The 142,627-nt window shown below is 43.0% G+C and overlaps 5 protein-coding genes and 1 pseudogene across 11 annotated transcripts; 5 read left to right on the forward strand and 1 right to left on the reverse strand.

Annotated features, from left to right (window-relative positions):
* Positions 1-4,608: 4,608 nt before the first annotated feature.
* On the forward strand, positions 4,609-43,798 carry LOC133094951 (N-acetyllactosaminide beta-1,6-N-acetylglucosaminyl-transferase-like). Of its 3 annotated transcripts, none has more exons than XM_061195707.1 (2): positions 4,609-5,995; positions 42,847-43,798. In XM_061195707.1, exons 1-2 carry the CDS (start codon positions 5,071-5,073, stop codon positions 43,260-43,262), a joined length of 1,341 nt encoding a protein of 446 aa, XP_061051690.1. In that variant the 5' UTR covers positions 4,609-5,070; the 3' UTR covers positions 43,263-43,798. The 3 variants fall into 3 exon arrangements, with proteins under 3 accessions (XP_061051690.1, XP_061051691.1, XP_061051692.1); XM_061195708.1 differs by lacking the exon at positions 42,847-43,798 and adding an exon at positions 7,752-8,098; XM_061195709.1 differs by lacking the exon at positions 42,847-43,798 and adding an exon at positions 7,755-8,098.
* On the forward strand, positions 5,911-31,497 carry LOC133094953 (ferritin light chain-like; annotated as a pseudogene).
* Positions 32,731-85,962, forward strand: LOC133094952 (N-acetyllactosaminide beta-1,6-N-acetylglucosaminyl-transferase). 3 transcript variants are annotated; one of them, XM_061195710.1, is made up of 3 exons: positions 32,731-35,476; positions 77,408-77,500; positions 83,598-85,962. In XM_061195710.1, exons 1-3 carry the CDS (start codon positions 34,558-34,560, stop codon positions 83,786-83,788), a joined length of 1,203 nt encoding a protein of 400 aa, XP_061051693.1. In that variant the 5' UTR covers positions 32,731-34,557; the 3' UTR covers positions 83,789-85,962. The 3 variants fall into 3 exon arrangements, with proteins under 3 accessions (XP_061051693.1, XP_061051695.1, XP_061051694.1); XM_061195711.1 differs by lacking the exon at positions 32,731-35,476 and adding an exon at positions 54,856-55,780; XM_061195712.1 differs by lacking the exon at positions 77,408-77,500.
* A 20,126-nt stretch (positions 85,963-106,088) lies between these two features.
* Positions 106,089-109,708, reverse strand: C7H6orf52 (chromosome 7 C6orf52 homolog). The gene is made up of 4 exons (XM_061194817.1): positions 109,638-109,708; positions 109,228-109,426; positions 106,841-106,886; positions 106,089-106,247 (listed from the first exon to the last, which is right to left on the reverse strand). The coding sequence occupies exons 1-4, from the start codon at positions 109,706-109,708 to the stop codon at positions 106,090-106,092; spliced, it is 474 nt and encodes a 157-aa protein (XP_061050800.1). The 3' UTR covers position 106,089.
* Positions 109,709-116,826: 7,118 nt separating this feature from the next.
* Positions 116,827-129,944, forward strand: PAK1IP1 (PAK1 interacting protein 1). Of its 3 annotated transcripts, none has more exons than XM_061194818.1 (10): positions 116,827-116,956; positions 119,057-119,222; positions 122,657-122,777; positions 122,852-122,926; positions 123,446-123,498; positions 124,221-124,366; positions 124,464-124,561; positions 126,439-126,538; positions 127,669-127,792; positions 128,295-129,944. In XM_061194818.1, the coding sequence occupies exons 1-10, from the start codon at positions 116,873-116,875 to the stop codon at positions 128,501-128,503; spliced, it is 1,176 nt and encodes a 391-aa protein (XP_061050801.1). In that variant the 5' UTR covers positions 116,827-116,872; the 3' UTR covers positions 128,504-129,944. The 3 variants fall into 3 exon arrangements, with proteins under 3 accessions (XP_061050801.1, XP_061050802.1, XP_061050803.1); XM_061194819.1 differs by having other exon boundaries at positions 119,060-119,222; XM_061194820.1 differs by lacking the exon at positions 116,827-116,956 and adding an exon at positions 118,651-118,714 and having other exon boundaries at positions 119,060-119,222.
* Positions 129,945-134,620: 4,676 nt separating this feature from the next.
* LOC133094295 (transmembrane protein 14C) lies at positions 134,621-141,480 on the forward strand. The gene is made up of 6 exons (XM_061194822.1): positions 134,621-134,714; positions 135,757-135,840; positions 136,177-136,253; positions 137,083-137,184; positions 139,953-140,040; positions 140,959-141,480. The coding sequence occupies exons 2-6, from the start codon at positions 135,818-135,820 to the stop codon at positions 141,011-141,013; spliced, it is 345 nt and encodes a 114-aa protein (XP_061050805.1). The 5' UTR covers positions 134,621-134,714; positions 135,757-135,817; the 3' UTR covers positions 141,014-141,480.
* Positions 141,481-142,627: the final 1,147 nt, after the last annotated feature.

Raw genomic sequence — 142,627 nt, forward strand, 5'->3', positions numbered from 1 at the left:
AAGCCACCATTGGGGACCCCGAGTAAGAACAGGGGTTTTCTCAAATTCACCCCAGAGGAAGCTGTGAGGTGTGAGATCAAATCACTGGTTCAAGGGCTCCCGGCTGTCAAGAGTGGCTTTGGCCCAACTGGAGACCTTCTGACACACAATCCAGGCTCTCTCTCACCACCCTCCTGGGCTATTTTGTGTCCTGTTGCTTCCAGCTATTTCCTGTGGCTAAAAACAAAAACAAACAAACAAACAAACAAAAACAGTGATGATGAGAAAACAGGGTACAGAATTTAACATAGTAAATACATAATTAAACAGAGAAAGAAGATGGAGGGAGAAGAGAGCCTGGGCAGAGAGAAAGAGCTGGAGGCGTCCAAAAAGACAAAATGTCACGTGCACTTAAAATCAATTTAACCCAAGCTGCTCTTTCTCTGTGACCTCTGTGGACGCTGAGAAAGTTTCCATTTGGTTTCCCTGGTTTCTCACTTGGGCACAGAGGTGATGTCATGATGAAATGAATACTTGAAAAGTGCTTTGGGTACCACGTGGCCCCAAGAATAAGATGAGCGTGATGCACAGTGTACCCACTTCGGTAGAAATGGAACCCTTTTCTTCTGCTCCCTTTCTACAGTCAGTTGTTGAGATTAAACTCTAAGCGCAATTTTCTTAGTGGAATAAAAATTAGTTTATGTCCTGGAGTGAGAATGTATAAGAGTGTACGTTATATAGAAATAAGCAAGCATAGGTTGAATTCTGGGACATCAAGGAGCACCTCACCACTTACAGAGCGGCCAAGCCACAAGTCTGTGTTGGTTGCCAACTTCTTCAGGATTCTATCCTACCCGATCACTGCCTCCAACTTAGAATTTGGGGTATTAATTTTCATCTAATGTTCAAGCTGGGATAAAGGAGCACGTCTTTTTTTTTGGTCACTTGTTACCATCCCCTTCTACTATTTTGCACAAATGGCAAGAGCGTTGTACCCAGAATTTAGAAGAATGATGAGTGGTATATTGCAAAAGGTCCTCAGGAAAGTCAGGAGGGTCCGGAGAACCAGCGTTTCCCACATGACCACCGGGAGAGTAAACATCAGATAGCACTGGGGTGATGCACAAAAAAAGATTGATACTAATTCCTGTTAAAAAATGGCTAGTATTGCCAAAATCAAAAGACCCTTGAAGCATTTCAGGTGAGGTGCAATTAAGGACCCCACTGCAGCAAAGTGCCGACTTGCAAACGTTCTTTACCCTGTAACTTTAAGCTCAGGGAGCTGTAAATTCAGGGCAGAACAGGCAAATTATTAGAGATGCTTTTATGCATGAAATCTCTGGAGGGATGGAATTGTGTCAAGAAAGAGGAGATAGCTGAAATCAACAAAGGAAGAGTTGATGTAATCATCTGAATATATTAGGAGAAAAAGTTGTAAAAATTATTCAACTAGTTTAGAAAGCATAATTAGGCATTGATGCCGCCACTTATTTATTTTATAATTTATTTTTTTAAAGTATTTATTTATTTGTTTGCACCAGGTCTTAGTTGCAGCAGGTGGGCTCCTTAGTTGCAGCATGTGAACTCTTAGTTGTGGCATGCATGTGGGATCTGGTTCCGTGACCAGGGATTGAACCCAGGCCCCCTGCATTGGGAGCGTGGAGTCTTAACCACTGCACCACCAGGGAAGTCCCGAGGCCTCCATTTATTCATCCCTATAGTTGATTTCGTTTGATGTGGGCAGTGGCTGCCTAGAGAGATATTACAAATAAAACAAAAATTAACAAAATTTTAGTCATCATTTTAGAAAAGATTGCTCTCGTATGACTACTGTATTGAAGAAATGATTTGTTCCAAAGAATTCTAGGTAGACACGTGAAAGATAGTTATGTAAATAGATATTTGAGTTGTTTGAATTAATTTTGGGTCCTACAGACCAGTCTGTATTCACTTGAATCATATTGTATGTAGAATCTGATTCCTAAAACAAGTGAAGTCTGACCCCTTGGCTCTGGAAAACTTCCCTAAGTCCTTTCTTATCATCACTTCCTATGCTCCTGAAGATCATGAAACAGAGCTGGCAACCATCTCGTTAATGCATTAGCTTTCAGCTGGGGTGGGAAAACAACAACAACAAATAATAACTCCAGTCTTGTGTTCTAAGGTAATGGTTGTGAAGACGATGTCCAGTGAAAACTGAGTAGCACGATGGAAAATGTGATGCTCTGACAGGAAGTGCAAAACGCAGGATGCAAACTTGCGTCTCCCATGTTCTTGGTAAAATCAGAATGTGTATATCTACGGACAAGAGGGAAATAAGAGCACAGGACATGAACACACTGTGTTCACAAACTATCTGTAATATTATGTTGTCTTTATAATTAAGATGTGTTGGAAAAACTAGGTACTTTGAACGTCCGCACATCCACAGATACAAATAGAGATCACAGATGACAAAATATAAATCACAAATGTAGGAATCTCACACTGAGGTGATCAGGGAAACAGGGAATGCAAAATAGAGCACTTGATCGATAAGTATTTGATTGCCTAGTATGTGCAGACAGTGATGGGAGCCAGAAACAGATGAGCCACCTGTGAGCCCAGCGCTGATAGCCCCTCCACGTGTGTGCGGTGTGCTTTCACCCCTGTGCAGCTGACTACTAAATAAAACAAAACTGATCAGACTTATCCTAGGTGTATACTACTTGGCATGGGCTCACAGAGGGAGGAGTAGGGAAGACTAAGAAGATTTCAAAGGAGAGATGGTAATTGTGTCATTTCCTTGACGTGAGTGTTGGGGGGAGGGGCTTTTGTTTATTCTTCTCTCCCAGCCCTGATCTCACGGGCTGCAGGTTGAGGTGGCTTGAAGAGAGCGCGGAAACCTAACCACTAGATCACGAGGGCCAGCAGGCTTGAAACAGGACCTCAGTCCTCGTCTTCTCTGAAGAAAGAATTCAGCACAGAGACAAAAGGTAGTAAAGCAGGTAAAGCGTTTATTAGAAGAAAAGTATGTGCAGAAAGACATGCAGGCAGGCTCAGAGGGAGAGTCACGCTTTGGGGGTGGCAGGAATTACTTATATGGGGGAAGTTTTATGGGTTCCCTCTGGCCAATCATCTTGCTTTGTCTTACTTCGTGCCCAGACTGGGTCTGACTCAGGGCCCTGCCAATGTACCTGCACATCTTTTAGCCAAGATGGATTCCAGCACGAGGGTCTCTGGGAGGTTGGCAGGACATATTACGGGCTAGCGCCCCCTCCCTTTTTTTGTTTTTGTTTTTGTTTTTTGTTTTTTTGGCTGCACCACACAGCATGTGGGATCTCAGTTCCCCAATCTGGGATCGAACCCGTGCCCCCTGCAGTGGGAGCGTGGAGCCCTAACCACTGGACTGCCAGGGAATTCCCACCCCCTTCCTTTTTTGACCCCTGAGGAAACTTTCTGCACATGTGTAGTCAGGGAGGTCTCCTTGACCTCAAGAGTGAAGAATGTGGTTGTCTTATCTTTTTACTCAAGCAGAGCTCAGCTCCTCTCTGCTACTGCCTTTTTTTTTTAATTAATTAATTAAATTTTTTTAATTAATTAATTAAATTAATTTATTTTTGGCTGTGTTGGGTCTTCGTTTCTGTGCGAGGGCTTCCTCTAGTTGCGGCGAGCGGGGACCACTCTTCATCGCGGTGCGCGGGCCTCTCACTATCGTGGCCTCTCTTGTTGCGGAGCACAGGCTCCAGACGCACAGGCTCAGTAGTTGTGGCTCACGGGCCTAGTTGCTCCGTGGCATGTGGGATCTTCCCAGACCAGGGCTCGAACCCGTGTTCCCTGCATTGGCAGGCGGATTCTCAACCACTGCGCCACCAGGGAAACCCCTCTGCTCCTGCCTTTATTTTACCTTGAAGCACCAGCATCTCAGCCTGGGGCCCAGCTATCTTCTGTCTCCGCCTCATTCATTGCTGGGCAGGCCATGAACCCTTGATGCGCTTTCTCATTGTATTCTCACGACTGACTTATGAAGGTGATAAAATTATTCTCATGTTTTACAGATAGGGAAATGGAATGGTTTATATATATTAATCTAAGAATTTGGAATGGTTTATATATATGAATCTAAGAGCCTCTCTCCTTAAGTTCTAAAACATCCCAAACTGAGATGATTCTTCTTTCCTGCCTCTCCAGGCCTCAGGCTGGTCTCCCTGCATCCTACCTGGGCTTGGGTGAAATAAACTTGACATTCACTAACTTCAGCTTTAGCAATTTGGGGGTTACAATGGGCTGTCAGTTTTTTGGGGGGTTGGGTTTTTTTTTTCATTAGCCTTTATTCATCATACTGTAGCAAGTTAAGTGGGGAGGTTCGCTTGCTAATGTGCCTTTTTAAGGACCTTACCTCGTAGCAGAGAAAATTAAGTGCTGGAAAGAATGGCTCAACAGCTAGTCATATGCCGTGCTTTAATAGCATAGCCAGCCAATATGGAGAGGGGGGCGTGTGTGGAAAAAGGCAGGGTTAAGTGATTAATTTTTAAGCACTAAATATTTATTGACAGAATATCTCTCCAGGCAGTGTTCACATGCTTAGAACCCACGCTTTTAACTTGGCAGTGCTGTTTAAGCAAACAAACTCAGTCAGTTGAACACAATGATTAACAGGAAGTTGGAGCTGACACAGTTGCCAACCTTTTGGCCAGGAGAAGAGGCTGGGGTTAAAGTCTTAGAGCAATGGCTTTCAGAATAGTCAGTTCACCCCTTGGCGATTTTCCTGTAGGGAAACGTGGACACGTTGGAGTCAAAACCTCCCTGAGGCAACTTGTTTTTATGTAGAAACAGGTTGCAGGAAGGGGGCGTGGGGACTGAGCAAAGCAAATCCCAAAGAGTTACTTCAGAAATGTGAGGAGGAAAGGTGGAAATGCAGTGCAGTGGCAAACGAGGAGAAAAGGAAGACAGAAAAAAAGGACAAGCATGTTCAACTGGAAGGTTACAGAACAGCCGATCAGAACTGCACCTACCAAAAGGATGGTTATGGATTCTGGAGAAAATGTAAGTTAAATCTACCTATGCTCTGATCAGATCCCAAGAGACATTTTACTCACTTCCTGGTTTTGAATGATGGGCTCTTGGAAGCAGTGTCTTTTTTGTGTGTCTCTGGTCACTGCTCTGATTTTTGTGTTTGTTTACAATAATGAGTTATGGGAGAATAAAAATTTCCTGGGAGCATCTCTGTCCAATGCTTCGCTATTAGCAGAAGTCTGTCGTCAGATTTTTAAGGGGAAGGTTTTTTACCCAACGGAGAATGCATTGAAAACTACCCTCAGTGAATCTACCTGTTACGAGTACATAGCTCAAAGTCACTACATAACAGAAGCACTCTCTGAAGAAGAGGCTGGCTTCCCTTTGGCTTACATGATGACCATCCACAAAGATTTTGGCACTTTTGAGAGACTCTTCAGGGCAATTTACATGCCCCAAAATGTCTACTGTGTTCATGTGGATAAAAAGGCAACAGATACATTTAAAGATGCAGTGAAGCAATTACTGAGCTGCTTCCCAAATGCTTTTCTGGCTTCCAAGATGGAGCCCGTGGTCTACGGTGGGATTTCCAGGCTCCAGGCTGACCTGAACTGCATCAAAGATCTTGCAGGCTCTGAGGTTCCATGGAAATATGCCATCAACACCTGTGGGCAAGATTTCCCCCTGAAAACCAACAGGGAGATAGTTCAGTATCTGAAAGGATTTAAAGGGAAAAACATCACCCCAGGGGTGCTGCCTCCCGATCATGCTATTGGACGGACTAAATATGTCCACCAAGAACTATTGAGCAAAAAAAATTCCTACATGATTAAAACCGCGAAATTGAAAACTCCGCCTCCTCACAACATGACCATTTACTTTGGCACTGCCTACGTGGCCCTCACGAGAGAATTCGCTAATTTTGTCCTCCAAGACCAGCAGGCACTTGACTTACTGTCCTGGTCCAAGGACACCTACAGTCCTGATGAACATTTCTGGGTCACACTCAATAGGATTCCTGGTATGTATGTCTCTTAACTTTTGTTTTTATGAATAAACATTGCGTGGCCAATACTGAATGAACCACTGAAAAATAGTAAAAAAAAATTAACATTTTTAAAGATCTTTACAGTTTCAACTATTCATTAAAAAAATCTTTACAGCAGCTCTGCTCACAGAGTGGGTGATATAACTCATCTCCATTTTACAGATGAAGAAACTGAGGCATAGTGATTAAGGCAGAGGTAGAGACCGACTGTCTGACTTGACTTTGCTGACATACCAAGCTACCTTTCTGAGCCCATAGACCCACTTCGAATATGTGCTGTAGTCTTGAGACATGGCAAGGAACTGAGGAACACTGACTGGCAAATGAAAGATTAAACACAATTCTCCTTCAAAAGTGATGGTATTTAAAATCAGGCATAAATATGATAAATTAAATTTGAGCGGCAGTTTGAACACTTAAATAATACCTTTGCCCCTATTGAAGCTCCAATAGCTAAATTCAGATCATTTCAAAATGAGAGCAAGATACAACTTTAACAATTTTCATTTGCAAGTTCTTTCCTGGAACTGAGTCTGAAATTTAGAGCATCTTAAAGATTCCTAGACCAGTGCCTTTATTTTATAGACAATGAAACCAGTGTGGTTATATGATGTGCTCAAATTACCCTGCTAGTAAGCAAACATGCCAATTATAAACCAGGTTGCCTAAGCCTGATGTTCTTTTAAGGTGATTTTCAATTCGGTCTCAGTTGTTCCTAAACTTACTCCACATTTCCTTGGTCCAAGTTCCAAATGACTTGAATAATCTCCAGTTGTTTACAGTGAACTAATTCAGTTCTGCTAGTTCAATTTGAAATAAAAATTCAGATTCACAGTTCAAAGGAAAACTAACTTGAATCAACATGAGCATCAAGGTCATGGTTTCTTGAGATTAGTGGTTCAACCCTGGATACATATTACAGTCGCCTGGAGCTTTTAAAAATACATTTCCTGATTTCCTGGGTAGGTGTGGACTTCAGTATTTGTTCAGCCTCCAGGAAATTCTCAGGAACAGCCAGGGCTGTGAACCATCGTGGATGCTTGTTTTTGATGTTTGTATACAAAGCTTCCTAGACTTAGAATGCTTTTTTTTTTTAATTAATTTATTTATTTTTTCCTTGGTAATACTTGGCAAAATTGTGAAAACAGAAAAATCCACTGGGGAAAAAGTAGTTGCAAAAGAAACAACATACAGCCAGGTTAATATCTTTAACACATAAATACATCCCACAAATAGGAAAAAGGAACACATCAGATTAACCATGACATGTAGAAATACATATGCTAAACAATCATATACAAATGCTCACCACCAATACAAATTAAAATAAATGATTACAATTCTTTACTTCTCAAATTGGTGTTAAAAAAAAAAAACCTAACTCCAGGATGGGCAATGAGTGTTCTGATACAGACCACTAGAAAAGTATAAACCTGCACAGTCTTTCTGAAGGACAATTTGGCACATATATATCAAACGGCTTTGAAAATGTTCATATCCTTTTACTTAATTTTACTCCTAGGGATTTATTCTTAAAAAATAAACAGAGATAGGGAAAAGATTAATTTAAAAGTATTTTCATCATAGTGTCACTTATAATAGCAAAAAAAGAAAAATATTCTAAAATCCTAGTAATAGAGGATTGGTGCAGGCATAAAATCAAAGGAAATACAACTACTTAGAAGGCAGCTGTGATAGAATGCTTTTTAAATCTGTGGTTTTCCCAAAGCAGGAAGGGGTAATGTCCTAGTGATGAAAGAAATCAGGACAGGACTTCCCTGGTGGCGCAGTGGTTAAGAATCCACCTGCCAATGTAGGGGACACGGGTTCGAGCCCTGGTCCGGGAGGATCCCACATGCCGCGGAGCAACTAAGCCCGTGCGCCACAACTATTGAGCCTGCGCTCTAGAGCCCGCGAGCCACAACTACCGAAGCCCGCGTGCCTAGAGCCCGTGCTCCGCAGCAAGAGAAGCCACGGCAATGAGAAGCCCGCGCACCACAATGAAGACCCAACGCAGCCAAAAATAAATAAATAAATTTAAAATAAATAAATAAATATAACTGTTAAAAAAGAAATCAGGACAAGGACCTACTGTATAGCACAGAGAACTATACTCAATATCTTGTGATAACCTATAATGGAAAAGAATCTGAAAAAAAGATATATATATGTGTATATATATATGAATCACTTTGCTGTACACTTGAAACTAACATTGTAAATCAACTATATTTCAATAAAAATTTTTATTTTTTATTACTTTTTTAATTAAAAAAATATAAAATGACCTCTTTTGGCAGAGATCATGGTCAAAAAAGAAATCAGGGCTCAAGAAATTGAAGTGGGGAGGCATGACCATTAAGCTGTTTATATGGGATTGTAGTACCCAGAATGAGGGAGGTAAAAGCCCCTCTTCTCACTTTTGTGTTGCTTGGACCACATATGTATTGACCATTCAGGTCTGGGCACCAACCTGTAAAGGGAGACATTGACAAAGCAGATTCCAAAGAGAGTAGCCAGGAAGGTTAAAAGGCCAGACCCCATTTTTTAAAGAAGGGACCAAGACAAACGAAAAGGATATTCAATCTGCAAAAGACTTGAAAAGGGATCACTGCCTTCACGTAATTAAAACGTTTGCCCAGGAGACAGAAATTGAACCAATGCCGTAGTTTTGGAAGAAGAATCCAGGGTCAGTGGTGGGAGATATAAGAACCCACGGATCCGGGATTAGAACGGGTAGCTTCCTCAGTGGTGAACAAGCCCAAGGGATATTCGGAAGCAGAGGCTGAAGAAACCCTGTCAAGGAACTCAATTATCAAGTGTTGGACAAGATGGCCGGTGAGTCTCTTCCACTCTGAAGTTCGTGATACTAACTAATGATTCTAATCTATTTATTGAACACAAGTGTTGAGTTCTCAACATGATTTCTCTATTGGAACTAGATTTTTACACCTCTGGTAAATACCAGCAATTACAGATCAGCAAAACAATGGAAAACAAATGGACTGCTCCATGCATTTCAAAAACTTAAAAGAGTGAGCCCTTAAAATTGTTTCTGTGTTACGGGAATGGAGGATACTTGTTAGAGGCCTGTGGCCCTTCACTGGTCCAGCCAACTCTTGCAGGACCTGAGCTGGGCCTGAGTGTAGGGCTTAGTCATGAGGAGGTAAGGGAATCAGAAACTTAGGTGGCTGTCTTGTTTAACTGTTCCTCCTGCTATGTGAAAATCTGGGTCATTTCTGTTTTGAGGGTCATTCTTTGCTGATGTATGATGTTCGTTGTTTGTTTTGGACATTTTAAGATTGCTCTAGTTGATTGCAGTGATTGGGGGCTTATTAGGATTCTCAAAGGAGTAATAGGACAGACGAAAAAAGATCTCACGGTTGAAACGGCCTCATGGGGAACTAGAACACCACCTGAGAGAAATACAGTGTGAGCGACATGTGTAATTTTAGATCTTTTGTGGCTACATTAAAGAAACAAAAATTAACAGGTCAAATGAATTTAAATCATGTATTTTATTTAACCCAATATACCCCAAATATCAGTTGTGCCCGTGGCTACTGGAGTCGACAGAGCAGGCCGCCAGGTGTCCTCCCTGCTCTGGGGAGAATGGTCAGCCAGCAGTGGTGCCGTCCGAGCCACACGGAGAAGTCGGCCGTGCTCGTGTGTCAGCATCTTCATTCTGCTTCTTTTTCCTTATAGGAAAGTCTTACCTCTGCTTCAGAGTTTTCACTTGCTTGTGGGCCCCGCGGCTTCTACTTTCAATGCCTTCCCCTCGTGTCTCCAGCCAGATTCTGGGCTGTTCCGTTGATGGCAATTCCTCTGTCTCCTTCAGATATTTATTCCCAGAGAGGCTTGCTGTGGGTCATGTCGTCACTGTACAACGAGCATCCCTTTTCTCATTCCAGGCCACTTCCTGGGCTGTGGCTGAGCTCTGTGTAGACACGCTGCCCTCCGTCGAGGCCCCAGACCATTCGGGTCAGGTGTGGCCAGGGTGGCAGTGTCAAAATGCAAAACAAAACGTGGTCTCCTAATACATAGGAAGGCCCTTCGGCCATGACAGGTCCTCTGGAAGCCTCTTGGAAGATGAGAATTCCTGGGTGGTCCACTCAAGCGAAGGGGCCCATGAGGACAGAAGTGTTATACAAAGAGAGTTCACAGGGGCCTTGAAAGATACTGCCCAACAGATTTCACCAGCTGTTGGGAAATGAGGGTTTCTGCCCTCCCCACTTCTCCTCCCTCCATCTTTCCCCCACTTTCCCCCCAACTCTCTCCTCCCCAGTTCCATTCGTTAATCCCGTCTACAACAAGACGGCCACATTTTAGTTTCTCATCTGACTCAGCTGTGGCTGACTTCCAACTGGAGAAAAGATCCTTTTAGCGGCCAGACGTTCACGTTCACTGCCTCCTACTTCCCTTATGAGTTATGCATCATGTGCCCCTCCAGGCTGCATGGCTCTGCCTGTGACAGGGGCTTTCAGTGGGCATGATTCATTCATCATGTGGTCCGTGGATTTAAAGATTTCAAAACTGACCAATGGTTTCTGCCCCACTTGCTACAAAGGAATATTTCTGATATGATTCAGTGGGAGCTTATTTCAAATTCATATTAATGAATGAATGAGAAAAGAGCCTTTCCTCCTTTCTCATTCTGAAAAAATCTCCAAAAAAAAAAATCTGAGAGCAGGTTTTGTTGGAGATGGGAGAAAAAAGGAATGCCAAGATATCTGATGGGGAAGGAATAGAGAGAAAAGAAGAAAATTGGAGATCGTGGGCTTGGAAGACAGATTCTACTTGCTTCTCATTTTTTCCCTCCAGGAACCAGCCTATGGACCAGCCCTTCTGGTATTCTCTGTCTTGTATGTACCCATGTGCCCTTGAAAGGGGAGGCTTGTTGAGTTTCTGCTATAGAGTCCATACTGGCTGGACTCTCTGTCATTATTGGAGGCTGGCTAGTTGCTTTAGTCCCTTTTATACGTACAGATGCAGTGCTGAGGTGCCGAATGCTGGAACCTTGAGAGGAGCGAGGAAGAACAGATCTAAATAAAGCTGCTTCTGGGAACTCATAGTCGTGGCCCCAGGGATTTGGCTGGGATCTTGCTATGTCCAGAGGGAATTTATGTTTCTCAAACACATTATGCTCACAGAGCTTCCAGGATCACTGGGTGTATGGGCAGACTTGCAGGGGTAGGAAATGTGGGGGATAAGTTTTACTATTAGCTTGAACAATCTCTGTTTTTGTATCTGCTAGAAATACTGACTTTTGTCAACTGCATAGGAAAGGAAATCAGTGAGTTGGGATATCTGTGAGTTCTTTTTCAAGGAAATACCATCTCTCCTCAAAATGATTAAAAATAGAACTACCATACGATCCAGCAATCCCACTGCTGGGTATTTATCCAAAGAAAACAAAAATGCTAATTCAAAAACATGCATCAGTATATACCCCTATGTTCATTTCTGCATTATTTAGTACAGCCAAGATATGGAAACAACCTAAGTGCCCATCAACAGATGAATGGATAAAGAAGATGTGGTACACACACACGCACACGCACACACACACAGGAATATTACTCAGCCATAAAGAAGAATGAAATCTTGCCATTTGTGACAACATGGGTGGACCTAGAGAGTATTATGCTAAGTGAAATAAGTCAAATAAAGAAAGAAAAATACCATATGATTTCACTTATATGTGGAATCTAAAAAACAAAACAAATGAAAAAACAACAAATCAGAGTTGTAGATACAGAGAACAAACAGGTGGTTGCCAGAGGGGAGGAGGCTGGGGGGTGGAGAGAAATATGTGAGGGAGATTAAGAGGTACAAACTTCCAGTTGCAAGATAAATGAGTCACGGGTATGAAACGTACAGCATGGGGAACAGAGTCAATAACACTGTAATATCTTTGGGTGGTGACAGATGGTAACCAGACTTATTGTGGAGAGTATTTTGAAATGTGTAGAAATAGCAAATTACTGTGCTGTGGAACAGGAACTAACATAGGTCAATTATACTTCAAAAACAAACAAACTCATAGTAAAAGAGATCAGATCTGTGGTTACATGGGGGTGGAAATTGGATGAAGGCAGTCAAAAGGTACAAACTTCCATTTGTAAGATAAGTATGGGATGTAACGTACATCATAATTAATATAATGAACACTGCTGTATGTTCTATATGAAAGTTCTTAGAGTAAATCCTAAGCGTTCTCATCACAAGGAAAAAGAATTTTTTCTTTTTCTTTTGTATCTATGTGATGGATATTCACTAAACTTATTGTGGTCATGATTTCGTGATGTATATAAGTCGAATTATTATGCCATATGCCTTACACTTACACAGTGCTGTGTGTCAATTCTATCTCAATAAAGACTTTTAAAATATCAAATTAATATTAAAATTTCATTAATTTAATGAAAAAATTATTAATACTTCATATTCAGAAATAACATTTCTTCCTATGGTGACCTATCTTAATTTCATACTAAGGAAGCTAAAAGGAGATTGAAGACAAAAAAAAAAAAAAAAAGGAATTAGGCCCAACTGAACTAAAATCAGTGGTCACCAGTTGAATGCATTTCAGGTTTCAGCAACTGTAGAGTGTTTTTGACAAATGATCTAAATAAAGATCTGTTTACTCTGCAGCAGACGGGGGCTCCCAATTTGCTGGTGGGATTTAAAAGCAGTCCTGGCTCTGCCACCTGCAGTCTGTACAACTTTGGGCAAGATGCTTAATTTCTCTGAGCCTGATTCGTCATCAAAATATCTCCTTGTCAGGGGACTTCCCTGGTGGCACAGTGGATAAGACTCTGTGCTCCCATCGCAGGGGGCCCAGGTTCGATCCCTGGTCAGGGAACTAGATCCCATATGCATGCCACAACTAAGAGTTCGCATGCCACAACTAAGGAGCCCGCCTGCTGCAACCAAGACCCAGAGCAACCAAATAAATAAATAAATAAATAAATAAAATTTTAAAAAATCTCCTTGTCAGACTGTGGGAAGGATTAGACAGTACACAAATTGTTCCCGGTCCATCGTAGGAACTCATTAAACGTTCAAAGAGAGGGGGAACAGATGAAGTTCTTTGATGTGGATTTTTGAAGTTTTAGTGTTACAATTTTAAAATTTCTGTGTGCGATCAAAAAAAAAAAAAGAAAAGAGAGAGAAGAAGAACATTTGGTTTTGAAGGTACAGGGATAATTTTTTGCTAGAAACTGGATATGTGGCCCACAGAGGTTACCCCTCAGCTGTTGCTTTTCTTAGCAACATCACATGCGTAGAGCCTTAAGTGGCTGGTTTCTCTTTCCTCTTATTAGGAAGCAGCATTCTGTGATGAGTTGAGAGCCTCTTAACTCTGCCAGGCTTCTGTCATCCTAACTGTCTAGAAGACAAATGGTCTGCAGGCCCTTCCTCATGCTGTTCCCTTGTTCTGAAACGCTCTTTACTTCTGCTGTTCATCCTGGTTTGTTCTCCAGATCTAGCTGAGATGTCACTTGCTTCCTCAGAGAAGCTTCTCTGCTCCTTTCCCTCCCACCGAAGCAGCCACCCTGCCCACCCACTTTACTCCTCCTTCGGTCATAGAGCCACTTCCATCGCCTCTTAACTGTGTGCATGGGTCCTGGTCGCCCTCAGCCCCGCTTCCCTGCCTCACCCCCACCTCCCGTACCCCAAAAGTGAGAACGTGAACTGGATGATTGCCACCAGGACCTAGACTTCTGGCTTGGCCAAAAGCTGAATTGGCCAAAGCAGACTGTTGAATGAGGAGCCAATCAATGGGAGAGAAAAGAGTGCGATTCTGTTTCTCCTTTTTAAAAAAATTTTTTAAATTAATTAATTTCTTTATTTATTTATTTTTGGCTGCATTGGGTCTTCCTTGCTGCGCGCGGGCTTTCTCTAGTTGCAGCGAGCGGGGGCTACTCTTCGTTGCGGTGCGCAGGCTTCTCACTGCAGTGGCTTCCCTTGTTGCGGAGCACAGGCTCTAGGCGCGCGGGCTTCAGTAGTTGTGGCATGTGGGCTCAGTAGTTGTGGCTCGCGGGCTCTAGAGCGCAGGCTCAGTAGTTGTGGCGCACGGGCTTAGTTGCTCCGCGGCATGTGGGATCTTCCCGGACCAGGGCTCGAACCCTGGTGGCCCCTGCATTGGCAGGCGGATTCTTAACCACTGCGCCACCAGGGAAGCCCTCTGCTTCTCTTAAACACGATATTTTCTCCAGATGAAGGAAATTCTCCTGCAGTTTTGCAGAAAGTTTATTTTGTTATTTTCAGTTCTAATTCAGCTTCTAAGCAGTCCCCGGGGGACAGGAATCCTGCCCCCTACTTCCTTTTCCAAAGGGCAGGCATCCTTACGACCTATGCTAAATCCATCAGAAAACTTTGGGAGTGTGGGTGGGTCTGCAGGAGTTAGGGGTCATCTGATCGCTGAGGTCAGCCTACATCACCTCTTCATGCATTTGGGGGATTGACACAGTCTTCGTTCAGGGCTAGAAAAGTAAAATCAACAATTAAGGGAATTTGCCAGTCACTTTGACCCTGAGAAGCTCTGATTTAAAATATTCAGAAAATGTAAAGTGCTTTATTTTGCTACCACTTGAATTCCATGTATAAATGCTAAGGAGACCGCTTGGCCTTTCAGCCAGTTTTTCCCCTAGGCTTCTCTTTGCCTAGAGAAATCCTGATTATCTTTGAGGGCCCAGCTGAACTGTACTGAGCTCTGTGAAATCTCTGACCTCGCACCACCCTCAGGCAGGGTTTGCCCTCTGTGCTCTTTTTTCCTCCCTGGTAGCCCTTATCTTCTTCTGAGGGTTTATTGCTGTTTCAGTATCTCTGGAGACCCGACAGAGTGCAGAGTCCTGGACAGACAGAGTGAGATTTCTATCTTTGTGGGTCTCAACTCACACACAGCGCTGGGCGTCAGACTGAATTTGATTCCCCTATGTTGCTACTATAAAATAAGCATGGTGTTGAAACAGTTTAAAAGAATGACAGAGCCCTTGAGGACACGACATAAACTGGTTAGAACCAACTAAGCCCAAGATGGTGGAAGATTCGGCTTCCAGTGGACCTTGAGCCTCATTGTAATGCATCAGCTAAATGACACACCCACAGGCGCCATGACAGTTCCAAGACCAACCATAAAAGGTCAAAAAATGGGTGGTGACCCAATGCCTGGAAATCTCCGCCCCTTCCCCAAAATAGTTGGAATAATCCTCCCACTCATTAGCCTATGAAATTACCCATCCCATAAAAATTAACAACCCCTTACCCTGGGGCCTCTCGCCTTTTGAGATGGCCCACACTCTATCTATGGAGTGTGTATCTCTTTGAAAAAATCTGCTTTCACTCTACTTCGGCTCGCTCTTGAATTCCTTCCTGCACGAAGCCAAGGTCCCTCACTTGGCAGCCCGTCCCGGGGACTCGCCTGAGACCCCGGGATGTGACCGTCCTCTCGCGCCCCATTTTTTTTTCCTGCTTTCATGCAAACCCAAATGCCTTCTACTGCTCAAATCACTGACAGCTGACAATCAATCCAGGTCTAGTCACTACAAAAGAAGGCAGGTACGTCACCATCACATGAGTTCTTTTCAATCTCAGGCACTGGACAAACTTCCTTTTTTCCTCTAAGTTTACAGCTTTATTGAGGTATAATTTACACACCACAGAATTGAGGTATGTAATTCAGGTATATAATTCACATACCGTAAAACACCTGTTTCAAGTACACAATTCAATGATTTTTAGTATATTTACAGGTTCACTGCCATGACCCCAATTTAATTTAGAATACTTTTATCACCTGCAAAAGAAACCTCACACCCATTTTCAACCCTTTGTTTTCTGTCTTTATAGATTTGCCTTTTCTGGACATTTCATATAAATCAAGCCGTATATATGTTTTTTCATGTCTAGCTCCTTCCACTTAATGTAATGATTTTGAGGTTCATCCAGGTTGTAGCATGAATCAGTACTTCACTCCTTTATACAGATGACTACTATTCTGTTATGTGGGTAGACCACATTTTGTTTATCCGTTCATCTGTTGTCAAACTTTTGGGTTGTTTCTACTCCTCGGCCATTATGAATAATGCTGCTGTCAACATTCCTGGGCAAGTCCTTGTATAGACACATGTTTTCATTTCTCCTGGGTAGATTCTAAAAGTAAAATTGCTGGTCCAGGGACTTCCCTGTTGGTCCAGTGGTTAAGACTCTGTGCTTCCACTGCAGGGGGCATGGGCTCGATCCCTGGTCAAGGAACTAAGACCCCACATGCTTGCCAAAAAATTAAAAAATTTAAAAAAATTGTTGTTCCATGTGGTAACTCTATGTTTAACATTTTGAGGAACTGCCAAGCTGGTTTCCAAAGCAGGTGCACCATTTTGCGTTCCCACCAGCAGTGTATGAGAGCTCCAATTTCTTCACATCCTTGCCAACACTCATTATTGCCTGTCTTTTTATTTTACCCATTCTAGTGGGTGTGCCGTGGTATCTCCCGTGGTTTGGTTTGCATTTCCCTAATGAGCAATGATGTGGAACATCTTTTCATGTGCTTCTTGGCCTTTGGTCTATCTTCTTGGAAGAAGACTAAGGGCCTTTTGGACATTGCTTCTTTGAACCTTGGTATTGTTTCAATCTCTGTTTTATAGATGAGGAAGCTGAGGTAAGGAGAGTTTGTGTTACTTTCCCAAAGACGCCCAACTCATAAGTGCCAAAGACACTTGAATTTGTTTTGAAGACTGGATGGATTAAAAGATGAAATTGTCCAACGTTGAATTAAGGACACACTGCATGGCTAAAAAGTTAATTCAGGTTTCCTCCTCCTGAATCCTTTGACTAAGCAATTAGCTAAGACACTTAAAACATAAAGCAACCCATTTAATCAAGATAATGTCCTAACATGTAGTTACTGAAATTTGACCCTTTTCTGTGGTTTTATGCAAACCATAATTCCTCCTCCTTTGAAGAATCAAATGGCTACAATTCCCTCCGGTCTAAAAAACCTTATTTGCTCTCTCCAGCCTATGACCTTTTTCTCCCAGCTCTTTAACAGTGAGATGAAGGGTTTGTGCTGGAGTCCCAGTTAATGTTTTTGTGGCTTTTACTTTTTGTTTCTTCCATTTCACAAGATTTGCCCCTTGGCCGCAGTCTCCATTTGTATGTGTGTGCATTGGTCTGTGCTAACTATATTTGACCACCTAGAAACTTAGGAGGGGGTTGTTTAAATGCACACCACTTTCCTGTTTCAAATACTATTTCTTGTGTTACCAAGCTTGACAAATTTAGGGCAGGGTCTGACAGAGTTTCGCAAGCATTTGTTTTTATCTCTGAGGATTGATAAATGTGTCTCTCTAGTTTTCTCCTTATTAGGAATGAAGTGAGCTTCAAATTCCTATAATCTTTGCAATCCTAACTGACCTCCTTCTAACCATGGTGAAAAATCATAACAATTTTTATAGAAGGTAAATCAGCCACCCTGGTAGAATTTTCCATTCGAATACTAAGCTGTGTGCAGCTGTTTTTAGCTGCTCTTTGTGACTTTACAGGGCTCAGTCCTGAGCCCTGTAAAGTCACAAGGCTTCGGTCTTGTCAATCAGGCAAAAGCTAGGTGTGGGGTGGCTTTCTAGCTTCAAAGCCATAAAAGGGAAGGTTAAGATAGGAGGGGAAGTGAAATTAAGGACAAGGCAGGATTGGGAATAAAATTAATTGCAACAGGGCTTCCCTGGTGGCGTAGTGGTTAAGAATCCGCCTGCCAATGCAAGGGACACGGGTTCGAGCCCTGGTCCAGGAAGATCCCACATGCCGCGAAGCAACTAAACCCGTGCGGCACAACTACTGAGCCTGCGCTCTAGAGCCCGCGAGCCACAACTACTGAAGCCCGTGCACCTAGAGTCTGTGCTCCACAACAAGAGAAGCCACTGCAATGAGAAGCCTGCGCACCGCAAGGAAGAGCAACCTCCGCTCGCCGCAACTAGAGAAAGCCCGCGCGCAGCAACGAAGACCCAACGCAGCCTAAAATAAATAAATAAATAAACATTAAACACACGCAAATTAATTGCAACAATAGGTCACTACTGACAAGACGTGGAGCCTGAGAATAGAAATGTGGAGTTGTCCTGAAGGTCCCAGGGCCCTGCACAGCCTCATTCTGAGCGCAGCTACAAACGGCTCCATCTTTTCCCAAAGTGTACGGAGTGCTTTAGGTTTTTTCCCAGACTGCTTCCTGTAATGGCAGGCTCTTTCCTTGTTATACTTTCTGTGCATTGCTGAGCTTCTCAGCTGTGTCTGTGCGTGCTGATCTCCTGGGCGAGGCTACAAATTGGCTATATAGTGATCCTGGCAGCATGTATGGCACACAAGGCCCACGGCAGCTGGGGACCCTTGGCCAGACACCTGTGGATGAGAGAATTTTGTTCTTTTTTTTTTTTTTTTTTATGGTTGCCAGACAAATGACTGTTTTCTATGTGCCCTGGTGTGAAAACTGTTAAAAAGTTACTTCCTTAATATACCACCCTACATTAAAAACCAGATTTCAAAAACTCAGAGGGGCAAAGTTTCTATTTGGTCAGAAAAAGTGGGGAAGAGCGGACTCTGGTCATGGTCTTTAGGTAGAATTGTTGTCCTGTGTTAATTCTGTAGACTGGGGCTATTTCCGCATCCTAGACAGCTCCAACACTGGCACTGTTTTGTTGATGCAGGTAATATAAATTTTGTCTAAAGAAGAAATTCTATAGAACAAATGTTTTCTCAAGGAGACAGCAGAAAGACTTAATACTGATGCTTCATTTGGCTGTCATTTAATACCTCTCAGACATCCTCTGAGGGAGGTAGATATTATTACCTCCAATTTGTGGATGAGAAAACCAAGGCTATCCAAGGTAAAATGACTTAATCTAGGTTTGTTTGACCCCTAATTCATGATCAGTCTAATACATCAGGCTGCCTTTTAGGAGTTCTGTGGCTTAAGTAACGTACTTAATGAAAATACTACTCCTTGAATATCTAGGAAATGTTTGAAGAGCTTAATGAGTTTTCAACCTTTTATTTTAAACTAATTTCAAAATTACTATACTTATAATACTTATATACTTATTAGAATAGTATAAAGAGCTCTCCTATACCCTTCACTTATGCTCCCCAACCCATAACATTCCACCATATTTGCCTTATTCCTTCCTTCCTCTCTCTCTCTCATTTATGCTTTTCCTGAACCATTTGCAAATTACCTCTCACTATTTCAAAGTGTATTTCCTGACAACAAAGAGGCTCTCCCATACAGTAGCATACCATAATACAGCCATCATGTGCTACAGCATTAGTCTTTAATCCACAGGCCCTATTCCAGTATCACCAGTTGTATTAATAATGTCCTTCATAAATCCAAGACCTGAGGAAGGATCTTGAGCTACACTTAGCTGTCATATCTCTTTAGGCTCCTCCAGTTTAGAACTATTTCTCAGTCTGTCTGTGTCTTTCAAGATCTTGTAAATTTGGAAGAGTGCAGGTCTGATGTGTCCTCATGATTAGATTCAAGTTCTGCCTTTGGGCAAATGTATCAGAGAAGTAATGCTGTGGAAGCATGAAATGTTGATTTGTTCTGATGGTGGTGATTTTTAAAATATTTATTTATTTATTTATTTTATTTATTTATTTTGGCTGCGCCGGATCTTAGTTGAGGTATGCGGACTTTTTTTTTTTTTTTTTTTTTTTAATTTATTTTTGGCTGTGTTGGGTCTTCGTTGCTGCGCGCAGGCTTTCTCTAGTTGCGGTGAGCGGGGGCTACTCTTCGTTGCGGTGCACAGGCTTCTCATTGCAGTGGCTTCTCTTGTTGCGGAGCACCGGCTTTAAGCGCAAGGGCTTCGGTAGTTGTGGCTCACGGGCTCTAGAGTGCAGGCTCGGTAGTTGTGGTGCACGGGCTTAGTTGCTCAGCAGCATGTGGGATCTTCCTGGACCAGGGCTCGAACCCGTGTCCCCTGCATTGGCAGGCGGATTCTTAACCACTGCACCCCCAGGGAAGTCCCCATGTGGACTTCTTAGTTGTGGCATGCATATGGGATCTAGTTCCCCAACCAGGGATCAAACCCGGGTCCCCTGCATTGGGAGCACAGAGTCTTACCCACTGGACCACCAGGGAAGTCCCTATAGTGGTGATGTTAACTTTGACCTTTGGTTAAAATAGTGTTTGCCAATGTCTCATCTCTAAAGTAAATTCCTAAGTATTTTGAATTGATTACTAATAACTGATATATATTTTTCAGGAGAAACTTTGAAACTATGTAGATATCCTGTTCTTCAAACGTTCACACCCCAGTTATATCATCCACTGATGGTTCTTTTTTTTTTTTTAAACATCTTTATTGGAGTATAATTGCTTTACAATGGTGTGTTAGTTACTGCTTTATAACAAAGTGAATCAGTTATACATATACATATGTTCCCATATCTCTTTCCTCTTGCATCTCCCTCCCTCCCACCCTCCCTATCCCACCCCTCTAGGTGGTCACAAAGCACACTGATGGTTCTTGCCAGACTCTATTACTCTGTCAGTTGCCAAATCCCTGCTTCTATATTGATTAGCTGGCTTTCATCTATAATGTCGAGCTTTCTCTTCTCTCCATGTGTTTGTTTGTTTGTTTATTTATATTCCCATGGACATGGATTCCCATTTTATTCAATGGGTTATAATCCATTACTAGTTTTACTTATTTTGCTATTCAGAGTGTTCCAGACTTGACCAGTGGGGACCCCTTCAAGTTGGCTTCTTCAACACACCCCCGTCATTCTTCGAGCACTTCCTTACTTTCTGGGACAAGTAGACCTTCCAAGCTAATCTTGTACTTAACCTGCCCCAGCTTTGGAGTCAGCCATTTTCTCCAAAGGACCCTGGTTCTATTTAGTAGAGATTGGTATTTAGAAACCAAGATCTGGTCACGCAAGGGTATTATGACTTCTGTGCCCTTTCAGGGGTCAGAGCTAGAATAAAATTATATATATATGTGTATACACAATGTCTATATACACATGTGACACACACATACACACTCACACACGTGCATTCTAAAACACATACTCCAGGAACTTCCCTGGCGGTCCAGAGGTTAAGACTCCATGCTTCCACTGCAGGGGCCATGGGTTCGATCCCTGGTTGGGGAACTAAGATCCTGCAAGCCCCGTGGCACAGCCAAAAATAAATAAACAAACAGTCATACCTTATTAAAAAAATTTAAAAAAATAAAACACATACTCCAACTCATTCACACATTATCTCATACATTCACATACACATGCCTATCTATCCATCTATCTATTTATATGTTAAAAGCCATAGGGAATTCCCTGGTGGTCCAGTGGTTAGGAGTCGGCCCTTTCACTGCCACGGTCCAGGTTCAATCCCAGGTCAGGGAACTAACATCCTGCAAACCACGTGGTGAGGCCAAAAAAAAAAAAAATCCACAAATTCACACGATCTCCAATTCCAATCCAACAACAAAGGCTTTATTCCTTTATTCTCCATTTCCTTCCCCAGCAGTGAGGAACCTGGCTCCCATTAACCTCAGTATATTCACTTATTTTCTCCATCCCACTCTATGTAACTAGTCTTTCCCATAGTGCTTAGCTGAAGTCCTGGCTCTGGGACATGCTGGTCCCACCTCCACCAACTGTAGCCTTGGCCCCTGGGCAGAGAAGGAGCTCGGAATGAATTTTTATACCCTTATAAATCTGTTTTTATTGGGAAGCAGTTCAATATAGAAATATATAAATTCAGAGTTCGGCTCTAATGCTACCTGACTTCTTGAGGTTGGGTAATATGCTGGACCTTTCTAAGTCTCACTTGCTTTTTTGTAAAATGGTGATAATAATTGTGCCTACTTCACAGAGGTGTTGTGAACGTTAAAGGATAATCTACATGACAATTGGTGAATCATTCTCTGCAAAAAGAGAAGAGATAAGGATGGTTCACAAGGGCTCTGTCCCTTGAGATTATTTCCAGGTGCCTGGTTAATTATTATCAGTTCAAGGATCTGGCCTGAGAAACCCAGTTTGGCCCAGGGCCAGTTATTCCCCTGGATCAGGTCAAAACCTGCAGAAATGTGATCACCTGAAGAGGGAGCTAGAAAGGTGGAATTTGGAAGTCAATTACAATATGAACTGAAGGAAAAGATTTGTCCAGATGGTTTTCGGAGCGATAAAGAAGCTGGAAGGAAAGGAAAAGAAATTTCATAGTGCTTCAGGCCCAGGTGCATTCTCAGTACATGCTGATGGACTGAATGTGAGAGAAAGAAAAAGAATGCTGGAGAAAGGAAGGCACGTGTCTTAGTGAAAGTGAAAACGGCTCTCCTTATTTCTCATGGTTCGACCATGAAGCAGATCTGGGTGCTGACACCCAGACGTCCCTGAACCTGCCTGAAGGGTACAGGATGGCACAGTGTAGTACTAACAGCACGAGCTCCGGAGCAAAGCTGCTCACATTCGAGTCCCGGGTTAGCCTCTGCTAGCACAGTGACCCTGGGCTGGGAGGTCACTGGGAGACCAGTGACCTTCTGAGTTGAGACTCAGAATTTCCTCATCGAGCAAGTAGGGGTGAGAGCCCCTGATGCCAGCTACCAGCTGTGTCATTCACACTTCTTGGTACCCTGTTTTAACATACATTCTGCTTGTCCGTGCAGGTGCCCCCTCCATCCTTGTCTAATCTATAATTTTTTTTTTTTTTTTGGCCGCTCCGTGCAGCTCGTGGGATCTTAGTTCTCCGACCAGGGATTGAACCCCCACCCTCAGCAGTGAAAGCGTGGAGTCCTAACAACTAGACCGCCAGGGAATTCTCATCCTTATCTAATGTAGATTATAAGTGCCTTAATGCTGGCACTCAGTTTTGTGTTGATGAGCACAGGGGTTTTTAAATTCAGTTTTGACCTCCTGTTCTGTTTCGTCTTGACTCCCTTTCTGCTGGGCATTGCCCACTGGTAGGAAGGAGAGGTCGTCGGGTCATGGCTGAGGGTGGCTGGTGTCAGGAGCCAGAGTGGAAACAGCCTTGGTCTGCTTAGGGAAGAAGTGACGTGGGCTCTGGTATGTGGTCCTGCAGAGTATTTGATTAGAAGTGGTAACCATAAATACTAGTTATTCCAGAAAGACACCTGGGAGACTCCGCTGGAAGAATATTTCTGGGAGAAGGACTTTGACTCATTATTTATTCATTCATTCATTCATTTCTGGCGAGATTATATAACATAGAAAGTGCACATATCATTAGGGTTCAGAATGATGCAGTTTCACAAACTAGACACACCCACGCAACCAGCATCAAGACACAGAAATAACCAGCATCCCACTTACTACCTTGATGTCTGACAGCAGAGATACTTTTACCTGTTTTTGTCCTTGATAGAAATGGAAATATACAGCATGCACTTTTTCTGTCTGCCTTTTTTTTGTTCCATGTTATGTTTGTGAGATTCTCTTTGTGGTTGTTGCAGGCAGTTCTACTGATGCATTCTCGTTGCTGTGCAGAGAGAAGGAGGTGTGTGCGGTTGGGGAGGGGGGATGATTTTGCCCCCCAGGGAACGTTTGGCGATATCTGGAGACATTACTGGTTGTCACAACTTGGGGAGAGGGGGCAAGGGGTGCTACTGCATCTAGTGAGTAGAGGCCAGGGATGCTTCTAAACATCCTACGGTGCACAGGACGGCCCCCCCCCCAAACAAGGCGTATTCAGCCCAAAATGCCAGTAGTGCCAAGGTAGAGAAACCCTGCTGTCTAACAACCGTTGGTGGGCATTTGGGTCTATTATGAACACGGCTGCAGTGAATGTTGAGCGATGCATCCTTTGATAAACGTGTACGCAAAAACCTGGGGATGGAATTGCCGGCGGAGAGGATGTGTCCGTGGATACTGAGTGGATACTGCCAGTTTTCCAGAGTGGTCCCAATTCACGCTTCCCCCAGGAATGCACGCGTGTTCTGGTTGCTCTGCGTCTGCACCGATATACGGTATTTTCTGACTTTTTCTCATTTTTAAAAAAAGGTTGTATCCTTCTCCTGCACCCTCCTCCTTCAGCTTATGGCACACTAGATACGCAAAACATCACTGTTTGTCGGTAAATAGTCCTAATCTATATTTTGTGAAAGACTGGGATTATGCACAGGTGTGCACGCTGTATACAGTAAATTAGAAAATGCATTTGGGGCAGGATGACCTGCAACTAGGGTTTCTCTTATTTAAATAACAGCAACTAGCACCTTTCTGTATATCCATTTTCTGCCATTCTTCCTAAAAGTACCAATTAACTTTCCACAGGAAACCTTATTCAAGGGATCAGATTATCCACCATTTGAATTCATATTTATTAAGTATTTCCAAATTATACAGTATTGTTTATCCTGAAATATTGGTTGTTTTGTTTTGTTTAGAGTATATTGTTTAGTCCTAGGGAAATAGATCAGGTGGGGTCATTGAGGGAAAAAAAAAAATCATAGAATTTTGGCATCTGATCCGTTGGTTCTCAAACTTTTCGTCTCAAGACTTTGTTAGAAATGGAAATGATTAAATTCCACCTAAAACTAACTGATGTCTTGCGGCAGGGGCCCTGCAACCTGTATTTTAACGACCCCTCCATGTAATGAGATGTCAAACAGAAGTTGGCAAACTTTTGACCTAGACTATCCTTAACCTCAAGTCACAGGCACACCAGTTTGGCTTTTGGAAACAAGTGTTTTGCTGAAACAATGAGTCAGTTCTTCCAAGGTTAAGTAATTAATTTCCACAGGTAAATTCAGTGGTAAGTTTCATCCTGAAATGTTAATTGGCTGTGACTTTTGTGGGATGATTGATTGTTCATTTTCTAAGCCCCCCAATTTCAGGCTGTTCATAGTACTAATGGCTACATTTCTGCTACTAAAAGGTTGCCTCCTAGCTGCACGGGCTTTGACATTTGCCTCTGGGGATTTGTGTAGACTGCCTTTTGCAAATATTTGCTTAGCATCCTTTAGCATGCAGGAATTGTTTCCATGACACCTTTGCTCCATCAAAATCAGATGCAGATCACTTCAGCTCACACTACCATGATATGATCTGGTACGACCGCCTCCTGGACCTGCCACCTAGGCCTTGAAAATTCTGTGTGTTAAACTTCTTACCCCCTCTGAGATGAGAATTTGAAATCATGCTTTGCGTCTGTGATCTAGACAGCAACTTCTCCTGTTGCTAATTAGATGAACGGGATAGAAAATAAAATGATTGGGTCCCAGGAGAAGGTGGATTTTCCCCAGTGAACCCCCTTGGAGGACTCCTCAATTATGGGAGAATTGTTGTTTTAGTGAAAGATGTGCTTCGGAAATATCTTCTTCTTCCCTTTAGCGTCATAATCATCACTGATAGATAGATAGATAGATAGATAGATAGATAGATAGATAGATAGATAGATATAGACAAATAAATAAAAGGCTTCATTTACAAACTATCTAGCCACCCAGAACAGAATAACTTAACTGGTTGTCCAAAGTGGATTAGATTATCACCCTTCTTTACTTTCTTGTGAAATACTCTTAGTTCCGAGGGAAAAAAATAAATCCCTATAGGGACTTCTTTGGTGGCGCAGTGGATAAGACTCCGCGCTCCCAATGCAGGGCGCCCAGGTTCGATCCCACATGCATGCCGCAACTATGAGTTTGCATGCCACAACTGAGGAGCCCGCATGCTGCAACTAAGACCCAGTGCCACCAAATAAATAAATAAATATAAAAAATAATAATAAAAAAATAAATCCCTATATTTTATAATTAAGGAATGAATCCCTGAGTCATTTGACCTGCTTCAGTAACAATGCAAACCACACAAAAATGACCTTCCAAAGAACAGCCATCAGTGAGACCAAGAAATGATACCATCTCACCTCATTTACCTAACCTTTTCTGCCGATATAACTTCGCCTCTCCATGCCACGCCAACAAAAACTTCATCAGACCCAGTCCTTCCGGTGCCCTTTTCACTATTTTAACATGATAAATCTAGCTTTTGCTCAAGCCTGTGTTTCCTCAGTTTCTTCCTCAACTCCAGGATAGCAGTTAATTGAGAATGGAAAAACAAGTCCCAGAACAATTATGAAAGTATAATGAAGTTTGCATTAGTACATGCAATTAAACCAAGGAAAGATGCGTGAGGAATTATGAACAGAATTCAGTGCTGATGTGGTACATTTATAGTTAGGTCTTTGTACAGGCGTGTGCTAGGGGGAAGAGAGAAAAAAGCGCTATTTGTACCGTAAAATCACTCCTCCAGATAGCTAGAAATCGGCTTAAAAGAAAAAAATCATGGAGACTTCCCTCGCGGTCCAGTGGTTAGGACTCTGCGCTTCCACTGCAGGGGCACGGGTTCAATCCCTGGTCAGGGAACTAAGACCCCCACCTGCTGCATGGTGTGGCCAAAAAGAAAAAGGAAAAACATCATGGATGGCTCTCCTAGCCTATGCTGTTCTAACATATAAATTAAAAGTGGGCAAACATGGGTTTCAACATTCCTTCTTCCATAGCTGAAAATTGCACTTTCAAATGCCCAGATGACTCTGGACCCATTCACGAGCATTGAACACACCGTGTGCCAGGCCCTGGTTGAGCTGGTGAGCTGTGGGAGGGAAACAGGGGGCAAAAGTCCTTACTCTCACCCTCTAAACATGCCTGGTACTTTGAGGCTGTAGTTCACTGATTGGAAGGTTTTTATCTGCTGCCACGTCAAAGAAGTTCTAGATTTACAACCCTCCCTGGGAAATTTCTCCACATTGGGCTTCCTTGTTTTTGTGTTCTTGATCGCTCTTGTCATTTCTCCAACTGGAATGCCTTCTCGGTGTCTGCGTCTCACCACCGGAAGCCCTTTCTAACCACCCTGCCTCCAAGGGAACTGTTTCTCCTCTCTGAGTTCCTGTCACATTTGGTGGACATCCTCTTGTTTGGAACCGAGCCATAGTCTTTCCTGTTGTGTTGGTTATCTTTTCAGCTGTATGTATTTTGAATCCTAGTGAACGTATATGCTCCTACAGGATAGGGGCCATACCTCATACTTCCTGGATTCCATCACTGCTGCTTAGCGATTCACCTTACAACAGACTGAATTGTAGCTCATTTTAAAAAGCTGGAAGGGACCAGGGAGAACATCCTTTATAAAGAGGAAGCGAGGGCTTCCCTGGTGGCGCAGTGGTTGAGACTCTGCCTGCCAATGCAGGGGACACGGGTTCGAGCCCTGGTCCAGGAAGATCCCACATGCTGCGGAGCAACTAGGCCCGTGAGCCACAACTACTGAGCCTGCGCGTCTGGAGCCTGTGCTCCGCAACAAGAGAGGCCACGATAGTGAGAGGCCCGCGCACCGCGATGAAGAGTGGCCCCCGCTCGCCGCAACTAGAGAAAGCCTGCACACAGAAATGAAGACCCAACACAGCCAAAAATAAAGAAAGAAATAAATAAATTTATTTAAAAAAAAAAAAAGAGGAAGCGAGTAGGGGCCTAAGAGCACATAATCGGCTAAAGGTAGAAAAGCGACCAGAACCCAGGCTTCCTCATTTTTGCACCATGCTCTGTTAGTAATCGTGGGCGTTAATGACACACAAGAGAAAGCACGTCTTGCATGGTTTCCTCCAGAAAATTGATTGAAAGTTGTGTTTTTTTTAATGTCATTTAATCTATCTGGTCAATCTGGTCAGAGTTTTTGTTTGTCAGAAAAAAAGATACCCGTTGCTCTGTTCCCAATTCCAGTCAAAAGAATATTTATCCATGAGCACCTGGGGATGTGGACTCCATTCCTTCATTCATTCAACACATTTAAAAATAAATAAATGACATAAATAAGGCAACATACGTATTTCTCATGACTAGCTTGAAGGAGTGGAAAAACAATAATACAAAGTAGACTTTCTACTAATTTCCAGTCCATTAATTCCTTAGTGACCTTGGGACTTTAAATCTTTCCCCTATCTTTATTTCTTTATTTAAGAAAAAACTCAAACAGTGCCGTATCTGATGTCCTGTGAATATCTACAGGACTAAAGCCTCGACTGTAAGAGCCTTCAAATTGTTTCTAGGAAATGTAGTTAACTGAGGCATAACTAGCACATTTACCTCCTAGTTTAAGAGGCTTTACTTACGTGTAATACTACTGCTATTATTATCATTGACGTGTGCCTCATGCATTTGCCGGCTGATGTGTACTTTCCACCATGATTTATTTCGCTCTTGTTCCTCCAGTTGGCACTTGTTGCCCGGGAGCTCCTCGACCTAACATCTTAGGTGGTGCTCCTTTGGCAACAAGGTGAAGTCCAAGTTTTTCAGCACAACATGCAAGGTCTTTTATGACATTTTACTTACGACCAGCTGCTGCCTGCCTCAAGGGTGTGACTTAGCCTGGCAGGCAGCGAACTTCACGTGATGCTCCCTCAACTCATCCTTCTGTAGGTCTTCCAGAGTCAGGCAAGTGCTAACTTGCCCCTTCCTACAGAAAGCCTAGGGGTGCTGAGGCTTGCCTTTCCCCCTTTGATTATTTCTTTATTTCACTGAGATTCCGAGTCTTCCAGTATTTCACAAAAAGAATACCCTCTTCATTTTGGAGCTGTGCTCTAGATAGCGTCATAATTGGAAAATTTCTTTTTTTTTTTAAGTTGAAGTATAGTTGATTTACAATGTTTCTTGTGGACAGCAAAGTGATTCAGTTATACATAAACATATATTTATCTATTCTTTTTCAGACTCTTTTCCATTATAGGTTATTACAAGATATTGAATATAGTTCCCTGTGCTGTACAGTAGGTCCTTGTTGATTATCTATATATTAGTGTGTATATGTTAATTCCCAAACTCCTAATTTATCCCTCCCCCATCCTTTCCCCTTTGATAACCATAAGTTTGTTTTCTTTGTCTGTGAGTCTATTTCTGTTTTGTAAATAAGTTCATTTGTATCCTTTTTTCTTTAGATTTCACATATAAGTGATATCATATGATATATGTCTTTGTCTGACTTACTTCACTTAGTACGATAATCTCTAGGTCCATCCACATTGCTGCAAGTGGTATTATTTCATTCTTTTTTATGGCACAGTACTATACCAGTGTGTGTGTGCGTGTGTGTGTGTGTGTGTGTGTGTGTATACCACATCTTCCTTATCCATTCATCTGTCAGTGGACATGTAGGTTGCTTCCATGTATGTCTTGGCTATTATAAATAGTGCTGCTATGAACATTGGGGTACATGTACCTTTTCAAATGAGAGGTTTTGTCTTTTCCAGATATCTGCCCAGCAGTGGGGTTACAGGATCATATAGTAACTCTATTTTTAGTTTTTTAAGAAACTTGCGTACTGTTCTCCACAGTGGCTGCACCAGTTTACATTCCCACCATCAGTGTAGGAGGTTTCCCGGAAAAATTATTAAATGATGTAAAAAACAATAAAGGCTTCTGAATGGAAGAAAAACCAAGCTTTTAAGGCGGCCCCGGAGAGGGTAAACACGTCTAGCCTGATTAATTGTCTAGTTCAGGAATAACTGCTTCCAAAGTGAGCCAAAGGTGTGTCAATCTTGTCCTGGCCTGCAGTCATGGGCAGGTAGGGAAGGCTGAGCGGCTCAGTCTCAGCAGCAAAAAAATGCCTGCTGTCTGTGCTGGAAAAGCAGGTCACATGGCCTATTAGGAAGGAAAGGGAACAGTTAAGGCCTTCCCCTCTTGCAACAAGTGGTTTTTCAAAAAGTTCTCCTATAGGCAGTTTTCAATACCCAAGGACAGCCAAAAGGGCAGACAGGAAAAAGAGCCACATTTTCAACACTCAAACAGTGCTGTTTTAAATAACGGACTGAATACCAAACAAATAGGATGAAAGTTCCTAATTTGGCTAATGTCTGTATTTCTCAATATAGTAACATTATTGATGTCAGTGCCCTAAGCCTGGAACACTAGGAATTGCAGAACTCCTAGTGAATGGGAAGACTGAAATAGCATTAGAAGTTGCTCAGCTCTTTCTAAAGCTTTTGGATTCCCAAAATAGAGAAGAATTTAGAAGACTACTGTATTTCATGGCTGTTGCAGCACATCCTTCTGAACTTAAATTACAGAAAGAAAGTGACAACCAAATGGTTGTGAAAAGGATATTCTCAAAAGCTATTGTTGACAATAAAAATTTATCCAAAGGCAAAACTGATCTTCTGGTACTCTTTTTAATGGATCATCAAAAAGATGTTTTTAAGATTTTAAGATTCCTGGAACTCTACATAAAATTGTCAGTGTTAAGCTCATGGACATTCAGAAGGGAAGAGATCCAAACAGAGACACAGGATATATTTATTGCCAGAGAATTGATCAAAGTGATTATTCTGACCATACAAGGAAGACAACCAAGGATGAGCTAATGAATTTACTAAAAAATATTGATGAGGATTCAAAACTTTCTGCCAAAGAGAAGAAAAAATTGCTAGCTCAGTTCTATAAGTGTCACCCAGACATCTTTATTGAGTATTTTGGGGACTGAGTGTTCCAGTGTTTGTATATAACTTGTGTATTTTAAGAATAAATTATGTATCCTAAAGATCCAATCACACTGTAATATTGGATGTTCTTCTAAATATGAAACTGTACTCACTAAAACTTTTTTGTATAAAAAAGACCCAGGGTCGCCCTTTCCTCCAGCCTCCGACCACCCTCCAACCTTCGGAGTCAGCCACTCATCTATCCACCCTCCAACCTTCGGAGTCAGCCACTCAGCTATCCTCGGTCACCGGGACCAGCCAACACCATTTTTTGAGCCGAACTCCTTATTACCGATCAACTATGAGCTCCCAGATTCGTCAGAATTATTCCACCGCGGTGGAGGCCGCCGTCAACCGCCTGGTCAACATGCATCTGCGGGCCTCCTACACCTACCTCTCTCTGGGCTTCTATTTCGACCGCGACGATGTGGCTCTGGAGGGCGTGGGCCACTTTTTCCGCGAATTGGCCGAAGAGAAGCACGAGAGCGCCGAACGTCTCTTGAAAATGCAAAACCAACACGGCGGCCGCGCCCTCTTCCAGGACGTGCAGAAGCCATCTCAAGATGAGTGGGGTAAAACTCAGGACGCTATGGAAGCCGCCATTAACATGGAGAAGGACCTGAACCAGGCCCTTCTGGACCTGCATGCCCTGGGTTGTGCCCGCGCAGACCCCCGCCTCTGCGACTTCCCGGAGCCACTTCCTAGATGAGGAGGTGAAACTCATCAAGAAGATGGGTGACCACCTGACCAACCTCCGCAGGCTGGCTGGTCCCCAGGCTGGGCTGGGCGAGTATCTCTTTGAAAGGCTCACCCTCAAGCACGACTAGGAGCTTCCGGAGCCCAGTGGCCTTTGAGGAGCCCCTCTGGTGTCAGGGCTTCTGCCTGAAGCCCCTCTCTGCAGCCACTAGGCAGCTTTTTAACCACCCTGGAGCCCTCTCCCAAGCCTTGGACCAAATGGAAACAATAAAGCTTTTTGCAGCAAAAAAAAAAAAAATGGGAAAATGGTTGCAGCACCGGTGACAAGACAATTCATTCAACAGCCAATAGACATTGACAGGCCTGGATGTGCCAGGCGCTGTGCATACAAAAAAGCCCTTCCCTCTTGGAGCTTAGGGCCCAGGCTCCTCATCCTGCTTCCACTGAAAGAGCTCTGCCAGCTCCCCTACTTCCCCCACCAAGGCCAGGAGGAGGTTCCGAGGTTGGTGGAACTGGTCCCAGTCTCGTTCAGCAGCAAACTCAGCATGGAGGCGGCGGATGTCCTCGAGCCTTGGTTCCGAGCTGAATCATAAATCTGAACCCCTTTGTTGTTGGCCAGTTGGAAATAATAATGTAAACAGACTCTGTTGGCCTCATTGTCATGTATCTGAACACTTTGTCAAACTGCAAATATTTAAAATATTTTAATATTCACTCTAAGCCTAAAAGTCTGCAAAACTAGATACTGAAATTACTCTCTGTTGTCTTGAAATAGGATAGACTATAACCTGATATTTAAAGGTATTATTTGGGAAAACAAGAAGCTTGGGATTGAATTTTCCATTATCATTCATTTTCTTGTCATTTACCATGATCATTCATTATCATATCATTTTCAGAGTCATTCTCTTTGCTCCATGGGAACACTAAGAATTAGATTGATCTGCTCTGTCCAGATAAGGGCTCCATTTACTTTCTTCCACTTCGCATAAAAAGCCAAAGGTGGGTTCTATGTAGAGTTTATTCGTGATGGGTCTTAGAGAATGAGGAGAATTTAGTAAGGGAGAGAGAAAAATAATGTACCAGCTGGAATAATGAAAAATGGGAGCAATAAAAGCTAGAATGAAAACCTACCCTGGTTCAGGAGGTGATGTGTCATTCAGCTGAAGTGCAGGGTGCCTTGAATCAACGGGGCTTAGCGTTGGTTTTCCTACCTCTGCTGAAAACAAGGAATAAGCATATTGTTCTATTAATTTCATTAATAGCAGGGTAGAGACTTTTCAAAAGGGAGGAGAGAAAGGGCATTAAAGGACATTTTTTCTTCATGTGGGGGTGGGTGGGTGCTCAGTCTCCGATAGTGAGTTACTGCTACAGGATGGAGGCTCAGAGGGGTTACGTTCACTTCAAAGGGGAGGTGAAACGGGAAGGCATGAAGTAGTTGTATGGGTATGTTAGAAGCCATCATAAATAAAATATGTTGATCTGTATTAAAAAAAAGCTGGTCGGAAAAATAAAAGGTTGAAGATGAGAACCTTGTAAGTTAAAGAGCTTCATGCTCTTCAGCCAAAACTCTGCTATTTACAAATAGGGGAAAACAACATTCGTTTCCTAGGTGATTTGACAGGCTTAACCGGGCAGGTATAAAGCACTTCTCTGAGTATTAGATGATGTTCTCTGGGTGGTGAAAACCTGAATGCGCTCTAGGTGCCCTTATCCGAACATCATTTGTGCCAGGATTCGAGTGCTTTCCGGTGAAGTTTTAAGGTCTCATCTAAATCAGGGGATGTAGCTTGGCATTTGTTCATTGGACCCCAACATCCTGTTACCAAATCAAACTCAGGGCCTCTCGCTGGCGGGCAGTAAGGCCAATCTAATGACATCGGGTTGTGGTGAAGGAAAGTGCAGCATTTATTGTAAAGATGCCAATACAAAGAGGATGGGCGGCTCGTGTTCTAAAACCCCGACGGTTTTGGGGGGAGTATTTAATGGGCAAAATTTGGGGTGAGGGCTACAGGGCTTGTGACTTTGTTCTGACTGGCTGGTGGCGAGGTAGCAGGGCGGCGCTCCAGGGATCTTGCCCTCAGCCTGAAGTTACCATCCTCCACCTGGGTGGAGGCCTTAGTTCCTGCAGAAGAACTCAAAGATATTGTTGTGTGTATCCCTTGAGGAGGAACCAGGACGCTGCCCCAAGGCTGCAGTATTGTTTCTAGGCTGTTCCTCCCTTGTTTCTGCATCCCCTCCCTTCCCTGATTAGCAACTGTTTGAATCTGCACTTTGAAGCTCAGGGAACGTCCAGGAGCCTGAAGGAAGCCTATTTCCTACAAACAAGAAACGGGGGGCACGGAAAGAATTTGTACCAGGGAGGACCCCACAGGGTCCTGCTCCGTTTCAATCCTTATGATAAGCACCACGGTGGGAGGAGAGGGGCTGTCACGACGTAATCTCAAAGTCACAGGACCCAGAGCCCTGCATTTTCAGATCCCCTAGGACTGGAACCCCGGTAAGCTCTTGTTTTAGAAAAGAGAGGGCCGGGGACTTCCCTGGCGGTCCAGGGCTGAAGACCCCGCGCTTCCACTGCGGGGGCTTCGGGTTCAATCCGCGGTCCAGGAACTGGGATCCCGCATGCCTCGCGGCAGGGCCAAAAAAAGAAAAAGAAAAAGAGTAGGGCGGGGCTAGAAAGCATTACAAAAGAGCCCGGTGGGTGAGGTTTTTTTTAAATTTTCGATCTCGTCACTTCAGTCATTTTTTCACTAAAGCGGCATGTTTGAGAACGGAGGCAACATTATACCCCGTGGAGTGTGGTCGAAGGGTCGAGGGACCAGGCTGTGGATCATTGCCATGAGCAACGAGGCGGGGTGAGTGCCGCAGCCTGTCGGATGACTAGCAGGAAACGACACGCCTGCCAGAACGCATCATTTCAACTTTCGTTCTTACTGTATTAATTCCCTGAATGACAGTAACAAGAGTGGGGGGAAAAGCCCTCCGGAAATGAAGGAAAAGAGATCTGAGAAACTAAATCTGCAGGGGAAAAGGAGACTAAAACCAGAGTTTTAGTGAAACAGCTAGCCGTTGGGAGCTGGGAGCCAGAGGGAGGGGAAAAGGCTGGGCTTAAGCAACCTGCTACCGGGATGTAGACAAAGGCGGTTTGAAAGGCGGAGGACGAGGCGGGCTCAGTAGCTACTCTCAGCATGGGGAGTGCGCCAGCCGCTGGATTCACGGGATGAAACCGAATGAATTCACAGTGTCTCCTTCAGGGCCCGAATTACTGGAGTATGCACCAAAATAAGAACTCAGAGAAAAAAGTAAGTTTGGGAGAGGACTTAGATTTTGACGGTCTTTGAAATCTCCTCTTGGAGGCATGCCTTCATTGATGCGTTACCTCTTTATAGTTTCTGTCTCTTGTGTAATCATTTTTATCGTGTTCTACGTGTTCAATTTTGGGGACGAGCAAGGCTTCCAGAGGCTAAATAATTCGGACACTTCGATGCTGAGTCAAGTTTGCATATCCTTTGTCAATGGCAAAACACCTTTCCTCTGGAGAAACAAACTCATGATCTATGAGACGTCCTCTTGCAAGGAATACTTGACTCAAAGCCACTACATCACGGCGCCGTTATCTAAAGAAGAAGCTGAATTTCCTTTGGCATATATCATGGTCATCCATCACAATTTCGACACCTTTGCAAGGCTCTTCAGAGCTATTTACATGCCTCAGAATATCTACTGTGTTCACGTGGATGAGAAAGCGACAGTTGAATTTAAAGATGCAGTGGAGCAATTACTGAGCTGCTTCCCAAATGCTTTTCTGGCTTCCAAGATGGAACCCGTGGTCTATGGTGGGATTTCCAGGCTCCAGGCTGACCTGCACTGCATCAAAGATCTTGCAGCCTTGGAGGTTCCGTGGAAGTACGCCATCAACACCTGTGGGCAAGATTTCCCCCTGAAAACCAACAGGGAGATAGTTCAGTATCTGAAAGGATTGAAAGGGAAAAACATCACCCCAGGGGTTCTGCCTCCAGCTCACGCAGTTGGACGGACTAAATATGTCCACCGAGAGCACCTGGGCAAAGAGCTTTCCTATGTGATAAGAACCACAGCATTGAAACGGCCTGCTCCCCACAATCTCACCATTTACTTTGGTTCTGCCTATGTTGCCCTGTCAAGAGAGTTTACCAACTTTGTTCTCCATGACCCACGGGCTCTTGACTTGCTCCAGTGGTCCAAAGACACCTTCAGTCCGGATGAACATTTCTGGGTGACGCTCAATAGGATTCCAGGTATGTGGGATTTCCTATTTCACGTGAAGGCAATGTGCCATCCTTGAAAGGGCTTTTCGAGAGCCAGCTCCTTTTTATTAGAAGTAGAAGATGAAAACTGAAATATATAGTTTTCTCCTGCATCCTTTATAAACTCTAAACATCTAAAGAATGACGTTCTTTAGAATACAGTATTCTAACCAAGCCAAATAATACCTTTTAGTGGTATTGCTTTGCAGTTCATTGTGTTCTTTTGCATTCATCGTCTTATTAAATCTTTAACCACAATCGGTATTATTGTTCTCCATCCCCACTGGTGTTCTTTCTTTCCCCCAAATTTGTCAGACTTGCTGTAACCCCAGGGCCATTGCCTTGGCCACTCCCCTGCCTAGCCCCAGACCTTCACAGGCTCCCTCTTATCAGCCAGCGGTCATCAGCTCAGAGAAGCTGAGCTGACCACCCCCACCTTTTTCCTTCAAAGAGTTTATTATCATCTGGAATATCCTATCTACTTACTTGCATGGATTTGTTCTCGGCCTCCTCTGTATTAGCTCCGTGAAGTAGGGTCATTTTCTATCTTGTTAACTGCTGTATCCTCCATGCATAGAACACATAGTACATGCTCAATAAAAATGAATGAATGAATAACTGGCAAAGCATGAGACTTTACTATGGCACCACAGCTGTCTCCCTAAGACCCAGTGAGCAAAGAAATATTTAGACTCATGCATGTACTATATCACAGGTGTAAAGTTTTAAAAATACATATATTTTAACTTCAGATAAATAATGAGATTCCAGGAGAAGCTCCTTCCTTTCTCATCAAAACAGTTCTACCTGTACTAACGGACCAGATCAATTATTTTTAAAACTGTATAAAACATGATAAGATTTCTTCTGAAGGAAACAGCATGCTTTGGACCCAATGAAAAATACAAAATGGATCTCTGATGAACTCGACAGCATTATTATAGCAAGAGAAAAGCAATCATTGTTCTGGTTTTTGGGGGGTTGCCAAGTTGGAAACACTGGTAGGTGCTCTCAGGCTGCAGGGTGGGGCCTGCTGGGCGATAAACATGCCAGCATTCTCTGGAAAATACCGTGTTTGGTCTCTGAATCCCAGGGTGATTGGCCTGGTGAACAGGGCTTGCTCTCGAACTGTGCAAGCTCTCTTTCTTAACCTCCCTCTTCCTATGGCCATCTTTTCACCTTTTATCTGTTGTTTCCATCATTGGCATCTAATCGGTGAGCATTAGCTAATTAGAGGCTGATTTTCATATTTAAACATTTATTCCCTTTCTATTTTCACTATTCCCGTAGGATTTATAAAGATTTGATACTAGCCTTGTGGTTCCATAGTATCATACTAAAATGAAGGCAGTTCGTAACTTCACAAAAGCCTGAATTGTCGTTTCTTAAAAAAAGAAAAACATGGGTTTGCGTTAGTGTTAAATGTCTGTTTGGTTTGCAGAAGGATGGTCAGTCTTATCAATGTCAAATCAATTTAACAAAATCGAGGAAAAATAATCTCTTACCCCCCATTTTTTTTTCCTTACCCCCTTCTTTCCAGCCCTGGTGAAATAGACAAGGCGGGAGAAGATACCATTTTTGCTGTAGGTTTGTGGGGTGACTCGCTGGCTTCTACGCTCTCTCAGCGACAGTATGACCCCATATAAATAGCCTCTTGGAATCTCCAATCCCCCCAGCTACAAACTAAGGGCCCCAGGAGGCAAGATCCTTTTTGTTCCTACATATGCCTTTCTTTGCAGAGGACACAATACCCAGAACCACATAAACACCTAGCATGCAGCTGTCGAGAGTTTGTAGAAAGGCCAAAATGCTTTTATTTATAAATAAATAAATAAATAAATAAAGTGAGACTCAATAGAAAGTATACTCATAGAGGTGAGTCTAGACTCCATCAATCTTGTTGCCCCTTAGCCTTGGCAAATGCCTTTCATTACCCCCGTAGGAAATCGGAGATGAGAGCTCCGCTAAGGGAACCTCGGCGGTCTGATTCTGCAAGGGATGTTTTTCAGGATAACGTGACATTTCCTAGGGTCTTGCCTCCTTCCTCTCTTACATTCCAGATGGCATCCTGGTTCAGGGAGCAAGCAGGAAGATATCCTGCTTGTAGGTGGGCCCTTCCTGAATTACAAGTGATTTAAAGAAAACAAGCCATCACATGCTCTAGCCCCTGTGATGGACATCCCCATCTTCAAAGACGATGCAAAATTCAGTCACATGCTCCAGTCCCTCCAGCGGTTTTCCACTTGAGCGTTCTTTGTGATTTAGGATTTGGTGCGTGAATCTGGTTCTTTATTACCAGACAACCTTTTACCATATCACGTCTTCTGTTTTCAGGGGAAAAGTCCTTCGGTAAATACAGCGTAAACATTTTCGCCAACGTGCAAGTTCAGATAGTGCCGTTCCTTGCCTCCCTCAAAGTTTCCTTCTGTTTTTATCCTAAACATCCGAAATTTAAGTGTTTGTGTTAGAAAGACCCTGCACAGGCATATCAGGCTCCCTGAAACACCCACAAGAGGACTAAGGCCAAGAACATGATTAGTACCCTGTTACTAGATGATATCAGACAACAAAATGAGAATAGTTTAAAATTAGTGAGACTCGGGATTTCCTTGGCGGTCCGGTGGATAGGACTCCGTGCTTCCACTGCAGGAGGTGCGGGTTTGATCCCTGGTTGGGGAAGTGAGATCCCACATGCCGCGCTGCATGGCCAATAAATAAATAAATAAAGTGAGACTCAATAGAAAGTATACTCACAGAGGTAAGACTAAATCACATATCTTCACACTGTTTTGTTTTGTTTTGTTTTTCATGTTGTCTTTCTATTGAGAAAATGACTCCTCTCTTGGTTTTCAACACTTAAGTTTTTTCCAAATTGCATTAGAATTAGAAATGGTGCCGGGCCATGTCCCTTGGGGGCCCCAGTCTCACATCCTTCTTCAGGGAAGGCCAGAAAGAGTGGTTTTCATTCCATCCTGTGTGGCTGTGTACAGACGGATTGTCTAGATTTCTCCCTTCTGGCCATATTCTCAAAGGAAACCCTTCGGGAGCACAAATTTCTCTCACTCATCCTATAGCGCTTGAGGGTTAGGGTTAGGGTTAGCATGAGGCTCTGTCATATGCATGCTGTACGAATTCTGGTGCACGCTGAGGTTTTCTAACTTCTCCAATCTTTGTAATCGCTGCTGTATGTCACCTTAAGAAAAGCTCATTTCCTCTAGGTTTTCTGGTTATTCCCATAGCATGTTCTTTGGCCTACCTGCCCCAGGGCGGAGTGCCAGAGACCACTGAGATGTTTGGCTTTAAGCCTTGTGGAATTGTTGAGGATCTGCAGGAGGCTCTGCTGGTCTAGTTTTTTCACTGTCCGCTTCCGTGGCTCACTTGTCTTTTTGTCCCACTTTACAGTGGGTCTGTCTCTAATGAAAAGGCAAAACTGCTCCATGCTTTGACTTCAGCTACTTTCTTCCCCTCACTGCCTAAGCGTGTTCTTTTGGATTTTTGCTCATGAGTTTCTCTGACCTTTCTCATGCCATGAGGTTTTTGTTCCCTAAGAATGTTTTCATTTGCCTCTTCTTTTTTCCATTTTGTATACTTCTTTTTTTTTTTTCCGGAGCCCCTTTGTCAAATAAATTACCTCAACTTCAGAAAGGACCACATGATCACATTTCCTCGTGTTTCAATGCTAAAAATAGCTTGTTTCCTACTTTGATTTCTTTTGCTTTTTTAACTTTGTGCCTTATATGTGGACATTCTTTGGGCATGTGTTATGACTCTTTGAGTTGCATGTGACAGAAACACAACTCAAAGTTGCTTAAACAGACCCCAGAACTTACTGGGTCATAGAATTGAGGTGCCCAAGGAGGGCCTCCAAGTAAAGCTGGATCAAGGCTTGGAACGGTATATGCGGGACTCTGTCTCTGTGAAGTGACCAACCGTCCCCATGTGCCCAGGTCTGAGGGGGGTCTTGGGCATGGGACCTTCCACGCTAAAGCCAGGGAAGTCCCAGTTTGGTCTGAACTGGTCACTCTGTCTGTCTGTCTGTCTGTCTCTGGGTTGACTTTATTCAGTTTGGTCCTCCCCACATGGTGTCAGAGAGGCTCAGAAGTAGCTCCAGCGGCTTGCTTCTCACAGCCGGCACTCCTGAGAGAAAAGAAAGGTTTTTTTCCTCATAGTTCCAGCAACAGCTCAGGGAAGTCGTCAGATTGGTCCTGCTTGGTCCAAATCCCTATCCCTAAACAAACCAGGGGCAGGAAGAATGCTGACCAGCCTCTCTTGGGTCACTTTTTCACCCTAGAGCTAAAAGTTCAGGGCAAGCTATGGTGAAGGATGGTTCTTCGCCGTGATGCCTGCCAGACAAAAGCACACGCCCACTGCAAGGTGGTTCCGGGTCCTGCAGGCAGGGGGGTTTTCAGTGAGCATCTCCACCTGGATTAGAAGGAGGAGATTTAATGAGATATACAGTTTTCAGCACTTGGGCAATTATAACTTGGAGAAGACTAATTAAATTACCATTGTGGAAAAGGCATGATCTCAATAAGCATACTTCTCTTCCCTCATAGAAATATTTTATTTATTTATTTATTTTTAATAAATTTATTTATTTTTGGCTGCGTTGCGTCTTCATTGCTGTGCACGGGCTTCCTCTAGTTGCGGTGAGCTGGGGCTACTCTTCGTTGCGGTGCGCGGGCTTCTCATTGCGGTGGCTTCTCTTGTTGCGGAGCACGGGCTCTAGGCGCACAGGCTTCAGTAGTTGTGGCTCGCGGGCTCTAGAGCGCAGGCTCAGTAGTTGTAGCGCACGGGCTTAGTTGCTCCACGGCATGTGGGATCTTCCTGGACCAGGGATCGAACCCGTGTCCCCTGCATTGGCAGGCGGACTCTTAACCACTGCACCACCAGGGAAGTCCATCATAAAAACATTTTAAATAAAATTATATTTTATTTATATTTATAGATATAAATAATAAGTATATCAATAAACAATTTAATTATTTAATATAAATTTGATAATTTTATACAAATATATCTTTATATTTCTTTTTAATAATAATTATTATATTTGGATAGTACTTAGTTTGCAAAGGAACTTCTAACACATTATCTCCTTTAATTCTTATAAGAATTCTATTAAGGGGAGGACTGTTGTTCCCATTTTGCAGACGAGAAATTTAAGATTAAAATAAGTGGCTCGTCCAAAGACAAATATTGCATATACCTAGCAAGAAATAAGAATGAAAAGAGGGAATTCCCTGGCCATCCAGTGGTTAGGACTCGGCACTTTCTCTGCCGGGGCCCAGGTTCGATCCCTGTTCAGAGAACTGAGATCCCTCAAGCCGCGCGGCGCAGCCAAAAAAAAAGAAAAAAAAAAAGAATGAAAAGAAACATCTAGGGGGAAATAGGGGGAAGCAGAGGTAAGATTTATGTGATAAGCTTAGATTAAATTGAACCTAGTTTTATTAATTTTTCATTTGATTATTGCAATAACAGCAAGTGTTCAGAAGATGAAACTTAGCTAATTCTAAGTCTCATTAAGCTTGGGGAATGATTATATAATTGGGCCCACCCAGGAGTTTTCTCTCTTGTTCCTTATGTCATCTGGATACTTAGCCCATTTTCCTGAAAACGTTGGCTTTTCCGTGCAAGCCGAAGGTACAGAAAAGATCAGGAGAGTAATGTTTACTGAACATCTGCCCATGGGTCTGCATTATCTCCGTTTAATCGTCGCAAGAATCCTGTTGGGTCAGTATCTAAATTCACATTTTACACGTGTGAGGATGGGATCAGAGGGGCTGCGTGACGTGTCCTGCTCCAAAAGCCGGAAGCACAGTAAAGGAGAGAGTGCGTGCAACGGGCACCTGGAATTCTACACGCTCAGAACTCAACCCATGCTCGCCTTTGTGTGCCCCTCAATCAACAGCGCCCTCTGTTAGCTTAGACCTGCCGGCCGGCTTCTCTCTCCTCAGTTCTCACCACCCCCATCCCTCCAGCCCTGGAGCTTGGTTTCCAGAGTCGAGAGAACCAGGTTGGAATCCTAGCTCCTCCATTGCCAGCCTTGTGACCCGACGACTGGAAAGCCCAGTCTTAGAGTAGCCGTGCAGCATAGATGTTGAAAGCTAGACCCTGGAGCCAGACTGCCTGAATTTGAATCTCTGCTCTGCCATTTACAAGCTTTGTGACTTTGGACAAGTTACCTAAATGTGGGAGCCTCCGTTTCTCCATCTATAAAATGGGAGAAATAATGATATTTACATCAAATCTGTGAGGCTTAGATGAGTTTGACCAGTGCCCAGCACATATTTTGAGTGTTGGTTTTTATTGTTCTTACTGTTATTATTATTATTTTCTTCATCTGTAAAATGGATATTCATTCAATAAATGTATTTTATTTAACTTTTTATTGAAATATGGTTGATTTACAATGATTCAGATATATATATATACATATATACGTATATATATGAATATATATCTATATATATTCTTTTTCAGATTATTTTCCCTTATATGTTATTACAAAATATTGAGTATAGTTCCCTGGGCTATACAGTAGGTCCTTGTTGGTTATCTACTTTATATATAGTAGTATGTCTATGTTAATCTCAAACTCCTAATTTATCCCTCCCCCTACCCCAATAAATATTTACTGAGCACTTAGACACTGTGCTGGGTACTGAGAAATAATAGTGAATAAGTATATAATAGTGAATAAGACAAATAAGGCCCCTACTCTCATGGAGTATTCTAGAAGGAGGAGACAGGCAATAAAAAGTAGACAGATAAGATAATTAGAGATTCTAAGTGCTGTGAAGGAAACAAGCAGGCTGACGCAGGAAGGGACCTACTTCTTAGTGAAAGTAGCACATGAACTGCACCTCCCAAATGAGAACAAGCCATCGGAACAAGAAGGAGGTTCCAGGCAGAGGGATGAGAGATTGCAAAGGCCCTGAGGTGAGCAAGGGCTCCATGTGTTCAGGAGCCAGAAAAGCAGCCAAGGGGGCGGGGGTGAGGGCTGGACCTGGCGTGACGTGGGCGAGGCCCTCGTGTGAAGGTCACGGGGATGCCTTGACCTGGCAGCACCCGGTTCATAGGGTTGTGGGCAGAAGACGCAAGGGGATGTGTGCAAGGGCTCGGCTCCTGCCAGGTACAGGGTAAACGGTTAGTGAATGGGATCTGGCTGTTGGCCTTCTTTCCATGGCTGGTGCTGCCATCCCTCTCTCTCTTCCTCTCTCTCCTACAATAGCCTAATTTCTTTCTAACTACTTTCCCTGACGCCATTCTCAGCCTGCTTTAATCCATCCTCCATAGTGACAGAAAGACCTCGATAAAAATGCACGTCGGTCTCATGATCATGTCTCTCTCCTTCTTAGAAACCTCCTGTGCATCCCCGCCACATACAGCCTCACGTCCTAGCCCCTTTGCTGGAAGGGAGCTCATTGCAGCGTGGCCCCTTGACCTCTGCAGCGCCTTCTCGCCCTATGCTCCGCCCCCCCATCCCATACTGCACACCAGCTGTACCAGACAACTCGTGGGTCTCAAATGTGCCACTTTCAGCCTCCCTGCCTCGACGCATGCCAGCTCCCCTCCAGAATGCTCTAGAACGCTCTTCCTCCCTCTCCCTCCTCTGATTGGCATGTGCATTTCTTTGAAGATTCAGCTTAGAGTCATATTCTCTAAAGAGCCTTTCCTAATTCTCGCTCCTGTGGACTCCATCCCCCTGTGTCACATTGTACTACTGTTAGTCTTGCAATGCTGTGTTTGTGCTCCTAGTGGCCTTCTAGACTGACCTGCAAGGGTAGCACCAGCACCTGCTAATTTCTTCTTCCTTGTTCCTGGCACAACGCCTGGCACACGAGCAATGGAGCCCTGGCTTCTCAGTGTCATTTCACTTGCACAAACTCAACAGTATCTCTCTCTCTCACACACACACACACACACACGTACACACATGCACACTCACAGTGTGTGTAAGTCTAAATGGCCATCCCTCCGCCGCCCTCCATTCCGCCCAATGAATCTGGGGTCCACAGTGAGCGTGAGGTGGATTCTGCATTCCCATGATGGGTCTTGGTTCCCATGCTCACGAATCTTAAAGATACAGTGTGCATCTCATGACATGGCTCCTCAGCTCAAATTAACTTCTTCATCTGGTGCTCATAAGAAGAAACCACCATCTGGACCAAGATGAAAAGGAAAATTGTCAGCATTGGAATTATGGAGAGACTCCGTGTCATCTTAATATTCCCAAAGGATTTCTCCAGAGGAATTTTGACTGTATGCTGTCTTCCCTGTACATATTGGCTTTGTAACCTAATCTCCCAGTAGGATGTATACCTTCTCTAAATGTTTATTGGATTTATTGATTGGCTAGTAATTGGCAAAGTATGGGCACAAATTCAGATCATCCTATTTCTAATCTAGTGTTCTGCCCCCATCCTCAATGCAATGTATAGAATCGCTCTTTTTTTTTTTTTTTTTAATAAATTTATGTATTTATTTTTGGCTGCGTTGGGTCTTCATTGCTTAACACGGGCTTTCTCTAGTTGCGGTGAATGGGGGCTACTCTTCGTTGCGGTGCGCAGGCTTCTCATTGCGTGGCTTCTCTTGTTGTGGAGCACGGGCTCTAGGCGCACGGCCTTCAGTAGTTGTGGCTCGCAGGCTCTAGAGAGCAGGGTCAGCATAGTTGTGGCGTACGGGCTTAGTTGCTACGCAGCATGTGGGATCTTCCTGGACCAGGGCTCGAACCCGTGTATCCTGCATTGGCAGGCGGATTCTTAACCACTGTGCCACCAGGGAAGTCCCTAGAATCACTCTTTTCTAAAAGTTGTTTGTACTCAGAAAAGGCAGATAGGGTAAAAGTGCCACGAAGAGATGATTGTCTGAAGCCAGCAGTCTTGGGACAATACTTTGAGCAATAACTTCAACATTAGGAAAAAGCTGTCATGTGTTGCCAGAAGTGTTAAAGGGCAATGCTTTTATAATCCCTCTTTGGAAACTTATATTTAAATGGATTCTGTTCTTTTCATTTCTTGGTTACCAACTACTGAATTGAGACTTGGGTAACAGCTGATTTTAGAGCCACTATTCTCAGTGAAAAGCAGAACTAGGGAGAGTGAAGTTTTCAGTAAACAACCCCTGTGAGTCTTTTCCCCAGCTTGCTTTTTGGCTCTTGCTGTTCTCTCTCCCTTGGTGATCTCACTGGCCTCCAGGCTCATCACCATTCCTGTCCTGATGAATCATGACCCTGCATCATGCTCCCCAGGCCCTCTCTGCGTTCCTCCCAGGTCTTTGGGCATCTCTTCCTGAGGGTCCCACTGGCACCTGCTCAGGTGCCCCCACTTCCATTGCCCTACTCCCCAGAAACCCCCTTCTCCAGAACTTCTGGGACAGACACTGCTGTCCTCCATGTCAGCCGACGTCTCCTCTTCCAGCCCCCCACACCTAATCAACAATTCTGTACATTGTGTGTGTGATAGGTTTCCAGGGAGTATCACCGATCGGTTCCCATCATTACTGCTCTAACTCCAGCCCATCCTGCCAATCTCTCAAGTAGATTGTTAGACCCATCCATGTGGTCTCTCTGGCCCAAGTCGCCCTCCTCAAAACATTCTAACCCTCGACATATTTTTCTTCTAAGAATAACTTCTCAATTCCAAAAGCTTCAGTGACATTTTTCAATAGCTTATTGAATTATTCAATACAAACATCTCAACGTGGCATGTTGGATGTTGGATGGTTGCATATCCCTGTTGAAAATCACATCAATATCACTGATTAATCAATTCCCACGGCTGTCTTCCCTGAAAGGAACACTCCAGAAAAACCACGCCTTGTATTCCTGCCTTTGGTACTTTTCTTCTTGTCAGTCTCCTTCCTTGGGTCATTCTCCTCTATTTCTCCTATTTAAATAATGGCCTGAATAGGTCTGCATTCAATGCATTGTCATTTAGGGAGTGTTCCCTGATTTCTTTTTTTTTCTCTATTGTACATTTTGTAAACCTTTGTTGTAACTCCTTTTGTTTTTTTGGCTGGACCGCCAGGGAAGCCCCAGTTGTAACTCTTTTATGCCATTCTATAATCTTCTCTGAACTATAATTATGAATGTGGATATCATATTACCCTGACAACTGTTATCTCTTCAGGGTCTTTTACATTTTTGGCAGCTCAACATAGGGCACATCCAGTGGGATAAGAATAAATATTTTCTGAACTGGAAATAACTGAAATAACATTTAATATGCCCCTCAGCACTGCTGCCAACTCAGCTGTAAATCACCCCCTCCACCGCCCCCTTCACCACCACTACACACACACACACACACACACACACACACACACACACACACACACAGCCTAGATTCCTTTGCCAAATCTTAATAGGTCAGCTTCAGACAGCATCTTCCAGCATGTTCAGTTTTTCTGGGAATTTTCCTGAAGTCCTTTCTGCCCCTAGTCAACAGCAATGGCACTGTTCTCTCTCTCTCTGTTTTTCCAAAGCGTCTTGCTCATCTTGGGAATGCTTCTCAATGCCAAGTTCATCCTGGGGGCAGCACCAGCTCAAGCCAGACTGTGCTTCAATCCAAAGCCCACCATCTGTGAGCTTAACCAATGGGCACCTAACTCTGCACCAAAGAAGTAAAAATAACAGCCTAACATCAGAGGACCCTATTTTAAAGACCAGATCTGGGTTTTTACAGGGCTGCTGCTCTGATGGCAGTAACCCATCATTTGATGAAGCAAATGACCCTGCTAAGATTTTTAGTGATTTTTTTCTGGGTCTTGGAGTGGGCAATTTGCAGTCTTAGAAAGCTACATCCAAAGCAACAGTTATAGGGAATTTCCTGCACTGTGCGGCCAAAAAAAAAAAAAGGAACCCACTAAGCAGCAGTTATATCAATTACTTTTCTAACTGACCTTTTCTCTTTTTTTTCATATTCATTACTTGTATTTTCATCATTACGTCATTACTGATTGCTTGACTTTATTTAGATCAAGAATGATATGAAAGCAATGCTGACTGAACTTAAGGTAAAGAAAGCAAACATTCTGAGAGCCATTTTTTTACATGAACATGGATTATACCATTTAATGCAGACCCAAGGCCATGCAGTTTTTGCAGGTAGGTTTTACTTCCATTCAGACTCTTTTCATGTAGATCATAAAAATACAATACAGTGTGATGAGCCCAATTCAAAAATTACATGCTGCAGCCCATATTAACATTGACAGTTCCTAATAGAGGAAAAGAAAATTAAATTTTCTGTTTTTATTTTTTGGCTGTGTTGGGTCATCATTGCTGCGTGTAGGCTTTCTCTAGTTGCCGCGAGCAGGGGCTGCTGTTCGTTGCGGTGCGAGGGCTTCTCATTGCGGTGGCTTCTCTTGTTGCGGAGCTCGGGCTCTAGGCGCATGGGCTTCAGTAGTTGTGGCATGCGGGCTCAGTAGTTGTGGCTCGCAGGATCAGTAGCTTTGCCTCGCGGTCTCAGTAGTTGTGGCTCACGGGCTCAGTAGCTTTGGCTTGCGAGCTCAGTAATTGTGGCACGCGGGCTCAGTAGTTGTGGCTCATGGGCTCTAGAGAGCAGGTGCAGTAGTTGCAGTGCATGGGCTTAGTTGCTCCGCGGCATGTGGGATCTTCCCGGCCAGGGCTCGAACCCACGTCCCCTGCATTGGCAGGAGGATTCTTAACCACTGAGCCACCAAGGAAGTCCCAAAAATTAAATTTTCTTGACCTAACTGACCAGTTCTTAATGTCGTTTCTCAACGCCTGTCTTTCATTCTCTGATCAGAATAGTACGTGACATTCTTTCTTGACATGCTTTTGGACAAAGCCATGAGTAGAAGAAGTTTTTTCCCAAATGTGTTTACCTTTTTTGAAAATTGAGATATAATTAAGACAAAATAGTGTATCAGTTTCAGGTGTACAACACAATGAGTTAATGTTTGTATATCCTGTGAAATGGTTACCACAGCAGGTCTAGCTGGCATCCATTGCCACGCACGGTTGCAATTTTCTTTGCCTTGTGATGAGAACTGTTAAGATCTCTCTTAGCAACTTTCAAAGATACAGTAACGTATTATTGACTACAGTCACCATGCTGTATGTTGCATCCCTATGACTCAGTTATTTCATAACTGGAGGTCTGTACCTTTTGACCCCCTTCCTCCATTTTGCCTAACCCACCCCTGCCTCTGGCAACCACCAATCTGTTCTCTGTACCTATGGGGGGGTTTTGTTTTTTTAGATTCACATGTGAGTGAGATCATACCATATTTATCTTTCTCTGTCTGACTTATTTCACTTAATGCCCTTGAGGTCCATCCGTGTTGTCATAAATGGCAAGATTTCCCTCTTTTTTTATGGCTGAATGTATATATGTGTGTGTGTGTGTGTGTTCTCATTTCCTTCGGATAAATTCCCAGAAGTCGAATTGATGGATCATATGGTAGTTCTGCTTTTAATTTTTTGAGGAACCTCCATACTGTTTTCCACGGTGGCTTTACCAATTTACATTCCCAGTAACAGGGCACAAGGGTTCCCTTTTCTCCACACCCTCGCTGACACTTTTTATTTCTTGTCTTTTTGATAAGAGCCATTCTAACAGGTATGAGGTGATATCTCATTATGGTTTTAATTTGCATTTCCCTGATCATTAGTGATGTTGAACACCTTTTCATGTACCTGTAGGCTGTCTGTATGCCTTCTTTGGAAAAATGTCTATTCAGTTCCTCTGCCCATTTTTTAATTGGATTGTTTGGTTTTTTGCTATTAAGTTGTATGAGTTTTTTAATATATTTTTGATATTAACCTCTTATCAGATATATGATTTTCAAATATTTTCTCCCATTCTTAGGCTATCTTTTCATTTTGTTGATGGTTTCCTTTGCTGTGCAGAAGGTTTTTAGTTCAATGTAGTCCCACTTGTTTCTGCTTTTTTGCTTTTTTTTTAATTTAAAAAATTTATTTATTTATTGGCTGCGTTGGGTCTTCGTTGCCGCGCACGGGCTTTCTCTAGTTGCGGCGAGCGGGGGCTACTCTTGGTTGCGGTGCGCGGGCTTCTCATTGCGGGTGGCTTCTCTTGTTGCGGAACACAGGCTCTAGGTGTGTGGGCTTCAGTAGTTGTGGCTCGTGGTCACTAGAGCGCAGGCTTGGTAGTTGTGGCTCATGGGCTTAGTTGCTCTGTGGCATGTGGGATCTTCCTGGACCAGGGCTTGAACCCATGTCCCCTGCATTGGCAGGCGGATTCTCAACCACTGCACCACCAGGGAAACCCTATTTTTGTTTTTGTTGCTTGTGCTTTTGGTGTCAGATCCAAAAAGTCATCACCAAGACCAATGTCAAGGAGCTTACCCCCCTATGTTTCTTTCTAGGAGTTCTATGGTTTCAAGTCTCACGTTCGGGAATTCCCTGGCGGTCCAGTGGTTAGGACTCCACGCTTTCACTGCCGAGGGCCGAGGTTCAGTCCCTGGTCGGGGAACTAAGATCCCACAAACCGCATGGCACAGCCAGGAAAAAAAAAAGTCTCACATTCAAGCCTTTAATCCTTTTTGAGTTATTTTTTGTATATGGTGTAAGATAGGGGTCCAGTTTCATTCTTTTGCATGTGGCTGTCCAGTTTTCCCAGCACCATTTATTGAAGAGACTGTCCTTTCCTTCCAAATATATTTACTTTGTATCCACTTTAATGCCATGTTTTCAGAGAATGGCTGACTGGAGGTTGTACTTTCAAAGCCTTTACCCTTGAGCTCTGTACTTACTTCCATGATATTCATTCCCCCATAATCTTCCTCTTCAGCCAGATTTAAAAGATCAGAACTTAACTGTGAAAATATCAGAGGATAAAACTGCGATCTTTCCTAAGCAAGCTGAAGATACTAAGATCATCCTAAAGGAGTTAGCTTCCTGCCATGATCAGCCCCCTCTTCTAGATATTTCCTCATCAGGCACCCCCTTCCCTAGCCCCAATCCTCACATAATTACTCCTTCATCGAAAATCTGTAATTCTGCCCTCAGTTCAAGTTGCAGCTACTTCTTTGAGCTCCTTGGGGTTCTACAGAAAAAAGGCCTTCCTGCCTAGGACTCCAGATGCCCTCCCATGTCCCTTATGAAAACTGCCCACCCCAGACCCTGAAGTCCTGGCTAGGTGTCGGGTGGTCTCCTGGAGAAGCTGAACAATTCCCCGTCTGGTTTCTCCTCCCTCGGGACTTTGGTCTGTCTAAACTAACTGCTCCCCATCCCACTTCCAAGAAAGCCTTCTTGATTTCTCTCTGGTCAGTTGTGCTATCACATTTTCAACTTTCTCCTGCACTTAATCTAAGCAAAACTCCCTAAAGCAGTTTTCCTGTAAAAATAACCTCCTCTTTATTCTGTGCAGAATCTAGAAATATCACAACATTTAGAGCTGAAAGGAGCCTTAGGGAACATCTTTAGTTCCTAAAGTTGTACAAATATGGAAATTGAGAGTCAGAGAGCTCAAATGGCTAGTTGACTACACTGTTCCGTAAAATGAGTTAACATTTGCTGGCTTCATTGCCCATTTATTACAAACGTTAATAAAAGCATTTCCGTTCATAAGACCACATATTTTTCTATTAATTCCTTCTTTACAGAAAGAAGATGTGTCAAGTCATATGTGGTGTGGAGGGAGGGGATTTTAGATATAGTTAACACTGTAATAACAGTTATTTTCCTTTTAGGTTCTCCCTTCATGGTGCAGGTTGCTACTAACACATTCTTATAACCACTGGGGAACATCTGTGTAGTTAGAATGGTTTAAGTGTATTCTTTTAGGTTCACTATAAAGTTACCCCACAAATGTACATCATTTCGTCCTCATGCCTCAGTGGTTCAGGGATATGTTTGGAAGGGTCACGTAGAGTTTTTCTGCACTACAATTTGCAGACTTTTTATGACCTGCATGCACCTCTCACCCAGATCAATGGTTTCAGCATTTCCTCTCCTTCCATATTGATCAGTTATTGAACATCCTCTAGTTGGTATATCTTTCAGCAGTGAGGGCTTAGGACCGATGGTATCTAGGATAACCAATCCATCCTGGTTTGCCCAGGACTTTCTCAGTTTTAGCACTAAAAAAATCCCATGTCCTGGGAAATCCCTCAGTCCCGGGCAAACTGGACAGTTGGTCACCCTAAGTACCGCCCTTACACATTCCTGCTCATCTTTCCGACGCCCAAGGCATCTCGGGACCAAGAATTAGTGCCCTAGATATTTATGTTCCACAGAACAGCACTGATCATTTACTGGAAGAAGAAGAAAAAAAAAGATAACTGAAACTACTCCGTTATGTAGGTTACAACACATTTAAGACACACTGACGGGTAGTAATCAAAACTACACTATCAGACCTGAGAGCCCTAACCAAAGCAGACCAGGACTGAGCCTACCCTATTTATAACAGTTTTCCCATTGTTTTTGAAGGGAAAGGATCGAGTTTAAGGATGTCATTTAAAGGGATGGATTGGTAAATATAAAATTTGAATCTAAAACCACTTTAACCAGTGGGAGAATCAAATGCAAAGATTTTCTTCAATTCAGTCCAAACACAGAACATATCTTGGAGGCAAATTTTTTCCAGGTTTAATTTCTAGGAAAGCAGAAGAAACATCTGCTTTGGGGGATTTATCCAAGCACTCTGCCCTAACAAACTGTCTAAACTCAAGTAGATGACAGGTTCTATGGGAAAGAAGCTAGTATGATAGTGGATTGAATAAACTGAAAACAAATCAAGAATTTAATAGGGCTATTAAAATTATTTGTTGGAGGAAACCACTGCCTATCTCTATTTTAAGACTTTTGTTTTCTTTGAGTATCTTCAAAATACAGATCTCTGGTAGCAGCTGAATGATAAAATATTGTCTCTTAGCAGAAACATCTCCTTGCAACTTCAACTTTCAAAATTATGGGGGTGGAGGAGTTTGGCAGTACTTGGTATGAGAAGGGTACCAGAAGAATATCCCAGATTTGGAAAGATGTGGGACATGCAAGGTCTTCTCCTTAAGAATTTGCCATCTTTTTTCTCAGAGCACACATTTGGAAACAGAAAAGTTGTATAGAAAGACAAAGAGTCACCAATTCTGTCCCTTGAGATTTAACAGAATGTAGCCAAAGGTAAAATTTGTGTGTGTTTGTTTTTTGCTTTTGTTTTTGCTTTTGCTTGGACAACTGGAATTAAATCTGGGCAGTTAACCATAAGAGGGAAACAAATTTGCTACCCAAAGGAGGCTGCTAGGGACGTAGGAAAAAGCAGTGTGATCTTGGAAGAATGAGGTGAAGCTGGGGTGACGGTATGCGGAATCGTATAGTAAAATACAGAAGGCTTCTTAGCCAGATTTACTTTCATAGACCTTCTATGACGCTTTTTAAAAAATTGGGACACTAAGGCACAGTGATCCCAAGAAACTTTCTTAAGGTCACATAGTAAACAGCAGAGCCCAATTTAAACCCTGTTCCAAAGCCTTGGTCTTCGCCAGCATGCTCTATCACAACCTTTTTGCAGGGTGCACCAGCTCGCTGGGTCTCTGAAGAACAGCTTCAAGAGACTGCAAGTGGGAATGAAGGGCAGTTCCCTTACTCTGGGGTATAGGGAGAGGGCTGAAGGGGCTGGCGCTGCCTTGATGGCTCCCACCTGTACTTTGGGGTCTTTTAGGTGAAGAATGACCCATCAAGCACTACGGTTCTGCTTCACTGAAGGTACCTAGGAAGGTGGGTGGGTGCTTCAGTTTCTGTATGAACCAAGTTTGGCAACAGAGAGAGATTCTGTAAGTTTTGTTGAGTACGCCTTCTGTGCAAGGCATTGCTCTAAGCTCTTTTTATGTACAAATCTATTTAAATCTCTTTGGAACGCTATGAGATCAGTGTTCCTAATATATTTGTTTTACAGAAGAAGGGAAACCGAGGCATATAGCCCAGCGCTCTGCACTATAAACCCAACGGGGTGTGCAAAGGGGTTCATGCAGGTACAAGGATGACCAACATTACCATTTTCCCTCATTTCACATTTCTTCCTCTGGAAAGTGATTGCAAAGACTCTGATATTACAAAATTTAGACCTGGAGAAACTTGATCATTATCTAGAAAAGAAATCAGCCAGTGACATACAGCCTGGGGGCTAAATCTGGCCTATTTTTGTACTGACCACAAGCTAAGAATGATCTTACATTTTTAAATGGTTGTAAAAGAAATTAAAAAAATTATTTTATGACATGAAAATAATAAGAAATTGAGATATCGGTGTCCATGAATAAAGTTTTAGCAGGACACAACCTCATACGGTTATGGCTACTTACAGAACTTTCAGAACACGGTCATAGAGTTGCGTGGTTGCCTCAGAAACCAAAGGGCTCTCAAGCCTAAAATATTTACTGCCTGGCCCTTTACAGAAAAAGCGCTGACGTCTGATATAGAAGCATGTGGTAGACATATTTGCCTAACATTTTTTTCAGAAAAAGTTTTGTCAGAATTGTGAGTTTCCTAGATAATTTAAAGGCTGCTCTTTTGTGTACAAAATGGTTAATAAAAAAACCAACAACAACTATTTGAATAAACATATTTCAGAAATTCCTTTTTAAATAGACTATGCAAAATACATGTACAAGAATATATTAAGACATTTATATTTCGTACTCTGCTTCATGGCAGGCATCCTGTTTCCATCTTGAGTTCCCTCAGGGCTCACCAACAGGGGCGGCTGTCACGTGATGGCTTGATGGCTGCAACATCCTTTGTTTACTGATAGGGCAGGCAACATTTTTCATTCTCAGTCACATCCATGCTACTGTTGTCATTCATTAGTCCAGAGCTGTAGGACATGAAGGGGTGGTGTGGGACGGGAAGGGACACAGGGAGATTGCTGCGTTACACACCAATGTCTTCCTAACAGAAGCAGCTGCTTCAGTTGCGTCATGCCCAGACAGGTAAGATAGTTGGGTTGACTGCGGGAGTGAGATGGGAGCAGGGCCACTTTTAGCTCCTGTGGCTGCCAGAGTTGATCTGTTAGGTGGGCCAGTAACTTTCCTCCAGAAGCGTCCTTACCACGGGCATTAGTCTGCAACCCACTCCATGTTTGCTGAGCACAGGAGGCACCTGGCACAGGTGACCTAGGAGAAAGCATCTGCAATGTGACCAGACCTGCTGGGCTTCTCTTCCTGGCTCCCCTGTATTACACTGACGGATACTTCCAGGAATTTTGCGGCAGCCCTGGAAGCCTTTGTTCTTTCTTCAGAGTAAGGAAATGGGAAAGGGGGTTGGGTAGAAAGGAGAATCTTTTGAGTTCTATGAAACGACCTCTAATCTGAAGATGTCAGGCTTTTAAAGAGACCCAGTGGCTAGTCACTCCACACATGGTAGATAATACTGTGTCAACAGCTCAAGTTATCTGAAGCTCTGTGTGAAATGGGAACCAACTCTTGCTCTCTAGCAACAATGAGTATCACCTTTCTCCCAGGGAGGCAAACTAAGGTGTGTTTATTTCATTTATGCCTCCACACCCACCCTTTAATGTCAAAAGTCACTAGATTCCTTCTACCCTCATCTCATGCCCCCAAGAGTGTCATTCTTATTTCCCTCTACTCACAGCCTGCACAGACATATATGTGTTATGTAACATCATCAGAAATTGTCTGATTTAATTCAGGGAACACCTACCTCTCCATCAGACTTTTTTTTTTTTTTTTTTTCCTCGCCTCTGATAATCTTCTACTTAGGCATGTTGCAAGGGCATTTTTCCTTATCTGTGTCTATATATGCCCAGAGGTAGGGATAACACTGAAAGGAAAAGAAGTGGCAGAGAAACAGGAAGAGAAATAAACCCGAGGAGCAGCAGTCCAAAGGCTGTGGTTTCCAAGGACTGCTAGCAGGTTGCGGGGCTAACCAGAAAAATGAGAACCACTTAATTCGAAAAGGAAGGGGAAAGCCTGAGACGAGAAGGGAGATCAGATCGGAATAGATTGGATGGAGGGGGTTGGGTAAAGCCAGAGAAACAGCCTGGGTGAAAGGAGCCGTCATTCCAGACCAGAACGCAATTTGCTAAGATCCATTGGCGTCTTGTATGCAAATGAGAAGGGCTTCCCCGAGGCTGGGCTGAGCCAGACGCGTTCTGCTAGCAGCCGGGATTCAGCACCGAGGACTGAAGACCAGTGCGCGTTAAGAAGTATCTCTGGCCGTCACCAAGAGAGGATGGACGCCACCCAGAAGCAGAGAATAAATGAGGATTAAAGGACCCGGGAAAAAGAAGCCCTCTTGAGAAACTGTTGAAATTCAAGATTGGCAAAGGAGGTTCAATTCAACCTCTTCACACTTGTGGTTTCAGGAACCGATGGTTTCTCAATCCCTGGAGAGAGACTCCTTCCCCAGGGAAGTGAAAATAATGAGCTTTTGGAGGTATTGCTTTTTTGCTTTCACGGTGGTCAGTGTGGTTATTTTTGTGATACTTTACAATAGCCAATTAAGCCAGCCAAAAAGTTACAGGAAGCTGAATAGTTCCAATGAAAGGGATTTTAGGATACATGCCTGTAATTATGCCTTAGAAGATAAGTCATCCTTTTTGTGGGAAAAGACACTGACATCACCTGTGGGAAGTGTCCCTTGCAAGGACTACCTGATCCAGAATCACTACATCACGAGCCCCCTGTCGAAAGAAGAAGCTGTGTTCCCTTTGGCATATGTCATGGTCGTCCATAAGGACTTCGATACTTTCGAAAGACTCTTCAGGGCTGTCTATATGCCCCACAACGTCTACTGCGTTCATGTGGATGAGAAAGCCACAACTCAGTTTAAGAAATCTGTGTGGCAGCTACTGAGTTGCTTCCAGAATGCTTTTCTTGCTTCAAAGGTAGAGCCTGTGGTCTACGCAGGAATTTCCAGGCTCCAGGCTGACCTGAACTGCCTGGAAGACCTTTTAGCTTCTGAAGTTCCGTGGAAGTACGCCATCAACACCTGTGGGCAAGATTTCCCCCTGAAAACCAACAGGGAGATCATTCAGTATCTGAAAGGATTTAAAGGGAAAAACATTACCCCGGGGGTCCTGCCTCCCAATCATGCAATAAAGCGGACTAAATATGTCCACCGAGAGCACTTAGGCAGAGGTGGCTCTTTTGTGAAAAATACTAATATTTTGAAAACCTCCCCTCCACATCAGCTGACCATCTACTTTGGCACTGCCTATGTGGCCCTTACCAGAGAGTTTGTCAAGTTTGTCTTCCAAGACCAAAGGGCCATTGATCTGCTACACTGGTCCAAAGATACCTATTCTCCTGATGAACATTTCTGGGTGACACTTAATAGGATCCCAGGTAGGTACGAGTTTCCATTCCCATTTTTTCTTATCCATACTCAATTGAGTTTGCTAACATTCAGCTGCTCTTTGAAATTATTTGGAAAAAAAATAAATAAATGCTTAGAAAGCTATTAGTCTGCTTGCTTTTTAGTGACAGTTTGGTGACAGCTCTACTGTCTTATAACTGTTCTATATAGAGATGGAATAAATATGCCGGGTTCCCGGAGTTCCGGCAAAACTACCTTTGAAGGTGTATCACATGGTTCCCGACCTTTGGCTCAGTCTTTTTTCTTTAAATTGAGGTATAATTGACATAGAGTAGCTCAGTCTTTTTTCTTTAAATTGAGGTATAATTGACATACAGTAGCTCAGTCTTTGGAATGAATGTCTTTCGTAGTCCTTGATAAGCACAGCTGTAACGTAATGAGACTGATTTTGAATAAGCATTCTAGAATTTATGAGTTGAAATAGGTAGTGTTTCTTTCAGAGGCTATTACATAGTATTACACTGATGCTCAAAGTTCACAGGGCTCTTTTCAGAATCTCTGACTCATCTTTGGAAGTTTCCAAATTATCCCTGTGGCTTAAACGTTTCTAGTCTTAGGCCTGAACAGGTGTCCAGGTCTCAACTGACTGGGTGCAGTAACTCTAGTCTGATATTTTATTGCCTGGAAGAATGGGTAACAATGAGTTGAAACATACGAGAGAGAGTCTAGCTGGAGCTGACCCAAAGTCAGTTCTCAATTTTTTTTTTTTTTTTAAATAGGGAGCATTTTCTTTTTTCTTTTCTTTCTTTTTTTTAAAATTTTATTTATTTATTTTATTTATGGCTGCGTTGGGTCTTCGTTTCTGTGCGAGGGCTTTCTCTAGTTGTGGCAAGCGGGGGCCACTCTTCATCGCGGCCTCTCTTGTTGCGGAGCACAGGCTCCAGACGCGCAGGCCCAGCAATTGTGGCTCACGGGCCCAGCCGCTCCGTGGCATGTGGGATCTTCCCAGACCAGGGCTCGAACCCGTATCCCCTGCATTGGCAGGCAGATTCTCAACCACTGTGCCACCAGGGAAGCCCCAGTTCTCAATTTTTAAGTCCCATTTTCTTATTAGAAATTTGCATTTGCAGCCTCTTGTTTTTATATACTGTGAAGTCTTTCCCGTTGTTCATGATAATTTGGGGCCAAGGTATGAGAGGCATGCAGGCAGAAAACAGCACCAAATCCCCTTTTTGATTTAGGACTGGGTTTCTTTTCAAAATTCTGTTTTCCATATGTTGTCTAGGAAGACCTGTGTGACCCATAGGGCCTCTTCCTAGTGATGTCCAATGCACCGGTTTCTACTTTTGTACCAGCGCGGGTGTGGGCGTCAACTCTGTGGGGAGGTGACCCCATGCCTGCCATGCTTGAAATACCTCCCTGCTTTTGTCTGTAGCATCGTTACTGTTGAGTTACTGTTGACACGTATGGGTGCTACCTTCATACCTGAAAGTAGACTCAGAGCAATTATTAGGTGGCTCAATGACTCAGCATCCCTAAGTGCTAATCTAGAATGATGGTTATAGAAACCTACTTAGAGAAGGGCAGAAAAAGGAACTGCAAGGTGGCTGGGGACAGAGGCATGCAGTTAATTTCAGACGATACTAGATTAACAGTTCACAAAAACTTGCAGGAGGGGGAGTGAATCAACATTTATCACAGTGAAGTGAGCATCCTAATTATTCACAAAAAACCATTTCACACACATGTAAGCATACTATACGTGGCATCTGACACTGTTCTTGTTAATACAGTTTGTGCCAGATGTGTTACGCTCTACATCATCTCTTTGAATGATGAGAAATCCTCATTGTTATCCTCGCGTACAGATGAGGAAAATGAGGCTTAGAGACAGTGAAGTATGCGCTCGTATCACACAGCTTGTCGAAGGCAAAGCTGGGATCTGATTCTGGATTCGTGTGGCCTGAAGTCTGAAGTGTTCTCTTGCACCAGGAAAAGGAATAGTCGTTTTTTCTTTCCTGTATAGTTAAAGCAAATTCCATGCAGAACCCCAGAAAGGTAAAAAAAGGTGAGGTTGGGGAAAAAGTGCAGAGGGCAATGGAAGTAAGCCCCACCTGACCACTCTAAGCTGGAAATAAGGTTAGCAGGGATATGGGTGTGTGTGTGTGTGTGTGTGTGTGTGTGTGTGTGTGTGTGTGTGTTTTGGAATCATAGGAAGTGGTCCTGCTGGAACCAATTGCCACACCCCACCCAGGCTTCTGTGCCTGCTTCCCCCAGGCCCCATCCAAAACAGGCTTTGGTCTGGCTCTCCCTTCTCTGAGCCAGTGGAAGTGGAAAGCATTCCTCAGGTAATGTGCTCACAGAGGCTGGCGGGTGAGGAGCAGGCAGGCTGAATTTGAACCTAATCACTGTTATGATAACAAAAGAAAATGAAGTATCTTGAGGACGTTATCTTCCTACAGAATAGAAAAGAAGTCTTCAGAAAAATAATAGAACATTCTGACATGTCTATTTTCAGCCCTCAACACGTATTTATTTAGCCCTGCTAAATAAATTTAGCGTGGTACCCGGCACTATTCTGTACACTGTGGGTGGCTCTGGAAGCAGATGGCTATGACCTTATGGAATTTAAGTTTGGAGATTTGAGTGGTTGAGTATTAAGTGTAGTGACTCTTTCGTATATGGGGCTAATTTTAGTATGTTGAGCTAATTTTCCCCCGCTCGAACCCCTCAAAATGTTGTGGGTTTTTTTTTTTGTTTCTGAATATCTGTCCCTATTTTAAAAACGTTTTTTAAAAAAAACCAGGAAATCTATTCATGAGTTTTAACATTTTAAAATTTTATACTCCATCAGCTGCTGGTTTTAATGCTTCCTTATATTCTTCCAGAGATATTTTATTAAGTTTATAGACAATAAAACTAATTAAGCATCATGTGTGGAAAACAGCATATGTACTTTTTTTTTTTAAGTTCACCACAAAAATACACAAAAAGAAAAATGGTCCTTATTTTAGGCACCCTATTGTCTGTAAGTGAGAAACAAAAGACTGCAAGATGTATTCTTTGTTTAAATAGATCATAGGCAGACATTCAGGAAGCTAATTTTCATTTAAAAGCGCAACTATTTTTTTTTTTAAATTTTGAAGCATTTTTAAATCCAGGTGCAAGGAATTTTATGGGACAAAGGCGCCGGGGAGCTTTGCTTCCGGAGTCAAGGGATGGTGGCTGTACAGAACTCTCAGATAGGCTGGTAGAATACCTGTCGTTCCCTTGCTTAAAGCTTTTCAGTGACTTTTCCTTATCTTGAGGCTCAAGTTGAAGGTCTTTTTTTGTGTGTGGCCGCACCCCGCGGCCTGCGGGATCTTAGCTCCCCGACCAGGGATCGAATCCCCGCCGCCACCTCCTACCCCGCTTTCGGCAGTGAAAGCGCAGAATCGTCACCAACCACTAGACAGCCAGGGAACTCCCAAATGCAGCATAACCTCTGTGACCCGACTTCCCCTCCTCCCCCGCCCCATCTCTCTACCCTCATTTCTTCTTCCCTGACACCTCATACTTCATGTTCCGGCAACTACTTGGTCCTGCACACTTCTGTGATTTTCACTTAAATTTTTTCTGGTGGTTTTTATGATGTCTTCTCTGGGCCACCCTTCCTATCATCTCTATCTGACTAATCCCATTCATCCTTTGTAACCCTCCTTGGATGTCACCTCCTTCAGAAGCCATCCCTGATAACCCACCTCCCAGATGGTTGGTACTCCAGCTCTGGGTTCCCCTATACTCCCTGCTACCAGCATTGAATTATAATTACCTGCTAAGTGAACATTTCCCCTGCCCTTCCTCCTCAGTGTTTGGGTTCCTCAAGGGTGGGAAATGTGACATCCATTTTTATCTTCCCCCGTCACTCCCCCGACACTGTGACCTATCACTGTGCCTGACTTGAAGATACGGGTACAATGCTGGATGCTTGTGGGTTGGGTCTGGGGAGGGGCTGGTTGGTTATGAGAAGATCAGAGGGTGGTGTCCCCTACCTGGGGTGGGTAGGGTGGAGGTCATTTTTGACAGAATTAGAGAAACAGTGGGTAAGTTACTGATTGAAGGTCCAATTCCATAACAGCTAGGCCAACAAATGATACCAGTAAAGATAAAGATATCCAATGCCTTGTAGAATTAGCAAAGAGTTCCAGTTGGAATGTTAAGAGGGCAGAATCCTTCCTTAGAAAATCTGGTTCCCAGGTAGCCAACCTGGAAACAGGTTGGCCCATCATGCCGTCAGTTCTGATGGCCAGAGAAAGCAGTGGTACCCTATGTGGATGCCTCCAGTTAGTTTCTGTCTTACCTGCACCTGGTTTGAGATTCTCCCGGAACTTGGCACTTACCCAACCCCGCTGTTTGTCCCATTCCTGGCCGACTCTCGGTTCCTGTGGTGGGCTGCTTCTGCTTGAATTTGACCTAGAGTGCCCCTTAGCTACTGGCTTGGGGAAAAAAACGTGAGCTAAGGAAATGAAAGGTTAAGGAAAGACAACAATAGAAAGAAACTTGAGAAACATTTCTCCAGGTGTAGCTCTCAGCAAATGTAAACACTGAGTTATTTGGAAGGTATGTGTTTACAGAAAGGTTACCAGGGGCTTAAATCTGGGTGGGGCTGGACCAGCCCCAGGCTTTTTCAAAGTATGCATTGTGTTCTCTGTACATCAGCCTAAATTTAGAGTTCAGGTTCTAGCACCACAAAGGATGCATTCGGTTACGCTGATTTTACCAGTGACCAAGAATTATAACCATTGATGGGCTGGTAGAATCATGTTTTAATGAACATCATTAGAACATTCAGGTTTATAATAAAGTTATTTTTGGGGGGGCCGGATGATAATCCACACTGGCACTTATTGTGTCGATATGGAGATAAATTCAGATTGAAGGAGAAATTACACAAAACAGACACTTCCTTGGGTTCCTATCCATTGAACAGTTTTCGAATGACATCATTTTTGTATGGCCAGATAATATTAAATACACATAATAAATTTGGACATGATTTTCAAAATATTGTATTAGCGACGTGGGCTCGTTTGGCTTCTTTTGCCTCCTTGGTAAGTGCTCTAGGCAGTTCTTGGGGCAGTAATTTGGGTGAGGTCATAGGGCAAGGCTTATAATCTACAAGGTATCCTGGCCCTTGAGAACCTAGATGCCATGCTCCTTGTAGAGAAACCATAGGCAGGTTACAGAGTATTTACTTAATTAAACTCTACTGAAGCTAGAGCTATTTGAAAGCTCATTCATAATGCCTCTGGACCTTGGCTGTGCTGTATAATACTTGGATCATCTTCTTCATTGGGGAATCTGTGCCCAAATATTTTTTGCCCCTGCTACCCTGTGAAGGAAATAATCTGGAAATACTGCTCTTAGTTAGCTTTTAACCCCTAATCCCTAGAACAACATTATGCAAGACAAGAAAATTTGGATTATAGTATATGTGCACATTTAATTAAGTACAAATACCATTACGATTGGTAAATATCCAGTAAGCTGAACTTAGCATGAATTTAATTCTTGCAGAAAGGATTAATGTATTGATAGGTACTGCTTTAGAACTGGCAAGGCCATTTTTCCAGCTTTCTTTCCACCTCCAGTTATTTTCTACCAACTGTCTGAAACTAATCTTTTCTAGAAGCATCAAGGTTTTAGTTTTTTTTTAACCAAGCATAGTATTGCATTTCAATGACTTTTTTTTTTTGGCCACACCATGCAGCATGTGGGATCTTAGTTCCCCAACCAGGGCTTGAACCTGTGCCCCCTGCAGTGGAAGCATGGAGTCCTAACCACTGGACCGCCAGGGAATTCCCTCAATGATTCTTTGAAACAGTAAAATATTAGTTGCATATCAAAGTCATAATAGATATATAATCAGTGTCTCCATGATTTCTTTATCATCTATATCTCTGCTTTCTCTGAACCACGGCAACAGAATCTCCTGATATCCCCCCTGGAGTCCACATGATACTATGAAAAGGCTTTGGAACCAGATAAGTGTAGTTTAAGTCTTGGCTCCCATTACCTGCTAACTATGTGATTCTGGTCTTAGTCTACGCTGAGTCTCAGTTTACCCATCTGTGATGATGGAAATAATAAATAGTATTTAGTTTCAGGAGAAGTTATGAATATTAAATAAGATAATGTATGTAGTGCAGTGGTTACCAGACAAAGCATGCTTTAGAATCCACTGTAGGGCCTGTTAAAACACAGATTGCTGGGCCCCAGCCCCAGGATTTCTGATTCAGCAGGACAGGAGCAGGCCCCAGAATTTGTAGTTCTAACAAGTTACCAGGGGATAACCTTGCTAGAAGCCCACCTTGAGAACCGCTGGCACAGACCATCTTTTACAGATTGGCGCGTTCACAGATTTGCAGCAAATGATGGTTCTGTTTATTTCCATCTCCTTAACTGAGAAAAAAGGCAGCCACTCGTACAAACGAAAGTGAATTTGTATAAGGCAAAGCTTTACAGTGTTGGTTGCTTGTGGAGGGTACTGTTAAAGTGCTGTGCAAATGACTGATGCTTGGGAAGGACTCGTGTTGAAGAAATATCCCGGGCTTTGGAGTGAGACAAACCTGATGATGAATTTTGGCTCTGCCCTTATTAGCTTTCTGACCTTGTGCACCCGAACCTTAAGCTCCTCATCTGAGCAGTCACAATAAGATGGCTACTTAGTAAAATTGTTTTGAGAATTGAATGAAAATATTGGGAGTAAAGTGAGAGGTGAAGTGTTTTTCTATTTATTAATATGGTCTAGAATTCCTAAACTAATGAGATTCTCAAGGAAGGTGTTAAACAAAATCCATTTAAATGTCTTTTCATACAAAAGGACGTCTGCACCATGGCTCCACAACCATGTAAAACTAGATGTAAATACACCCAGAGAGGAATAGGAGGAAGTATAAGAAAATTTAAGCAGTTTAACATGTTGGGATGAGTACTCATTTTTTATAATTTTGATTTCCCTTAATGTTATTGGTGTAAATTCTGAATACTGAAAAACCTCACTTGGGTTTTACAATAATACTGTGAAGTATGTTCTCATATCCATGAAAAGAGTGTTTCCTTAAAAATGCTAAGGACGAGTGTCTTCAGGACTCTATTTTTGAGATCACATCACATGAAAGGAGCAGGAGTTGGGATTAATAGGAATGTTTTATTTTCTTAAACCTTACCATGTACAGATGTCTGTTTAGAATAAATGTAATTTCTTGGAAAAGGAAATCAACATAGCCAAGACTTGAAAGAAATTAGAGAGTTTTTTCACAATCATTCTGTACAGGTTTCTGCTGACTCAACCACATCCTTCCCATTTCAATGTTCAGCTTCCTCGATGTTAAAACAAATATTGCCCCTCCTAGCTACCTACACAGAGATAATTTTAAAACTCTATTATGAAATTTACAAACAAACAACAGAATGGAGAATGATACAGTAATCCTCATGTGCCCATCAGCCAGTTTCAACAACCATCAACATACTACACACACTAAAAGCAAGAAGACTTAAAATATATGACATCACTGAGTTGACTCTAATTTTCAGAAATGAGTAACTTCCTCTTTTTCAAAAGAAATGTAAAATTCCAATATTCCAGGCTAAGGCTTTCTATATATCCCATAACAACGATTTGCTGAAAAGTGAAAACCTTTTTAACCCAACTTTTCCGACATATTATATCAACCATACTGAGTTTTCTTCTTCCTTTTTTATTTTTATTTATTTATTTTGGCCACACTGCACAGCTTGCAGGATCTTAGTTCCCTGACCAGGGATTGAACCCTGGCCCCGGCCGTGAAAGCTCCGAGTCCTAACCACTGGACTGCCAGGGAATTCCCTCTTCTTCCTTTTTTAAATGGACAAAACTGAATCTATAAGCACAAGTTCTTCAAGCATTAGAGGCAATAATGCTTGTTAAGATGTTCATTTTCTCGGCCTTCCTCTTCCTGCAGGGAACGTGGGAGGAGTGTTGTTATTAAGAGTAAGACTTGATTAGTGTGCAGTGTTTAGAGGTACTTTTTTCCATCTCTTCTAGCGTCTGAATATTCTGCTTCCTCTATATAGGGAAAAAAAAAAGACAAATTGACAGTCTTATTATTTTATGAGTCCCCTGTATGTTTGACTTTGGAATTGACTTGAAGATATTTTGCCAAATTTCAGCCAAATCTTAATGTATTTACTGTTAACCAGATGTTCTCATGGGCCTCTGTTGGGTTCAATCGCCTTGTTAATTTTTTATGTATATAATGTAATCTGAGATTGAAGGTTTCTCTGGTCTTACAGGGCAGCGTGGAGGGAAGAAAATGGACTCTGGCCTCCTGGCCTTGTCAGCTAACAGCTTGTCTGACACTGGACAAACTGTTAACCAACCTTGGCCTCAATTAATTTGGGTTTTAGGACTTAAAGTTTAGAAGGAATTTCTAGCTCCAGCCACTGGACCCTGTAAGAGGGGCCAGTGACCTAGATATTAGATATGCACACGACAAAATTATTTTCTAGGTTCTAGGCTCTGTCCTTAATTAGCTGTTTGACCTTGGGCATGTCACTTAACCTCTCTGGGCCTCCGCTTCCCCCTCTGTAAAATGAGGAATTTGAGCTAGGTAGTGAGAAGGTGCCCACTGAATGTCGTTTTGGTGATAGGTTTTTTTTTTCTTCTTTTTTTTTTTAAGTGGATGATTCTGGAAAGAGTAGAAACTCGGAAAGCCTACTTCAAAAATAACAAAATGATTTTGTGAAGTGGATGCGTAATTTCATACTAGAGTTGGAAAGGATAATCTCATCATTTAAGATTAGAGAAACCAAGCCCAGGAAGGTGAAGTGATTTCTTTGGGTCACATGATTTAGCAGCTGATCTGGGTCACGAAGGTGGGACTTGTAAGTCATAATACAATAGACTTTATACATTTAGTGCTTCTCACAATTTCTCTCTGAAATACCCTAGGTACTGGAGGAAAAGGGCAGTAAGTACATTTTGGTATATATGTTGTCTAATACTGAACATTGGGTTTTAATGACAGGATTCCATAAAAAGTGTTCAGAATTCATTTTTTAAAAGATAGTGAATATTACTATTTCTCAAATGAAAAATTCTCTGGGTATACTACAAAATAGAATTTTTAAATTTATCCATTTACCATGAAGGAGATCCATTCTATTATACATTGTTGCTAAATCTGAAACAGCCCCCCTTTTTGTTTTTAAATTTATAGGCAGTAAAATTCATTCTTTTTGGTGTCCAGTCCCTTGCCGTTTTGGCGTTTGCATAGAGTCGTGCATTCACTACCGCGATCGAGAACAATTCCATCACCTGCAAAAATTCCCTCACATTGCTCCTTGTAATCAACCCCTGCCCCCAATCCAAACCCTTGGCAAATCCTAACCTGTTCTCCATCCCTATGGTTTTGCCTTTTCCAGAATGTGGTAAAAATGGAATCATAGAATATGATGCCTTTGGGGTCTGGAAAAGCAGCTTCTTGTTCTTCCTTTCTTTTACTGTAATGACTTCATTTTGCATGTTCCAAGGTGAATATAATGGTTTCTTATAGATCCTCTGGCAGGTATCTGTTGAGTGTTGCTTCCATTGGGCAAACTTTTCTTTTCCCATGTTATATATTTATTTTTTTCTGTAAATAATAGAAATAAATAAATAATAGTTTGACCTCTTATTATTTAAAAAAAAAAGTAGGGTCATTTTTAGTAATATTATTCATTTGGGATGATAAAGTAAATACAGAGAATTCCCTGGTGATCCAGTGGTTAGGACCCTGCGATCTCACTGCTGAGGGCCTGGGTTCAATCCCTGGCTGGGGAACTAAGATCCCACAAGCTGTACAGCGCAGCCAAAAAAAAAAAAGTAAATACAGCATGTAGTTATATCACTATTAAGCTTGAATTTCGTATGCTTTTGTTACCTTTGATTTGACAGTATCTGTGATTCAGAATAAATAATAGGAAGATCGTGAAGTTAATTGGAGAAGGGGGCAAGGAACTGAAGGGGCCAACATTTCTTTGAAGTCTCATGTTTTGTTTTACAAATTTATGTAAATATCACATTCCCACCTACTCTATAACTTTCTTAAACGTTTCATTGAAATATAATATTATACATACAGAAAACCGCACATATCAGAATCGAAATCACTGAATTTTCAAACTGATCCTCACCTGAGTAACCAGAACAAAAACCCACGTTACTACAAGTACTCCAGGAACCCCCCTCTGCTCCCTTCCAGAAGTGACAATCATCTCGACCCCCTCAATCAGGTCTGCTGCTTTTGTGTCGTCCTAGGGCTTCTAATTGTAGCCTAGTGCTTTTCATCCAAATGTTCAGGTTAAATAGATGTTTCAAGAAGAAATGCTTGGGCTGTAGTGTGACTTCCTGTGTTTCTAAAAACTGCTGGAAACTCCATGGGGTCGGGGGTGAGGGGTAGGGGTGGGGTGGGAGACCCACATACACCAGGCACATCCTAGGACACTTGCTCCCATGTTTCTTCTCTTTTTAAAGTTTTTTTTCCCTTTTTTTTAAAGATGTTTCTCACATTTGCAGAAGAGTATAAACAGAAGGGCTTCTGCTGCTCTGTATAAAAGATTAGGCTTGTTATAGATGGGCACTTAGTTCCCAGAATTAGCAACCTGTATATATATACCCCAGTGCATGCAGCAACAAGTGGAATTTACCACTGACCTTCAAATCCTTTGGACCTGTCTTGGGTTGTCAACGGGGGTTAAAATTAGACAAAAGTCCTAAGCAATGGTGATTTTTATTTGGCTGCTTTTACATGGAATTGGAGGGAATGTTTTATAACTTGGGAGTGAATTCTTTTTTTTTTTTTTAATTTTTGGCTGCGTTGGGTCTTCGTTGCTGTGTGCGGGCTTTCTCTAGTTGCGACGAGCGGGGGCTTCTCTTCGTTGCGGTGCGCGGGCTTCTCATTACGGTGGCTTCTTTTGTTGCAGAGCACAGGCTCTAGGCACGTGGGCTCAGTAGTTGTGGCACACGGGCTTAGTTGCTCTGCGGCATGTGGGATCTTCCTGGATCACGGCTCGAACCTGTGTCCCCTGCATTGGCAGGCGGATTCTTAACCACTGCGCCACCAGGGAAGCCCGGGAGTGAATTCTTGATTTACATCCAACTGGGTGTAACCCGGCACCTTGTTTTGAAGGTGAGGAAGGCACTGCGTGCAGGGCAAGATGAAAATTTGTCTAATGGATTCATTAAGGACCTTTTGCCCAGGCGGGAAACACAGCGGTACAGGGCATGCTGTGTTCTGTTGATTCCTATAAGGAACGACCCGGCCATGAAATTGCTTTGCGTAAGGTAGTGAGAAGGGCAATCAATACTGTAGATACTTTTATTTGAAACAGTCACATAAAATCTAGGAAATGCCGCTTGAAATGCGTATACCTAATTCAAGCTATGAACAAACACATCTAAACAAATAGATCACAGATAAAACGTATTACTTGATGTTCACATGATGCAAATAACAAAAGCTTAGGTCCTAAGGAAACAGGTTTTGGACTGATAAACCTATAAAAGTGGTAAACATGTATATAAGGTATGCCCAAACTCATTTAAGGAAACTCAACCCTTACATCTTAATGGTAAAGGCCACTTGTAAAAGGTTATTTGCGATCTATATTTGGTATAGTCAACTAGTTAACAGCTATGTCATAGTCTTAAGGTGTCATGGAAGTATTTATCTGTACAAAAAATGCTTTATGAAATGATGTTTTCTTTTTTTCTTTTTTTTTTTTTAAGTTTTATTGATTGATTGCTTGATTGCTATGTTGGGTCTTCGTTTCTGTGCTAGGACTTTCTCTAGTTGTGGCAAGCGGGGGCCACTCTTCATCGCGGTGCGCGGGCCTCTCACTATCGTGGCCTCTCTCGTTGCGGAGCACAGGCTCCAGACGCGCAGGCTCAGTAGTTGTGGCGCACGGGCCTAGTTGCTCCGCGGCATGCGGGATCTTCCCAGACCAGGGCGCGAACCTGTGACCCCTGCATTAGCAGGCAGATTCTCAACCACTGCGCCACCAGGGAAGCCCGAAATGATGTTTTCTTAATGATGGTTACTTGTAAATGTAAGATTTTGTAGTGTTTTGGTTTTTTTTTTTACTTTCATTTTTGTTCTTTGTACTTTTATGAATCATTTGAATCCATTTGAATAAAGTGTTCGATTTTTCACAAGTTATAGAAAAATATTTTTAAGAAAAAAAAAGTAAAGATTCATAAGGTAAATGCGCCAGGATGCTTAACACTAGCTAATTTGGGGGAGTGGGAAAAAAAAAATTGGTCTCTTCTCTGAACTTTTCTGTATTTTTGAAATCTTCAAAACTTACAAATAAAGTTGCTTTATTTGGTGAAAAATAAAATCTCTCCTTACCAAGGCATAATATTTGGTGTTTTAGAAGCTGAAAAGTATTATCCCTATAAAGGGATGCTCAATGAAATAGTCTTTGAAAAGCAGGGATTCTAAACCGTGGTATATTACACACTTCACGACAACTCCATGAGGTGTAGGGACTGTTTTGATCCTTGTTTACAGTTAGGGAAACCCAGGAACAGAGAGGTTAGGTAACCTGTCAGTGGTCCCACAGGTACTAATTGGCCAAGCAGGCACTTGAACCCAGGCAATATAGTTTCAGAGTCTCTCCTTTTAATTACTATATTACATTGCCTCTCAAATAAGAATTTACAAAGAACTTCCTTAAGACAAATTTCAGTACATTAAATTGTCAAAGGGTATGCACGTTTTTTAAGGATTTTGGTACAAATTGTCACACTGCTTTTCCAAAAATTGGTCCAGTTTGCACTCCCCCTGGCAGTTCTGAAACCCCTATTTCCCTACACCCTCTCCACCACTGGGTATTAACATTTTCTAAATCTTTGCCAGTGTGCTACATATAAAATGAGGAGAGGGGCAGGGAAAATATAGGAAATCTATGTACCTTCCACTCAGTTTTGCTGTGAACCTAAAGCTGCTCTAAAAAAAAAAAAAAGTCTACTAAAAAATTATTTTTTTAGGAGAAGAGGCTATTTTAGGATTTAAACTTTACTAACTTTAGTTTCTAACAAGTATGAGCTTGTTTTCTTTTTTCTTTTTTTAAAAACTGAGACATAATTGACATACAACGTTAGTTTCAGGTGTACAACATAATGATATTTGTACATACTGTGAAATGATGATCACAATAAGTCTAGTTAATATCTATCACCACCACCATAGTTACACATTTTTCTTTCCTTATGATGAGAACTTTTAAGATTCTCTCCTAGCAACTTCCAAATATGCAGTACAGTATTAATAACTACAGTCACCATGTGGTACATTACAGCCCCATGACTTACTTTGAGCTTGTTTTCTTAGATATTTGCATAAGCCAGGGTATAAAGAACTACGTGAAAATGGAAGACCAATTTGGGAATTCCCAAAAGGATGGCAGGACAGCTGGGTGCGTGGATAGTGATGAAAGATGACGTGGGCAGTGTTGAGAGGTGAGGTGTGGAAACCCAGTGTTTCAGACTACACGTCGACAGGGCCAGGCAGACAATGTGAGCCAGTGAAGCAAGGTGGGCAGCAGGGCAGCAGGAGAGCTCCAGGCTGGATAAAGTTCTAGTGAATTGTGGGCAAGGGACTCTGACAGTCCAGACTTTCAGGGGAAATCTTATTTTTTTTTTTCCACTGTTCTACCCCCCTTCTATGGGGGTCAAACCAAACAGGCCTACCAATCAGATATGGTTTCTGGGCTGCCCATCTGCTATGTGTAGTCTGGGGACATAACTGCAAAAATCCTTTTGCGCCATGGTCAGCATTTTGGTATCTCCCTGGCGTGAATGTGACCTAGAGCAGTGAACTGCTGGACCCAGCCAGGTTCATGGTTCTGAAGAGCTAGCTGGGGAATTGATTAGTGACAGCCTGAAGCAAAAGAAAAAAGTGCCAGTTTATACTCAAGTTTTTGAGGAAAGAGATAACTTTAAACTGGGTCCCGGGAAGCAGAAGCAGCAATGTAAAACAAGAAATGTGGTGAGGAGTCAGAATTCTAGTAAGAGGTGGAATGGACACCAGCAGAAGGGGTTTGGGATGGTAAGTCTGAATTTGCTTTCGTTTGTCGGAGGGTGAGTGGTTGGTGGATAGGCATCTCAAAGTGGCTTGAAGAAGCAGACACAGGGCAAACTGTTCAAAGTGATCCCGCCTCCCCCAAATAGGAAGGCAATAGGGTCAACGCTAATTATAGAAAAAGCCATTTGCTGGTATTGCCAACAAATTGGGCAGACTGGAGGCAGAGAGACTGGTTTGTAGGCAATTGAAATAGTCTTGGTGAGCGATGATGTCAAGCACCTGAACTAGGGCAGCGCCCGCAAAGGAAAATGATGCTATGAAAAGCCAGGTAAGGCTTGAAGAACGGCGGGTAGATTGGAAATCAGTTGCGACTCAACTGAAAACCAGTTCGTTGTTAACTGGACTTATGGTGGTGATCATTTTGCAATATATACAAGTATCAAATCATTATATTGTACACCTGAAACTAATATAATGTTATATGGCAGTTATACCTCTATTTATAAAGAAAAAAGAAACTCTGAGACTAGAACCCAACAGTCTTTATTTTAAGCACTCCAGAAAGTTTTGATATATTCTGAAGTTTGAAAACATGACTTCAAATTCTGTCTTTCTTCCTTTCTTCCTCTTCTCCCTTCTCTCCTTCCCCTTTTGCTCAACAATGTCCAGAGTATTTGCTAGTTATCTGGCCACTTGTCTGAGGATAGATCTATCTATCAAAGACATTATGGTATTTCTGGAATGCCTGATAAAAGTCTAACATGAGAGTACTTCCCTCCTGTTCATGCCAGAAGTCAGCCCTGCCTGACACAGCTCCCCCATCGGATACTCTTACCACTTGGAGTGAATGGTTTGCCAACCAACAGTGGGCAGGTGCTACAATGTGAGTTTTTTCTTCCAGGTGCTTTCACGAACCTTGAAATAAAAGGCCCACTCCTTTAACTGTGGCCACTCAATCTCAAACTTTCATGAGACATCATCATCACGAATTTGCTAATTGTCTCATACTTGACTCACAAAACTTCACAGTCTCAAGAAAACAGAATAACTTGAGGAAAGTTAGAAAAAAGAATGATCAGGGTTCCTGAAAAAGTACTAGAGAAATGATGACACAGAATAGTACATATAAATGAACCCAATTGCTCTTCATTTCAGTATTTCTTTCTTTTCTACATTGAATTAGCATAATTTTGCACTAAAGACAAGCAAATCAGATGAAAGGAGACTTATTTCGCTTTGGCATATTAAAAGGTACAACGTGTACCCACACAGACCAAACTCTTCAAAGTACAGAGAGAAGATGCTGAAAGACAAATTATTTATCCAAGTTTATTCTCGGAGAGCTAGAGTTCAGAAACTTGCTCTGCGCCCCTGGAAGCAAATACTTTGTAGAAGAGAAATCATTCTTAAAGTTTGATTTTTTAAAATTCTTTTCATTCTCTGTTAACATAATTGCAGGGCAGCCACGGGAGGGGTGAAGCTCTGGGCTCTTCTCAGATCCTCAAGCCATTTTTACCTCCAAACAATGACTGTGGGGTTGCTTCCTAGGCAATACTTTGAGCTCATCACACTCTCCCCATCATTCAAGACCCGTCTCAAATTCTACCCGTCTACTTTTTTTTTTTTTTAATATTTATTTATTTGGCTGCGCCGGGTCTTAGTTGCAGCATGCAGGATCTAGTTTCCTGACCAGGGATCAAACCTGGGCCCCCTGCATTAGGAGCGCGGGGTCCTAACCACTGGACCACTGGAGAATTCCCTACCCATCTACCTTTTGGTTGTCTTTTTTAAAATTTATTTTATTTATTTATTTATTTTTGGCTGTGTTGGGTCTTCGTTGCTGTGCACCGACTTTCTCTGGTTGCAGCGAGCAGGGGCTACTCTTCGTTGTGGTGCGCAGGCTTCTCACTGCGGTGGCTTCTCTTGTTGTGGAGCATGGGCTCTAGGCCCGTGGGCTTCAGTAGTTGTGGCATGTGGGCTCAGTAGTTGTGGCTCACGGGCTCTAGAGTGCAGGCTCAGTAGTTGTGGTGCACGGGCTTAGTTACTCCGCGGCATGTGGGATCTTCCCGGACCAGGGCTCGAACCCTGGTGGCCCCTGCATTGGCTGGCGGATTCTTAACCACTGTGCCACCAGGGAAGCCCCATAGTAGATGTTTTTATGGGCGTAAAAGGAGCAACTGGACGTTGGCACAAGAATGGGATCAGTAGCTTTGGGGTTTCCATGTATGTTTTAACCTAAGACAGATTGAACTACTTACTGAATAGTGGGCACACTGTATATTCAGGCTATTCAATCTTTCGCTTGCCATTATCTCTTCAAAATAATAACCAAGGGATACCTACAAAGTATTCGAATAGAGCTGTCACCAGAGTCTTGCTGAGTGTTTGATCTCTCCCTAAACTAGTTGTGCAAGGCAGGACAGATGTGGAGAATCGATGATTGGTGGCCACCTAGGCAGTTGCTGTAGGGCAAACTGAAATGGGTTGGCCCTTGCTAAGAGGGTAAAAGAAATATTTTTCAATACTGAGAAGTAGGACATTATTATACCTTCAAGTATGGTGGCCTACTGGGAAGCCAAGGTAGCAACCGGGCCTGTCTGGTCCACACACAGCTAAGCGGTCCTCACCATCAGCACTAAAGCCTAAGGCGATGGCACATCCCTTGCGTGCCACACTCATCCATTCCTTTAACATTGATCGGTATCTCCAAATGCTGGGCCAAATGCTGTGAAGTCAAAGGCACCGTGACAACTGGCCCTCCACTCAACTCAGCTTTTCCCAACAACAGGTGGGCTGATTGTCTTCAAGGAGGTGATCTCGAGGTTCAAATGCATAAACAGTTGACCCTTGAACAACGCAGAGGTCAGGGGGGCAGACTCCCGAAAATCCGAGTATAACTTATAGTTGGCCCTCTGTATCCAAGTTTCCTGTGTGTCTGAGTTTCCTCTGTATCTGAGGTTCCCCTGTAACCAAGGTTCTGCATCCATGGATTCAACCAACCTCCTATTGCAAAAGACTGTAGTATTTACTACTGAAAAAAATCCGCATATGAATGGACCCTCGCAGTTCAAACCCGTGTTGTTCAGGGGTCAACTGTATTCTCAGCAGAGGGCACTAGGATGTAAGTACCAGATTCCTTCATAAGAGCAGAATTTGAGTGAGAATAGGAGGATGAGAAGCTACCTGGAAACTTGATGAAGGCTGAGGGGAGGACTTCCAGGAGAGGAGGAAGTGAAGCTGAGTCCTTGGCAGTGTCGACTATAGCCCAGGCTTTTTGTGCACAGGAATCTTCTGGGGACCTTGTGAAGATGCTGATTCTGGTGCAGGAGGTCTGGGCGGGGCCCGAGATGCTACATTTCTAACAAACTTCCAGGTGATATTGAAGCTCTCCAAGAACCACATTTCAGAAGCAAGGGTCAATGCCCATTCCTGCCGGATATGGCTGTGCCTCACGGGTTCTCTGCAAAAAAAACAAAAAGCAACAACAACAAAAAAAAACCAAAGTAGAATTCAACGTTGTCTGTGTTTGTCCCTCTCCCTACTTCTGCTCTTACAAGCGTAATTTTTAAAGCGCAACATGAATAATATTTAAGCAAACATTTTTGAGATTTGTCATCAAATAGAAAGTATAGAAGTTGAGGTTTGTAATTTTATTAGCAGGAGGTTAATAGGTGTTATGCGTGGGGGGTTTTTTTGTTTGTTTTTTGTGTTTTTTCTTGGCCACGCCATGCAGCTTGTGGGATCTTAGTTCCCGGACCAGGGATTGAACCTGGGCCCTCAGCAGTGAAAGCGCCGAGTCCTAACCACTGGACCACTGGGGAACTCCCTATGTGTTTATTTTAAAGACAACAGTCATTAATTATAAATGTCATGGTCTTATCTCTAGAATAATGGAATGTGTTTCAGAATAAGAGTCAGTTTGTGATGATCAATATTAATGAGAATGAAAGGGAAGAAAAATATTTTGTCCTTTTAAAAATGCAGTCCTTTAGAGGAGGTTAAGGGACCTTTTGTCATGGCAATGTTTTATTCATACTTTTCTGCTATAGTTATTTAATCAAAATAGACACCAAAATCACGTCAGCTAATCTTGCTGACATGAGTCAATATACCAGATTATCTCTTTGCTTTCCAAACTGCCCTCTCCCCACCCCCTAACTTAACCAAGGCGAGTTTTATTCTAAATTATTTTTAAATGTGTGCTAAGAACAAAATAAAGAAGCTTCTTTTTGGATAGGCAAGCAGTAAAGTAACTTTTAAAGTATTAAATGCAAACTAAAACAATAGGAAGAAATATCGCTTAATAAAGAGTGTTTTTGTTGAGTACTCCACATTTATAAACAAAATTTTCAAGTTTGGCAGCAAGAAAAGAAGAATCATGCCTGATAGAGAGCCCTTAGCGGTGACGACTCATGCTATTTTCAGAAAAGGCTGTGCAAAATTTAATTTTAGCTGGGAGACCTTAGTACGATACTTGATTTAAATCCTCATATATTATTATGTGACATGAGGGCAAAAGAACAGAGCTTTTTTTCTGTCTGAAAATGCACGTTTTCATTAATGTTTTTAAAGAGGAAAAAAAATTTATAACTAATTTTTATTGGAGTGTGGTTGCTTTACAATGTTGTGTTAGCCACCACTGCACAACAGAATGTATCAGCCATACACATACAGATATCCCCTCTCCTCCCTTCTGGACTTCCCTCCCATTTAGGTTACCACAGTGCACTAGGTGAGTTCCCGGTGCTATACAGCATGTTCCCATCAGTTGTGCATTTTATACATAGTAACAACAATGTATGTGTGTCAATCCCAGTCTCCCAATTCCTCCCATGCCACCCCTTTCCCCCTTGGTATCCATACCTTTGTCCTTAACAAATGGTTTTTTTTTTTTTGGCTGCATTGGGTCTTCATTGCTGTGCATGGACTTTTCTCTAGTTGCAACGAGCTGGGGCTTCTCTTCGTTGCGGTGTGCGGTGGCTTCTCTTGTTGCAGAGCATGAGCTCTAGGCGCACAGGCTTCAGTAGTTGTGGCTCGCGGGCTCCAGAGCGCAGGCTCAGTAGTTGTGGCGCACGGGCTTAGTTGCTCCCCGGCATGTGGGATCTTCCCAGACCAGGGCTCGAACCTGTGTCCCCTGCACTGGCAGGCGGATCCTTAACCACTGCGCCACCAGGGAAGTCCTACTCTATGTGATTAAATGGACCCTTCAATCTCTGTGACCCATCCAAAATTTATTGCGATGGAGAGGGTTATTGGAGATAGCACAGTGTTTCTCAAACAGGGAAATTTTGCACCACCAGGGGACGCTCGGCAGTATCTGAAGATATTTTTGATTGTCACAATTGGGGGGATAGGTATTACTGGCATCAGGTGGGTGGAGTCCAGAGATGCTGCTAATCATCACACAATGCAAAGGAAGATTCTACAACAAGGAGTTGTCCAGCTTACATTGTCAATAGTGCCAACACGGAAAAGCCCTGGTTTAGCAAAATGGCAGCCTAATGCCCTCCTCTCTCTTTTAAAGGCTTTTTACAGTTCAAAGGTGAGTTAAATATTAATTGATAATGCATCAGCAAGTAAACTTTTGGTCAAAAGAACAACTGAAAGAAATAGAGAAGATGGGTAGATCAGTGCACACCAGTCTAGGAAAAACTCAAAGCTCAAAACCCATTGCTTGGGCTTCCCTGGTGGCACAGTGGTTGAGAATCCACCTGCCAATGCAGGGAACACGGGTTCGAGCCCTGGTCTGGGAAGATCCCACATGCCGCGGAGCAACTAAGCCTGTGCGCCACAACTACTGAGCCTGTGCTCTAGAGCCCACAAGCCACAGCTACTGAGCCCACGTGCTGCAACTACTGAAGCCCGCGTGCCTAGAGCTGGTGCTCCGCAACAAGAGAAGCCACTGCAATGAGAAGCCCGCGCACCGCAAGGAAGAGTAGCCCCCGCTCTCCGCAACTAGAGAAAGCCCGCGTGCAGCAACAAAGACCCAACACAGCCAAAAATAAATAAATTAAAAAAAAAAAACCCATTGCTTGGGGGCTCATCATCTTTATTGGATGATCAGGAATTGTGTCTTGTTAATTACACTGTCCCTTACTGCCCAGCACAACGATTGGCAACACCAAATGCTCAACAAGAACTTTAGCATGTAAAAAGGATATTGTGTTAAAAGATTGCTTGAGTTCCATATGTCTAATATTGCAAATTTCATATAGGAGCGACCCTGGAATCTCTCTCACTTATTAGCACTAAGGACATAGAGTGGCCTGTTTCCTGAGCTTTCACTTTAAGATAGACGTTATCTGGGAAGTCCTAAAAATTTTTGATAATAGCACTATTAACAATAGCCAAGACATGGAAGCAACCTAAATGTTCATCGACAGAGGAATGGATAAAGAAGACTTGCTTGGTACATATATACAATGGAATATTACTTAGCCATAAAAAAAATGAAATAATGCCATTTGCAGCAACATGAGTGGAGTTAGAGATTATCATACTAAGTGAAGTAAGTCTGACAGAGGAAGACAAATATCATATGATATCACTTATATGTGGAATCTAATTTTAAAAATGTACAAATGAACTTATTTACAAAACAGAAACAGACTCACAGATCTCAAAATTAAACTTACGGTTACCAAAGGGGAAACATGGGGGGAAGTGATAAATTAGGAGACTGGGATTAACATACACACACTACTATATATTAAATAGATAACTAAGAAGGACCTACTGTAGAGCACAGGGAATTCTACTCAATATTCTGTAATAACCTATATGGGCAAAGAATCTGAAAAAGAATGGAAATATATATCTGATTCACTTTGCTGTACACCTGAAACTAACACAACATTGTAAATCAACTATACTCCAATAAAATTTTTTTTAAAAGTAAATTTATTTTTTTAAAATAATATTTATTATTATTATTATTATTATTATTTTTGGCCGCATTGGGTCTTCTTTGCTGCACGCGGGCTTTCTCTAGTTGTGGCGAGCAGGGGCTACTCTTCGTTGCCGTGCGCGGGCTTCTCATTGCGGTGGCTTCTCTTGTTGTGGAGTATGGGTTCTAGGCGCACAGGCTTCAGTAGTTGTGGCACGGGGGCTCAGTAGTTGTGGCACACAGGCTTAGTTGCTCTGTAGAATGTGGGATCTTCCCAGGCCAGGTCTCAAACCCGTGTCTCCTGCATTGGCAGGTGGATTCTTAACCACTGAACCACCAGGGAAGTCCCTTAAAAAGTAAATTTAATTAAAAGGCATTGAGACCAAAAATCTCCAGCTTCTTCATCTGCATTATGTTTTCATGCAATGGCATTTCTTGCAGGCTTGGGCACAAGTTATGAAAAAAAACAATAGATTGTTTTTACTGGTGGCAAGTGTAGATCCATAACTACCAACTATTCACACCACAAGCCTGTGGGGTTTTGTACCAATGATGAAAAATCTGAAATGAAAGATAATATACTGGGAGAAAATAAGCATGACGTGGAAGCTTAACGGATGAAATTGACACCTTTCTCTCTTGGTTCTTATTTCTGCTTTTCTTCTTTATCAACATTGCAGGTGTTCCTGGCTCCATGCCAAACGCATCGTGGGCCGGGAACCTCAGAGCTGTAAAGTGGTTTGACATGGAAGATAAACACGGAGGCTGCCACGGTGAGGCATTCATTTGAAACTGTGAGGCCACACTGCTTGTTGGTGTTGGCATGAAGGTTGTGGAATACAGGGGTTCTCACAGAGAGCCCTGCTGGTTCATTTAGACCAATCTGTGAATTATTAAACAGAGTAGCAAGAGGCTTCAAGACACCATCCTTGAAAAGTAAATCTAGGTATCTTAAAGACATTCTCCAGCTTATAATTACCTAGGGAGATGTAGAGGTAGGTTCAAATTATAATGGTGCTTTCTTCTTGCTAGTTTCTGCCTTTTCCTTATTATTCGTTCCTCTTTCTAATCCTTTGGGCGTGCAGCGGTTAGGAGGAGAAAGTGGTCAGGATGAGAAGTGACGTCATGTTCTTACCACTGACCCCCTTCCCTCACGTCAGCCTCTGCTCGCCCCACAGACGGGTTTTCAGGTGGCTTGGAGGTGTTTGCTACAGCTCTGGCATGATGGCAGGTGACAGCAACAAGAGAGGTTTCCCCCCCAAATGGATAAGAACGAGAAAACAAGTAGTTTTCATTTCTACAGAACCTTGTAAAGAAGGTCTTTTATCAGTCCTGGTTTATATTCAAACTCTTGCCTGGTACAGGGTGGGCATGTGTATTTGTTGACTAGGATTAACATAACAAAGTACCATAGACTTGAGTGTTTTAAACCACAGAAATTTGTTTCCTCACAGTTCTGGAGTCTGGAAGTCCGAGATCAATGTGCCAGCAGGTTTGGTTTCTTCTGAGGCCTCTCTTTGGCTTGTAGATGGCCGTCTTCTCCCTGTGTCCTCACATGACCTACCCTCTGTGTGTGTCTCTGTCCTAATCTCTTCTTATAAGGACACCAGTCATATTGGATTAGGGCTCATTCACATGACCTCATTTTAACTTAATTACTTCTTTAAAAGCCCTACATCTAACACAGTTACAGTCTGAGGTGCTGGAAGGTTAGGACTTCAACATATGAATCTGGGGGAAATACAATTCAGCCCATAAGAACAGGCAATAAATATATATACAGTGAATGAGTGATTGAGCGAACGGATGAGTGAGTGAATAGGAAGGTTTGCCCCGTTCTCCCCGTGGTAACAAAGTTTGGCCTCCTCCCCTCTTGCACTCAGTCTACGGCTCTATCCTCAGCCCATCTTATCTACACCTAACATTTCAGATGAAAACCTCCAAACTGCTGCTTCTCTACATCTCTCCATTACGCTCACCCTCCTTCCGGTATCTGTCTCTCGGGGGTCCCCTTCCATTATAGATGGCAGCATCCTCGTGTCTATTCTTAAGCATAGTCACATCTTTACCTCAATCAGCCCGCATGTTCCCCGGAGGACAGCTCATTGCCGCCTGCCTGCATTCTCATCATGGCCTGCCCTCCTAGTGGGGGGAGGAGGATGGAGAGGAGGGTACTTTGCTGTTTGATCTCCTGGGTCTTCCTTAGAAGATGGACCATCTCCATCAGTCAGGGTCCCAATATTTGGGAGAGGTTGCCTTCTCCACTTCCTTCTATAACCCCTATCACCTTCCCTTTAGAACCACTGTGGTCATCCTCTGATCTGCTTCTCCACCTCTTCTCCAGCTGTGGTCTCCAACATCCACAGCAAGGACCCACGTGATGTGATTCCTTTACAGCTCTCACCCTCCCCACCCCCGCCGAAGCTCCTGTCCACTGTGTTTCAGCCACACACACAACCCACCCAAGTAGAGCTTTACCTTCAGTCTCCTTGTCATCACCTGTATCCGGGACCTACCTCAGGAGAGAGGGTATAGACAAGTCAGGTTTGCATTTTTATAGGGACCTTTACTGATCACATGACAGGTAGGGGCCATGAAAATAGCCCCTAGCCAGGAACCTACACAGGGTACGATGTTTGGGTAGCCCACGCCCCTCTCAAACAAATGTCTCATTTTTTCTTCTCTTGGTATCTGTTATGCCATCTGAAAGCCTTACAGGGTTCATAGCATAAAAAAATGTTTGTCCCCAGACCGCTATACAGGGAAAAGAAAAAGACATAGTCCAGAGGAAATAAAACATTATCCTAAACCAGCAAGTCAGTAATACAATCTGGACCTTTTCCCCTTGGCTGTGAGGAATAGGATTTGTTCCAAACCTGTGAGTGTACCCACTTTACAAAGTCTCTCAGCATTTCAAATCACAGAGTACCATTCTAGACCTGTGGTCTTGAACTTGGAGCTCCCATCTCTGATTACAGTCTCTTTGTCACCCTACTAGTTTCCTTCACCAACTTACATATTATATGTTTTACTGCCTTTCTCCCCAGAACAGAATAGAAGCTCCAACAGGGCTGGGATTTTTGACCAATTTGTTCATTGCTGTATCCCCACACCTGAAATATGTTGTTGTTGTTTTAAATGTGTTTGCTTTTTTAAAATTGGAATTTCCAGAGGTTCCACTTTCTTCCTCCTACTAGTTTCTTTCTGAGGACCCCTTGTCCAGCCTGTGTACTGTATCAGCTGTTGTGTGCTGTTCTTGCTAACATTTTAGGTTCCCTTGCCGTTTGATCCTACAAGGCTGATTCCTACACATAATCATTACCGTCGTCTGCTTTTTGCCATTTGTGGTTCCTAAAGCAGGACATTGCTGAAGAATGTCACAGAACTGCCCTAAATTCACCCACTGTCTACCTTCAGCTAGACCCTCTGGCTGCCTACTTATTCTTTTATTTACGTCACTATTGTCCTGGTAATCTTCCCGGTGTACACCTTCTGAGCTTTTCTACCCACCTTTAAGCTCCCAATCTTATGTTAAAACAGTCTTTCTACTCTCAAAAGGTGATCATTTCAACTTTAGGAAGAACTTTGAAGACATTTTTTTTTTTTTTTTTTTTTGCGAGGGCTTTCTCTAGTTGCGGCAAGCGGGGGCCACTCTTCATCACGGTGCACGGGCCTCTCACTATCGCGGCCTCTCTTGTTGCGGAGCACAGGCTCCAGACGCGCAGGCTCAGTAGTTGTGGCTCACGGGCCTAGCTGCTCCGCGGCATGTGGGATCTTCCCAGACCAGGGTTCGAACCCGTGTCCCCCGCATTGGCAGGCAGACTCTCAACCACTGCGCCACCAGGGAAGCCCGAAGACATTTGATTAAAATCTCCTTATCAATTCCTTTGTCATGTCATCCCTTTCCACCATCTTAGAGCATTTTGGACCCATTCTCTCATTGTTGCTTCCTGTTTCAAGAGGAAAAGTTACCTATCCTCACAACCAAGGTCGCCATCTGGTCTCAGTTGTGTGTGGATCCCCCTATATTAGCCCATTGCTCTCTTGCATTCTCAGTGTCTCCCTCTCTGCTGGTTCTTTTCCTAAGCAAAGGTGTACTTACTGCCTCTATCCTGAAGACCAAGCTGTCTAGGCACCCTCTACTTGATCCAGCCTGAAATCTTCTCTCCTGTTCACTGCCATTTCTTAAGCATGGGCGTGCTGCCCACGTACCGAGTTCTTCCCACCCACTACCCAGTTATTCTTTAACTTCCTTAAACTCTGGCTTTTTTCTCCAGTGATTTTCTCTGTCTACTGAACTTCCTTCTAGCCACATTGAGTTAATACCAAGTCCCGTCAGTCCTTCTGTGCTCTGCCTCTAATAGCCTTCTTTTCCACTCATGGCAACCATTAACTTTGAACGAACTCTCTGGTTTACACAATTACTGTAGTCTCTTGATTGGTTCCTAATGCACCCTGCAAAGCTCTGCAAAATTAATCTTGCTAAAATCTATTTCATCATTTGATTCTTCTAGTCAAAAAAATTCTCCAGGGACTTCCCTGGTGGCACAGTGGTTAAGAATCCACCTGCCAGTGCAGGGGACACAGGTTCGAGCCCTGGTCCAGGAAGATCCCACATGCCGCGGAGCAACTAGGCCCGTGCACCACAACTACTGAGCCTGAACTCTAGAGCCCGCAAGCCACAACTACTGAAGCCCACGTGCAACAAATACTGAAGTCTGCGCTCCTAGAACCCTTGCTCCGCAACAAGAGAAGCCACCACAATGAGAAGCCCGCGCACCACAATGAAGAGTAGCCCCTGTCTGCCACAACTAGAGAAAGCCCGCGCGCAGCAATGAAGGCCCAACGCAGCCAAAAATAAATTTAAAAAAAAAACACAACTTCTCCAGCCCTTTCATAAGAAAGGGATAAAAAGGCCCAACCCTTTATGGGATAAAAGAGGCCCAACTTTCATCTATTTTAAGTCAGTCAACCATAGTAGTTCTACCATATGCCAACAAATGCTGGAAAGAGTACCAGCTTCCTACAACTTCCTTGTTTTTAACCTGTTCCCCAACAAACTCTACTCTAGCAGAAAATTCTCATCTCTACATTTTCCAGAGGCGTTTTCCCACCTGATGCTTTCCCATCCATCCCCCCGATGCTTCCCAATTCTACCCACCCGTGAACTCTCCACTCATCCTTCTCTACCCTTTTATTCACCAACTATTACTTTAACACCTAATATTTACCAGGCACTGTTCCAGATGCAGGGGACACAGAAGTGAACACAGTGGTCCCAAATTCCAGCTCTTCAGGAGCTTATATTCTAGTCTGGGGAGAAAGACAGTAAACAAACAAACACGTTTGTTGGTAATAAGTGCCAAAAGGAAAATGAATCAGGGAAGAAGGGAAGGAGGTCAGAGACAGCCTCATGAGAAGATGACCTTGAAGGAGAGACCTGGGTGGTGCCAGAGGGAGCCCTGAGGCTGTCTGGTAGAAGGACGTACAGGGAAGAAAGAGCAAACACGGATGGATGCCTGGGGGTGCTTGGGACCAGCAAGGAGGCCAGTGTGGCTGATGTGAATGTGGAAGGGTTGTTAAAGGTTATAACTGAATGAGTAAGTGGTGGGAGGTGAGTCCAGGTGATGAGGGGCCAGACTCTGAGGAGTCTTGAATGCCATTGGTAGGAATTTGCCTTTTACTGCAAATGAGATGAAAAGCCATTAGAGGGTTTTGAGCAGCAGAGACATCTTCTGCTTACATTTAAAACAATCACTCTGGCTGTTGTGCTGGGAATGTACTAACAGGCAAAAACGGAGGCGCTGGAAACCAGTTATTGTAACAATTCAGACAGGAAGATGGAGGCGGCTTAGACTAGAATGCAGGTAGTGGAGGTGGTGAAAAGTGGTCAAATTCTATTAGTATTTTGAAGGTTGAGCTGACAGGATTGCTACCAGATTGGATGTGGGGTGTGAAAAAACGGGGGAGAAGTGCCCGGGGCACTGAAGTATAGACTTGCTGTGGATTACGATGGGGAAGACTTGGAGAGGATTAAGGACTTCAGACCTGACCTATTGGTGAGGTTTATTACTCCCCTAAGAGGAGAGATAAAGCAGGCACTTGGCTAGACCAGGCTGGAGCTCAGAGAAGAGGCCTGACCAATACAGCCCATAAAGACTTCTCCCATCTCTACACTTCTAGAACTTCTCATCCATGAAATCCAAAGTTCATGATACAGTCCATGAACGGCCTTGTGATGCCTGTTGTGTTACTTCTTCTTATTATTTAACTCTCACTTTCTTCAAATGCATGTTTGTACCTCTTTCTCCCCGTAGAAAGTTTAACTTCCTCGTGGGCTGGGCCAGCACAGCGCTGTTTCATCACAATCGCGTAGCCCTTGACACAGTGCTAGCCACACAGCAGTCAGGCCGTAACCCTACCGTTTTGCAAGCTCACTACCCCTGACTCAAAAAGGTCATGAAGAACCTAGTGGCAAGACGGGAATAAAGACACAGACCTACTAGAGAATGGACTTGAGGATATGGGGAGGGGGAAGGGTAAGCTGGGACGAAGTGAGAGAGTGGCATGGACATATATACACTACCAAACGTAAAATAGATAGCTAGTGGGAAGCAGCCGCATAGCACAGGGAGATCAGCTCGGTGCTTTGTGACCCCCTAGAGGGGTGGGATAGGGAGGGTGGGAGGGAGGGAGATTCAAGAGGGAAGAGATATGGGAACATATGTATATGTATAACTGATTCACTTTGTTATAAAGCAGAAACTAACACACCATTGTAAAGTAATTATACTCCAATAAAGATGTAAAAAAAACAAAAAACAAAAAACCAAGCCTGTTTTCACTGTTTCTTGTTCTCTTCCTTTACAGGCCACTACGTCCATGGCATTTGTATCTATGGAAACGGAGACTTAAAGTGGTTGATTAATTCGTCAAGCCTCTTTGCTAACAAGTTTGAGCTCACTACGTACCCCCTTACTGTGGAATGCCTAGAGCTGAGGCTTAGAGAAAGAACCCTAAATCAGAGTGAAATTGCAATACAGCCCAGCTGGTATTTTTAATCTACTGCCACTCACGACTGAAGGGGAATCACAGCTGGAAAGGAGAGCTTTTCTTTGTGAGAAAAACTTGGCCTGGGTTATATGAACAGTCTCGGGGCCAAGGTTATGGCTTCAGGACCTGACTACGTTATTACATGTTAAAATATTCTCTGGACACCGTGAAAGAAATATGCTGTCAGGATGGTTACGCAGAGTGATGCTGGCGCTTTGGCCTCTCTGGCAGTTTCTTGAGGCTCACCTCTGTATCAGGCTCATGTTCTGATCAGTGATAAATTAAACTGTCCTCAGATCTTTGCATCTGATCCTCATCGTATATAAATGTTCTAATGAAAAGGAGAATTGTGGATAATACTATTTAGGAAAAAAAGAATTGGGTTTCTTTGAAGAAGGAATCTTTTATAACAGATCTCTAGCCACACATTGATGGATATCCCATGCTCTTTGCTTACCTGCACGTAGGCATAGAAATCGCTTTTTGGGTAACTGACCAATCTCCTTTACAACTTGAGCTCCTAGAACTGAGAACTAGATCTTGTTCCTGAGTTTCAACAGTAGCATTTTCAAGTTTCCTGTGTCTAAAGTTCTGTATAGAATTTAAAGCCATTCACAGGAGACAGAATTTAAGACAGCAGTCACTGGGAGGAATCAGTTTCTTGAATATTTGTCAGAATGTGCTCTGATCCCTCTTTCTTGTTTTCCATTGAGAACATGGAAAAGTTCTTGAAGCATGAAGAATTTCTAGAAGAGAGGTGCTATTGCATGGGTTTAGCCTCAAGCCTTGACTATCTCAGAGTAAATCACTTTCCTTTATTGCCACTACTCTCCACCCCGGCCAAAGTGATCTTATCTGCAAAATGGAGACCAAATTCTGTCCCATGAGCCTTTAAGGAGTCCATAGTGTTCTCTGGGTAGCTTTGCAATGCCTGGGGGTCATAGGAGTGCCTGGATTTTTAAAAGCTTTCAAATGTGTGTGAGCCTTTTGGTCACTTATCCTTCCTCCCATTCATGTATCCAATTCATTCAGCATCTGGTCAATAAGTATTTCTTGAGTGTTTATTATACACCAGACACGTGCAGAGACGAGGAGAAGTAAGTCAGAAGCTTTTTCACTCTAAAAGTCCTGGCAATAACGTCAACGTTGGAAAGGCTGCTCTAGAGAATCTCACAGGGTGGTTGTATTTTAACACCTTCATGTGCCGGGTTGTAGCCTGTGATATCAGGCCCAGGATATCAGAAATTACAAAGTGAGGTCTAAATCAGAGATTATTCCCAAGAGAGAAGGGAAGGAGGAGACGGAAGCCACAGCCGATTGTGTTCTAGGTGTTCTGCTTGCTCCTTTAGGTCTCATGGCCTTCAAATCTCACAACACTCTTGGGAAGCTCGCATGATTACCCCCATTTTGCAGATGAAGTGAGTGAGGCCTAGAGAGGTTTTTAGTCAGCATTAGGAAACAAGTTCTCTGTCTGAGAATCGGGATTCTCTTATTGGTCTCCTTTGTTCATTTCCTGAGGTGGAACATTTAGAGAAGGTGAAGTAAAGCCATATTTAGCATCCCAGAATGGTCTCAGTGTTAATATTGAGAAAATGTCCTGTCACGTCAGAAAAATGTGAAGTCTACTCTTATATTCCATCCAGTTCCTTGATATTTATTTATTCTAATGAAAAACAGTAACTACAATTAATGATACATTTAATCCACACAACGTTATTTTTTTCTGTAATTGTGCCTGTTGAATGTTAATCATATTTAATGACTTTGAATTTAATGACTTCTAGTGACTTTGAAGTAAAGCCTTCTTTTTTCCTGCTACCGAAAAAAAAGATGGAACTGTAGTGGTTGATGAAGAGTCAAGGGGTAGGGAACACACCCAGAGCTAAAGGCAGAATCTGAAGATCACCTTTTTTTTTCAACTAATTTACATGACACCTCTTGAGAAGAAGGGTTGCCTTACACTGGATCTTTCTCTTGTAGAACAAGAAATCTTTTGGAATAGAAGATGTTTACATGTCCGTTGTTGGTCATTTCTTCTATGTCTTAAGTACTTTAATATTGGGAGAGTGTAGTGTTTGGACTAGTGGGTTTCTGCTAGCCCTTGGAGATGCCCTGAAAACTTTGTTTTCGATGATGTTCCATGTTGTTTTCTTGGAAATAAATTAATATATTGTTTTCCACCTTTGGGGCTATTGTGTATTTTTATTTGATCGGCATTTGAAGATAATTCTCCTAACATTTTCTAAAAAATACAAATAAATACATTCATACATATGCACATACTTGTCTAAAAATGCCCATCCACTGAAAAATAATTAAGCTTTTCCTCTGTGGAGTGCTGGGGAGAATAATTGGGAATGATAGAGAAGAGAATATAATGGAAGATCAATTTCATTTAAATTGGGTACAACCATTTTAAAATCTGAGGCAGGAAGAAGTTAGCCTTCTACTCTTGCCTCCTTTATTTATTTTTTAAAAATCAAGGTAAATTTAGGAAAAAGACATGTTAATATTATCATAATTATTCGATTGTCAAATGCCAAAGTTTTTGAGCAGCCTTTCAGTGCTAAGTTTGGCTAAACAAATTTTGCCATTAACAGACACATGGAAAATGACAGAAATACTGAGGAAAATAACTCATTTAAACAACATCTGATGCACCATTTTTTTTAATGCAAAATGTTAAAAAACTAAAGTGAAAAACATTTCAAACTACAAAAACAATAAAAATGTATGTTCATAAAAATAGAAAGAATACATAAATCAACTATACTTCAATAAAAATTTTTTTAAATATGATAAAATCAAGTTCATAGGTAAAAAAAATAGAAAGAATACAGAAGAATATAGAATAAAAAGTGAATTCCTTTCTCCAGAAGTAATCACTTGATTGGTGTATATTCTTGTGTCTTTTCAGTGCAGTGATATCCTGTGGCAGTGCTGTCCAAAAGAATTTCTGCAATGATGAAAATGTTCTGTATCTACACTGTCCAAGATAGTAACCACTCAATTTAGCCATTGGGCACTTGAAATGTGGCCAGTGTGACTGAGGAAATGTTACTTATTTTTAGCCACATGTGACTAGTGGTTATTGTACTACACGTTCTATAGTTCTACATCAGTTATATACACATGCTTGTGTATACAATGGAAATATACACAAAGACACATGTACTGGCTTTTTTTTAATGAGTTGATTATAGAGATGTATAATAGAAATTATATCTTTTTGCAACTTGCTTTTCTGGGCCCTTTAAAAATAAACTTTTACTTTTAGAATAGTCTTAATTTTACAGAAAAATTACAGATAATACCGAGTTCCCATATAACATAATCAACATGTAACATTAGTATAATACATTTATCACAATTAATGAGCCAATATTGATACATTATCACTATTACCTAATATTCATACTTTATGTAGGTTTCCTTAATTTTTACCTAATATCCTTTTCTTGTTCCAGGATCTTATCCAAGTGCCGCATTAGGTTTAGGTATGTTTCTACAGTCTCCTCTGGGCTGTGACAGTTTCTCAGGCTTTTCTTGTTTTGATGACCTTGACAATCTTGAAGGGTGCTGGTTGGAGATTTTGCAAAATGCCCCCCACCCATTGGTTTTGGCTGATGTTTTTCTCATGGTTAGATTGAATTTGGTTGGGGGTTTGGAGGAGGAAGACCACAGAGGTAAAGTACCATTTTCATCACATGATATGAAGGGTACACACTATCAACTTAGCTTATCACAGCTGATGCTGGCCTTGGTCACCCGGCTTAAGTAGTGTTTGTCAGGTTTCTCCACCGTAAAGAGACTCTTTTTCCCTTTTTCCATACAACACTCTTTGGAAGGAAGTCATTATTCCGAGCCCATACATAGAGAATGGGGGGGGGGCTTCCCTGGTGGCACAGTGGTTGAGAATCTGCCTGCCAATGCAGGGGACACGGGTTCGAGCCCTGGTCTGGGAAGATTCCACATTCCGCGGGGCAACTGGGCCCGTGAGCCACAGCTACTGAGCCTGCGCGTCTGGAGCCTGTGCTCCGCAACGAGAGAGGCCGTGATAGTGAGAGGCCCGCGCACCGCGATGAAGAGTGGCCCCCGCTTGCCGCAACTAGAGAAAGCCCTCGCACAGAAACGAAGATCCAACACAGTCAAAAATAAATAAATAAATTAATTAATTTAAAAAAAAATTAAAAAAAGAATGGGGAGTTGTAGTCCATCTCTTTTATTTATTCATTTATTTATTCATTTATTTATTTTTAAATTTTTAAAATTTATTAATTATTTTTTATGGCCGCACCGCCGGCATGTGGGATCTTAGTTCCCCGACCAGGGATTGAACCCGTGCCCCTTGCAGTGGAAGCACAGATTCTTAACCACTGGACTGCTGAGGAAGTCCCATACTCCACCTCTTTTAGAGTAGAGTAGAGTATGTACATAAATTATTTGGAATTCCTCTGAACAGGAGATTTGTCTCTTTTCCCCAATGTATTTATTTATTCAGTCATTTATTAATATTAATATGGACTCGTGGATATTTATTTTATACTTTAGGTTATAATCCAATACTACCTTTTTTTTCCTCAAATCGTTCCAGCTTTGGCCATGGGTAGCCCTTTAAGTTGGCTCCTGAGGCCCTTTGACATACCCCCCTCACTGGGGGGGGGGGGGGGTTCTTGAACACTCTCTTACTTCCTGGCATTACCAGATGCCCCATTCGAGCATCTCTTGTTGTTCCCTTGTTCAGGTTTTAGGATAAATAAGTACAGTGGCCATGGCCTGAGAAGTACACAGTGATCAGAGGCTCAGGTCCTCCGATTAGGGTCTGGGTCACTTCACCAAGTAAGCCATCCAGACAAGCAGAGGTGCTAGTGAAGGATATGGGGAATCTGAAATGGGGAAGAGAAAAAGGAGACCCTGGGTAACGGTTACGGCTTCAAGACCAGCTGCAATGGTAGAAGCTGTTGGTCATTCCACTAAGCTTCCCTCCATAAGTTTCCCCAAGAGAAGACATTCACCCGATCTTGGAGGAGCTGCCTCCTAAACGTATAGGAAGAAATTGATCCAAGCTACTCAAGCGTGGAGGCTGCACTGCACAAATGGGACCTCCTCAGGACTGAAGTTGTCAGCCTCCTCTGGGAATTACTCTCAGCCAATGAGCGTGGCCTCACCCGAGGACACATCCCATCTGGGGTCAGCCTGCACCCAGTGCCTGGATGACGTGGGGCTGTAGAGGCCCAATGCCCTCACCTTAACTTGGTGTGCTCTCTCTAGGGTGGACCGAGGTCTTACTGTGAGTTCATCGCAGTCCAAATTTTCTATGCAATCCTGATTCCTTCTCTTCCCCCACATGAGTATGAAATCTGAAGTGCTCCCTTGCACGCCAATCTCCAGTTTAGAGCCTGGTATCTGGAGAACCTGACCTGTAATGTGTTCCCCCCCCCCAAAGTTGGTACAAAAATTCACCTGTATTTTCTTTAACTTTCATAGTTTTTCCCCACATTTAACTCTTTAGTACTCACACTATCTATAACTTATTTTGTCATATGATTTCAGATAAGGTTTTACATTTTTACTCAGTTAAAGAAAGTCAATTATCCCAATACTATCTTTCCCCATTGATTTAAAATGCCAACACGATCATGTATTAAGTTTCATATGTTTATGGTTCTTTTTCTGGACTCTATTCTGTTCTACTGATCTTTTGGTCTATTCATGTGCCAAAACCATATATTAAAAATTACTGGGCTTCCCTGGTGGTGCAGTGGTTGAGAGTCCGCCTGCCAATACAGGGGACGCGGGTTCGAGCCCTGGTCTGGGAAGATCCCACGTGCCGCAGAGCAACTGGGCCCGTGAGCCACAATTGCTGAGCCTGCGCGTCTGGAGCCTGTGCTCCGCAACAGAAGAGGCCGCGATAGTGAGAGGTCTGCGCACCGTGATGAAGAGTGGCCCCCGCTCGCCGCAACTAGAGAAAGCCCTGGCACAGAAATGAAGACCCAACACAGCCAAAAATAAATAAATTAATTAATTAATTAAAAAAACAAAAACAAAAAAACAATGGAAAAAAAAATTACTGTAGGGACTTCCCTGGTGGTCCAGTGGTTAAGACTCCGCACTTCCATTGCAGGGGGCACGGGTTCGAACCCTGGCTGGGGAACTAAGATCCCGCATGCCGCGCAGCCGAAAAGAAAAAAAAAAATTACTGTAAAAAATAATATCGTAGATCTCTGATATGTGGTAAGACAGAATCTCTTACTGTTCTTTTTCAACATTTTCTTCGTTATTTCTTGTTCATTTACTTTTAGACAAATGTTAGAAACAGTTTGTCAAATTCCTTGAAAAATCCTGCTGGGAATTTGCAACAGAATTCATACTGATTAACTTTGGGTAATTATACCTCGACAACGTTGAGCTGTCCATATGCTTATTTATTCAGGTCCTTTTCTATGTCCTTCACTAATATAGTTTTTCTTATATAGGTCTTGCACGTGTCGTGTTATGTTTATTGCCTTTTTTTGTTTGGTTGGTTTTTGGTTTCTGGTTTTTTTGGCCGTACCGCATGGCTTGCGGGATCTTAGTTCCCGGACCAGGGATCGAATCCGCGCCCCTTGCAGTGGAAGCGAGGAGTCCTAACCACTGGCCTGCCAAGGAATTCTCTATTGCCATGTATTTTAACAGAGGTCTTTGTGCTTTTGGGGAATGGGATTTTTAAAGTATGTTTCTATTTTGCTATTGATAGCATAAAATAAAACATTTGATCTTGATCCTGTCCGTGGCTTTTATTAAACTTTTTTATTATTTCTAATAGTTTCTCAATGTGTTACACCTTGCATTTTCTAGTGCTAATCTATAAATAGCAGTTTTGCTACAATGAGGTATCACCTTACACTGGTCAGAACGGCCTTCATCAAAAAAGTCTACAAATAATAATTGCTGGCGAGGGTGTGGAGAAAAGGGAACCCTCCTACACTGGTGGTGGGAATGTAAACTGGTTCAGCCACTAAGGAAAACATTATAGAAGCTCCTTAAAAATCTAAAAATAGGGACTTCCCTGGTGGCACAGTGGTTAAGAATCCACCTGCCAATGCAGGGGACACGTGTTCGGCCCTGGTCTGGGAAGATCCCACATGCTGTGGAGCAATGAAGCCCATACATCACAACTACTGAACCTGTGCTCTACAGCCCGCGAGCCACAACTACTGAAGTCCGTGAGCCACAACTACTGAGCCCGCGTGCCACAACTACTGAAGCCCATGCACCTAGAGCCCGTGCTCTGCAACAAGAGAAGCCACCGCAATGAGAAGCCCGTGCACCACAAGGAAGAGTAGTTCCCACTCGCTGCAACTAGAGAAAGCCTTCACACAGCAACAAAGACCCAACGCAGCCAATAAATAAATAAATAAATAAACAAAATTTAAAAATAAATAAATAAAATAAAAATAGAGTTACCATATGATCCAGCAACCCCACTCCTGGGCATATATTCAGAAAAGATGAAAACTCTAATTTGAAAAGATACATGCACCCCAATATTCATAATAGCACTATTTACAATAGCCAAGACATGGAAGCAACCTAAATGCCCATCAACAGATGAAAGAATAAAAAAGATGTGGTATATGTATACAATGGAATATTACTCAACAATAAAAAAAGAACAAAATATTCCCATTTGCAGCAACATGAATGAATCTTGAGATTATCATACTGAGTAAGTCCAACAGAGAAAGACAAATATCATATGATATCACTTATCTGTGGAATCTAAAAATTAATACAACTGAGTTTATTTACAAAACAGAAACAGACTCACAGACATAGAAAACAAATTTATGGTTACCAGAGGGGAAAGAGGGGGAGAGGGATAAATTAGGAGGGATTAACAAATACATAACAATATATATAAAATAGATAAACAACAAGATTTTCTGTATAGCACAGGGAACTATATCCAATACCTTGTAATAAACAATAAAGGAAAAGAATCTGAAAAAATAAAAATAAAAAATTCTTTAAAATAAATAACAGTTTTACCTTTTCCTTCTTTTTCTTGTCTTCTGACACGCAGAAATTTGCAATACAATTTTAAATGGTAGCAGTGATAGCAGCTGTCCTTGAGTTGTTTCCAACGTTAAAAGGCATGTTTAACTCTGGTACATGATGTTGGAGGTTTGAAGTAGATTTCTGGTAGATATCCTTTACTGAGGTAAGAATCAGAATACCCGAAAATAAGTATAAATAAAAATATATTATGATTCTAATTTTTTTTAAAACCCCAGTTGCTATCTCTTTTTAATTGCTTAATGGAATTATGAGTGACTTTGGTTTAAAATTTTTTTTTCTTTGCACATATTACTTCAAAAGGTAAGAGGGAAAAGTCACCACTGTTAATCTTCTTACACAGTAAGAATTGAGGGTAGCAGGAACTTCCCTGGTGGCCCAGTGGTTAAAACTCCGTGCTCTCAATGCAGGGGGCCTGGGTTTGATCCCTGGTCAGGGAACTAGATCCCACATGCCGCAACGAAAGATCCCACATGCAGCAACGAAGATCCCTCGTGCCACAACTAAGACCCGGCGCAGCCAAATAAATAAATAAATAATAATTTAAAAAAAGAATTTAGGATAGCAGTCTATGCATAGCAGTCTATGCCAAGTGGGAAACAGGAGCAGAGATTCACTTGAACAGACTAAGCAAATAACTGGAGTTTGGGAAGACTAATGCCAGAACTAGAAGTTTCCTGTTGTGACTACTCCCTCTTCTGGTCAGGATGGCTAAGGGCTGAAGAGGTCAAGCCAATGGAAAGACACTGGAGGTCAACCTCCCAGGGCCAAGTTCTGACCTCGGAAAGAAGACTAACAGTGATATCTCTGAAAGGAGGAGGGTAAGAGGTGACGCTGACCACACTCACTTTTCTGCGAGGAACGCCTACAAGCTTTGAAAGTGGTGGGCTTCCGTGGTGTTTGTCGGGAAGATTAACTTTGGTGAGTCCTTGGGAGCCAGCCCAGGAAGCCTGACCTACCTCTTGGGAAGGATACTGGGGGCTGAATGGTCCCAAACAAAAGGGTTCTTATGAAAAGAAGGCAAAATTCAGAAACCAATGGCCAGCATCATGTGTCAAACTGTAAAAGTGAATCTCAGGCGTGTGATAGGAGCTGAGGCTGTTAGGAGAAATAGTTGAAAAAGTTAGTGCAAGGTGAAAGTGAATTATTTATGAACTTCAAGCCCTTTATTTCTATTAAAGTGAATTAATTATTAGTGAGCTTCAGGGCATCAGCTGTACACAAGGCAACAATGGAAGGTTTTCGATGGCTTTCTTTTTTTTTTAATTTTTATTTATTTATTTTTTATTTATTTATTTTTGGCTGTGTTGGGTCTTCGTTTCTGTGCGAGGGCTTTCTCTAGTTGTGGCAAGCGGGGGCCACTCTTCATCGCGGTGCGCGGGCCTCTCACTATCGCGGCCTCTCTTGTTGTGGAGCACAGGCTCCAGACGCGCAGGCCCAGTAATTCTGGCTCACGGGCCTAGTTGCTCTGTGGCATGTGGGATCTTCCCAGACCAGGGCTCGAACCTGTGTCCCCTGCATTGGCAGGCAGATTCTCAACCACTGAGCCACCAGGGAAGCCCCCTCGATGGCTTTCTAAAAGGTTTTATTTTAAAATAACTTTAGACTGCAGAGAAAAGTTACAAAAATGGTACAGAGAATTCTTGTAGACCTTTCACCCAACTTCTAATGTTAACATCTTACCAAACCAAAGTTCAATGATCAAAACCAGTTTTGTCTGGTTTTTAATTCTATGCTGGCTGTGTGTTGAGAGTCGGAGCCAGGTGACTTTCACCTTTGCACAGGACAGACCAGATGGGTAAGGTGAGTCCCAGTAACGTGTAGTGCCATCACATTAAACCAAATGACAGCAAGGGACTGGTCTCAAATGATATTTACAGATGAAAATTGCACTATGAAAAGGAAAATTCTGTACATTCTCTATTCTAGACTATGGAAATGAGATAAAAGAAAAGGATGGGGGAGGACAGCAAATCCATAGTCACACCACTAAGAAAATGGTGGGGAAGGAAGCAGGGGTAGGGCAGTTAAAATGTGTCCTGCGTCTGACAGATCACTGGTTGGGAAACTCTAGATTCATTTTCTTAGGATTTTACTAAATAGGTGTAATGGGTCGTGAAGAGCAAGGAGGAAAAGCACTGATTACTGCCAGGTCCGCACATTGAAACTCTGGTGCTTAACACCTTTTGTGATCCCCTGCCACATACCTCTGAGCAGGTGAGGCATGATAACTCCATGATTAGCATTCCATGGTGGCTTTCACAGAGGACTCAGCAGGAAGTACCCGAATTAGACTTTCCAATTGCATGGCTGTGTATCAGAGATGGCCCAGTGGAAGAATGATGGTTTAAAAAATAACCACAGTAATAACATGAGATTCTTTGGGGATAACAGCTACAAAAAGCAACAGAGTGACTTAAATACATGACAGGCCGGTAGAGAAATATTTGAAAATCTAGGAAATTTACTAAAACACTGATGTTGTAGTCATTACCATACATGGAAATTTTCCTACCTGGATATGTGATCAAGAAATTTTTCTAAGGGATGGTGGGAATCTGGGCAAATGCCCTTTGAAAAACTTCCACAGTATAAAATGGGGATAAAGAAATATTGTTGTGTTTTCATAGGATTTTTTTGAGCAGGAAGCTTGCACTCATTCCTCTCTATATTTAACAAGTGCACTGTGCCAGTTTCAGGTTCTGGCTATACAGCCGTGTATTAAGACTGGAAGATCCTTTACATCGTAGTTGAAGGGATAGAAAAATTACGAAAATATATCAACAAACAAGATAATTTTAGATAGTGATTAAGTGTTACTGTGAAGAAAATAAAACAGGGTGAAGTGACAGAGGTCAACAGATGTGGAGAGAGTGGGTTTCCCCTAGATTAGGCTGTCAGGCAAGACCTCTCCACAGAGGGAAGATTTTGAGACTACAGTTTTGCTCTCTGCAATTGATCACAAAGACTGTAGTTGGATGTTGAGACTTGCCTTTACCAATGTATTTCTTGGCTTTGTTGAAAATCCAGCGGGTCAAGAGATCCTTGAAGAAAAAGTTGGTTCCCGTGCTTGGGCAGGGAAAGTATAAGTCTGCAACATAGTGTAGCACCAGAAATTAGGGTAGTGCTCAGAGAATAATGAGAACCTATCAAAAGGCACAGAAGTCACCTTGAAAAGGCTCCTGCTGGCTAATCTGGGACACTTTGAGCATCCAAATAAATATGATAGTAATAGGTTGTAATTCAATAACTAAGAGTCCATAAATCCATACATGCATATATACATACATATATACACACCTAAATGGAGGAGAAGGGAAAGCTCTTAAAGTAAAAGACCAACTAATAAATACAGAAGGAATAATGGAGTTAGGAAATCATGAATGGTTGCTGTAACTAATGGGTGAAAGTTTGACAAGGAACAGAATACTTACATAGTTTCAAAATATCTCCCCATAGATTACTTATTAATTTTAGGCATTCAATTGTAACTTTACAGTGGAAAAAAAGCCTAAACACATCATCTAATCAAGTGATCAAAGTTATATCACTGGGAATTCCCTGGTGGTCCAGTGGTTAGGACTCTGCCCTTCCATTGCAGGGGACACGGGTTCGATCCCTGGTCAGGGAACTAAGATCCTGCAAGTGGTGCTGCACAGCGGGGGGTGGGGTGGGGGGGGGAAGTTACATTGGGATATAAGTTACATAAAAAGTTACATAACCCTGGGACAGATTGACTCACATCAGTCTGATAGAAAGCACTGAGGACATAACATCACTTTAGTGGTGTCCCTAAACTGAATAAACTGAATTTGTAGTCATGAGAAAACATCAAACAAACCCAAATTGATCAACATTGTAGAAAATAACTAGCATGGTCCTAGATTAAGGGAGATTGATGAGAAATGAAAATCAATGCAACACATGATCCTGGATTAGATCCTAAACTGGAGGTATAAAGGAAAGCTATAAAGGACATTACTGGGAAAATAGAAAAAAAAATAGTATACAGATTATGGATTAGATAATACTATTGTGTCAATTTTAAATTTCCTGATTATACAAAAAAATTCTTTTTACTTAGGAAGTACCAAGGTGTTTAGAGTGTAAGGTAGCATGATGTCTCCAACATACTCTCAAATGGTTCAAAATATGTACACGACACATACACACAGAATAGTAAAGCAAGTGGAACATATACAAACAATTGGTGGATCTTGTACTATTACTTCAGCTTTTCTGTAAGTATGAAAATATATTAACATGAAAAGTTACCAAAAAGCCAACCAACTAGCAAAACAAAAACACCCAAAACCTCACTTGCTTAAGCTTCATCTTGGTGATATGACTGAAGTCATCATTTCTGAAGGAACTCTGACCTTCATGGCACAGCTGTATAAGGTGGAACTGAGCTCCTATTAACTTGTACCCCTGGACATGGTGGTACCACAAGCCAAGTTCCAAGCATAATCCTCTCTGCCCTTTGAGTACAGCAGAAACCTTATTTATCCTTCATAATCAACACTTATCAATCTAGTCAAAACCATGATCTTTCTAGGATCAGCTTGTAAATTTCTTTCTTTTTTTAATGTATGCCTCTTTTTTTTTTTAATAAAGTCTTAATCATGGTAACTTTATTTTTAATTAATTAATTTATTAATTTATTTATTTTTGGCTGCGTTGGGTCTTCATTGCTGTGCGCAGGCTTTCTCTAGTTGCAGCGAGCGGGGGCTACTCTTCATTGCTGTGCGTGGGCTTCTCATTGCAGTGGCTTCTCTTGTTGCGGAGCATGGGCTCTAGGCGCATGGGCTTCAGTAGTTGTGGCACGCAGGCTCAGTAGTTGTGGCACATGGGCTTAGTTGCTCCGTGGCATGTGGGATCTTCCCAGACCAGGGCTCAAACTCATGTCCCCTGCATTGACAGGCAGATTCTTAACCACTGAGCCACCAGGGAAGTCCCTCAGCTTGTAAATTTCTGATAAGAATCCGCTGTGATTCTTTGGAAGACATCAATAAAGTGCTTAGTAATCTCCTTTCATGGATGATATGCAAAAGCCACAAGGAGAATGAGAACTAGAAATTCTAACTTTGATGAAACTAGAAGAAATTGAAACTCTAAACCACAAAGTATGCAGAAGGGTGTCCAAAGCAGCAAAGATGTAATACTGTTGCATGTGAGAGGAAGCAGACAGGAGATGTGTATTTCTACAAATCTCCAAAAGAGCTAGCAAAGAAGATTTCTCCAATGTCAGGAGACATTCTCAGAGGTATAAAACCAAAAAGCCTTCTCTTTTTCACACTAATGAGTCCAAGGTGCCTGGACAGGCAATAAGAATGTCTATGAACCTGGTTTGGTTCCAAAGAGACAAAGGAGGTGAGGCTAAATGAGAACACTCACAGATAACCTGAATTTATAACTACCTACCAAAAAACCTACTGCAAAGACATTATTCTTTTTTTTTTTTTATCTTTATTGGAGTATAATTGCTTTACAATGTTGTGTTAGTTTCTGCTGTACAACAAAGTGAATCAGCTATAAGTATACATATATCCCCATATCCTCTCCCTCTTGAGCCTCCCTCCCACCCTCCCTATCCCACCCCTCTAGATTGTCACAAAGCATCAGCTGATCTCCCTGAGCTATGCAGCTGCTTCCCACTAGGCATGCATTTTACATTTGGTAGTGTATATACGTCAGTGCTACTCTCTCACTTCATCCCAGCTTCCCCTTCCCCCACTGAGTCCTCAAGTCCGTTTTCTATCTCTGCATCTTTATTCCTGCCCTGCCACTAGGTTTATCAGTACCATTTTTTTAGATTCCATATGTGTGCGTTAGCATACGATATTTTTCTCTCTCTGACTTATTTCACTCTGTATGACAGACTCCAGGTCCATCCACCTCATTACAAATAACTCAATTTCGTTCCTTTTTATGGCTGAGTAATATTCCATTGTATATATATGCCACATCTTCTTTATCCATTCACCTGTCGATGGACATTTAGGTTGCTTCCATGTCCTGGCTATTGTAAATAGTGCTACAGTGAACATTGTGGTACATGTATCTTTGTGAATTATGGTTTTCTCAGGGTATATGCCCAGTAGTGGGATTGCTGGGTCATGTGGTAGTTCTATTTTTAGTCACATTATTCTTTTTATTTTTATTGTTATATTTTTAATTTTTTTTGCAAACACATTATTCTTAATGGTGGAATCTCAGAAGGATTTCCTTTAAAGTCTGTAATACAGATGTCCACTACCAATCCTATATTCAACATTTTCAGTGAAATTGTAGTCACCTGAATAAGGCAAGAAAAAGAAAAAACTTGTATAAGAATTGGAAAAGAAATTAATTTGCCATTATTTTCAGACAGTGTGATTGTCTAGAAGGTAAATAAGCTAAGAGCCTATAGGAAAGCTACTAGAATTAGTAAATAAAATCAGCTGGTTGCTGAATATAAGATCATTATATATAAGTGAATGGTGTTTATATATACCAGCAAAGAATATTTCAAGCAATTATAAAAACCCATAAATTACTAAGGGTAAATCTAACAAAAGATGTACAGACTTTAACATATAAATTTATAAATTTTATAAAAGACTTAAAAATGGAGTGCTATAACAACTACTGGGCCTGCGTGCCACAACTACTGAAGCCTGCACGCCTAGAGCCCACGCTCTAAAACAAGAGAAGCCACCACAATGAGAAGCCCGTGCACCGCAACGAAGAGTAGCCCCTGCTCGCTGCAACTACAGAAAGCCCGTGTGCAGCAACGAAGACCTAATGCAGCCAAAAATAAATAAATAAATTTATTTTTAAAAGGAAATAATTATTTTTAAAAATGGAGTGCTCTACTATTTTCATGGATTGAAAGATTCAATATTTTAATTGAATTAAATAATTACCTCCCAATAAATTTATAAATTCCATGCAGTTCCAATAAAAATCACTGCAGAATTCTTTTTTTTTTTAAATTTCCACATTCATTTTATAATCTATATTTAGTCTTTCAAGTTAGAATGTCCAAAGTTTACAAAGTAAGAGAAAAAGTTAATATAATTGTATCATTCAAGAAATAAATTTGAAGTAGCCATCTACTACAGAGACCATCTCATAAACTTACATACACACAATGTACCTCACACTGACAGGTTTACTGTAGTGGCCTTGTTGCTAAACTATGGGTACACATTTGTTAAGGACAAAAAATTCTTAGAGGTGAATAATAGCAAATAATGATATGGTCATAAACAACTTCAGATAAACTATAGAGGTTTTCACTGCAGAATTCTTAACAGGATTTTACAAGCTGATCCTAGTACTAATTTGCAAGTATAAGGACCCAAAACCGCATGTCTCTATAGTTTTACTTCAGTTTTCTTTTATTAACTGTTTTCTTAGGTGGTAGTACTTCTCTTTATTGAATTGGGGGTATCTCTTTCATGTTTCAGTTTTCTTCAATTGCTTTTCATATTTATTGGTATGTCCCAGCCATTTACACCAAGAACCAGCAACCGTTTTCTACGAAAGGCCTGAAAATAGATATTTTAGGCTTTGCCGGCCACATATGTACTCTGTCATATATTCTTTGTTTTTGTGGGGTTTTTTGGGATTTTTTTGTTTTTGTTTTTAACACTTTAAATATAAAAATGTAAAATGTAAAAACCATAGTCAGCTTGCAGGAAATACAAAGTAGCTCACAGGTTGATTGGCTACCCTTGCTCTGAGTCTACACTCCTTCCTGTTGCTTCATGCAAGTGGAGGATGAGAGAGAGGACTGACTTATCAGATTTCTCATGATTCAGTTTTCCAACCACTGTCCAAGGTTGGTCCATGGGGAATACCACTGTGTGACAAAGTCTCACTGGTCCTTGGCAGAATGAGAAGAAAGGAAGAGCAAGTTTTTCATAAAGCTTGATTTCTAAAATTTAAAGAACTGGTCTTTCTTTGAAATTAACTCCTTCCTCTTTTGTTTGCATATTAAGATGCCATATTTAAAAATGAAACGATGGGGGCTTCCCTGGTGGCACAGAGGTTAAGAGTCCACCTGCCAATGCAGGGGACACGGGTTCAAGCCTTGGTCCAGGAGGATCCCACATGCCGCGGAGCAACTAGGCCTGTGAGCCACAACTACTAAACCCATGAGTCACAACTACTGACCCCACGTGCCACAGCTACGGAAGCCCGTGCGCCTAGAGCCTGTGCTCTGCAGCAAGAGAAGCCACCGCAATGAGAAGCCCACGCACCACAATGAATAGTAGCCCCCGCTCGCCGCAACTAGAGAAAGCCCGCGTGCAGCAAGGAAGACCCAACGCAGCCAAAAATAAATAAATAAATAAAATTAAAAATAAAATAAAAATAAAATGATGGGGGAGTTCCCTGGTAGTCTAGTTTTTAGGATTCAGCACTTTCATGCCATGGCCAGGGTTCAACATCTGGTCAGGGAACTGAGATCCCGCAAGCCCTGCGGTGCGGCCAAAAATTAAAAATAAAAAAATAAAAAATAAAAATAAATGAAATGACGGGAACAGGTGATGGAAGTCGTTTAAGTGGTGAAGCAAAAAGTTGGCCATTGTACGTAGATCTCACTTTTTCAAAAAATTTCTAATCCATCAAATCGAAATGTCTGGGAGAACAATTTCTCTTGGCCATTGCTCTTTTTAAAAGTGTTTCTTAACCATCTGTGATGAAAAGCCAGTTTTCTCCCGCTGGTCAGCGGTGGAGTGATATCTTTGTAAAAGAGAATGAAATGCATTATTAGAAAAATAAAATGGCGCTTGGATGTTGCACTGTCAAGAGTGCTGTCAGAGTTTCCAAACCCACACAGTTTCTGCATTGATCTTGCCGCAGACTGGTGAACGGTTGGTGGACCAGCGCCGGTTTGCAGGACACACTCCCAGTGCACTGTGTCTCATTTAAAACATGATGCTCTTTCAACACCAGGCCCTGTAAAGGTGTGATGGGCAAGGGGGTTCTCTGGCCCCATCCAAATGGGAGATGTCCAGAGCCTTTCATCTTGTAATATGCAGTATTTCTTGAACTCATTTTGGCCACAGAATCACCACTCCCACTTTTGGTAGTTCATCTATTTAATATCTTTCTTGTAACTCTAGTGTTCCGTAGATCCCAGTTTGGGAAACAGCGTGTCTGTCTGGTACTTAGAAGAGATAATCGATGTCCCCTCCCTCGTGCCAGCTTTCCATGTGGAACTCTGAGATGAGCCACGATGAGTATGCGGATGTGTTGGTGTGCCCACACCTCTTCCCGTGATTCGCTTTATCAAGAAGCAAAATTAATCCAGTATTTTCCTCTCCCTACGCCAAGTGACATCACTTCTAGACGACGCTTCATTTCTGTTACCTTCACCTGCTGTTCCCATAAAAACGCCTGAGCGTTGCTACCTTTCCCTTTTTCTCTAATCAGCTCAACCCGCCCCTTCCTAGAGTCATTTTCTCTCATCCTTTACTGCTGTGCCCCGTGAATTCACCATTGGGTTGTCAGGTAAAGCCGTCTTTATCCTTTAAATTCTTCCTTCACACTGTTACCAAAGTCTTCTTTTAAAGCCACAGACCTAACCATGCCATGCCACCGCTTGTAACTATTCCCTACCGTCTAGGTAAAGGGTTCTTTTGACAAACAGAAGCATCCATGCCCCCTTCCAGCCCTGTGCCTTCCACCCTGAATCATCCCCCACTGCCACTGTGTGGTCAGAGCCCAGGAGCCTTTCAGGTCCGTATGGTCAGGACACTCAAGATGGCTGTTCTCTTGCTCTTTATCATCTGTTGCTTGACAGTCCCTGCTTCCCATACACCTGCTCACGTGCACTTGCTTGCCCCCTGGCCCAGCTCATTATTGTTCCAATCCTTAGGCCAGAACAGCTCCACCTGCTAATTTATTAAAGGAAAATAGCTGCCCTCGTGATGGTCATTAACCTGAGGGGCTGTGAGGGACATGCCTGGCTGCTGGTTTCCCTGGTAACTGATGAGCCAACCTGACGTCAATTCCCCCCATAAATGGTAGCCTCCTTCTCCCCTGGGTAGCAAAGGTTGTTGCCACGACCTGCCTGCCGTCTGCTGTACATGGTGGGATGTCGCTCCAGGACCTTTTGTTTCAGACATGTAAGATCCCCTGTCCAGTCAACCACTGATGTCTCTGTTGCTGTCTCTGGGCTCTTTTTTCAGTCTCAAGGCTGGGCAACTACAAGGCTTGCAGGTCTGCGGGATGCAGCCCAACAAGGTCTGTTTCCCCACAGGGTAGGATAGCAGCTAACAGAGTAATAGAGATTTTTAAAAAAGGATAGAGGAGGACAGGACATTCTGAGATCAGGCTTCCCAAGGGAGTGGCAGCATGCTCTCTAGGGGACTAGCCCGCGAGCCACAACTACTGAAGCCGGTGTACCTACAGCCCGTGCTCCGCAACAAGAGAAGCCACCGCAGTGAGAAGCCCGAGCACCGCAACGAAGAGTAGCCCCCGCTCGCCGCAACTAGAGAAAGCCCGTGTGCAGCAACGAAGACCCGATGCAGCCAAAAATAAATAAATAAATAAATTTATTAAAAAAAAAAAAAAGACACTGGTGGAGTAGATACATCTCAGAAGGTTCCAGCAGTCCCTGCCCAATGGCTAACAGGCATCTCCATTCTAACGCACCCATAACAACCCTCGCCACCCTACTGCTCTCCCAGTTTTCTCCACTTCAGTCAGTGGAACCAGTGTCCATGCCATTACTCAAGCCAAAATCCCTGGGGTAATTCTAGATGCCTCCTATCTGTCTCACTACAATTATTAAGAGCTGCCATGTCATCTCCAAAAGGTACCTCAAATTTCTCCCCCTCTCTCCAAATCCACAGCTACGACCCCAGAATGAACCTCCAGCCTCTCTCCCAGGGCAGCTGCAAGTTTCCTTACTGGAAACAGCCATCTCCCTCCAAGCTGTGCCCCATGAAGCAGCCAAGTGATAGTCGGAAGACAAAAAACAGACCACGTGAGTCCCCACCTTAGAGTCCTTTAGTTGCTTCCCAATACAGTTTTAATAAAATCCAAATTCTTTACGGTGACCTAAAATTCCTGCCTGAACTTGTTCATGACTAACACACTAACCCAGGCATTCTCAACAGGGGAAAATATCTTCCCCAAGGAGGCAAAAATTGGTTCTGGAGAGTGAAGAAAGGGAATTAACTTTTTCAATGCATAAAACACAGATATAGAGTATATAGAACAGCTATGGAATTAACATTTCACGGGGGGTGGGGGATGGTTGGGGGAAAGGTGTCTAAAGGGTTCCAGAAAGGAAGCTGTAATGAAAACAGCTGAGAAACCCTGCTCTCACCTCACCTCAGGCCCCTCTTCCCCTGATGCTCTAGGCCAGTGTTATACCATAAAACATTATGCAGTGATAGAAATGTTCTGTAATCTGCACTGGCTAATACGGTAGCCCCAGACACATGTGGTTATTGAACACTTGAAATGTGACTAGTGTAAGAGAGAAACTGAATTTTTAATTTTCATTAATTAAAATTTAAATTTCAGGAATTCCCTGGAGGAGTGGTTAGGACTCTGTGCTTCCACTGCAGGGGCCCGGGTTCGATCCCTGGTCAGGGAACTAAGATCTTGCAAGCAATGCAGCGCGGCCAAAAAAAAATTTTTTTTAATTTCAGTAGCCACATGGGGCTACCATATTAGTATAGCTCTAGACACACTGACTGGTCTCCTTTTGATTCAAGGACACCAAGGTCTTTGCACATGCCAGCTGGATCTGTTAGGATACTTCTGCTAAAAACTACAAAAATTCAGAGTGGATTAAAGAGTAAGAAAATACATTGTGAAGTAAGTCAGAAAGAGAAAAACAAATACTGTTTGCTAACACATATATATGGAATCTAAAAAAAAATGGTTCTGACGAACCTAGGGGCAGGACAGGAATAAAGACGCAGACGTAGAGTATGGACTTGAGGACACGGGGAGGGGGAAGGGTTAGCTGGGACAAAGTGAGAGAGTGGCATGGACATATATATACTACCAAATGTAAAATAGATAGCTAGTGGGAAGCAGCTGCATCGCACAGGGAGATCAGCTCTCTGCTTTGTGACCACCTAGAGGGTTGGGATAGGGAGGGTGGGAGGGAGACGCAAGAGGGAGGGGATATGGGGATATATGTATACATATAGCTGACTCGCTTTGTTATACAGCAGAAACTAACACAACATTGTAAAGCAATTATACTCCGATAAAGATGTATAAAAAAATACATTATCGTACATAACAAGCCTAGACGTACAGAGACTCCAGGGTTAGCTAATTCAACAGCTCAATGCCGTTATCATGGATCCAGTTTCCTTCCATCTTCCTTCATTGCCATTTCCAGTTGATCGGCACTGCCTTCAGTTTGTTCCCCTAACAGTCACAAGGTAGCTGCAACAGTACTGAGCATTATATCTAAACCTAATGTCCAGAGAAAGAGAAGGTATCTGTCTTCTGTTTCTCCTTTTAAAAAATGAGGAAAAATTCTCCTCACATCTCATTAGCCAGAATTTTATCATATGTCTCTACCTAAACCAATCTCTAGCAAGAGGATTGGGACCACTGCATGTGTCTCAGATCACACAAGAGCCATTTCATTCCCTGGAGCCAGACATGATGCTGGCCCCCAAAGCACATGGCTGTATGAGGAGGATGGATACCTGAACAGGTCAGGGCTCTGTAGGAAAGTGGGGCCTTGCACACCTTCTTTTGGGATGGGGACCATGAATGGAGAGCCTTACCATTGTCCCAGGTAGAACTAGATTGAACCAGTTAGGAATTTCCCAGTGCCAGTGGTTCTCAAAGTGTGGCATCTGTACCGTCAACAGCAGCATTACCTAGAAACTTCTTAGAACTGAAATCTTCAGGTCCCATGCAGACCTACTGAATCTGTGTTTTAACAAGCCTTCCAGGCAGTTCTGATGCCCTCTAAGGTTTGAGATTCATTGCTCTATTCCAGTGGTTCTCCACGGGGGGCATTCTACCCTCAAGGGACACTTGGCAATGTCTGGAGACATCTTGGTTTTTATAACTGGGGTATGGCATGCTACTGGCATGTAATGGTAGAGGTCAGGACATTGCACAGACAACCTCCACAGCAAAGAAGTGTCCAGCCCAAAATTTCAGTAATGCCAAGCTTGAGAAACCCTGTCCTATGTTATAGGGCAGGACAAGCTCCTTTACAGTCCGTCCAGCTCTCCTTGTTGGATTCAGCTCTTTGAGCCTCGTTGGGACAAGGATTAGCATGTATTAAACACTCTCAGAACAGAAGTCTATGGACAGAGTCTGGTTAACTAACCTAAGTAACAAGTCTTCAGGCCTTCAGGTCACTCAGATCAGTCCCGGGGGTCTCTTTAAGTACCCATCCATGGCAAAGCAATCAACAGGACACGGCGTTTACCTTCAGGACCAAAAAAAAAAAAAAAAAGGAACCCATATTTTATAAGAGACACAGTCAACATATGCATTGAAGTTTCAGAACTGGTGTTTATGGGAGTCCAATTCCTCTGTCTTAGAAGGCTGATAATCTGTTTTGATCAAGCACACTTTTTCCATGCTGAGGATTCAACGGTGACAAGTGAGTTTCCACTGTCTAGTTCTCTCACAAGAGAGCCTGAGGGTCAGGAAAAGGAAATCAAACGTCTAGTTCTAATCTACATTTTCTATATCAGATGCAGGCGACAAACCTTGTATTGTCTGTGAATAGAGGAATGCAGCAAATTATATCAGAGTAGCTAATGCCACCATCAGTTCAGGTCAGGCCCATCTCATATTAAACCTATTATCTTTTTTTTAAATTGATTTACAATGTTGTGTTAGGAAACCTATTTTCAAATGTCTTAACAGTGCAGCCTGTTCTACCATGATAGTTCTGCAACCTCTTCTGGCACTTACATAATATAACATACTTGGGACCTCCCTGGCAGTCCAGTGGTTAAGACTCTGTGCTTCCAACGCAGGGGGCATGGGTTCGATCCCTGTTTGGGGAACTAAGATCCCACATGCTTCGTGGCACAGCCAAAAAATGAAAAAACAAACAAACAAAACCATAATGTAACCACACTTCTGGAAATGAATATGCTGGTAAAATTTATTTAAATTATGTTCTCTCATCTCCATCACATTTAAGTCTTGGAAATCTGTATTTGCATACAGAATCCAATACATTCCTGGGAGAATTTTTTTTTAACAAAAACAAAACAAGATACAATTAATGTGATAGTTGGGTAGCTTAATGAACATCTTGCTTTTGGGGGGTCTCATCTGGGATTTCAGAGTGAACTGTATCCAGAGGCTGCCAGTGGCAATTCATGAGAGAGTCATAGAGTTCCTCACTTTCCACCATAAATTCTTTGTTTAACTCCTCAATATTCAAATGAAGATTTGGATCTGCAGAAGCCAATAACACATACGAAAAAAAAATACAGTTTTACAGGACACATATTAGAAATGGCTTAAAATTAGAGCTTTTAAAAAAAACATTAGCAGGAAATATTGCAGACATTTAACGTTAAATTTTTTAAATTGTGTGTTTACTTTCAATAAGACTTAAAAATAGAAATTGAAGCTAAAAAAGTAGTGCTACCAGACTCAATGAGCGTCTAGATGGTGGCAGAGATGGAGAAAATGGATGGAATTGAGAGATAATGTGGAGATGAACGGACAGGACTTGGAAATGCATTAAACTTGGAGCAGTCTTGAGTTTCTAGCATGAGGACTTGGGCAGATACAATGCCAAAGAGTGAGCCAGAACTAAATCCCTACGGCAGGGCTTTGAAAAATAAGCATGCTGCTTTATCTGTTTAGTTAACAGATTGATATAAGTGAATAAATTGTTTATAGCAATTAATTCAGAAACAGAGGGACACCTACACTGGAATTCTCCAGTAGGATCTCTCAGTTTCTAGCCAGTTGAGTGAATGAGGAACCTGGAAAAGGGGTTAGTTTTGTTTTCAACGAGGGCAACAGAAGGTTTCTGTTACCTTCTAGTGAATCTTCATCTTGGTTTTCAGCCAGAGCTGTGGTTTCCTACAATGAAAATCAGTACTTTAAGAAAAAACTAATTTTACTTAAAGGGTTACTCACTTTCTTGGAAGAATTTAGCTCTCAAAAATAATATACACTAAACTCCCTTTTGATCAACTTTACTTTGAATTTTGATTAAAAGAACCTTTAAATGATATAAGTGCAATGGGTGAACCGCGTCCATAGAAGAAAAGTCACAAAGGAGGAGCATCAGACAAAGGCGTCTGGCTTCTCTGAAGTTTCGGGGAACTAACTGGCATCCTGGGGCCTGGGCGAGGAACCAGACAGCAGGGACCCTGGCATCAGACTCCACAGGTACTGTAATAGGCACCCAACTCTCCACCTGGAGCTCTGCCCTTCCTTCCAGGTGACAATCTGCAAAGTCTCCATGAGCACATACCCCTCGTGGCCTTCTAATCACACCCCCCCCCACCCCACATCTCAGCTAAGGACCAGGACAGTAGATGCTTAAGGAAGTACAGAGGCTACAGAAAAGCAAACCAATCAATTATCTTCTTATGTAAGGAAAGAAGTAAATTCCAGAAGCACTCCCAAAATAAATCTTGGTTAGTTACTCCAGACTCTGTGGGCTCTCCTGGGGCAATGCAAGTTTTTACAACTCCTCTCTGCAGGCACCGGCTGGGAACCTGCCTTTGTCAAGGACGTACAGCTGATTCCAGGGTCCCTGCTGTCTAGTTCCTCGCCCAGGCCCCAGGATGCCAGTTAATTCCCCAAAACTTCAGAGAAGCCAGATGCCTTTGACTGAAGCTCCTCCTTTGTGACTTTCCTTCTATGGACTCAGTTCACCCACTGCATAATTGGTTAATTTCTGAAGTTGATGATATACTCAAACCTATACCTCTCTATTTAAAGATACAAAGTTAACCACAGGAAGTCAGACCATCTCCCAAAAGAGCACAAAAAAGAGAGAAGTGAAAGAAGAAAAATATGCTAAAACCTCAGGTGGGAGTTCCCTGGTGGTCTAGGGGCTAGGACTTGGCACTTTCATTGCCGAGGGCCTGGGTTCAATCCTTCGTCCGGGAACTAAGATCCCGCAAGCACCGAGGCACAGCCAGAAAACCCCAAAAAACAGGCTTGAAAAATTGGAAATGAAAGTCTGGGCAAAAAAATACCAAACAAATGCACGTTTTAAAAACTGAAGGCTTAGTTGTTAAAGCCAAGGCTATCACACAGTGTTACTGTGCACACAAATTGGGGAAAAAAATTTGTAACACTTTGCAAAGTGCTAATTTCCCTATTATGTAAATATCTCACACAGTCAAGAAAAGGGAGGCACACAAGGCAAAAGGAAAAAGGTAGACAAAGGACATCAATAAAGTCACAGAGCACAGATACCAATAAACATTTGAAAGTTATTTGCCCTCAATGAAAGACAAATGCCTTCCTCATCTGTCAGGCTGGCTAATCACACACAGAAAATCATGGAGAAGCAAGCCATACCATCGATGGAAAGTGTGAGCTCAGGCAGGCTTTTTGGAGAGAAGCTTGCTGTTTAAGATTTTAAATGTCATACCCTTTAATCGAGAACTTCCCCTTCTAGAATTTTTCCCTTAGCCAAAAAACACTCAAATTCTTGAAAAGAGGTAAAAGGAAGTTTGTTAAAGCACCGAAAACATTTAAAATGTCAGTCGATAAGTGATGAGCTAAAATCACAGTACATCCAAATAGGCAGCTTTTAAAGAAAGCTCTCCTGGTGCAACATAACAGCAGCAAGCAAGGAACAAACTAGTAAGCCTATCCGACACTGTCCATTCTAGCCAAGGCGCCCCGAACTCCCCAAACAGAAATTAAGCCCATTCACAGTGATTTAGTGAGAGTAGAAGGGAAAATCTAGAGGCCATAGATCCACTTGAACAACGCTTTCTTCTAAGTGGGGACGGAACGGGGAAGAGAGTGGGGTGGTGGAGGCTTTCTCTTACTCCCAATACCTCTTTTAAAGAAATATGTTACTTTAGTCATCAAAAAAGTAAAATGTGTTAATGTTTGCTGCTACAGCACACACACACAAAAAGTACCTCTTGTCCAATGTTAAGTGTTTAAGGGTAAAATCTACTGAATGATGCTAAGCTACAATTTAGTAGCAAGAATTCCCACACAGACTTCACCAACCTATTACTTTATTTTTGGAAAACAGTGAGGACTGAAATTGTTTGCAAGTCAAAATGTCTCAGGTCATCAGCTTTTACTCTCTGGTACTGAATTAGGGAGCAGAAGCCAGGGCTGTGGGAATTTGAATGGGAAGATCTGGAAGCGTGAGGAAAGGAAAAAGATGTTTCCATACGGGGCACCCAAACCACACAGTATTAATGCCAGGGAGAGATACCTTGGGTGTAAGCGAAGTTTCAACTGGGTATCCGGAGGTCTCACGCACAGAATAAAGGTTGGGTCCATTTCCGTCTGTTCCATAGCCACAGCTACAGCCAGAAGGAGGGTAACATCTGTGCTGCTGCTTGTACCAGTTGCCAAAGGGGTAACCCTGGCAGGAATGGAAGTCTGCCTTCACTCTAAGAGCAGAGGGGAAAGGACAGGAATGACATCACCCATCAAGGCAGAATCACTCAAGACCCCAGGACTCCCTCTTCTTTCCCAGACGTTACAAGTAAGGATGATTTCCGCCTTCGCTGTTTTAAGCACACCTATTTTCAAAGCAACAGTTTGTAAGCTGCCAAATCGTATAAGAAACAGAACACCATCGGTCTTCCTTTTCGTTCAGAGTAGGAAAAATCAGCTCACCTTTGCCAGTACCAGTAATAATTATTTTGTTGCGCTATGCCGAAACCTGCAAAACTCTCTTGTTCAGCCATTTATCCAGACACTTGATAAAACGATCGGAAATCCACACTTTTGACTCCTGCATCAAGAATTCCAGCTCCTGGTCTAAACCCTCTCAACCCCACAAATAACTCTTACAGCTGCCTCCGAGATAGGAATTACCTGCAGTGTCAATTTCGGCCAGGTGCTTAATTCCTTGACTTTCATGTGGGTTAAGGAGTGGGTGGGGTTGGGAAGGAGTGTATTGGGGTCACCTGGGGGAACTCCTGCAAACTTCCACGAGCTTTGAGCTGCCTGACCCCTCCCGCAACTGTCAGGCCCGGGAAAGCCAGACAGAAGGGGGAGGTTCGGGGGGAGGGGCCAGAGAGGGAGCGTGAGTTGGGCAACTGTGAAGCACGCAGAAGTCTCCACCCTTCCCCCTACAATAATATGTAAGGGAGTCACTTTTTTTTATTTTTGAGGGAAGGATTTATTTATTTATTTATTTATTTATTTATTTATTTTTGGCTGTGTTGGGTCTTCGTTTCGTGCTAGGGCTTTCTCTAGTTGCGGCAAGCGGGGGCCACTCTTCATCTTGGGGCACGGACCTTTCACTATCGCGGCCTCTCTTGTTGCGGGGCACAGGCTCCAGACGCGCAGGATCAGTAATTGTGGCTCACGGGCCTAGCTGCTCCGCGGCATGTGGGATCTTCCTGGACCAGGACTCGAACCCGTGTGCCCTGCACTGGCAGGCAGATTCTTAACCACTGCGCCACCAGGGAAGCCCGGGAGTCACTTTTAATCACTAAAACCTTAAGACAAAGACTACAATTTGATGCTTCCCTCCTCAGTTCCATCATCTGCAAAGAATAACTATTGGAACCAGCATCTAGCGGACTTTTTTTTTTTTTTTTTTGGCCGCGCCCTGCGGCATGTGGGATCTTAGTTCCTCCACCAGGAATTGAACCCATGCCCCCTGCACTGGAAGCATGGAGTCTTAACTGCTGGACCTCCAGGGAAGTCCCTGGACTTTTTTAAAAAAACATCCTCTGCAGGTTGAAATCTTTACCCCAACCAGCGGGTGGGAAGAAGCGGTATATCACACATCACACACACACCCCTACCTTAATGCAAGAGCAGGAAAAATTTTTAAAGAAATATTTCTGTGATTCTGTGTGTTTTTTTGTTTTGTTTTGTTTTTTAAAGCATGATAAAGCAGTGCTTCCTAAACTTCAGTGCGGGTTCAAATTACCTGAGCATGTTTAAAATGTGGGTCTGGAGTCCATAGATTTGGAGTGGAGCCTCAGATTCTGCCTTTCCAGCCAGCTCCCAGGCACTTTAAGTAGCAAGGCTACACAAAATGTCAACATGTAAGAAGATAACTTTTGAGTCTAAACAGGGACACTTAGGGTCTGGCCATTTCCTTGTAGCTTGTTGATAACTATTCCACTATTCAAATGCTTAATGTAGTCTAATGTGTCTTAATTTACCTGTAATGTGAAAAATAATCATCATGTTGAATTCAAATCATTCAATCATTCACCCATCGTTTACTGAGCTCCTCCTATATACAAGGTGGGTGCCTGGCATTAGTGATACAGTGGAGCTTATACTCTAGTGAATTTCCCTGCGTTCAAGAAAGATGTTATTGATTAGCAGCTGTGCACACATCGCTAGGGGTCACCCAATATCTGGTTTCCTTTTCTTCCTTAATAACAGAACCCTGGGACTTCCCTGGTGGCGCAGTGGTTAAGAACCCACCTCCCAGTGCAGGGGACATGAGTTCGAGTCCTGGTCCGGGAAGATCCCACATGCCACGGAGCAACTAAGCAACTAAGCCCGTGTGCCACAACTTCTGAGCCTGCACTCTAGAGCCCGCGAGCCACAACTACTGAGCCCGCGTGCTGCAACTACTGAAGCCCACGTGCCGAGAGCCCGTGCTCTGCAACAAGAGAAGCCATCGCAATGAGAAGCCCGCGCACCGCAACGAAGAGTAGGCCCCGCTCACCGCAGCTAGAGAAAGCCCGCGTGCAGCAACGAAGACCCAACGCAGCCAAAATAAATAAATTAATTAATTAATTTAAAAAAATAACAGAACCCTGATTTTATTTGGAGGTAGCAACAGGCCTCGTGGCCAGGTGACCAAAGTCTGGCTAATAAAATGTAAATCGAACTATCACAAGGGGATTGAGGACAGCCTCGGCAGAGGGAGTTTGCTTAGCTGGAAGGAGGGCTTTCTGTCCTCCACCCTTCCCCCAGGCCTAGTGTTGAGATTACGGATGTGATGGCTGAAGACAAAATAACTGCACCTCTCTTGGCCTATGAGGTGATATGAAGGAAGAAGTCACACAACCAAACACAGGATCTTTTTTTTTTTTTCAATTGTCTGCGCGGCTTTCGGGATCTTAGTTCCCCAACCAGGGATTGAAACCGGCTGCTTGGCAGTGAAAGCGCTGAGTCCTAACGACTGGACCGCAGGGAATTCCCAAAACACAGGATCTTAAAGAGAGAACAGATCTGGGTCCCTGATGACTGGGGTCCCTGTACCAGCACTAGACCAACCTACCTCCAGATGCCTTTCACTTAAGAAACAAGTATCTTGGGACTTCCCTGGCGTCCCAGTGGTTAAGACTCTGCCCTCCCAATGCAGGGGGCACAGGTTCCATCCCTGGTTAGGGGACCTAAGGTCCTGCATGCTGCACAGCGTGGCCAAAAAAATAAATTAATTAATAAATAAATGTCTTGTTTAAGCCACTACTGTTGTTAAGTTATATAAGGTTAAAAACAATTCCTTTTTTTAAAAAAATATTTTGTTTCTGTTTTCTTTAAAAATTTTTTATACAACTTTTAAAGGTTATTTTCCATTTACAGTTATTACAAAATATTGGCTATATTCCCTGTGTTGTACAATACATTCTTGAGCCTGTCTTACACTCAATAGTTTGTACCCTCCCCCCCGCCAACTAGTAACCACTGGTTTGTTCTCTGTATCTGTGAGTCTGCTTCTTTTTTGTTGTTATATTCATCAGTTTGTTGTATTTTTTAGAAAAAGACAAATTCTTAAATACTGGAGCAACATAGAAATCAAATTCAACATATCAGTTAAGATTCTTTCATAAAAACGTTAATATCTTTTTTTGGTCCTCTTATTTTAGGACTGACTTTTTTTTTTTTGGAAAGAAAATCGGAATTTTGGCTATGAATGAGTGAGAGGGGTGGAGCTGTAGTTGGAAAGGAATGTGGGAGTTGAACCTTCAGACAAGGTGGTAAGGAGGCTGGGGTTGTAGGGGAGGTCAATAGGGCATGTTGAACCCACCCAGGAAGACGGCAGGAGCCGGGGCACCGAAGGCCATGAGCAAGGTTCCAGAGATGAAGACAGACATTCAGGCGATTTTTAGATGATGGTGACAAGAAAGGGTTCACAAATCTTTCCTTGATCTCAGCCTCAAGTGCAAACTTCTCAAAGCTCACCAGGATTATTCCCATGAAGCAGGTGAAGCAAATTTCTATCAGGCTGGTGTCCAGGGGAAGTAGCCCACTCTGCTCCACGCGCAGAGGAGACCAAAGTCCTCTGAGAACACAAGCACATGCAAGCTCGGTAGAGTCCCCAAATTTAACAGACTTGCTACCTGTCACACTGTGAAGAGAAGGTAACTAAGAGGGAATGTTAGACGCACATGATATTTCTAACAGGGCCGATTTCTCTCCACTGTATCTTGCTTTTAGCTCAGTATATCCACCTTATCACCACCCTCACCCACCCCCCAAAAGGAAAACTGGCTTTTTTCTTTAGCGAACCAAAGCCAGGTACTCAATAAATATTTGAGTGAATGAATAAATCAATGCATGGCTCAAGTGTAAGAAGCTTTTCTATCAATAATTTAAATGCAAAACCAGAAATCCTGTTGCGCTTTAGAGTTAATGATCCCTGGAGTGTTGGTGGTTTCTTGGCAACTGCTGTTTTCACAAGAATGAGATTGAATGGCTTTTTACATCCTGAGTTTGGAAAGAGAACAGGAGGTTTGGCAGGAAGTATGCTCAGTTTGAATCCAGTTGAGCAGATATATAATATTGTATCGTGTGTTTTTCTTTAGACAATGAAAAACCACTTTTCTCCATTAAAGAGAAGTTCGAGCCCAAGGAAACGTAAAAGGCAGCAGCAACACCAGGGTCTACTGTTACTTAGGTATGTGGAAAGAGTTCTGGACCTACTTCAGCATTTATAACCTCAGACTGGATTAGAGTATTTTAGCTTTAGAGGCACTAATCTTTTTGAAAATGTAATAAAATGTTATCAATGCTCTCCTCCATACATGAACATACATAATTTTGCATATAATTTCAGGGCATTCAGAGGCCCGAAAACTTATCCATGAACTCCCCCAGATTAGGAACCCCTTGACTATATGCTCTAAGGTCTTCTAAGCTCTATGATTGGTTCCACTAATTTTTAACAGTAAACAAATAAAGGAGTAAACAATTTTGAGTTATGTTTATGTCACTTGCATTATGGTTTTCATTCTAGAACCAACTAGATTCTAAAAGAATCCTGGTTGGAGCAAAACCCACAAGGTTCTTCTCTAAAATGTGACAGATACTCAACTATACTCCAATAAAAATTAATTAAAAATAAAAAATAAAATGTGACAATCTGGCAAAAGATGCTGACCGTAGTAATTATCCTGTTATCGTGATACATTAAAATTGATTTCAAATGAGAACTAATTCTTCTCAAACAGCAGTTGAGACTTCGCTGGGGTAATGAGGCAGGGCACCAGGGGGATTTCAGAAGCAACAAAATACATAAAGCACATGATTTTGAAACACAGTTTTAGAAAAAAGTGTTTGTTTTTTTTCCTTTTCAGATGAGAGACTATGACTTCCCATTAAAATAAAGATATGTAAAAAGTCATACATTTAAAGACAAAATACAAGACTTCAAGAAATGTCCTGCTTACTCATTCTTTTTTTAAAAATTTTTATTTTTTGGCTGTGTTGGGTCTTCGTTGCTGCACGTGGGCTTTCTCTAGTTGTGGCGAGCAGGGGCTACTCTTGGTTGAGGTGCGTGGGCTTCTCATTGCGGTGGCTTCTCTTGTTGCGGAGCATGGGCTCTAGGCGCACGGGCTTCAATAGTTGTGGCTCATGGGCTTAGTTGCTCTGCAACACGTGGGATCTTCCCGGACCACAGCTCGAACCCGTGTTGCCTGCATTGGCAGGCGAATTCTTAATCACTGCGCCACCAGGGAAGCCCCTGCTTACTCATTCTTTGTCCCATGCCCAGGGGACAACCACTCCAGCAATTCACATTCCTCTGACTTTAGTGGTTCTCTGGTGGAAGAACCACCAGAACTAACAAGCAGTAAATAGGAAAATAAATAGTAAAACAACTTGTGCCTTTTGGTAACGTAATGAGATAACTAGCCCAAAGGGAAGGAATTACAGGCGTACTTCATTTTTTACACTTCGCTTTATTGTTCTTTACAGATATTGCTTTTTTTTTTTTTAAACAAATCGAGGTTTGTGGCAAGCCTGCATGGAGCAAGTCTATCAGCACCATTTTTCCAACAGTGTTTGATTCCTTCGTCTCTCTGTGTCACATTTTGGTAATTCTCGCAATATTTCAAACTTGTTCATTATTATTCTATTTTGTGCGGTAATTAGTGATCTTTGCTACTACTACTAGGACTTGCCAAAGCCTCAAATGATGGTTAGCACTTTTCAGCAATAAAGTGTTTTTAAATTAAGGAATGTGCATTTTTTTAGACATAATGGTATTGCACACTTAATAGACTACAGTATAATACAAACCTAAGTTTTATATACACTGGGAAAACAAAGAACTCGTGTGACATGTTATTGCGGTGGTCTGGGACCCAACCTGCACTCGCTCTCATGGGTGCCTCTATTGCCAAACAGTGAAACTGGTTTTCAAGAGGCTGAGAATGAGCTGGACTTCAGCATTTCAGTGCCTGAGAAGTCCTTACACATGGAGTCGCCAAAGCACACAGAAGACAAGGCTTCCCTTGCGCTGCAGTGACAACCAAAGCAACCAAAATGAAATCATTTCTACGTATTCAAACCAGCATCAGTTAAAACAAACCTGAGTAAAACACGGACTGACGATTCAGAACACCGGTGAACAAATGTCCTCAGAGACAAGGGGGTCTAAGAGCTATAGGATGTGTTACAATCCATATGGGGGTTGAAGGGTCGACACCAACCTGTGTGTCAACCTCCTATCCGTCGTATCCACCCGCTAGGGCGTTCATGAGACTATTTTTACGCTCCAAGATTTACTCTATTGTTAAGTCTGTGCGAAGCTGTCCTAACACATCTCTGAATCTCCGTATCTCGTGAAAATCTCAAACCCAATTAGGGCTTTGCTTTTATTCACGTTTGACTCTGCACCTAACCTGGGGGAGGTGGTGAAACGGAAATAAGTAAGATTTCTTTCTGGAACCTGACCAAGGATGACTATATACCGTTCGTCCTCAAGTAATGTCTTTACTCCCCTCGAGTAAAGGGTCCTCTCCCTCCCCGGGATGTGCCACAACGTTGGCCAATTTGCCCCCAGAGTTCGACAAGCCATAACCGAGCTGCAAGTAAAAGTGTGCAGGACGAGATTATCGGACCCTTCTGATAACGGCGAACCCTAAATGCCACCCCTCCTTGCCCCGTTACAGAGAATGTGAGCGAGAAAAGTTCATTCCTCGGCTTCCTGCACAATAAGGAGACCTAACTCCTGTCCGGCTATCACAGCCCACTACAGACATGGGTCCACATTGACCAACTGCGCGGCAACACCGAGCCTCCTCTACGCCTTCCGCCCAGGCCGGAGGCTGCCCCGCCCCTTCCGTAGACGTTCCGGAAACGAGGGGCTTCCGCAGAGGATGTCCCGCCCACTCGCCTCAGAAGCGCCTAGCTCAAGGCTCCCTAGAATATGCCTGCTAGTCCCCAGGTTTTTTTTTTTTTTTTTTTTTCCTTGAAATGAGAATCTCGTCATGGGGCGTCCTTCCTTATTCCCTTCTTGGAAATTCTGCGTGATCTTCTAGCCCTGAAATCGCTCCCACGGATGCAGGCGCCAAAAAGGCAGCCCCGCGGTCTGGACGTAAACGAGCGCCGACGCGGGAAGGACCCCTTCCTCCCCCTTGCATCCGCTTTCGTCACTACCGGTCTGCGCTGAGCTGGGCTGGCGGAGGAGGCGCGTGCGCTGCTGCATGGAGCTGGTAGCTGGCTGCTACGAGCAGGTCCTTTTTGGGTTCGCTGTACACTTGGAGCCCAAGGCGAGCGGCGACCATGAGGTGAGAGCCCGCGCGCGGAGGGGCCGCCGCGGGTGGGACGGGCACCGTCGGGTCTGGTTCCCACACGGCCGAGGTAAACGCAGCGCCGCAAGGGAGCGCACCGTCTGATATCTTAGGGATTCGGTGACAAAACTCAGGAGACTTAAAATACACGTTAGCCTTTTAAAACACGGAGAAGGCAATTCATACGACAAGACGATGTCTGTCTTTCGTAGTAAACATTCCGACTACGGTGCACGAAGGAAGCTGGCATTTCTGCAAACGGGCCAGTGGGCCGTAGATTATGAATCCAAGTTGACAGCCCGTGAGGTGTTCAGGATTTAATGAAAGGACAGTTCGCTCTTTCACTGAATTTATGTTCCGGGATTTTACAAAATATTTGAGCTAAATCAGGAAAAACCCCTCATAGATAAAGTGACAACATTTCATTATTGGGCCCTTACGGTGAGGCCAGTACTTGCAGTGAAGGTGCAAAGAAGCCAAAGGCATGGATCCTGCACTGGAGATCTTCCCGACATAAGGAGGAGAGGATGAGGGAGGCAAACACATGCAGAAAAATTACAACAAAATGTAAGAATTTTACCGGGTGTGTGCGTTAAAAGGTTAAGTAAATTAGCAGTAGTCAAGCAGATAGTTAGGACATACCCAGGACTAGAAACAAGATCCCTTAACCTTTAGTCCTGTGCTGGTTTTTTCCCCTAAGCAGTCCTAGGTGTTTCCCAGAAACCTATTTCATTGAGTACTTGTTTATGAAGAAGTCAAAGTGTCAGTCTTGAATTAATTAGAAAATTGGAAGTATATGACTTGACTGACTGTTTTTGTTTATTTTGTTTTCTACTCTGGTGGTTAATCTGCCTTTGGCTGAAAGGTACGTGTTTTGAATACTCAAAGATGATGCTACTGATTGTGTTCTTTCTGTAATTAACGTTGTGTTCCGTGTTCCAGACACAGAGTAGTCCTCACAGCACCCCTCTGAGGCAGATACAGTTATTCCCATTTTACAGATGATGAACCAGAAGTTGAGATAGGTTAAGTGACTTGTTCAAGGCCACAGAGCTAATAAGTGGCAGACCTCGGACTCACACTCCCAGGTGTCTCTGATGCTTGAAGCGCTTAACCATTACCCAGTGCTGCTTCTAAACCGAGTCAGGCAATATCCCAGATGACCAGCCTGCCTTCTGTAATACGCACAAGCAAAGGTTATTCTTTGATTTATGGCCATAGCAGCTCCTCAGGCATGTTGTACCTTTACTCAAAAGAGGCCCCCTGGGTCCTGATTGACGAAAGGACTATCCTGCTGTCGTTTTTAGGAATTAATTTGCAATAACACATCCTAAGTGCGTTCAAACAAGTTTGGTGAATTTTTTTTCTTTGTTTATTTGTTTTGCTAATACTTCTTGATGCATCTCCCTTAATTTGTGGGGTATGTGTGTGTGTATTCAGCTGTCATCCTTCGCACTCAACCAATCACACTTATCCAATCCAAAAGTTGCATGGCAGCAAGCATAGAGTTCTCAAGACCTCATCGTTGGTCATTCTCTAGGGCTTATGTTGGTATTAATGCAAATCCTGTTCATTTTTCTTTATAGGCATTGTTATATTGATACTCATCTCTGTGTGACATCGTATTGTGTCTTGTCTGTTCTTCCCACAGGAATGGCAACTCCCTTAGGATAAGGACTTTTGTTTCTTTTGTTCACTGCTCTGTATCAACTGCCTAAAATGGTGCCAAGCACGTAGTAGTCATTCAGTATTTGAGTGAGTAAATTCACATCAAGGTTTGGACATTTGAGGGAATGAATGGTATGGAAGTGTCACATCTAAGTAAATATATTAAGGAGTTAAGGGTTTGGATGGGACCGTAAAGTCCCTGTAACCCAGTCTTCATAATTGTTTTGATACTCAGCGATGCCTTCCCATCTCCTGCTTTACCTTCCTTATTCAATTCTCAGATTGTGTGAATCTACCTTTCATTGCATAGTCTTTTCTCCATTTGTAGGATCCGTTGAGAGTTTTCGTAGATCGTGAAACCACTTATCTCTTCGTAGAGAACTGCAGTACGATCGTGGCATGGCACTGACTGTATGTATCACTCTTTAGCAGAAGTGGACTCCTGTGGCCGACTTCACTCACCATGCCCACACGGCCTCCCTGTCAGCAGTGGCTGTCAGTAGCCGTTTTGTCGTCACTGGGAGCAAAGATGAAACCATTCACATTTATGACATGAAAAAGAAGATAGACCATGGGGCTCTAGTGCATCACAACGGTAAGAACATTGTGTTCTTCAAGACAGTAATGTTGAGGTATTATTACTTTACAGTTTGACTTCAGATGGACAATTCATTAAGTGTCTGATACGTAGCAGATTCTGTGCTAGGAAATATAGAAATGGAAAAAATGCGGTTCTTTGTCCTTAAGTTATTCACAGTCTGTATTGGGACAGAAGGGAGGCACTTAACTCAGTCTAGAGGGCAAGGAGGAGGAAGCGAGTTTTCATTGAAAACTTCCTTAACATGACACCTGAATAATTTTATAAGAAAAGTATCAGTTGTTGGCTAGGTGAAACTTGCAAGGTGGAGAAAAGGACATTGCAGGCAGAGCCGGCAGTGTGAGGGCACAGGTGGTAGCATCCCGTGAGCAGCTGACTTTATCGAGGGCGTATCAGGTACCCGGTGGTATGCCAGGAAGGTGTAGTTGTACCGTCAGTTCACAGAAGAGAAAGCCTAGGCTCAGAGATGTTACATGACTCGCCCAGAGTCACAAAACACTGGAACTAGAACTTGAACCTAGGTCTAGAGCCCGTTTTTTGGGGTTTTTAAAAAAATATTTATTTATTTTATTTTTTGGCTGCGTCTGGTCTTAGTTGCGGCACACGGGATCTTTGTTGTGGCATGTGGGACCTTTCATTGCAGCACGTGGGCTTCTGTCTAGTTGTGGTGCGCAGGCGCCAGGGTGCATGGGCTCTGTAGTTGCGGCCCGTGGGCTCTCTAGTGGTGGCTTGCCTGCTCAGTAGTTGCAGCGTGTGACCTTAGTTGCCCTGTGGCATGTGGGATCTTAGTTCCCCGACCAGGGATCAAACTTGCGTCCCCTGCATTGGAAGGCGGATCCTTAACCACTGGACCACCAGGGAAGTCCCTAGAGCCTGTATTTTTAACCACTGCTGTGTTTGGGGAACTGTGAGGAGCTCGGTGTTACGAGAAGATAGAAATGGAGGTGGGAGTGGCTGGAGAAGTAGTGGGGGCCAGATCTCGGGGGCCCTTGAGTGGAGGAGGTTGGGGGTTGAATGAGAAGGAGGCAGCAGCGCTGAGGAAAGTGCTCGTGGTTTGGATGTTGGGAGAGGTGCCAGGAACAAGTGAAGGACTGATGAGGGCCTGCCTGACTGAAGCTGGAGGCTGTGGAAGGACTAGCATCTGTCTGCAATAAGCTGCAGGCGTTTCTGGAGAGAGAGGAAGGTCACTTGGTGTGTGCAAGAGAAGGGTCGATGTACAAGGGAATTGAGGGTTTCAGAGAAAGAATAGGTTGTCAGCCTAGAGACGATAGGGCGTCAAGGGTCTGCAGATCTCCAGAGTAAAAAAGGCAGGTGGATTGAGTGGAAGAAGGGCTGGGACGATGGGAGGCTGTGGTCAGAGCGTAGAGTTGATGTGGGAAAGCTCTTGCTGGTAACAGTGTCCGGGCTGTAGGCGTGAGGGACGCAATACAGAGGAGGCGAAGGTTACTGGAGTCGAGGAGGTCGGGGGGGTGATCCGCAAGCCACGGTTGTGTTTTCCACGCCGGTGGTGCAGTTGACCGGGATAATGGGAGGACCAAGGGACAGAAAGACTGAACAGGTAATTTTTTTCCCCAGTATTGAACATCATGTGCTATTTTCACTGCATTTTCCCAGGGGACAGAGAAGGAGGGGTTTCACATGTGTTCCAGAAGGAAGGGGGAAAGGAAGAAAGAACTTAAGGTGGTAGAATCACTTAAATACATACTTAGTTTGAGGAAACTCAGCCAAGCAAGTTAGTTCCCTGCACCGAAAGGCAGATAAAGACAGGTACCCTTTTTCTTACACTATTTTTCATGTATTTCAGAAGTTCCACACCAAGCATTGGTTTCTAGCAGTAAATTTAGAGTGATCAACGTCTTTCTTATATTAGATGGTCCTTAGCTACTTTGACAAGTGTCTCGCTTTTCAGCAGAAGCTCGGCTCTGAGTGATTTCAACGTACGTTCCTTTTCCTCTCTGTCTCCTAATCCCAGTTCATACAAGGAAGCCTTCTCTCTCCCTTAGGCTTGGAGGAAATAAGTTAAACAAGTCTAGTCTGTCCAAACCCATCAGTACAGGTGTTCAACAAGAAGGGACTTAGAAAGAGTTTGGATAGGGGATGAATGAAATAGGGTTCCTGATTTCCTTCATTCCTGGTACAAATCCTGTTTTTCTAACAGCTGGTAATAGATAAGCTCTTTTCCAGGGAACAAATGGAGTCATGGAAAGAAGGAGCAGAAGATGTGGGAAAGCAAAATTCCCAAAATGAGAAGTAGGGAAGGAGGAAGACATGAGCAAAGTGGCTAAAGTCTCCCACTTTGAGGAGAAGGGAGTCCATGAGGCCACATATTATTAGTGCTTTTTGGGGGTGCAGAATTATTCCTCACAGATCTTTGGCTCTTTCAATATAAAGGGCAGTGTAAAGGATTGACCAGGAGGTGTGCAGATGGGCAGTAATGACCCAGGGGTTCACACTCTTATTCTGAGAAGGACAAAATAGTAAATATTTAGGCTTTGCGGCTGTACAGTCTCTGTTAAGATTACTCACTTTGGCCATGCCAAAGCATCCATAGACGTTTTGTAACTGAGTGAGCATGGCTGTATTCCGATAAAATTGCATTTACAAAACCAGGCCACCAGCGAGATTTGGCCGGCAGACAGTGGTTTCCTGACTCCTCAGCTTTAGGGCAGTTAAGCTGGGTGACACAAACTTCAAAGGATAAGGAATCTTACTTGAGGACTGATTTGGGAGATTGAGTACTGGGTTCTTCCATCGCCTCACCTCGCTCCAGCCTTTTAATATTTGAGGAGAGCTGTAGGGGAAATTCATGGGCGATCCAGGCTTCAGTTTGAGTGGAAGGGAGTGCGATGTTCTGTAAAGAAGTTGAAAAGATGTAGGAAGATTTGTTAACCATGGAAGGAGAATACAGAAGGCATAATTAGAGAGTGTAATGTTTTATGAAATTGTAATAAATTCTTATGACAGTGAATAAGAACTGTGTAGAAGTCAAATCAAAAATAGCTCTGAAGGAATAATAACTGCATCATGGATGGTTGGGTAGCTAATTCACTGTTTGGAAAGTAGAAGTCATATGGCTGTACATCTTGGTTTGTTCCCCTGATTAGCTGGTTAGTTTTGTTTGACTTCTGCTCAAACTATCCTAGCCAGCCATCTCCGAAATTTATGATTATGGGGATGTAAAGCAAGAAAGTGAACTGATTAGTTCAAACCTGTACCTACAACTAGAGAAACTCTTCGCTGAAAATATTTGCATAGGCTTGAAACTGTATGATCTTAGATGAAAAATTAATTTCTTCGCCTGAGACTTTAAGGCATATTTCAGTAATATTAAGATATTGGATGTTTTACTTACTGCAGCATAGCCTTTAAACCAGCAATGGAGTTTGCACTCAAAATGAATGTTAATTCTGCCTGTCTTGGGTTTTCCACAGGCACAATAACTTGCCTGAAATTCCACGGCAACAGGCACTTAATCAGCGGGGCAGAGGACGGCCTCATTTGTGTCTGGGATGCAAAGAAATGGGAGTGCCTGAAGTCGATTAAAGCTCACAAGTGAGTCCAGACTTCCCCATCGGTGGTCTCCAGGTGCCAGTCAAGTTGGGGACTAACTGTCAGTTTCCTTTTAGAGGACATGTGACCTTCCTTTCCATTCACCCGTCTGGCAAGTTGGCCCTGTCTGTGGGTACAGATAAGACATTAAGGTAAGTCATTAAGGCCCAAGAGCACCTTTACTAAGCTGTGGTCTTTGTTCTCCAAGTATAACAAGAACCCACCCCTGGGACATCTTTTACTATAGTAATTAGATTTTGTTTCTGTATTGTCTCACATTGTCAGTCATTTGCTGATATTTTGACACAAGGGAGAGGTTGAAAGCTAGTGAACCTTTTCATAATGGAAAAAAAACGACAGGCTCTATATTCAAACATGCAAGTTACATTGCAGTCGTAAGCTGTGAAGTAGAGGGTGATCCTAAAAAGAAGAGTTGTAGGAGGTGAAACCTTTTGAAAAATACAGTGGACTCAGCATACATAAGAAAGTGCTGTGGGAACAGAGCGAGTTTTAATCTTGCTTGATAATATTTCACATGGTGCTGTATAGAGAAGGCAGTTCTTCTGAATAGCCAAGGAGTTAGTAAATTTTCACTGGAGTCTTCCTTAAACTTACCTTTATACCTGGTCAGAGTTGGTGATCATGCCGTAAGTGAGCTTCCTGTTTTGCAGAACATGGAATCTTGTGGAAGGAAGATCGGCATTCATAAAAAACATAAAACAAAGTGAGTATTTTTGTTTGAAATGTATTTGAAAATTTGATGGGACGTGAATATATATACACACACTTTTTTTTTTTAATTAATTAATTTATTTATTTATTGGCTGCGTTGGGTCTTTGTTGATGCGCGTGGGCCCTCTCTAGTTGCGGCGAGCGGGGTCTACTCTTGGTTGTGGTACACGGGCTTCTCGTTGTGGTGGCTTCTCTTGTTGTGGAGCACGGGCTCCAGGCGGGCCTGCGCGGGCCTCAGCAGTTGTGGCACGCGGGCTCAGTAGTTGCGGCTCGCGAGCTCCAGAGCTCAGGCTCAGCAGCTGTGGCGCACGGGCTCAGCCGCTCCGCGGCACGTGGGATCCTCCCAGACCAGGGCTCGAACCCATGTCCCCTGCACCGGCATGCGAACTCCCAACCCCTGCACCATCAGGGAAGCCCTACACACACATTTTTGTGTGCATGTACATATACATTTATTTCTGTGCATGGTGGTGGTTCCCTCTGAGAGCAAATGCTTTAGGTTAATTTCTTTTCCCACTTCAGATTGGGATTCTTGGTGTGGCTCTGCCACCTTCCAGCTCTATGACCTTAATGAGTCTTTGAACCAGTTCATTGTCTACAATTTAACTCACAAAATACGTGTTATAAGTTTGTTGTGAAGATTGAATGGGATAATGGATGTGAAAATGCACAGTGTAAATACTTGTTCAACAGCTTTGTGCTTTTAACTTACAGATGCTCACATAGTGGAATGGTCCCCAAGAGGAGAGAAATACGTAGTTGTCATACTGAACAAAATAGATGTCTATCAGCTTGACACTGCATCTGTCAGTGGCACCATCACAAATGAAAAGAGAGTATCTTCTGTTAGGTTTCTTTCAGTAAGTGATCGGAAATCAGTGATGGGAGTTTAGTGTGTGTGGTGATGGTTGGAATTGTTGATGCCATTCTGGATAGTATTATTTTTTCCTCTCCTAGGAATCTGTCCTTGCAGTGGCTGGAGATGAAGAGGTTGTAAGATTTTTTGACTGTGATTCACTAATGTGCCTCTCTGAATTTAAAGCTCATGAAAACAGGTATTTTTTTCACTAATCTCTGTGTGCATGTACATGTAGAGTCTCTTATAAATGCAATAGCTTCATAAAGCAGGGTATATGTTTTTTATGAACGACTGTAGACATAGTTAGACATATCTACATATATATGATTTCCGGAACCTAAGAGGATAGTGGGAATGTTGTTGTCTTGGCCTGAGTGATACAAAAGTGGTGAAGTTGTCATCAGGACTAGTCACTTGCACAAGGTATTTATTTTCCCAATAATTTCATTAGACTTGAGGCCTGAAATCTCAATCCATACTTGAACAGGGGAAAACAATTAAACAGTCTTGAGCTCTGCCCCTGACCACTCTTGTCCTTTTACTTCATTCTCCTTGTCCACTTCTAGCGCCTTTCTACACTATTTGTTTTTCCTGCAGGAGAAATAAATGACATATTGACCTCTGTCTTGTGCCAGTTTGTTCTCTCTTCCTCACTGTATCTCTGGGGGTAAATGTGAGTCTCAGAGTAAACGGTTAAGTAACTGGACCAAGATTACCCCCCTGTTAGGTGTTGGAGCTGGGAGTCAACCCAGTTCTGTCTGACTCTGCCTCTGCTGTTTCCACTGTAATTTTGAAAAAGTCGATTATGGATGGTTATACTTTAATGTGTTTTATTTGCATGCTCTTTTATGTTTCAGACAACTCTTAGTTTTTATTTTCTAAATAATAGTTCAGCTTTAAGAAATCTCTCTTTGTAAATACTCAGAATACTGCAATCATTAGACAGGCCCTAGTTTTCCCCTGTATTGGGAAATGAACATATTCTTCAAGGCCGTATAGCACTTAGGGAATTTGGCCATTCATTCATTTAACAAGTATTCACTGAGCATCCATAATGAAATACTGCAACAAGAGCTTGCACTCTCCTGGCTCTTATCTTGTAGTGGGGCAACAGAGAGATGATAAACAAGTAAGCAGGTAATTGTCACAGGAAGGAAATGGGTATTATGATTTGGGAATAACACGGGTAACTTATTTAGATAGGTTGATCAGGGAAGGGGGAGTGAGACCTTAGGGATAAAGGAGCTATTTCTAAAAAGAGGAGAGAACTGTAGACACAGTGGCCCTGAGGGAGGAAAGAACTTGGTGTATTTTAGGAACAGCTAGAAGACCCATGTGACTGGGTCAGAGTGAGCCAAATGGTGCATGGCCTTGCAAGTCATGGTGAGGAGTTTGAATTTTATACTAAGTGCCTTTGTAGATACTGGTTTATCTATGTCTCAGCCACTTGGTGAGGAGTTTGAATTTTATACTAAGTGCCTTTGTAGATATTGGTTTATCTATGTCCCACCACTTCCTCCCTCTCCCGTGTTATTTTAAAGCAGATCCAAGCTTTGTAGACTTTTAAGACTGGGAGTAACATGGTTTGATTTTTAAAAAATTGTTAGGGGGCAAAAATGGAAGCAGCGAGGCCGATTAGTTTACTCCGTAGTCCAGAAGGAAAATGATAGTAGCTTAGACTATGGGTGGCAGCACTGAGGACAAGAAAAACGGATGCAGAGGAGGAGGCCTCGGGTCATCTCTGTTGTCTTTTCTCTCCTGAGGTGAGGGGCTTTGTTTTAGGTATCTTTATTTCCTTTATGATAATCTGATTATTTATAGTTATCTGTCATCATCTTTTCAACTTTTTCGTAAGGTATCATTGACAGTCAATTTTATCTTGGAATTTAGACCCTGAAAATGACTCACCAACTCATGGGGACGTGAAGCATGTTAAATTTTAGGCACTGTTCATTGAGCAGTTTGGAAACACTTGAAGCATTGAAAATCAAGAGACTGTGCATAGAAGCTTTCTAGCAGTATCATACTATCTGGAAGAAAGGGTCTTTTATGGCGTTACTATTTCTATCCTAGGGTAAAAGACATGTTCAGTTTTGAAACTCCAGAGCATCATATTATTGTTACAGCATCGAGTGATGGTTTCATCAAAATGTGGAAGCTCAAAGAGGACAAGGTCAGTGTCTCAGCGCAATGTACATACACTGAATGCGAGTCTTACTGTCAGTACTATTTTGAGTTAAGTGAGGTGGAATTTTTTTTAAGGGGCATAAGGCATAGATCTTTAAACTTTTAAAATCTCTTCCAGGCATGATTGACATTCATGGTTTTAAAGTAAGGGCTCCGTAGCACTGCCTCAGGAGTTGGTATTGGCGAGTCTGAGCTGGCAGGTTTCCAGATCTCATGCTCTTTCAATCAGAGAAGCACTCCTTTCTTCTCTTTTCTATATTGATGTTCTCTGTAAGATTTTGTTAAATAAAAATAGTGCCATTACTAAGAAAAAAAAAAAATTGGGGAATTTTTGATCAGTTGTAGAACTAAAAATAGTTTTTGGTTTTTTTTTTAAATTTTATTTATTTATTTTTGGCTGCATTGGGTCTTCATTGCTGTGTGCAGGCTTTCTCTAGTTGGGGCAAGCGGGGGCTACTCTTCCCTGTGGTGCGCGGGCTTCTCATTGCAGTGGCTTCTCTTGTTGTGAAGCATGGGATCTAGGCGCATGGGCTTCAGTAGTTGTGGCACGTGGGCTCAGTAGTTGTGGCTCACGGGCTCTAAGAGCGCAGGCTCAGTAGTTGTGGCACATGGGCTTAGTTGCTCCGTGGCATATGAGATCTTCCTGGACCAGGGCTCGAACCCGTGTCCCCTGCATTGGCAGGCAGATTCTTAACCACTGCACCACCAGGGAAGCCCCTAACAGTAGTTTTGAAACAGATAATTGGAAATTTAAATTCCCTTTAGTAGTCTCCCTCTTACAGATTCTTGGCTTGTTGTTCTTCATTCTCTTATAAACACATTCTGTGAATGTGGTTTGTTGAGTACCTACTTTGTGCATGGTTCTTTGTTAAACCCAGAAATGAACACGATAAAATGGTCGCTTTCCTTAGTGGAGCACTTCTTAGAAATTGGCTCTTGTGAAGGACTTAGTCAAACCGATCATGAATCAAGATAATAAATTTCTTCTAGACAGTATATTTTATACTCAAAATACAGTGTAAGTTTTAAATTAAGGTAACTTGTTTATGGAAAAATGAAAGTAATTATTTAAAATCCCTCTATGTTAGTTATCACGAATTTCCTTTCCTGTTTTAGGGGGTTTCCCCGTCTTTGCTGTGTGAAGTAAACACTAATGCCAGGCTGACATGTCTTGGAGTGTGGCTGGACAGAGTGACAGACACGAAAGAAAGCCTGCTTCCAGCTGTAGAACCACCTCCTGGTAAATGAAATTGATCGTTTACAGAAACTAAATAATCTGCTATCTCTTTTTTTTTTTTTTTTTTTTTAAGATAGTAGTCATCTTTTCTTTTTTAAATTTATTTATTTATTTATTTATTTATGGCTGTGTTGGGTCTTCGTTTCTGTGCAAGGGCTTTCTCTAGTTGCAGCAAGTGGGGGTCACTCTTCATCGCGGCGTGCGGGCCTCTCACTATCGCGGCCTCTCTTGTTGTGGAGCACAGGCTCCAGACGCGCAGGCTCAGTAGTTGTGGCTCACGGGCCCAGTTGCTCCTCGGCATGTGGGATCTTCCCAGACCAGGGCTTGAACCCGTGTCCCCTGCATTGACAGGCGGATTCTCAACCACTGCACCACCAGGGAAGCCCTCTGCTATCTCTTTGAGTCATTAAAGTGGAGGAGATCCAGATGACTCTACTTTATTGTCAGCTTGTGTTTATTTCAAAGGGAAAAACAGTCTTTAAATGCACTGTCTCTTGTGTTTTAGTAAGTAAACAAGAACAGTCCAAAAGGAATAAAAAGGAATCTGGCCATGAAGTCCAGGAGGAAGAAAGGCAGCTAAAACCTGACACGAAGAAATGCGGTTTAACTGGTGACAGTAATAAGCCAACAAAAGGAAGCAGCCTGGTGTCAACCAAGAAGAGGAAAACAGTAGAAATGTTAGGAAAAAAGAAGAGAAAAAAGAAGAAAATATGAATGATGCAGTGAATCCCAGATTTCTCCTAAGAGAAAAACTTTTTCAAATGTACTTTTTTTTTTTCTGAGTAAAAGCTAGGAATTTCTTCTTTTGAAGAAAATGTACAGCTTAAAAATCACTTTCAGGTTTTTGTTTTTTTAAACAGTGGTAAAACTTTTTGATAGGCAATATTTTATTAATTGTATATCATGGCAATATATAGTATGTTAATGTGTAATATATAATTTTTACTGTTGTGTAAAGCAAAGATCTTTCTCAAATTATTACAGCTTAAAATAATACAAAATCTTGAACACATTTCTTTACTGGAAGTAGATAAAGGAATTGTTTTTCAGATTTTTCTCCTAAGTGAGGGAAGAATGAAAAACCTGCATTACTTTGGCTTTTTCACGTGGTCCTCGTAATTTTAATGCAGATTTTGTTCGTTTTGGTAACAAAAGATACAAAAAGATTTTCAGACCAGGGAGTATGTTAAGACAAACTTAAAAATTAGATATATAAAATAAAATATGTATGTATAAAGCATATGCTTAAGTTTAGGGCTATGTACATAAGAAGGTTAAAGAGAGGCTTCCAAACTTCATGAAACTCTTCTGTTTCCAAGCAGTGGTTTGTTTACAAGGTAACTTAAGGACAAGAAAATGACATTTCCTTTTTTTATTTTCCCATCTGTTTCAGGGTATCCAAAAAACTCACTTAGCTAATCTTCTGACAAAGGTGGTCTTAAAACTAGCCGTTGATGATAATCTTTTCTTACCTAGAAAATTAAAGCATTTTCCTTAATGGATTACTGGATGTTTTGAAGAGACACAGCAGTAGAGGATTCATAGGTCTGACTTAGCTGGGAAGATGTTAAATCCCTGAGGCCACCAGGGGACTCCTTCCTGATTAGGCAAAATGAGCATCTTAACACTTGGACACTAAAGTGCCGCTCACTTCATGAGAGGAAATCATCAAGGAAACGAACCAAACCATGTTTCTGACATTTCCATCTACCTCTTTGTTGTCTTACTTCAAGCCTGTAAACAAAGATGAATATAGGTTTGGTTATTTTGTTTTTGAGACTTTTTTATAGCTGTTTTGGGTTTATAACAATATTGAGAGAAGGGACAGATTTGCCACTCTGTGTTCTATTCATCTCTCCCCATCTCCACCACTGATAATCACTGAGCTTTTTATCATCTCTGACGTTCTGCCTTTCCCACAGTATCATATAGTTAGAATCGTACAGTATTGTAGCCTTTTCAGATTGGCTTCTTCCACTTACTAACATGCATTTAAGCTTCCTCTGTGTCTTTTCATGGCTTGATAGTTCATTTCTTTTTAGTAATGAGTAATACTCCATTGTCTGGATGTACCACAGTTTACCATTCACTACTGGAGGACATCTTGGTTGCCTCCCAGTTTTGGCAATTGCATATAAAATTGCTATAAACCACGTGATTTGAGCATTTCATTTTGGTCTGTGAGCTTGTCTGCACCACAGTTTACCATTCACTACTGGAGGACATCTTGGTTGCCTCCCAGTTTTGGCAATTGCATATAAAATTGCTATAAACCACGTGATTCGAGCATTTCATTTTGGTCTGTGAGCTTGTCTGCACCACAGTTTACCATTCACTACTGGAGGACATCTTGGTTGCCTCCCAGTTTTGGCAATTGCATATAAAATTGCTATAAACCACGTGATTCGAGCATTTCATTTTGGTCTGTGAGCTTGTCTGCACCACAGTTTACCATTCACTACTGGAGGACATCTTGGTTGCCTCCCAGTTTTGGCAATTGCATATAAAATTGCTATAAACCACGTGATTCGAGCATTCCATTTTGGTCTGTGAGCTTGTCTGCTCAGTGACCTCTGGCTGAGCTTGCCCGGTAGTGTACTTGGAGGCCATTGCACAAACAAGCTTGTATCAAAAAATACTTATTTGGGGGGAATCAGGTTCGTTTTCTTTTCCTCCTAGGAATGTACAGTCTGTTTATAATCTCAGCCATCTCTGTGCTGAATCGTCTACTTTGATATTTATGTATGAGCAGCTCCTTATCGCAAATTCACTCCTCAATATTTTGAAAGCCCTGAAGGCCACCTCTATCTCCACTCTCCATTTGTTTATTCACTGGGCCTGCGTTGAACAACGCTCACCACGTGCCTGGCACTATCCTAGATTCTAGGGGCCGAAAAGGAAAACAAAAAGATCCCTACACAAAGGACGAAAGCTTTGGTAAGAAATGTATTACAGCCTGTGGTGGCTGGTGGCAGCTTGACTTCAGTAAGTGATGAGACTGAGTTTTGAACAAGGAGAAAAAGGCATTTCTGGCAGAGGGAACGGGATGCTACCTCGGTTAAGAAAGACTCAGCTGCAAGAAGCAAAAAGCAACTTTGGCTATCCCAAACTTCAGCAGAAGGCACGGGGATGGGTTTATGAGAAGGACACAGGTGTCTGACAAGCCGGGGCAGGGAGAGAACCAGACCTCAGAAAGGGGCAGGGCACAGCCAGGGCAATCTCTCCCTCCCGTCTCTGACTCTGCCGGTTGTCCTTTCTGAAGAGCAGCTGCTGACTTCTCACTACATGTCCTCGGCCTTTCAACGCATGCTTGTGGAGCCATGCTGTGCCAGGCAACAATCCTCACTCGAGAACTTGCATGCTAGAGAGGGGAGGTGATTGCAATTCGTAAGTTATATACCACTTAGGAGGTAAGTGCTGTGGAGAAAAATAAGCTACGGAAGGAAATGCAGATGGTTGTAGTCTTAAATAAGATGATCCTGGAAGGCCTCACTGAGAAGGTGACATTCGAATAAAGATTTAAAGGAGGTGAGGGAGTGGGCGAGAGATGATCTGGGAAGAGGGTTCCGGGCAGATGAAACAGCCGCACGTGCAAGTGCTCGGAGGTGCAAGCAAGGAGTCTGGAGCAGTATCAGCAAAGGGGAAAGAGGAACAGGAGCCGAGGTCGGGAGGGAGGTGTGCTGGGCTTTGCAGGAGGAACAGGAGCCGAGGTCGGGAGGGAGGTGTGCAGGGCTTTGCAGGAGGTACGGGAGCCACTGGAGGGTTTGGAGCCGAGGAATGACGCAGTCCAATTTGTAACCGGATTGTCCTGGTCACGGTACTGAGAGCAGACTAAAGGAGTTAGGCAGCCCTACCCTTTACCGTGTGACCTTATACCAGCTAGAGAACCCCTTTCTGCCTTAATTTCCTCCATGTATAAAAACAGAAGAAAGTAATAGTCTTTACTGCATAGCGTTGGTATGAAGATTAAATGAGTTCATTGATGTCAAGCACTTCAGTGTCCCGCATGTAAGAAGCACACTGTATGCTTTGCTCATATTATTATGGCTGTCACATATGAGGTCCTAGAAGCACGTGGCAGATAGGGTAGGTTGAAAAAAATTGGCAGTGTTTTTCATAATCTCATTTATTAATTTCTTGGAGAAAATTTTATTGAATGGATGACGTCAATCTTAAAGCTATAAAATGTTCCTAAAGACCTAGTAATTAGTATTGTGGATACTCAGTAGACGTTGACTTGCAACACTGCAACTGGCATTTGATTTTGACCATTTTTGCTTGAGGTCTGTTTAAGTGTAAATTCAACACATACAAGGCTCCAAAAATGATAAAATAATGCTCAAAGTGAAGCGCTATTCCTTCCTCATGAGCTCTTCTGTTGTGGCAGATGGTCTTTATTGCTCTGGTTATGGGTGGGTGTACGCGTGTGTCTAGCAGACAATCCTGACTTGAGGCCTCTGTGAAAAACAAAAAACAAAAACAGAAAACAAACGAACAGAAAAACATCCCATTGATAGGCCCCAGTGGCCAGAGACTAAAAACTTAGTCCCGCACACAATCTTGGTCACGCCCCATGACACACTTGTGGTTCAGTGTTCCAGTACTATTCAGTGGGCTCCTAGTTAAGAGCTGAGCTATCTCCTAAAATATGCTAATGTCAACTAGAAACATTACTAAACACAAATCCTTGTGTGGAACCAATTGAAACAGAGCAGAAACCGGTTCCTTTCATTTATTTTATATTTTATGATGGACTGCACATGAAACTAGGCATTATGGTAGAGTTAAGGGTGTGGGACAGAGCTTATTTCAAATAACAGCTCTACCAAGGGCTAGGACTATAGGTAACTAATTCTCTGTGGTTCAATTTCTAAAAGGCAGAGGGGGGATCATGGTGGGCTTAACTAAGGTTTGAAGCTTGCATCTGCATAGGGAGAGATGAATCCCTAAATCATCCCAGCTGGTTAAGGCAAGTCCTGTCATTGTGTTTTTTGGTTTTTTTTATAAATTTTATTTATTTATTTTGGCCGCGTTGGGTCTTCGTTGCTGTACACAGGCTCCCTCTAGTTGCAGCGAGCGGGGGTCACTCTTCGTTGCGGTGCTCGGGCCTCTCACTGTGGTGGCCTCCCTTGTTGCTGAGCGCGGGCTCTAGGTGCGCGGGCCTCAGCAGCCGTGGCACGCAGGCTCAGCAGTTGTGGCTCACGGGCCCTAGAGCGCAGGCTCGGTAGTTGTGGCGCACGGGGCCCAGTTGCCCCGCGGCATGTGGGATCCTCCCAGACCAGGGCTCGAACCCGTGTCCCCTGCACTAGCAGGCGGATTCCCAACCACCGCGCCACCAGGGAAGCCCCTGTCATTGTTTTTTCAGGAGAGTCTTCCATTAAGTTGTTGAGGGTCTGGCCTAAGTGGAATTGCTCAGAGTTCTTAGTCATTATCAGCTTCGGCTGGTTAGAATCAGCTGTGGTAAACACAGACTTCACTTTTGATATCTGAAAAGTAGAAGTTGCTGCAAGTGGAAGGTCTTCTTTCAGAGTATGTATGCTGCCAACAAAAAATTGTCACTCGCCATCTGCCTCTACAAGGGTTAGGTCCCTAGCCACTGCACTCGCTGACCTTCCACACACCCTGAAAGGAGTTCTGGCTGGAGATCAGGAATGAGGCATCCCGTGCTCTGGGAAAAACTGGCAGAACAGGCCTTCAGAGAGTTAGATATTTTCAGGGGAAGGTTTTATGAGCCCAATTTCTTGCATCTTCTCATATCTAGAAAAGCACTAAAATCATTAACAGAGGCACCTGCTCCTCGTGACTAGCACCAACCTTCTGTCAAAATGTGTGCTTGAGGGCACCCAACCCCCTTTACCAAAAGCACATATACTGACTCACCTGCCACCCGCCACCTCTTCGGAGCAGTTCCTCAGAGCTACCTGAGAGGCTGTCTCCCGGGCTATAGCCCTCATTTTGCCCCCAGTAAAACTTAGCTCACAACTGTCTCCTTGTGCATTTTTTTTTTCAGTTGCCAATGCACTGCAATTTGCTTTTTCACTCAAGATTGTATATATAAGATCTATTCTTGTTGATACTTGTAGGGGATGAAAGAGAGAGAGATGCCAAACGTGAGACCCACCCACATTTTGGTGTTACAGCAACTGAGTGAATGGTGGTGCAGGAAACACAGGGAAGAGAAGCAGATATGGAGTGGGAGTGGAGATAACGTGTGGCTACGGGGGCATCGCAGAGGTACTTGCAAATGTAACCCACTGTCCCCTTTTAAGATGCTTTTCAAGTAGCCTCACTCTCTGAAACAAACAGGGAAGTGAGCCATACTGTCTAGCCTGTCTAGTGGCCACCCTATCTTCTGCAGATAGAAAGTAGTCCCTTCCCATGGTAGCAAATAACGTGATCGGGCTAGAGTGACAGTCCTCCCCGATGGCCTGCATCTGGTTGACACCTGGTAATAGGGCCCTCTGTTGATGCAGTCCTTCAAACTCCAGCCTCGGACGCCCTTCACCCCCATCGGTGACCCACCACTCCCTCACCGCAGACCTGGCCCAGCTCGCAAAGGCCTCTTGCAAAACTAGACTCCAACCCTGGGCTTCCGGCTTTAGGCCAGGCTGGCTTGGATCTGGGACGAGTGCTGGACGACCGGCACCGCGCCCAGCTCCCCGGATACACGGAGTGCTCGGCGACTCCCTGCCCCGGGGACAAAGATCACGCGCAGGCCTATCCGGCGCAAGCCCCGCCCCATGCCCCGCCCCATGCCCCGCCCCCTGGACGCAGGGAGCGCAGCGATCCCTGCCTCTAGCCCCGCCCCATGCCTAGCCCCGCCCCCGGACGCAGAGAAAGCGGCGCGACATTTCCGGCAGGCCTGGGACTCTCTGCTCGTAGGCGTGTGCACCATCGTCGGCGAGTGCAGACCTTCGGGAAGGAGGTTCGTGTACTTTGGAATTATTATTACTATTATTTTACAGCTGTTTTGACTTTTAGAAATGAGTTGAGAGGCTTTGCTGCCGCCTGCTCTTCGTCCTCCGGATCCAGGCGGCGGCTTTAGGCTGCGTGGTAGGTGCTTGTGTAGTCCCTCGTTTCCAGCTTTCCTTAAAGTGGGTTGTGAATCCTCCGGAGACCCTGAGCTCCTGAGGCAGATGCTTACCGAGGTAGCGTCGAAGTCATTAGTTTCCTGGAGATTTTATTGGGCCATCTCCTTAAAAATCTCGGTGACTCAATGTTACGTCGAATTAATGACTGGTACAATTCCAAGCCCCCCCACCCCTTATAGACAATAATTTAAACAGAAGAGGTTATGCATTTTAAAGCGTAGCCTCGTTGGGTACCAGATGCATTTCTTTAAGAAATTAGGAGTTACACCCTACTTTGCCAAGGCTGTAGTGTTCTACATAATTATGACTTGGGCTTTGTATATTTCATCCTTCCTCCTCGACCCCCATCTAACAATAACTATGAGTGATGCAAAGTTAAATAACCGTCTGAAAATTTTACAGATGTTGAGTATTGAAATCAATTCTTTGGGCAGGGGTGAAAAGCAGCACCCTTTCCCCCCAGAAAGGGCAACTAAAATACTTGAATTAAGGGCACAGGAGGTGTGTTTACTTTCCAGTTTAGTTAGCATTTGGTTAGGTGATGAGATTAGCTCATTCACTGTACAGAGCTGGTCAGTGAAGTGTCCTGTGGGCCTATGTTGTATTAGAATTTAGGTTATTACTAGAACGGTTGGTATCTGTTCAACAATTACTTTGTGCAAAGCCCCCTTACATATTATCCCATTTAATGCCCATAGTAGTCCTAGGAAATTTGTACCATTGCTATCCTCAGCATAGGTACAGTGAAGGAAACTGAGGCTTAGAGACGTTGGGTAGCTTGCCCATTCTTCTCAGCTCCCAAGGGCTGGAGCTGGAACTTGGACCCACTGCTTCCTGGCTGCTAGCGAGCTGTGCTGTTAACTGTCTCTGATCCAGCCCCTCCTCCGCAGGTGCAGGCCTGGTGTGATCTTCCATTTGGACGGAGTGAAAGAGAACAATGGAGAAGGACTCTGGCCCACTGTAAGTGCCCAGTGAAATGGGGGTGGAATAGTCAGGAGCTTTTCAAAACCAGAGTTTCTTTCATCATCTGAAAAGGGCGCTGAGCCCAGACTGCTGGACAGCTTGGGCTATGGGAGGAAGGACGTGTAGGCCAGGGACTTGTGTTTGAGTCCCAGCTCTGCCACTGAGTCTAGGCAAGTCATCTAACCTCTCTGGGATTTATTTGCGTTTATACAGTGATAGGATTGTTCTGGAATGGTGACCTTTTTGATCCCATCCTATGGTTCCATGCTGTTTTGTTTGTTCTTTGTTTTTTTAAACACGGTTGGCACCGATTTCTTACTGTTCCGTTTTCAGAGTGCCTTTACATTGGATCGGCTTTGGCTATGCGGCACTGGTTGCTTCCGGCGGGATCATTGGCTATGCAAAAGCAGGTATGGTTTGTAGTTATTTAACCTCTTAAAATCTTGTTCCCAGTGAAGAGTGAGTCCCCAGGGTCCTCAAACTGCAGTCTTGTTGGAGTCAAGTTTGCTTTAGGCCCTCTCGCTGGAGTGCAGGCTTATTATCAGCCCTGTAGCTCCTCCTGCACTTGCCTTGCGGCTATCTGGCTGAGCTACGCCAGGGTTCTCGTCCAGTCACTTGTTTTTGACTCTTTAGATAAAGAGACCGGTTAGGGATGGTAGTAGATTGTTATTATCATCACCTGCCATACATCAGCCTTGACCCCAGAGGGCCATCTCTGCTCTTCAAGTAGGAGGAAACCTCTAGTCTTCGCAGAAGCAGTTTTGAAGTCTCTGCATTAAGTCAGGCACAGGTGTGTCAGTGAACGTGCTTGTTTCCGCCCCCCTCCTTGCCGGCATCCCTGCCCCCATCACACACACCAGAATTCTTGCTCCCCAGATCGTTTTTTAACTCACTGACCCTGTTTCCCTTTCCTCTGGGGATGAGCCCAAGGTCCTGCCCTTGGAGAGTTCCAGTCTTTGCAGGGTTAATCAGGCCTGGCTCAGAGCCCTTCCTTTCTCCCTGCGGGGAGGTGTCCTGCCTGTTAGAGGAGCGGGGACCCGTGTGGTACGACCCTGACCTCTCTGGTAAAATAGCAAACTCCCCCGAACATTTTCCTGCTTGAGAATGCCTTGGTCCTGAACCACGTTGAGAGACGTTCACTTTGCTGTTTTCCTCTGTAGGGGAGGGCGGTCTGGTGGCTTCTGTCAGTGGGATGAGTGTCTGCCATTGCAATGCAGCTGTGTATTTGCTTCCCTCCAGGCAGTGTCCCGTCCCTGGCTGCCGGGCTCCTCTTCGGTGGATTAGCGGGCCTCGGTGCCTATCAGCTGTCTCAGGATCCAAAGAACATTTGGGTTTTCTTAGGTATGTCAGTTTCAGTGTCTCCCTGATGCATCCCTGGGTTGGTGGGATGTGACAGGTTCTTCACATTACGACAGTTTTACTGCTTCTGCCAAGTCCTAGGGAGGTTTTGAAATGGAGGCGTGGGGGGGCGCGTCTTGTGCTGGTTTCTACTTATCTTTTATGTACAGAATATGGAAAGGTTTTCATACCTCATGAATGTAGATTTACCCGGTGAAATAAGTGTTAAACTTGTGTAAGGCAAGCATGTGTCTCTTAACCATTGTGATTGCCCGCTGAAGACCGCCTGCTTGAGCATCCCTAAAGGACCATGTGTCTGGGTTAGGTTTGCATCGGTATTGCATTTTTCCCATTTGAAAATCATTTATTAGCCCTTTAGGTGTAAACTAAGTGTGTAAGATGTAAGCCCTGCCTTCAGGGAGGCTTTACCTTCGCTGGGGACATAGAACGTGACTGGGGCTGCTGCAGTGTCCTGTGACCAGCACAGACGGCGAGGAGCGCGGGGAGGGGAAGGTTACTTATCAGGGTGGCTTTGGTGCATTTTTCCTGAGCTCCACCCTGTGTCAGACACCCTGCTGGGTGTGTGGGCCCCCCGCTGTCCCCACAAACCCACAGGATGAGAGAACATGCAGTTCTGGCCCTCACAGGGAGCAGGCGTGTCGCGGTGGTTTGTCCGAGTCGGCCTGGGCTGGGAAGGAGGAAGCGCCCAGCTCTCAGCCCTGCTCGGCGGCCCCCTCTCGCCAGCCCCCAGCCCCAGAGTTACTCTCAGGCCCCTTTGTCCCCCTTCTGACCCCACTCCTCCACTCCAGCGAACAACCTCACCATCTACTTGAAGAAGAAACAGCAGCCATCACGTGGAGACTCCCTGCTGCCATCGGCCTCTAAGCCTTCCCCTGTCCTGTTTCTCTCGTCTCCAAGGCTGGTCCCTCCTCCAGGCTTTGGGTCTCTACTCTTCACCTTCTCCGGAGCTTTACACCGTCAGTGATGCCTGCTCTTCCTCGTATCCTGCCTCTCAGGTGGATTCCACCCATTGATGCTCCGATGTGCTCATCTCTCACCCATTTAAAAAAAAAAAAAAAAAAAAGACCTCTTGTGACCCCACTGCTTTCTTCAGTTGCTGCCCTTCTGCTTCCTCTTCAGGAACTTCTCTTTAAAAAAATCCATTACACTCGCATCTTCACTTCCTCACCTCACATTCTCAGCCCACTTCGGCCTCCACTTCTGTCCCCTTAGTCCACGGGAATAGCTCTCCCCGAGGCTGCCAGGAACCTGTATGCTTCAAAATTCAGCGTACACTCTTTAGTCCTCATTTTATTTGACCTTTTAGCTGTTCTCAGCACAGTACACCAATCCATTTTCCATTCTCTTGTTTTTCCTTTTTATTTTCTGATTCCCTTTTGTCTGTTTTGTCGACCTGTCTTCCATTTCAACCATTAGATATTAAGGTTCTTAAAACCTGGCTTTTTTAATCTTCTTTATACTCTCTCACTTGGCAGTATGGTTGAAGCCCAGGTCTTAAATTACCACCGATACACAAATGACTCACAAATTTCTCTCTTCTCCAAGCTTTACTCTTCGTATATCCAGTTGCCTGCTTGAAAGCGTTCAGCTGTGTCATGGCATCTGCCCAAACCTGGCTCCCTGTCCTCACACACGCTTGGTCTCCTGGTGTCCTCCCTCCATCTGGGTCTCCATTGCTCTCCTCCCCTCCATCTCTGTCTGATTCATCAGCAAGTCCTGTCAACACTACCTGCAACTCGTATCCCAGGCCGTCCCCTTCCCTACCTCCACGGCCACCATCCACGCCCCAGTTAGCCCCCCTCTTGCCTGCATTCCCAAGGAAGTTTCTCAGTTGGTACCCTACCTCCTCTGTTTTCCCTGAAGTTTGTTCCCTGTGGTACAGCCACAATTATATTTTCAGAATGCAGCTCTTTGTATGTATCCCTCTGCGTAATATCTTTTAATGGCTTTTCATTGCTCTTCGGAAGAAGACCACAGTCCGTCCCGTGGCCCTCGAGGCTCTGTAGGCTGTGGCCCTCTTCCTCACTCAATCTCGGTTTCTGTGCCACACCACGTCTAGCAGCCCCCTCTCACCGCGGGGCCCTGCGTATATTACACCCTCTGCCTGGAATGTGCTTTCCTCCCCTTGAGCTCGTTAATCGCGACTCTTGACATCGCGTCTCAACCTTCACCTTCTCAGCAAGTCCCTCTCCCTGAATGGGCTGGATCCCCTGTTCATCACGTTATTTGTATTGCATTAATTGCGCCTGTAGCACACATTATACTTCTGAGTTTTTATTTGTGTGATTCTTTCAAGTTAGTCCTGTCAAACTCAAAGCACCGTCAGGGCAGAGATCTTTTTGATGACAGTTGTGTTCCCAGCACCTGGTGCCGTGCATGGCAGGTGGTAGGTATGTGAATAGACGTCGAGTGGGAGGAGCCTAAGAGCGCACAGGGTAAATAGCATCGGCATAGGAAAAATGTAGTTTTCTCCTACAGCAGTTTAGGAGAAAACTAAGAAATTTAGGGCTGAAGAATGGTAGGAGGTGAGGCTGGAGAGGCAGGCTGGGCTCAGACACTGAGAGCCTTTGATTCCAGTATTTGTACTTAGTCCCGTTGACTGTGGGTGGCTGTGGAGCTCCCCGACTCGGGGAAGGAGGAGGTATGAGATGAGGTCTGGGCCCTTGAAAGATGAGTGGGAGTTTGGCCACATTTTCATCCTCCCACATATAAGGTGTAGTGATCTTTGACTCTTTTTATCTTTCCATCAGTTACATCTGGAACCTTGGCTGGCATTATGGGAATGAGATTCTACCACTCTGGAAAATTTATGCCTGCAGGCTTAATTGCAGGTGCCAGGTACCCTCTGCTCTGTTGCTAGTTCTAGTTTAATGCCCAAAACACTTTAGACATTCAAAATTTTACTTGTTTCAGTATATCTGATACTGAGCATCGACTGAAATGATTTAAATTTATATACAAATAGGAAAGGCTGCAAAAACAGCAGATTTAATGTCAAAATGAAATAAGTATATTCATTCACTTTGGAAATGGTTTTGCTTTCACATTTGCTCTCTGGTCCATCCTGGCCCCTTTCTGCAGTGGAGGAAGCTTCAGTGCAAAGCCATGACTGCAGCCGTTTGTGTGACTTTCAGCATGGGGTCCATGTTTCTTAGTTGTAAGGTGTCCTTTATTATTGAAAATTTTGCTGAAAGGGAATCTGATTGAATCCTATTTAACGTTAATCGTAATTAACTTTAATTATAAAATCCAAACCAGATTGTTCTTAAAAATGTAGTCTTTAAATATAATAAAGATACCCCCAAAATAGAATTTTTAAAAATCTGCTTTGGAAAAAGATTATTTACCCAACTTTGATCATAGTTATGATGCTGTCAAGAATAATGTTTTATAATCAGCGTAGACCAAGGTCAAGAGCTGTAAACTGGGAGGCTGGAGACCTACCACTGATGACCTGTATGACTGGGGAGGCCTTGGTCTCTCCAGCCTTGTTGTCTCATCTCTGAATGATTGGCTGTTAGATTAGGAACTTCAGCTCACATGTATGATTTCAAAGCCCCAGTGTAGGACTGCCGTTGGCGTGTTCTTCCTGTGGCACCTCCAGGCGTGGCAGTTCATCTCTGCTTGCTCTGCCTTGGCACCTCCTCACCGTGTAGTTGTGAGGGACCTGCTGAGCCCCAGCCCCTTAAAAATAGTCAAGTGCCTGTACTGTTCTTTATCTGATTTTTTTTTTTTTTATGTGTTTCCTTTGAACAGTTTGCTGATGGTCGCCAAACTTGGAATTAGTGCGTTGGGTAAACCCCATGAGTAGTAGTCATGGCCCAGCTTGGACTCATGAAGAATTTTAAAATTTTCACTATTTTTAGCATATTAAGATAACTAAGTACAGCATTTTCACATATTCTGACATTTTACTTAAAAACAAACCAAAAAAACCCAACTTTGCAGAGAAAAAAGTCAGTTATTATCATTACAACCCTAAAGAGGTGGGTAGAGTGTAACACAAGAGCTTCTTCCTATAGTAGAAGCATACAGTTTGATTCTTGTATGTTGGTGTTATCTGTTCTTTCTGAATCTGTAGGTAAAATCTCCAGAGATAAAATGTAAGGTGTCGCCATTGGGGTCCCTGAAACCCTGTACCCTACTCAGAGGAACAGTGTGAAAAAGATCTGTCAATGAGATTTAGGATATCTGTTCTTTTGCTTATCTTAGAGCACAGACCTACTTTGAAATTATGTTAAGTGAAATCAATGAAAATAAAGTTTACTGTAAATAATATTTTCTTCGGTGTCTTTGTTGCCAGAGCTGTCTAGAACATAGAATGGGATGTGAATAACAAGAAGATAAAAGAGCATGAAGGTGTTTTTGTTAACATTTTATTTAGGAATTACCCATCCTGAATAATTTAAAGACCAAGGAAGGAAAGTTATTTATTATTTGATTATACGTTGCATTGAGCCTTGGATTTCTAAGATCAGTAGGACTGTGTAACCAAAAAAAGAGAAAAAAAAGAAAAAAATGAAATTGTTGTTAACCAGCACTGAGTTAACTCATTCTGGTACCCCTTACTTTAGTTTCCCCCTCTTTAAAGAAAAGGGATATTTGCTACTTACCTCAATCCTAACTGGTATTGATTGGATTTAGAATATGTAATTCAGGCATATACAATTTTGTGGGTTGGCTTAAGCTCCTTGAAAGGAGTCCTAGTTTCCTCATCTTTGTTGTGTATGCCATGGTTTGACATGTCTGCCAGGGCCCTTTTTTTTTTTTTTTTAATTTCTTTTATTGAAGTATAGTTGATTTACAGTGTGTTAATTTCTACTGTACAGCAAAGTGATTCAGTTATACATATGTATATACATTCTTTTTCATTTTCTTTTCCATTATGGTTTACACAGAATATTGAATGTAGTTCCCTGTGCTATACAGTAGGACCTTGTTGTTTATGCATTCTATATATAATAGTCTGCATCTGCTAATCCCAAACTCCCAATCCATCCGTCTCCCACCTGCCCTCCCAGTTGGCAACCACAAGTCTGTTATCTGTGTCTGTGAGTCTGTTTCATAGATAAGTTCATTTGTGTCATGTTTTAGATTCCACATAGAAGTGATATCATATTTGTCTTTCTCTTTCTGACTTACTTCATTTAGTATGACAATCTCTAGGTCCATCCATGTTGCTGCAAATGGCCTTATTTCATTCTTTTTTATGGCTGAGTAGTATTCCATTGTAAATGTGTACCACATGTTCTTTATCCATTTATCTGTTGATGGACATTTAGGTTGTTTCTATGTCTTGGCTATTGTAAATAGTGCTGCAGTGAACATTGGGGTGCATGTATCTTTTTGAATTACAGTTTTCTCCAGATGTATGCCCAGGAGTGGGATTGTAGGATCCTATGGCAACTCTATTTTTAGTTTTTTG

This window comes from Eubalaena glacialis, chromosome 7 (genome assembly GCF_028564815.1).
Source record: "Eubalaena glacialis isolate mEubGla1 chromosome 7, mEubGla1.1.hap2.+ XY, whole genome shotgun sequence".
NCBI classification, from domain to species: Eukaryota; Metazoa; Chordata; class Mammalia; order Artiodactyla; family Balaenidae; genus Eubalaena; species Eubalaena glacialis.

What these genes read in the sequence shown, in the direction of transcription:
- LOC133094951 (XM_061195707.1), top strand. Translation starts at nt 5,071, where the DNA reads ATGATGGGCTCTTGGAAGCAGTGTCTTTTTTGTGTGTCTCTGGTCACT. An exon ending in CACACTCAATAGGATTCCTG is followed by an intron (nt 5,996 to 42,846) that starts GTATGTATGTCT and finishes TCTCCTTCTTAG; the next exon opens with AAACCTCCTGTGCATCCCCG.
- LOC133094952 (XM_061195711.1), top strand. Translation starts at nt 54,856, where the DNA reads ATGAGCTTTTGGAGGTATTGCTTTTTTGCTTTCACGGTGGTCAGTGTG. An exon ending in GACACTTAATAGGATCCCAG is followed by an intron (nt 55,781 to 77,407) that starts GTAGGTACGAGT and finishes TCAACATTGCAG; the next exon opens with GTGTTCCTGGCTCCATGCCA. An exon ending in TAAACACGGAGGCTGCCACG is followed by an intron (nt 77,501 to 83,597) that starts GTGAGGCATTCA and finishes CTTCCTTTACAG; the next exon opens with GCCACTACGTCCATGGCATT.
- C7H6orf52 (XM_061194817.1), bottom strand. Translation starts at nt 109,708, where the DNA reads ATGGCTGAACAAGAGAGTTTTGCAGGTTTCGGCATAGCGCAACAAAAT. An exon ending in TATTACTGGTACTGGCAAAG is followed by an intron (nt 109,427 to 109,637) that starts GTGAGCTGATTT and finishes TCATTCCTGTCC; the next exon opens with TTTCCCCTCTGCTCTTAGAG. An exon ending in AGATGAAGATTCACTAGAAG is followed by an intron (nt 106,248 to 106,840) that starts GTAACAGAAACC and finishes TGGCTTCTGCAG; the next exon opens with ATCCAAATCTTCATTTGAAT.
- PAK1IP1 (XM_061194818.1), top strand. Translation starts at nt 116,873, where the DNA reads ATGGAGCTGGTAGCTGGCTGCTACGAGCAGGTCCTTTTTGGGTTCGCT. An exon ending in AGGCGAGCGGCGACCATGAG is followed by an intron (nt 116,957 to 119,056) that starts GTGAGAGCCCGC and finishes ATCACTCTTTAG; the next exon opens with CAGAAGTGGACTCCTGTGGC. An exon ending in TTTAAAGCTCATGAAAACAG is followed by an intron (nt 124,562 to 126,438) that starts GTATTTTTTTCA and finishes TTTCTATCCTAG; the next exon opens with GGTAAAAGACATGTTCAGTT.
- LOC133094295 (XM_061194822.1), top strand. Translation starts at nt 135,818, where the DNA reads ATGGAGAAGGACTCTGGCCCACT. An exon ending in GAGAAGGACTCTGGCCCACT is followed by an intron (nt 135,841 to 136,176) that starts GTAAGTGCCCAG and finishes TTCCGTTTTCAG; the next exon opens with AGTGCCTTTACATTGGATCG. An exon ending in CATTGGCTATGCAAAAGCAG is followed by an intron (nt 136,254 to 137,082) that starts GTATGGTTTGTA and finishes GCTTCCCTCCAG; the next exon opens with GCAGTGTCCCGTCCCTGGCT.